The sequence below is a fragment of the Aplidium turbinatum genome, chromosome 8 (genome assembly GCF_918807975.1).
Source record: "Aplidium turbinatum chromosome 8, kaAplTurb1.1, whole genome shotgun sequence".
NCBI classification, from domain to species: Eukaryota; Metazoa; Chordata; class Ascidiacea; order Aplousobranchia; family Polyclinidae; genus Aplidium; species Aplidium turbinatum.
Genome location: NC_137479.1, coordinates 11,041,545 through 11,185,723, shown reverse-complemented (window position 1 = coordinate 11,185,723; position 144,179 = coordinate 11,041,545). Strand labels below are relative to the sequence as shown.

At 35.9% G+C, this 144,179-nt stretch overlaps 8 protein-coding genes across 8 annotated transcripts; 6 read left to right on the top strand and 2 right to left on the bottom strand.

Annotated features, from left to right (window-relative positions):
* Positions 1-8,111: 8,111 nt before the first annotated feature.
* Positions 8,112-33,981, bottom strand: LOC145776053 (O-acyltransferase like protein-like). Its single transcript, XM_082587461.1, has 16 exons — positions 33,859-33,981; positions 25,938-26,062; positions 25,576-25,703; positions 24,660-24,802; positions 22,862-23,040; positions 21,380-21,480; positions 17,209-17,347; positions 15,884-16,032; positions 14,697-14,886; positions 14,401-14,569; positions 13,888-13,967; positions 13,365-13,490; positions 12,787-12,949; positions 9,705-9,894; positions 8,720-8,878; positions 8,112-8,392 (listed from the first exon to the last, which is right to left on the bottom strand). The coding sequence occupies exons 1-16, from the start codon at positions 33,979-33,981 to the stop codon at positions 8,112-8,114; spliced, it is 2,445 nt and encodes an 814-aa protein (XP_082443587.1).
* On the top strand, positions 18,075-20,220 carry LOC145775663 (uncharacterized). The gene is made up of 4 exons (XM_082586996.1): positions 18,075-18,211; positions 18,543-18,749; positions 19,084-19,210; positions 19,816-20,220. The coding sequence occupies exons 2-4, from the start codon at positions 18,606-18,608 to the stop codon at positions 19,848-19,850; spliced, it is 306 nt and encodes a 101-aa protein (XP_082443122.1). The 5' UTR covers positions 18,075-18,211; positions 18,543-18,605; the 3' UTR covers positions 19,851-20,220.
* An 8,674-nt stretch (positions 33,982-42,655) lies between the features above and the next one.
* On the bottom strand, positions 42,656-57,821 carry LOC145775662 (nose resistant to fluoxetine protein 6-like). Its single transcript, XM_082586995.1, has 14 exons — positions 57,532-57,821; positions 57,112-57,239; positions 55,505-55,647; positions 54,880-55,058; positions 51,743-51,876; positions 50,815-50,973; positions 50,083-50,272; positions 49,282-49,450; positions 48,532-48,611; positions 47,739-47,864; positions 46,417-46,579; positions 45,004-45,193; positions 44,596-44,754; positions 42,656-44,119 (listed from the first exon to the last, which is right to left on the bottom strand). The coding sequence occupies exons 1-14, from the start codon at positions 57,771-57,773 to the stop codon at positions 43,842-43,844; spliced, it is 2,340 nt and encodes a 779-aa protein (XP_082443121.1). The 5' UTR covers positions 57,774-57,821; the 3' UTR covers positions 42,656-43,841.
* A 12,914-nt stretch (positions 57,822-70,735) lies between these two features.
* On the top strand, positions 70,736-92,153 carry LOC145776052 (O-acyltransferase like protein-like). Its single transcript, XM_082587460.1, has 14 exons — positions 70,736-70,977; positions 71,518-71,627; positions 71,935-72,077; positions 72,440-72,618; positions 74,193-74,326; positions 82,145-82,303; positions 82,703-82,892; positions 83,584-83,752; positions 85,110-85,189; positions 86,862-86,987; positions 88,275-88,437; positions 90,173-90,362; positions 91,343-91,501; positions 91,879-92,153. Exons 1-14 carry the CDS (start codon positions 70,736-70,738, stop codon positions 92,151-92,153), a joined length of 2,319 nt encoding a protein of 772 aa, XP_082443586.1.
* Positions 92,154-95,359: 3,206 nt separating this feature from the next.
* Positions 95,360-95,884, top strand: LOC145776051 (protein FAM200B-like). The gene has a single exon (XM_082587459.1). The coding sequence runs from the start codon at positions 95,360-95,362 to the stop codon at positions 95,882-95,884; it is 525 nt and encodes a 174-aa protein (XP_082443585.1).
* A 441-nt stretch (positions 95,885-96,325) lies between these two features.
* On the top strand, positions 96,326-97,168 carry LOC145776050 (protein FAM200A-like). Its single transcript, XM_082587458.1, has one exon. The coding sequence runs from the start codon at positions 96,326-96,328 to the stop codon at positions 97,166-97,168; it is 843 nt and encodes a 280-aa protein (XP_082443584.1).
* Positions 97,169-101,628: 4,460 nt separating this feature from the next.
* Positions 101,629-108,508, top strand: LOC145776049 (uncharacterized). Its single transcript, XM_082587457.1, has 6 exons — positions 101,629-102,130; positions 103,244-103,534; positions 104,496-104,641; positions 106,304-106,478; positions 107,643-107,745; positions 108,424-108,508. The coding sequence occupies exons 1-6, from the start codon at positions 101,629-101,631 to the stop codon at positions 108,506-108,508; spliced, it is 1,302 nt and encodes a 433-aa protein (XP_082443583.1).
* Positions 108,509-114,001: 5,493 nt separating this feature from the next.
* Positions 114,002-129,196, top strand: LOC145776048 (nose resistant to fluoxetine protein 6-like). The gene is made up of 14 exons (XM_082587456.1): positions 114,002-114,234; positions 115,858-115,970; positions 116,959-117,101; positions 117,426-117,607; positions 117,680-117,792; positions 117,931-118,098; positions 119,429-119,618; positions 121,080-121,248; positions 121,406-121,488; positions 122,504-122,629; positions 122,984-123,146; positions 124,187-124,376; positions 124,649-124,807; positions 129,010-129,196. The coding sequence occupies exons 1-14, from the start codon at positions 114,002-114,004 to the stop codon at positions 129,186-129,188; spliced, it is 2,211 nt and encodes a 736-aa protein (XP_082443582.1). The 3' UTR covers positions 129,189-129,196.
* Positions 129,197-144,179: the final 14,983 nt, after the last annotated feature.

Here is a 144,179-nt window from a genome sequence, read left to right as displayed (position 1 = left end):
GCTAAATTGCACACAATTTCACCAGGTTTGTGTGTATTATTAGACAAGGCAGCAGCTGTTTGCGTAAGGCTTCTGAATATTGCAATATTCGGAAAATTAATAATGGGTTTCCTTTTGGTCTTAAAGTTTGCTAAATGCCATTTTAAGCTTTTCAAGAGGTATGAACATAAGAATACTAAAAACTAAAAGCCGACGTAAAAAAGAGGACATCAGATTCGAAATAAGCGCATCTACTAGGGGTTTCGTTTCCATCTTTGTTCCAAAAATTGTGCAGATTAGTGTTATTTTTGATAGTCGTTTTTGTTTTGTTGTGTTATTGACGAAATCATTTGCATGTTACATGTGAATGTTATGTACTTGCAGATCATATCACAACTCTTGTGAAACACTCAACTCTGTTTTACTGAAATGCAGTACATGAGGAATATTTTAATATTTTACAGGAATACAAATTCTGGTAGTCACAACGTACAACTATAGTTGGTCAACACGTTTGACATCACTGGAGCTCGATAGAGAACAACTTGCTCTTCGTGGTTCCTTACAAGCGATATTTGGAGCAACTTTGCTCCTTTTTGGTTTGACCTCATCAATTTATCATTTGCTGTACATGAGCCTGCAACGACTTTATGCAATTGTTTTACCCATTCGCTATAAATTCCAAAAAGTATCTAGCGTATATATTGGATTGGTTGTAGTTTGGATGCTTTCTGTGTTGTCTGCTACAATTCCAGGTAGGTACAATTGTATAATTTTTATTGAAAACCTTTCACATAAATTGTCGAACTATACATGAATTTTTTGCCATTCTATAATTTAAAAAAAAAATATTGCTTTATCAGGCTGATTCGTTAATAAGAATCAGGTTGATAATACTGTTTCAACAAATCTGTTTGGAAAATGTATGAGAACAGTCTGATATGGAGTTTAAAAACGTACAAGAAAGAAAAAGAGGGGAGTAGCTCAAACATCTGTCCGATTGTACCAGGAAGCAAGAGAAAGATCCATAAGAATGCAAACTTATAAGATTGGCCCATGATACAAGAGAAGAATTCTCAGAGGATACAAACTGATATGCATAAATCAACAAGCGAATGGGAAAATGACAGTAACCTCTCAAGTATATGTAGCTCCACACAAAGTGAAATTTGTAGCCTATGATTTTTGACTCTTTTTTTATTTGTTTAAAAGTAATGTCTAAAAAAAACATTATTAAAACAATTAGTCATTTTCCGTTGTTACTGTAAATAATGTCTTCTTAGGCATTATTTTTAAACAAATAAAAAATAGTTTTAAAGCCATGTAACTTTTTTTCGCGTTGAGTCACATGTGCTTGAGAGCTTGCTGATGTTTTTGTTTCAACTTAAAAAAAAATCACTTTGAGAGATGTATTTGCACTTCGATTTCCAATACGCTAAACAATTATACGCAAAATTCCAAAGCAGTGCTAGGTAGCGGTCTAAATACTTGAAAATTTTTGTGAAAAATTCATCACCATAACAAACTAGGAAGGAAAATGATATAGCCTACTACAAGCAGAAGGGAAGAAAAATGGCTAAGTGGTGTTGCACAGCCATCATTTTCTGACCAACGTCTTACATCCAATAGATTTTATTAAGTGTTTTTATACAGATTTATGGGGTGCAGTCGGTCCAGCAAAACGAAATTAATAAAAAGTAGTTTTATATTTACTCGAGCATATTTATTCTTCATTTCTTCTGGCGTCTGTTTCGGCCATCTTACTAGAATAATAATATTACGTCAATATTTACGAAGTTGATAGATATTGTAAGTAACATATCCCAATCTTTTGCAGCTTGGTTCCCGCAACATTTGGTTTCTGATTATGTTGTTCCGTCATTTTTGTACTTATACACTCTTCAAGAAATTGTCCCTGATCAAGATTATACTCCACTTATTGTGTTTACCACAGGACTCTTTGTTGTTCCATATTTACTCATGGTAAATTGTTGCTTTCTAAGTTTTCTAGTACGAATATTAATCAACGTAAAAAAGAGTCTTTAACGTGATGAATAAAAGGCTACGTATGCAACCGAAAAAAGTTGAAAGTTTAATGTAAAATATATCCTAAACGAGATGATTGACAACAAAATAATTGGCTGCTATGACAAGATTCAAACAGTAACGAAAGATGCTGTTGCCGAATAATGTTTCAATCTTAACTAATTTGTTGTCAGCAGCAAAGTTATAATGTGAAATGAATTCAGTATCTTACTCTTGTCAGTAAACAAAATACACTTTATAGGCTACTAAACAGTCCTATGCAACGCAAGTAGGCCTATGAGTATATGCATAGTAAAATGTAAGCACACAGTAACGCATTAAATTTTACTATGCAGTAACATACGCTAGTCGTAGATGTAGTAAAATTAAATTTAGGGAATAAAAAAATATATGTAACGTGACAATCTATCATGTCCTCAAACCGGATAATTCACCGTGCTCGACTTGTTACCTGGTTTAAAACACAAAGTTGAAAACTCACTTGTGACGTGAATTTGTGGTGTGATACTAATGATAGACAAGTATGTGAGTCACGTGGCTACTTATCTATACTCTACAGTCAAACACTAAAACTTAATCTCGCTTCAACTTTGCTTATTCTCATCAAGCTATTGTACACAAATGCATCTCTTAATAAAACAGTACTAACTTTGTAGCCATCTTAACCTTAAACTTTTTTTTTCTTTTATTGCAAACAATCATGTGTCTTTAGACATTGACAACGATAGTATGTGGATTTCTTATCAGTTGGTATTATGCGAATAAGTCTCATAAATTGCAAAGTGAATGCAGAGATGACTCGAATGAGGCATTGACGAAAGAAAAAGTTCGTACATTTAAAACTGTAGCAATCATGCAGTTGGGATTCACTATAACACTAGGTAAGTTTAAGTCCATGACTAAGAGTAGTTGACAAATTGGGAAACTTTTCCAATGCTTAAATATCAAGTTTGAATCAATGTAAATATATTTAATCTTACATCTTAAACAAACGAAAGTAGAAGAAACATTTCTTCTGTCGGCTGCTTTTTCTGCAACAATTGCTCTCACCACTTGCAATTATCAACAACTAAATAACTAGCCTACTAACTACTCCCTCTCTCTCTCTCTCTGTAAGTATCACAACTGACCAAGCTCTCGATGAACCATGATGTTCCAGATAGATCAATCTCGTGCGCATTGCCAAACTTTAACAAAGTGTTTGATGTAGGCTAAACAGTAGTTGAAAATCATGTAGAAATGTAAAATCGTTGAGCTCCTCTTGACCGTTTTCTAGGTACCGGCTCGGTGGCTTAGTGGTTAGCGCGTACACCTATGAATCGGTAGACATGGGTTCGACACCCTGTCGGGTCATAACTAAAGACTTTTAAAAATGGTACTGAATCCAATTCCTGCTTGGCACTGAACAATGAAGTGGATTCGGATAATAATGTACTCAGTTGCGCCTCTATACCTCTGCATTGACACTGTCTGCTTTATACAGCGCTAAGGAGTAACGCATTCTGCGATGGATACAGGGCTATATAAAAACAAACATTAAAATTTTACCACTTAACCCTATCTGTAGCGACACGGAGCTTTATAAGGACGCCCCACTCTAGTAGTGAAATATTTCACAGAAGGAAATATGCTAGAAATTTGAAATTTCTTGATTTTTGGTTTTTATTCTTTGCGAATTTTGTAAGCTTAAACTGGTTATTTTTCTACCTTCCTGCCCTTCACAATAAGCACTTCGTCTCAGGTGGCTAGACAATAGACATTTTCTTGCAATGTTAGTTATATTTATGTTAGTGCAATATAAAGGTTAGCGCAATTACTTTGAAATGTAAAAACGCCCAAAAATGCCTTATATTTATGAGCAAAAGGAAGGTATGTTTAGTTTAGCATTACTTTATGCTATAATTCAAACATTTCAATTTTGAAGCTATTTTCGAGAAATTAGAATAAAAACCGACTTTCTGACGTTTTTTTCATCTCAAACAATTTATTTCAAGAAATTTGTTGGGTAAAAATTTAATTTCTATACGCACAATAGGCTACGCATGGTTATTATCTTGTAAAATATTTTGGCTCTGTGATTTTCATAGCTTCCGTTATTAGAAATTAATTAGCACGGGACTAATATAGCCCGTGACGTGCTTTCCGCGTACGAAAACAGCTCGTACTAATGTAGGGTTAAAGATAAATTTTCGAGTTTTACTTTTTTACTTTACAACTACTTACAACTAATTACCAACTAAGATCAAACAAATTCGAAATTCAAAATCTTCAACATACTGAGAAGAAAAATATATGCTGAACTACTTTTTAACATCTATCATCACCAAGACCAGTTAAGGTCAACTTTTGAGGTTTTTTGTGGCTTCAAATGATTTTTTAGAAGCAGGCTTCACTTGTAAGGACTGCTCACAGCTTTAGATTACAGATGCCTCTGGAATCGTTGCTATTTTTGAATCAGACTGGTTCATTGTACCTTTTTTAAGTCATCTATCCCAATCTTTCTCGGCTTTGTATTGATCGGATCAATAGTTATCACAACTTGGCTATGCGTAGCCTCCTCGAAGAGATGGTAATATATAAAATAAATGATAAATTTAACAAACTTGCTTGTTTCTTACTTTCAGTTCCAGTTATTGTTGTCGCATTTCTTGTTTATGGTGAAACGTTGGATTGCAGCACACTTTCAACACCCTACCTTATTTGCGTGTACTTGGGAATATCCAACAGGTCAGTAATGTTTTAAATGTTAGTGTAGTTGTTAGAGGTTGTTTTTCGGTATTTCTTAAAGAAAAAAAAGTTGCTTTTGTCTCTTCACATAAAAACTTCTTCAAAATTAAAAGAAACTAAAAATTAAGTGTATGTTTCTGAAGTATTATTGTCAATTCTGCCTGTTTTTCAAGTAGTTTAATCACTTTTCGCTTTTCAAATAAATGTATTCTTCTAAAAAAAAAACTACAGTTGTAAATTGTAGTAGTGGTGGATGCATTGCGCAATGCACAATAACAAAACATTTTAAACCATGGTTTGTCTAGCACATGCCATGCATATTGCATTGCCATAGCCAGGTTTTTTTTTAAGGTTTGGTTTGGGTGACCGCTAAGTAGTTTTAAGAGACCGCAAGTGTTTTATTTAAATACCAAAAAATAGCCATATTTGCTTAAACGAATTATTTATTAGGCTACTGACAGGCTTCTTCTTGTTATGTTTCCACACGTAAAAACTGATCATTATGCGCCATAAATCAGAAATAAACATTGACGAGTATCGAAGGTGCACTTCTTTTGTGAATAACTCTTTGATTCAGCTGTTAGCTGTACCTCCACTTATTCTTTTTTCCGGACGTGAACTATTGATCGTAGGCTATATTCGTATTATCGACAAGACATAGCGAGAAACCACCATTACTTTTCTACTGTAGTTGCAAGTCCAAATTTTGGGAAACCGCTGGAGAAATTTGGGAGACCGTTTCGGTCCCCCAAAACTTCTTAAAAAAACACTGGCCATAGCCACTATCGTTTTATATCTTTTGCCATAACCTCGCCTTTGATCGAGCTCTCCATTCTCAGCACTTGAGCAGGACACTAACCACTCTGTCACAAAGCGGGTCATTGCACCAAAGGTCACCCATTTATTGTTTTGCTTTACGTGAAGCCGAATATAAAGTACTAACAACACCTTGAAATTAAAACCGACTTGTGGAATGTCTGCTGAGTTTCCTTTTATTGCAATATTGAGCAAAACGCATGAATATATAAGCACAGAACACTTCCAGTAGGCTACACCTTGCCCAAGTCCATAAAGTGTTTGTTCAACACAAACCAACTTTATAATTTCAATATAACACACTGCAAAGACTACAGCCTTGTTTAACTGTTTGTTGAATGCAAAAGTAGCCTACGTGAATCAGGTTTCAAATGACGCTCGTGTGTAGTTTTATATTTTAACAACCAAAAAATTATTGGTTTACCAAAAACTATCAATGCCAAACGCGATAAGAAATCAATTCAAAAGATTATTCAGATGAAACTAATTAACACCTTTCATTCTTTTTCAGTTTGGTCAACGTCATAGTGTACAACATTCGAGAACCAAGTTTTCGCTCATCCGTACGAGATCTTCTTATCAGTCGTTTTCCTTTCAAGTTGCTTGTTTAGATTTCATGAGTTTGACAAACGCAACCAAGAGATATACATAAGCCTTGTTACCCAAGGCAACAAACAGTTAACCAGTCTCATTGTTTAATTGTATGATTAAAAAATGAGGCTGGTAAACTGTTTGTTGCGTTGAGAACAAGACTTATACTAATGATACCGGACAGCCAACCGGTTCAAGTGGACAATTTGCTGGTTGGTTTACAGAAACAAAAAAGTTTTATCAGACACAACTAGAAGAGATTGACTTATCAAACTAACATTTTATCTCCATGCTGATAGACTACTGTATAAAGCGTTCATCTAAAATAAATCATGTAAATGTTTTGTCAGTATTATAAACTGTATTATTCTAATTAACATGCTCAGTATATTTAAATCGTTACTTTTAAATGCGGGCAGTGGAACTTTCTCAAAACCTGTGTGGAATAGCAAAGCGAAAATTTCAAACCAATTTTGGTTTAAAGTATCTAAAACAAGTTAAAAATTCATTGGTATGTTAGTTGTAAATTTCGTGTTGATAAGATGCATGTCACTGTGTTTCACATTTGTAAATTTAAAACTCAAACTTTCTCAACTAAAAACTTATTTGAAACCTAAACTTTTTACTCTTTTAACGATGCCTAACTTGACATAATTTTATGCAAATGTTGAAAGTTGAAGTTATTGAGTTGCATCCCATAATAGGCTTTATGACTGAGTTTTGGTTTCTGTGAAGTTTTCTACTTAGTTAACTTCTGGAGAAGAGAATGGCTGCTGAAAAAGAAACTGTGGGTTTTGATCACTTCATAATCGCTTCATATTGAGCACCATAGCAAATAATAGAAACAACGAGTTTTGATCTCTTGCAGAAATCAAAATAAAGGAAACAAAACTTCATTATAAATGGAGACCTTAATATGGAGGCACTGAGCTGTCTCCATTGTACAATTGGACAACCAACACAACTTTGTTATACATGCTCAACACAATTGAAAACAACTGAATGCAAAATCAAACTTGACATTGCAGTATCCTTAAATTTTATTCTACTGTAACTATGCCACTGAGAATTAATGTAGAATACTCAGATTTGATTGCAAAGAAATTTATTTTTTAGACTATAAACAGCTAACGTAATTTATTTACACTTTACATACTATAGCACAGACACTTTATTCAGTGATGATTTTATCAAAACGTTCATTAATCTAGTCTGGTATGACAATTTACTTTGCGTAGTTTTTGCATTTTTTTTAATTATGCACAAAATCCCTGCATTTCTTGCTCATCTCTTAATAAAATACTGTATGTAGACGCCACAAAATGGCGTTGAATTTTTGAAAAAAAGGCAGGAAAAAGATTATTAAAATGTTTGAAATCTGCTGAACATTATTAAACATAAGTTTTGTTACGTTTATAACAGTGGTTTTCAACTAGGGTTCCGCGGAACCCTAAGGTTCCGCCAGTAAGTCTAGGGGTTCCGCAAGTTCACAATCAAATCTGAGAGTCTATTTTATTATTATATGCATATTGTTTAAATATAATCAAATATTGATTAAGTAATTTGAATAAATGTAATTAATTTATTTGAATAAATGTAATTTCTTACAGTTTGTATTTTTATTGTACATAAATAAATCTGAACACGAGTATTTTAATTTAATTTTATTAATTAAGCGATGTTTTTTCCATAAGGCAATTCAATTATTGAATAGGGGTTCCTCGAGCTTTTGAAATGTTTTATTGGGTTTCGTTCCACCAAAAAGGTTGAAAACCACTGGTCTATAAGCAAGATAAACTATTGTAATCTAGTTCGTTACAATGCAAAAAATTAAAAACAACGTGTTTCAGATTATGTGAAATTTAAGTTTTTGATATAACTTAGGAAAATCACTTGGTCATCCTTATGCACAATAGACCTGTAGTTTATAACTTCCAGAAGATAAATGATGTCTATATTTTTGTGACTATTGAAATATTCCTCTCAAAAGCATCATTATCACTTCCATGGTCTTTAGTAGGACGTGCTTGATAATCTTCAGTAGATGCTTTTGAAAAATCTTTTTCGGGATTCGGAAAATTCTCTTTAATAGATCTTCGCTCATCATTAGAAGTTTCAGCTTTGTTTGGCATGCTTGTGGGTGAGAAAAAGATTACTTTGAACAGACCAACAAATGGCCATTCAACAAAAAGTGCAACAACAAACGCCCATCCAAAAGCGATTACCGACGTTCCTATTGAAAAACACCAATGGATTATTATGATTTAAAAGGAAGAACATTGAAACACTTTCACTCTTTCTTGATTGATTAAATCTTTATCTTTGGAAAGGAAAGGTTTCTTTGAGTGCTTTATTAAATTGCTCAAACAACTGGATTATCGGTTCAAAATGGCGGAAGTTTTCTAAGTGTTGCTTTAAAAGAAGTTAACCATACCATTTTTTAATGGAAAGAAAGTTTAAATTGATTTAAACCAAATTAATAAACTAACAAATCTAACAAGGTTATACAAACACTCTACAAGTTGCGCAAAATTAAATCTTTACAACAAAGTTGTCATACCCAAAAACATGTAGGCAAAATTTGTTGCCGAGAAATGAAATGGTCTCTCCTGACTTGCTGCATACCATAAGATCACTAGGAAGTGCACCAAGAATACGCTGTAAGTCAACCGACTGAGAGGCGTGAACAACTTCCAGTTTAAAAACTTAGTGATGGGACCTGTGATAATTGAAAGCTGAAAAGTTAGGTATATACAATATACATATGTATGTCAGTATTAATTCACTTAGTTATCAAATATAACTTTGCCTTTGGGTGTAAGTGTAACAGATTATTAAAATCTATATTATGTGGTACCGATTAAATTGACACTGTTTAAGTGGCCAATTATTACAGATCATATTTAAACGATTGATCACAAAACCACAACATATAGTAATATATTGTGAATTAGTGAGCGTTCTTCCTTGGTAATCGCCGTCAATTCTTGCTACAATGAGCTGCCAAGAAACATTAAGTGGTACAATTTGTTTTATTTCAAGCGTTGCTTTCTTATCTAATTCTGCATAGACTTTACCTCTAAAAACTTTTAAGGGTAACACATCCTTCATTTCCGAAATACTACTGAAACACTATATTAGGCCTATATCCGGTTGTAGCCTACTATGAGACACGATAAGGTAAATGCTAAAAGATTGAAGTCTTAAACCCAAAATTTAATCCTTGCACTTTCGTTTTAATTTGACTATCCCAGCGAAGACTCACGTCTCATTTCCACGATATGGCATAAAACGTTTTAAAAACAATTAATTTTTATTGACAAAAATACATTAAAATTTCAATATCTACTAAAGTTCATTGCAAGTTACAATTTTACGGTGAAGGTAGTCATGATAATGAAACACTTCATAGTAATCACATGGGCCTACATGACACATCACTGTTATAGACATATCGTAGGCCTACAAACTAGAAGCTACAGTGCTTTAAGTATCGAGTTGGGCAATTGCTCTTTTCCTTATACATATTTTATCAATCAGCTTACCTCCGTAACCTGATGAACAGGCAATTATTACCCAAGCAATACACATTGCCCACACAGGTCGATTAACTGCGTTGTAAAATGCCGAAAGGTTTGTCTCCATAGTTGACATGTCTTCAACATAGTCATATAAACCATAAATGATTCCTAACGCAAATCCTGTTGCTACAGTCCAACCGACGACAACGACAGCCTGAATGATGGCAAAACATACTTCAAGATACATCCTCATTTTACACCTTGATACAAACTTCTGTTATTTTCCAAATGATCTTGAAATAAAATGTTTGTTTTTGCTGCTCTTTGACTAGAACAGGGTGGTCCAAACGCTTGCTCACAGGACGCATGTGACCCGCGAGCACTTCCTGTATCCCGGATTTTACAGTGAAAAGTCCACCGGTGTTACAATAAACCTACATGGATTTTACATAAATGCATTGCATTAGCCGGAAACCTAAATACGTCGCACATCATCAAAATGCAGTTCAACAAGTAACTATAATATTTATTGGGGTAAGAATTTCTTCTTACGGTTTGTGACGTCCCAGACTTTCACTTGCATTGAGTTTTGCTTTCTATTGCTTGAACATAATCTGGAATTCAGTTGTAAGTTGGCTGCTAGCTGTTGCTATCTTATCTATTGAGTCAAGTGAAGTAATTTATTGACAAAAGAAGTGTCAAAGGAAAACCGAGAGTTCAATTTAATTTAGGGAAAAGTATTTTTTGCCAAAATCTAGGGTAAACCAGAGTGTCTGGTATGGATGCAAGTAATATCCGTTCCAAAGGAATTTAATTTAAATGACTTTGCATTGAAGATGTTCTTCCTGTTTGGTAGTAGACCAACACACAATTACGAAAGCAATTTTCTCACTTATGATTGAAAAGCGACACGCTGAACAGAATAGCTGATGAAACCCTGGATGCTTGTTTACGTCGGTCGATCACCGAAGTTAAAGCAGAGACTGACACGATAATCAAAAGCAAGAAACCATAGGCAAAATTTTTTTTTTTTTTTTTTTTGTTGATATGTTATGTATTGTATTTTATTTACTAGCTGAAAATTACTTTTTTGAGTCGCAAATAAGCTGGAAATCTTTTTTATGCAATCCGTAAAAGTTTCCTCAAACCTTAGTTTGGCCCTTACAATCACAAGGTCCAAAATTTAGTCACGTCACGATTTTATACAAATCTATAAATATATTACAACGAGAAGATATTAACAAACTTGAAATTGCCAAGTTTATGTATAAAGTTTTCAATAACACTCTGCCACTTGTATTGCAAGATCGTTTTATAAAACTTGATGATATTCACTCGCACAACACTCGACAACTAAATAAAATGAACTATTTCCTTTCCAAAATAAACGAATCCGTGCCACACAATCTATTGGCACATCGAGGTACTAAATTATGGAGAGAAATAGATGAATCTACAAAAAGCAAGCACTTTGCTTTGTTTAAAAAACTTAATACTGTAAAGTATCTTGATAGATTCTTATTACACAAACTTGCTCAATTCAATTATTTAATCTACGTGTAATTCGTATTTGTAAACTAATCTGAATCGTGTTTTCACCTTTTATGTTTCATTATATGTTTATGTTTGAAAGCTTATCGATCATTTTCTTACGATACTTCATATACTTCATTACCATTTTTAACTGTAGAAGTATATCTATGTATTAGTATCACTGTTCAATCATGCTTGTGCTGTTTATTCCTCCAGCTTAAAATTGAAAATGTCTGACACTATAATGTCAGGCAGCATGTTGACTTATAAACCGCAAGGTTGTGCGGTGCTGCCAGACCTCTCGACTGATGTATTATTATTTTTGTGTGTACGTGTTGTTTCTCGAATCTTATTTGAATATTAAATAAACAATCATCTCTCTCCCTTCATGCTCGCAGTCTTGGGCCATCCTGAATTAGAAGATTTGCAAAACAGATCAGAGATTTGCAGTTTACACATCATTAACACATATACAATGTCTTTTACTTGCAGTGTTTATTTTAAGGTGTTTTGGGAGACCGAAACGGTCTCCAAATTTCTCCAGCGGTTTCCCAAAATTTGGACTTGCAACTACAGTAGAAAAGTAATGGTTGTTTCTTGCTATGTCTTAAGCAAATATGGCTATTTTTTGGTATTTAAATGAAACACTTGCGGTCTCTTAAAACTACCTAGCGGTCACCCAAACCAAACCTTAAAAAAAGCCTGTTTACTTGTATAACAACGCACACATTTTGTGTCATTTCTCAGTTAACAGAGAATTTTCTTCTGTAGGAGAGTACGAAAAACTGATTTAAACCTTAACTTATCTCATGAACATGTCTGCCGAGTCCGGGCATTTTGGCGTCGAGTCCAAAGTCGGAGTGCTTGAAAAAAGACCGACTCCGACTTGATGCAAAACGATAAACAATAAGATTCTAGTTGCAAACTGTTTTTAAATATTGTTTCTTGTTATCAGTACTGCGCTTTAAAACTTTGCTAAAACATATAAATTTTTAATCTGGTTAGTTTTTGTAAAATCGACCGTTCCAATACGATAACAATACCGTTAGGTTAACTTTAAAAATTTAATTTAAACTAATATTTTTTGGTGTGAAAATACTGAGGTACACTTGAATTCTAAACCAAGTTTGACAATAGTCCAGCATTTAACTTTAGTCAGAGCTCCACGATCTAAATCAATTCTGTAGGCGGAACTTACGGTATCAAATAGGCTACTGAGGTTTTGTTGTCGGTTCCTGAAAATAGCCTTTAGCGAGTTTTTCTATTCTTCGATACTTTTTAGCTGACATTGAATTTCTCACTTTTCTTTTTAACTATGTACAATACATTATAGTGGGTTCTGCAGTCTCTCACTTTCTTCATTTTGTTGTGGCTGAGCTTGATTTTTCACCGTGTTACAACTTTTCGTTGTTAATGTTTGTAGTAGCCCCATTGCAATGAAATATCGGGACACCAAGACACAGCAAGACAATCCTGCAGTTCCATCTAGCCTAAAGTTTCTCTTGCTGGCGATATTTTAGTCCCAGAACTCTTAAAGTTAGACATTTAGAAATGAAGTGGTAGTTTACCTTACCTTGTGCATTTTGATCTTTCCTTTCGTAACAAACAAAACATAACCTGTCAACATTCCAATTATATATACATTGATACGGTTCCAAGGTGTGGTGTAAATATCGCTGTTGAATTTACTTTCATACGTTTGTTCAGGAATAAAATGGAACAAGAGTCGGAACCAACTAAATTTAAAATGTAAATTTTCAAAATTAGTAAAACCGCACAAAAGTTGTTGCTACTACCTTACCAATTATTAATTGCCAGCTACCAACTTTGTTAACTCTACACATGGAAACCGCATTGAAGAAGCAATTATCATAACATACCAGGGTATAGGAAATCAATTTGACCAAAGCAAGAAAGGTAAGGGAACTTGTTGTAAAGACATCAGTAATAAAAGTTTTACACGCTTTGAATTATACAGGAGTGCACCATTAGGCTACTATTCCTACAACGAAATTTTCTTAAAACGTTATTTTGCACCACCGTACAAAGGGTGACTCAGGCATTTTTCATGCAAATTGAAACGGATATGTAAACGATTGCTGATTGCATGTATATGGCATACATAGCGATAAATAACAAAGCAGTACTTACATGCTCAGCTGCAAGCCGACGGTAACTGCAACAGGCTGAAGATTGTTTACTGACGACAGTACCCCAGTTGTTATCATCCCGCCCACAACAACAATGCACATTGTTACAATTCCAACAACTCGCCATCTACACAAAAGATAGGCTACAATATCGTATATAAAGTAATATAAGTTTGTTTGTATTGTATTCGAATGTTTAGCTGCAAGCTGGAATATCAGCCTACTTTCAGAATTGCATTTTCGTCGCTTTATTCTAAAATCTAAATGATGAGTAAATCTGAATCAAGATGAATGATTTCCTTCACACAAAGTATTCTCTTAGGAGCAATATGATTGAAACACCTGGTGAATCTAATCGAAAAATAAAGAGCCCAAAATGTAGATGCTACATTCAAGTTCAGGAAATGTTTCGAAAACTATACTGTCTTCATCTTCAGTGCTATAAATGTATAAATCTCTTTTCATTAAAACAACACGCAAAATATTTCAAGTTGAGTTTTTTTTCAACTTTTTTACAGCTTTACCTGTAGAGTAATATCAGGAAAAACGGTGCAAGAATATAGAACTGCATGTCGTTGGCAAGGTACCATCCTACCCCATAACACTAAAACAAGATAAAGAATGTAAATGTAGCTTATGCATTGTACTTCAATAGCTACTCTTTATCCGGCGTCTTTTCAATTAATTCAAAGGCAATTAAAAAAATTTGTTTTGAAAGTGAAACACTACAATTGGCACGTTGTCTCATAAAGAATGCTATTGTAATTGTTTATATAAAAACTAAAAAAAAAAAAAAACAGTAATACCACAGGACAAACTAAATGTACTCAATGCGATCACCAATAATGTCTTTCCAACAAAGCAATGTTGTTTCATTTCATCACTCTCCCACATATCGTTAGCCTACGTGTGTGAACAGATATGTAACGAAATTGGCGTCAAATTTTTTTGTAGGAAATTGTAAACCGTAATGCTGCAATACCCTACCAAATGTAATCAAATTTTTAACTATTTTTACTCTTCAACACATGGCTTACTTGATTTGATACAGGATACAAGTTGTTTATGTAAAGCAGATTCGTCCACCAAGTGTTTTTACATTGCTCATATGATATGTCTGCATTTGCTTTCCAAAAGGGCCCGGCACCAAAAAACTTGTACCAGCCCATTGAAAATAGTATTAGGAAAGCATAGACAGGAGTCAGTCTACACAAATCAGAAATCATTAGCTTGTTATTTTTACAGAATACAAATGTGGGTTTAAATTTTTTTAAACTTATGCTCAAGTCAAAAAAACTTGTTCGCCTCATACAAGAGGTAATTCTAAACAAACCTCAAGTAACGTTGCAAGTACATCAGCGGTATGTTTATGCTTCCCTTCGTTCGGTGAAGATGCTTCATTCCCAGATAAGCAACAAGCAAACCACTGAGCAGAAAGAATGTGTCCACAGAAACTGTTCCATTAATAATGGCTTGAAAGGAGGGGTCATTTAACATGCGTTTTCTAGCGTGGATTGAATTGTCTGTAAGAAAACAACCACACTTCTAAAAATGAAAAACAGTTAAAAGCAAGAATTTGTATTGATAATTTTTATAGGTATAACACTTGGTTTATACAGACAAGACATTTGGCCGGTACCTTGTTCGTTCAACTGCAAACAAGAGATGACCTATTCCATTCCAACAAGCACGAATATGCATCTGCTTCTAAAGCGTTTTTACAGTGAAGCAAAGTATAGTAGAATAATACAGAATGATACTGTTCACCAGTCATCTAACTATAGAATAATTTCTTGGTCTCTTCTGGTTATTACAAACTACAGTAGGCTACCAAAAGATGTTGAAAATGATTACCAGCTTTATTTCCAACATTTCGTAAGTCAGCACGATTGACTTTATCAAAGGGATGAAGCAAGTAAAAAATATTTATCTTGCAGCAAAATGGGGCACCACAAAATTATACTGATGAAATAAAGGAATTCGCAAAACAGAATGTTTATAAAGCATGAACATTGCCACTCGATTGTTTTGACGATTGCAAACAATGCGTGAAAATCAGTACTGTCCAGTTAGTAGAGCTGTCTGTCTCTCCACAATGGCTCAACATAAACAATAAACATACATTAAATCAATGTGAGTAAGAGGTCAAGTGAGGTGATCAGCAAATCTCTGAAATGAAAAGTTGAGTTTATGTGGCGGTTGGAAACAAATAATAATTGCTCGAATCAGGATTATCGTTTGTTAGTGAGCGGATAATCAAATTGAAAATTGGACTTTGAATGGTCACTTTCTTTTTTATATGCATGTTGCAGGTGTAAAGTAGGGTAGCCTATTTCTAATGAACAGACGTTGTTGTGTTGAAAACGTTTAAAAGTTTGTTTTATTTTTGTTATGTCCGTTTTTTTTGCCTAACCAAAAATAGATATGATATGTTGAAAACTTGGTATGATATATTCAATAACATTAATTGTAAGAATCTTACAATACCACATCTCGCCGGATTGCATTTTTTAAACGTACCTATGCCAGCACACATAATAGAAAGCGTGTGTCCTAAAATAACCCATGTAGTGCTGATGAACCTTATCCCATCCAACACTGGAAGAGTTCCAGGTCGTTGGCTTGAATCCAGAATTTTTTCGCCATTGGTGAGTGGGGAGAAAGCTACACTGTAAATGAAAAAGGTTCGTTTAGGGTTCTTTTAGGGTTCTTTTTTCAAGAAAAACCCTAGGCTTAGGGTTCTTTTAACAAAAAAGGTTTTTTATTGCAAAAAGAACCCTTTGCTTGCCAAAAGAACCCTAAGCCTAGGGTTCTTTTTCGGAACTTGTTTCGAAAAAGGTTCGTTTAGGGTTCTTTTTTCGAGAAAAACCCTAGGCTTAAGGTTCTTTTAACAAAAAAGGTTCTTTATTGCAAAAAGAACCCTTTGCTTGCCAAAAGAACCCTAAGCCTAGGGTTCTTTTTCGGAACTTGTTTCGAAAAAGGTTCGTTTAGGGTTCTTTTTTCGAGAAAAACCCTAGGCTTAGGGTTCTTTTAACAAAAAAGGTTCTTTATTGCAAAAAGAACCCTTTGCTTGCCAAAAGAACCCTAAGCCTAGGGTTCTTTTTCGGAACTTGTTTCGAAAAAGGTTCGTTTAGGGTTCTTTTTTCGAGAAAAACCCTAGGCTTAGGGTTCTTTTAACAACAAAGGTTCTTTATTGCAAAAAGAACCCTTTGCTTGCCAAAAGAACCCTAAGCCTAGGGTTCTTTTTCGGAACTTGTTTCGAAAAGAACCCTGCAGAAAGGTTCTTTTCGAAACGTTTTTTTTTAACCTTTTTTTGAGATTCTTTTAGCAACAACACTGTAAAGGAAGAAGGCTCGAAAAAGAACCTATTAGGGAGCTACTGGGAATGGGGGTTCTTTTTAAGAAAAAAAAACCTTTGGGGGTTCTTGAAAGAACCAATACAGGGTTCTTTCAATAACTTTTTGAGGTACTATTATGAACATTCGATAAAATACCTTTCAGGTTTTTTCTTATTTAATACCTTTTTGAGGTACCAACCTTAGAAAACGAAAAACGATGAAGCATCTTTATTCTTTACATAGGACGATAAAAAAATACAGACCACAACAACTACAAAAATTACATAGGATGATCGATAGCGTTTAAAGAGCACAGAAAACATGCTTGTAACAACGAGATACCGGTACACGTTTTCTGATCTCCTAAAAATCTTCCGAGCATCCTGTATAATCACTGCCCATTACAATTTATTCACAAAACGCAATACCTTGCTTGTTACCTCCACATCTAAATGTAAAATGTGGGTAGAGAAAAAAGACAAGGTATGCTTAGTGGATTTGGGGTACTGGATGTTAAACACCCAGTAAGTACTCAACAGCACGGCCACAGCATCCACTAAATTATCCATGCCAATTACTTGACACCCGTCAACCATGACAGTGAAGCCATCTTCTTCTTCAAACTGTATAACCGGATATGTTGATTCTGATATTGGTGCATTACATTTTGGTAAAGGCAAGACTGTACAGTTTGTGCATGGGCAATCCGATATTGATGCAGTAAGGTTTGATAAACGCAAAACTGTACAGCTGTGAAGAGAGAAGGCATATTGCGTGACCGACAATTCCAATTGACTGAACGAATGATGATGATGATTAAAACATAGTCTACAACATTTGTAAAATGAGATGAAACGACACACGATTTTTGATTTGGTTTTTGTTTGTGCTTTTAATATGCTTGATGTGCATTAATTTAGGCTACTTTAATGTGCGTGTTAGACAATTTCACTTGCGCTGTAACTTTTGAGCTTTCGATTTGTGACTGTCTTTGAAATTATGAAATATTGAAATAAGCAATTTTAGAACGAATGCAATACAAACCGATTTGCCAATTACGAATCCTTTTTTTTTGGCGATCAGTGCAAGAGAGTGCAAAACAATAAAGAACGCATGACGAAATAAAGGAACACAAGTAGGCGAAACAAAAAACTAACGTAAAATTATCAAAACAACCTTGTGTTTTTATCGTTTTGTGTCGCTGTTCAGTCAAGCTTGAAGTCGTCGTTTAGAAAACTTTTTTTTCGTTTTCGTAAGCTGAAGGAAGCATTTGTGCGTCTCTTGACGTAATTTCTACTAGTTATCGTACGTTTACGGGTCAGACCAGTTTACCGGTCAAGCCAGTGTATGTGGTGACTACAACGCATTTCACAGTTTACGATAATTAGATTAGTGTATAGACATAGAGTCAAGACATCTGCTGCTGCATATATAAGATAGTATCAGTAATTATGCCAACTATCGAAGTGCAGAAATCAACTCGTGAAGATCTGTATGCTACAATTAGTTGGTAAGATACTGTTCTTTATATTATTAATTATGTCGTACTTTGGCGATATACTGGTTAAAAGTTTGTATTCTAAGGATCCTCTCACGTCAGATTAATGTTCTCGTCTGTTGTTTTGTGATTACGCAGCGTGGTCTTCTTTATACAATAACAACAACTTTATACTTTGTAAAACAACAGTTAATCCTCTGTTTCTATTTACAATTTATAATATTGTCTTCAGAAACCGTCGCATCTGGATACCGTCAACTGTCAATGTCTACTCTACTATAAACCTTATTACTGCAAACCTTGTGTCTATGGTTGTGTGCGTGCTAATTGTTGTGTTTTACAGTTGGTTGGCGAGGTAGAAGATGCTTTCAACATTGAGCGTCATTTGAAACAATTGAGAGGGGAGATGGCGAAGGGGGAGAGCTGTCGCAACAACGGCTTGATTCGCGACCGAATGTTGTGCACTCGATCCACGTGTTTGCACAATGGGAACGAAATGTCGGTTGCGGATCTGCAAGCGAAATATCTGTCGTTGGGAACCGCTGTTTGGGTATGTTGAACATTACGTTCATTTTTATATATATACGGCACTATTTAAAGACTAAAGCCAGTGTGACGTACTGGTTAGTAAGGTGACTGGGATCTAGCTGACATCAGATATATCAGGCGACAACTATCAGGCGATCGCTGCTGGAACTTGTTAGCTCAGTGCAGTAAACTCACAGTATAAACACAGAAGCCTGATTAATTGACAAATATATTTCGCCTTTAAGGATTATTATCCAACTGACCCTGTGTTTATACTATGAGTTTTAATATATCCTATATAGTGACAGAAATCGTGGATGTATGTGAAGGTTAATTTGAGGTTTTTGTCTTTGCAGATGATCGAAGAAATGAACAGTCTGGTGCAAAAAGATTGTGTTGAACTGCTCTCAGAAACTAGCCACCACCGTTTTTATCAGGACGTTAAAAAGCAGAAATTGCCGGCGGACATTCTGAACTTAACAGGTACCGTAACATAACTAAACTTGCATTCTCATTATATCAAGTTAAGTTTAAACTATCTTTTTTTGCTTGAGGAGAAGGGTTTACAATTGACGTCACCCAGCTTTTCACCCCCTCCTCCAATATCAACTTTCAGGTACCCTCCCCAGTTACCGGTTGACGTTGAACGCTCCCTAATTTGTAGTTTGTACAGTATATATAGCAACTATTAATTAATAGATAATAATAGATCATTTTTTAGAGAAGAACTAGTTTAATCCAAGCTGGCTATACTCACGGTACCGTCACTCTTTCATGAGAGTTATCATGGCTACATCACAACCAATGCTATAAGCATCAATTTTCAATGCATGCTTTGTTACGGAAATTGGTGGTTATAATTAAGCTAATTAAGAATGTAAAAGTTGATTAAGAACATTACTGATGTCCTGCATGGCGAGCCATCGCACTTGATTGATAATCGCTAAATGTGATACCAAGTAAAAGGCTCTTGGTTGTGTGTCTCTCACCCATTGTAGGCTATTTGTTTGGTGAAGTGAATGTTGCTCAATGCCCGCACTTGTGCTGGCCATCGAGTTGATATATAATATGCTCATTGTTTGTTATAGAATCCAGAATCAACATATCCGGTTATACAGTTTGAAGAAGAAGATGGCTTCACTGTCATGGTTGACGGGTGTCAAGTAATTGGCATGGATAATTTAGTGGATGCTGTGGCCGTGCTGATGAGTACTTACTGGGTGTTTAACATCCAGTACCCCAAATCCATTAAGCATACCTTGTCTTTTTTCTCTACCCACATTTTACATTTAGATGTGGAGGTAACAAGCAAGGTATTGCGTTTTGTAAATAAATTGTAATGGGCAGTGATTATACAGGATGCTCGGAAGGTATTTAGGAGATCAGAAAACGTGTACCGGTATCTCGTTGTTGCAAGTACGTTTTCTGCGCTCTTTAAAAGCTATCGATCATCCTATATAATTTTTGTAGTTGTTGTGGTCTGTATTTTTTTATCGTCCTATATGTAAAGAATAAAGATGCTTCATTGTTTTTCGTTTTCTTTACACTTGTTCATTTCTACAAAACACGATTTCTTGATAATCGTGTTTTGTGAAGGTATTTGCTTTGTAACCGTCTTTTTCAATAAAACCTTAAGCATCAGTTATAGCACTGTAAGTTTATCTAAAGGTGTCTATTGGAACCATAGGAAGGTTGGTACCTCAAAAAAGTATTAAATACGAAAAAAACCGTGAAAGGTATTTTATCGAACCTACAGAAGGTTCATAATAATACCTCAAAAAGGTACTAAATAAGAAAAAACCTAAAAGGTATTTTATCGAGAGTTCATAATAGTACCTCAAAAAGGTACTAAATAAGATAAAAACCCTGAAAGATATTTTATCGAACGTTCAGAAGGTTCAGAATAGTACCTCAAAAAGGTACTAAATAAGAAAAAAACTCTGAAAGGTATTTTATCGAACGTTCAGAAGGTTCAGAATAGTACCTCAAAAAGGTACTAAATAAAAAAACCCTGAAAGGTATTTTATCAAAGGTTCATAATAGTACCTCAAAAAGGTACTAAATAAGAAAAAAACCTGAAAGGTATTTTATCGAACGTTCAGAAGGTTCATAATAGTACCTCAAAAAGGTTCTTTTTAAGAAAAAAACCCGTTGGGGGTTATTGAAAGAACCCTGTATTGGTTCTTTCAAGAACCCCCTAAAGGGTTCTTTTCTTAAAAAGAACCCCATTCGCAGTAGCTCCCTTATAGGTTCTTTCAAAAAACCCTAAAGGGTTCTTTTCTTAAAAAGAACCCCATTCGCAGTAGCTCCCTTATAGGTTCTTTCAAGAACCCCCTAAAAGGTTCTTTTCTTAAAAAGAACCCCATTCGCAGTAGCTCCCTTATAGGTTCTTTCAAGAACCCCCTAAAGGGTTCTTTTCTTAAAAAGAACCCCATTCGCAGTAGCTCCCTTATAGGTTCTTTTTCGAGCCTTTTTCGTTTACAGTGTAGGATCATCTGCGCTGCAACACCAGGTCAAAAGGTAAGGAAAAGTTGATTTCTCAATACTTTTCAAGACTGTTTTTGGCTTGTAAACTTAAATAATTTAAATTTGGTAAAAAACTTTTAGGAAAAACTGTTAATAAAAATACTCAATGAGCAGAAAACAACTTACTTAGCATTGAATGTCGTTGAGCGCTAGCCTTCTCAGCACGCTTTACTAAATCAAGCACCAGTCCAGCAATCGCCATCAATAGCAAGACCGCAGTTATGGTCCTAAATTGTTTTGCAAACTGTAAAAATTGTTGCATATGTGTGTCGGTTCAGTATGCAGTAATTTGTCTACATTAATCAGCTACCGTAATTTGTATTCGTTAGTTTAATTTGGTGTTAAATTTTGGCTTTGCACAACAATCAAATCTATTTCGTACTAATGCATTTCGACTCCTTTAACCTTTTGAGGTCCAATTTTTTCCGATTTTGGGCCGTTAAGGTTCAAATTTTTTGGTTATAGGCGAATTCTTCGTAAACAATTCTTCGTAAAGCAATTCTTCGTAAGCAATTCTTCGTAAAACAATTGTTCGTAAACAGTTGTTGGTGAAATGAAATCCGTAAAAGAATTTTTCGTAAAGCATTTCTTCGTATACATCAAATCTCCATTGCATGCACGAATAAATGCTTTGGGAAGAATTGTTTTACAAAGAATTAACTTTACGAAGAATTGTTTCACGAAAAATTGCTTACGAAGAATTGCTTTACGAAGAACTGTTTACGAAGAAAACGTCGGACACCAAATTTTTTTTTCAAAATTTTTAAATTTTTCCAATTTTCAAAAGAACCCCACGGAGATGCATGGACCTTGTTGTCAGCAATATGTAGACATCATCCTAGGGGTGACGTTGGACCATATTACATCATTTTATTTTGCATCCTAGGGATCTACTTGGACCGCAAAAGGTTTTAAAGGGTAACTTCTCTTCCACCACTTTAATGTGTTCCAATGGTAAACTTCGTGTATTTGACTTCATTCCAAGTGCCAGTTTAAATTAAATAACACGATACGTTTTATTTGTGCAAACTAAGCTAAACTATCCCAAGATGTGTAAGGTGATAATCTGCTTTTATTATTAAGGGTATAAGGTTAATAAAGTTAGACATACTCTAACTGTCTTTACTGTCGCAAAAACAAGGAAGCGCTAAATGGAAAAAAAAACTTGTTTTAAACGTTGGTAGTTTGAGCAAACGAATGCTCAGCGTCAAATCAACAGAATCATGGCAATAGGTCTCATATCAAATAATTTATAACAATAAAACTAATTTGAAAATAAACAAATTGAACAAAACCAAAAATAAAACATGAACTAAGATGTGTCGCTTCTACAAGAATTTTCATGGGTAAAGGAAACCGAGTCAAAATTATCCTCTCAACCGCTCTGCGTCTATTTGTGTTGTATTAGCTTATAGTTGAGGAATAAGGCTTACCAACTGACACAATGTTAACTATATAATTGATCACTGTTTTTAATTCAGTACGTAAGTACTGAATTACATTTGCGAAGTTCTGCATTTATAAACAAAAAATCTTTACTTGGCCACGTGGATTTCATTTTTTAAATTCTATAAAGGAACAAAGTAGAGCAACTGAAAACATTCTTACACTCCAATGGTATCCAACGTTGACCAGTGCGGTTTCCCCGAACATGTAACACTGAGTAAAGGGATTGTATTATTTGACGCAAAATATGTTTTGTAAAGAAATTCTGTTGATTGTTCAGAGCACACAGATGGAAAGCATAGACCTTTTGTGACATCTATAGGAATACCAATAGGTCGAGGCTGCAAATACAAAAACCTGATTTCACGTATTTGAAAAAAAAAGGATTCAACAGTAAAGGATGCTGTTTGCATGCACAATTGACTAATTACATTGTAAATACACAAAAGTCACATTCTCAAACGCAAACATTATAACGAACTTTGCTTAGCGGAAAATTGGCTAAATTATAAGTCACGTCAAAGATCTTACAAATTCAAACGAACTTCAAGCTATCAAGAAAACGATACCTAAACAAGAACTGGCACTGTGTATATGTGCCAAAGTTAATAAATTAGACTACTTGCTGTCGTTGTATAAGATCCACATGAAATCTGAAAAGTGGACGTTGCGTGTCATTTTCCACTTTGTGCATTTAGCATTGGTCACATCATGGTTGCAATATAAAAAAGACTTTGACTCATCTGGGCAACCTAATTCAGACATGATCTCGCTTCGGCAATTTAGATTCAGCATTGCTGACTGCTTGATAAAATGTGGCATAAACACACTTCTAAAATTGACACCAGGTAGACCACGAAAAACATTGCAATACGTTCCTCAAGAATCAAGATAATGTACGGTCAGATGGAGTTGGCCACGTTCCAGAATGGAAAACGGAAAGGCAAAGATGTAAATTTACAGGATATGAAAATACATTTTTCTATGTGTTTGCATAAAATTCAAAGTTTCCTTGTGTCTGAACTAAAATAGAAACTGTTTTCTTCAGTTCCATTTATTGTAAATTTTATGTGTGCGTGTAACATAATGTGTTTTTGTCATTTGTCATTGTCATTTTTCTACCTTGTCCTTCCTATTGTGGATAATTAAAGGGATATTCGACAAATGCATGGTGCTGTTTGGGAGGAGAGCTTACAGCAGGAGGAAGCAAAACAAACCAAGACCATGTCTTCATCGTGTGGTTCAGTTTAATAGTTAGCTTAATATGTTTGTAAGCAAAATATTACTATTTCTTTTTTTCCTGCGTTTTGTTAAAGGACACAGTTTTGTTATTTCGCACGCATGTAGTCACATTGTATCATGTATGATACAGGCATTATCTGCCGAAGTAAAACTTTTCAGAATGTGAAATGTGGTTAATGATGTTCAGTTCACTCAATTTAGTCAGAATTAGATAAAAAATCAAAAAAAATTATGAAAAAACAAATTAATGACCGGAATGGTTAAGTGCAAGCTTTTGCTGTACACGGTATGATATATAATATATATAATATATATATATCATATAATTCAAATATAGTTATTACTATCTGAAGCCTTTACAAATTGTTTCACCTAACAGATCATCAGAAGGTCTTATTCAAATAGAATCTATTTGAATAAGGGTTCAGATAGTAATAACTATATTTGATTTAATTCGCTCTGCTTTGCCTTTTTGCTTGGCATTGAGCACTTTTTGTAGTATTAATAGTTTTCATTGTTTTTTTATATATCATATATAATACCCGTTTATGATATATAATATAGTTGGGGAAACCGTTTAGCACTGAATAGCAGAGCAGTATCAAGGCAGAAAACAACGCATTGTGTTTGAAAGTGTGAGCTTTCTAACACTATATTTTGTTCACGAAAATTAAGGTAGACTAAATAATTTCGTTATTGGCTCGATTGCTTAACTTACATAATACAAGAATCCATAATACGCTGTGCAATATTTTCCTCTAACTTTTGGTCCTACTGCGTCTATGCATTCATGATAATGGCCAGGCCAGCGAACATTGCCTTCCAGTATGCCACTTTGTCGTCTTCCCCAAGAGTCTATCACTAAAAGAAAATTTGAATGTTTGTTCAAAACAGAGATTCGCAGAAGCATGGGATGCCCAAGTAGGTTACCTGCCACGCGAAAGTAAATAAAGGGTTTGCCAGACGCTCTTCAAATTTTTTGACGGAATTGTTATTTTACAGTAAAGATAACGCAAAAACTGCATGTGACAATCTACGTCAAATTCAATTAAAAACACATCAAACCACCACAGTGCTTGTAAATTTAATCTGTCTTACACATTAACGTTAAAAATTGTAAATAAATTACAGGTTTCAGAAAGAAACACAAAATTAAATATTCTTTTAAATCACTTTTGTGCAACATCAAACTTTAAGTTAGTTTTGAATGGTCAAGCTTTTGGTGACTACACAACTTTATATTTTCTAAGTACAACAACAACTTATTATTTGCTAAACAAATTCAAAACATCTGGCCGCACATGTGTTTAACACACCCTTCACTTGACAGATAGTGCTACATCCAACACTTTTATGTTTCCCTGGTTCAAAGTTATTTAAGTATATGAAAACTTTAGACGAAAAAAATTAATAGCTCAGCCTGTTATTCTTTTATCTAACATGGATTTTCTAAAACCTTATTTTGTATAACAGTAACTTTGATAATGTAGATTTTTTATTAGTTTTGAAATGCATTGTTCGCACTTGTGTATTTTTTTGAACTCAGAACCAGTTTAAAAGCGTACTGAAACAACAATTGTATTGATATAACAAATGTCATAACCACCTTAAAACTCTGATTTTTCTGTGCTTACTTTGAAGGGCATAAAGCTCTCCTTGTTCAACATCGCTCAACCAAACATTGAGCTCATCCAGGCAGTCATTCAAGTTGTCCACATCGACAACTACACGGTCCACATCACTTGTGCCATTTTTGATGGAACTAAAGAAAATTCGCGATGATTAATTCGCTGTATATTTTAAAAGGCCAAACTCAATTAACTCACTAATTTAGAGGAAGTTCGTGTAGCATTTACAATGATTTTATAGATTATTATCATTATCAATTATTGAAATAAACAAATGGTTTAATAGATTAAATATTATTCTAAAAATCAACGACATACTAAATAACTAAAGTTAGTGATCATTATTTTCTGTAGGCTACAATACTTACGAAAAACCTTGGTCGCCTAAATTTGAACCTTGCACATCATTCTTGTGAAAAACCTTGAATGTTTCTTTCAAAGCTTCCTCTTCCCTTGCTTTTATGCTTGATAAGGAGATTTGCTTCCAATCTAACTGATTAAAATCAATATCAGGCGCAGGATGGAAAATGTTTTTGTGGAAATGGTTTTCTTGAGCGTTACTCACGAAAATTAAACTAAGAAAAATAACTATGGTGGGTTTAAAGCACATGTTTGTTTCAGTTTTGACGATAATCAGAAACCTTTGAAAAAACACTTTATGTAGTTGGAGAGACTGTTAGCAGAACCATTTGTTGGTTCATGATAAAAGACCTTCTTATTGTTTTGATTATTTTTTTACTTTCATAAATAAACCGTCAAAAATTTGTTAGGATGCTTAATTAAAATTATGAACGTATTAACTCTAACCTTTTGGATTAGAATGCAAAAGGAATTTGGTAGAACTTGGAGTATTGTTGAGTTTAACGTTTCATTTGCGACTTTTTTAAATTTAATTTGTTCACTTTTGAAACATTATGAATTTCATAATGAGAAGTTATTTTTATCTCAAGTGATATAGTAGTGTCACCATCTCCAAACACCGCAAATTTCCATCTCGATAAGATATAAAATCTATATGGGTTAGTTCACAAAATAAGGATGTAATGTTATGCTGCTTTTCAACAAAACGGTATATTTGGTGTAACGGTTGCAAGAGCAATTGAAAGTCGTTATTTGATAGTGGTGTATACTGTTTTTTGAATATCAAGTCTTTAAAAGTACTGCTATCTGCTATGCTATATCGAATAATATGTTTCAATATCACTGCTTTTCTTTGAGTAACGAAATAGTTACTGCTTTCCACTAATGACTTTCAACGTGTTTCAGCCATTAAACGGATAATCGTGAAGTGATAAATCCACGATGAAACATAGGTGACTTATTGTGTTGTGACTCAGAAAACACAAACCAATGCATAAATGACCAAGACCAAGCTTGTTTTTAATAAACAAGCTTATTATTCACTCATATTTAATATGATTCCAGTATGAACCAGTAAAATATTTTATTTATATTTAACTAAACATGTGTTATTTGTTGTACTTTTCTTCGCACAGTATTTCGTGCACTATATATTAACTGAACTATCGTCTCATTCTTGTTAAAGATAAACAACCTACCATCTGCCGAAGCTTCCGCTATGTCGTGCAAGTACTTTAGTACTGTATTAAAAATGTTAACTTTGTCTACCACCTCATTTTATATCGCTTTATCATCATCAACGACAACATTCAACAAATAAAAGATTTGATTTCGACACTTCCACGCTGGTTTATAAACTATACAAGCTTTGGAAATGTTTAATATTATTTTGAAAAGTGGAAAGCGTTCATTGGCGATATGTTGCGTTGTGTACACATGGCACAATAAAAATAGCTTCTGCTGTACACAACAGGTATGAGTGGTGTTTCCATGTATGGTATGACCGCTATGTTTCATCATAAAGTAATCATTTAGATTGCACAATCATATTTTAAAGAAACATGAAATTAATCAGTGATTAACCATGCCATAATCTCGTTCAAACAGCTATAGGGGGTTTAAAAACGATCATTAAATCTTGGCAAACATGCTACTATGCTCTCTGCCTCAAGCAGAACGAAGTAACTGATTAGTGAGTCAAATCACGTAATATCAAACAAACAAGTTTCCCATTGAAATCAATGATTTTGTGCCGGTTCACCGTGGAGAGATTCTCCACAAAAAGGTGATGCAACATCAGTGACATCACGATAATGCTTCATGCTCCACTGGTCAACACAATTTTCTGTGCCGGAGATGTTTCATCAGTTTTGGGGGATATTTGGGGTACTGAATCCAAAAATAAAGTCGTTTTTTTTCGCATTGGCTCTACTTTTTGAGATATCTTCAAATTTTAAGTTCAGAAATGACTAAAAATGATAAAAATTGGAGTTTTGTATATTTTTCACATATCATGATGGACAAAACTCAAAAAGCCGATACCAGTATGTTTTATTCTTGCACTATTACTTCCAAACCAAGAAACGCATGTTGAAATGTCCCCACATGTTTCAGTGCACAAATCACAGAAATCGAGAAAAACTGAAAATTTTTTAATCAAGTTACAAATTGGAGTGTGAATATAACCATAAAAGCACAAAAACTACTTCACATTCAGCGCACAAAACGTATTTTTGTGAGCAGTAAGAGTTTCTTGTTAATTCAAAATAGTTCAGCAACAGAAGTTGTTTACCCATCCTTGTTATAAAAAGGAATCATACACAGATCAGTGAAATGCAAAGTAGCACAAGGAATAGAAAAAACATTTAGCACATTACAAAAATTTTTAATGACTGCTTGCATGACTTCATACATCAGGACAGTCACACTGAAAGCTCCATTAGCAACTTTCCATCATGTGTTGGTCTTGGTCCTACCTTCCTTGATATCGTTTTACTATGAACTTTATATCCTGGAGAAACTTCTCACACTACTCTGACGAAAAATCAAACAGATTTTCAAGAAATCTTTTCGGAAAAAATAGACCTTTATGGTCAAGAAATCTATTCGAGTGTTTATGGAGGAAAAAACCTTTATGGTCATATTTTTTTACCAGTTCTTGAAAGTTTTTACTCAAAAATCCACGTTTGCCATTGCAATACAATACGCTGACATTTTCAATAAAGTCAGAAAAATCTCTTTTTTCGTAAATTGTAACTTCAGCTTCTTGATCAGGACAATATTTCTTACAGCCTCGATGGTATCAGTTCAGACTTTTGTTTTGACAAGTTTAGATCTCTGATAAGGTTACTACGTACTCCTTGACTAAAGGATTCACATATGGAAGAACTCCCGCCATTGTGGTTACAACTACAGCTGCTGGCTTCACTACATTCCATTTCATGTCGTTCTTTACTCTCAGATTTTTGAAGGTGTGTCAATGGTGTAAAGACTGGTACAGGAATATCTTCAGAACACAACTTTGGTTGCCTCAATAATGCCAAGTAGCCTACAGATACTTTCATTCTTTTTTCGTGTAGGGATTGAAACGTGTTAACTTCAACATGTAAAAGTAACAGTCATTATGGTAATTTTATGGTTCCCTCCAAACCAAACCAAGTTATTAAGACCCAGATCGAGCGATGTTAAAAGACACCATACTCGAGTTTCACCCTTTTTTGGGATCATCAGCCGTACATATTCATTCCCTCTCAAGACACATGGAAATGCACCACTGATAATCCCAAACAAGGGTGAAACTCGAGTGAGGCTGCCACACTGTGTCGTCTTTTATTTTCTTTCGGTCTTAATGATTTTCATGGTTTAGCTGATTTTACATCTTTTCTGTGGCGAGTACAAGGTTTATCTTGGTCATCAAGCTTTCTCCGAAGTATGACAGCACACCTGCTTGACAAACTTCGTAATGTTTTTTTTTTTGCTGTACATTTACCACAGATGTAACAAAATGAAGTTGAGATAGTTGGGAGCCTTGCTAACAAACGCTGAATCAAATATACGTAGGTTAACAGTTAACTCTTTGAAGGTTGGGGGGGGGGGTGTCAATTCAACTTTTTTGCATCAACAGTTGTATCTCTAAAACCACTGAGGCTGCGACTACGAGATTTCTTGACTTTTCCTAACTTTCATTCACCTCTATTGAGCTGAAATTTTGAGCGAATAAAGGTTATAAATTGAGAGATATAAGGCATTTTCCAGCACATCCTCTGAAATATTTCATATTCTATTGTTCAAAATTTTCCCACCAGCTGGATGAAAGTAATTAATTTGGCCCATGTCTCTTTAACCTTTAACATACCAAGCCTAGCTCACCAACGTCGTTTACCAAGGTGGGGTCCTCCAAGGACCCCATCGTTTCTATTGCTTAAAGTATCCAGTATATACAGAGTCATCAATAATTAACGTTACAACTTCAAACAAATGTATTTAACAAATGGTAGATAATAATTGAGTAATAAACATATAATATTATTGTCAAATAAATAAATATTTAGGAAAAACAAGTTTTTCTTAATGTGTCGGCCATTTGGGTCGATAACAAGTCGGAGACGCTTCGAAAAGGACCTGCAAGAGTCATGAATAACTCTTTGAGGTATTTTGGCTCATTCTTTTTTCAGATTAGCCTTCAGCACTTCCAAACTTTGGTGGTGTTTAGTCGAAACCCTGCTCTCCAGGTAAGACCAGATGCCAAAGTCTAGGGGGTTCAGGTTTGAGGATGAAGGAGGCCATTCTTCCTTGGAAATGAAAAATGGCAAATTGGCTGAGCCAGTTTTGCGTTCTCTCACAATACATACAATCAGTATACCGGCACACCAAAGCACAAGCCAACTTGTAGTCTACTTTCTTCATCCTTACTTAGATTACAGTTTACTATATACAGCTAATGTAACAAAGGAAGATTGCTGAAATTGTAAGTAAAGCAGATGCCATTTTTATGCACTGTAACAAACCCTTTTTTTTACCCCAAGTGTTATAAAAACTAAAATTATAGTCTTAGTATCACATACAGTATAACATATCGTCAGACTAATAAAATAATGGCGTAACTCATTTTTTCTGGTTTTGAGATAATCGAAAAAAACTGTCTACACAGTTGTTTTTATCATATTTATTGTACAGTTAAACGAAAATAGCATGTAGACGCAAGTACAATGAGCATGTATACTTTGATTTGCTTCATTTTGCATCCCATAATGTGCTGGGATGACTTAGGCCATTTTCCGAATGCACAGACATGACTTAGGCCATTTGATATTTTGAGTTTATCAATATGAGTTTTTTAACGGTGACATAATAACAGTAATAATAGGACTAGAATTAACAGGAAAATCTCTAATAGCAACTCCAATCGAACGATAGGAGTTGTATTTCATGCTTGACTGCATATTTCACCCAAAAACAGTTCAGAGTTGGCAAGACAAGCTGAATAAATTATCAGTGATGAGGCAAATTATCAAAAAAGGAGTGGCACCCTGTTGGCACAACATGTTTCATAGATTGGAAATCATTGTATTTCCTCAATTTGATTGGAAGATGGCTTGACAAAATAGGAATCCATGTAGTGTCGCCTAAGTTTGTTTGTGACCGCTGTAGAAGATCCTCCCACTGTGCAGCCTCACATAATGGGACCTTGTACAATACCTTTTCACTGCTTCCATGATTCAGGCCTCTAAGATCATGAACTGTGGGATCTCCAGCTTTCTTTCCAGGTCTGATACTCAACAAGCATCATCCATCGCTTTTCATAAAATCACTGTTTTGCATCCTCTGTACATTGTTGGGATGCGGTCTGATCCAGGCATTCTGGATGATAATTTCGTAATCTCTCGTCATAAAAATGTCGTATGCCAATTTTCGCTCGATAGTAGGCTACTGTGCATGCTATCGCACTCAATTTGAGTGTGACCAGCCACGAGGTAATTCTGAGTAATAGTGATGCCATGCTTCCATGCAAGGGCACAGTAGGCACTAGAAACATCAGAGTTTCTATTTTGATATCCACACCCATCACTCCAAATAACTATCTCCTCTAGACCGGGGCTTCCAGAAATTACTCGTTCGAAATGATTAAATTGCAAGAAAGCGAATACTTCACTGCGTAAATCACCTTCTGTTTCATTCCAAATAGAGCAATAAGCATCTTTTGATTCAAGATTGAATAGAGTAAAATTGTGTACCTGCAGCTTGGTTTTATAGTACATACTGCTTGCCTTAGTTTTGGGACACAGATGTATAGCCTGTGAATCCATTGTCCGTACGGATTTTACTGTGCTAGCGGACTTTTTGTCTTTCGTCTTCTCATCTCAAGCTTTATTCTTCAACTTGATACGGTCATCGCATTGTTCCTTGGTAATATTACTGTGTTTGAAGGAAACACACACGTCGCACTGATTCTTACGTGGTATGAACAGAGCACCCGGCAGCCCGTTGCAACCAGTTCCCCTGAAGCTGCACGTTTCGATCTTATTGGACCGCAGTGGACATGGAGCTGGCCAAGAGTGTGTGCGTAGCCCTCGCGTAGTTACGACCACCTTAAACAATCATACAAGCGAATGGCCTTTGTCTCAATTTAGACCTGGGCCAAACAAAGCCCAATGGCAATGATATCACGGGTAACGGGGGCAAGCCTGAAAGAGTTGGAAGCCTCCAGCCTGGTTTCACACATTGGCGGCGGATCTATGATAATCGTCTCCAAGTGCCTTTTGCCCACGTCTTTCCCATCATCACACTGGGCCTCCAAAGCCACATACGACATCACCATCCAAAGCCAAATTCAATTTGAAGACAAACCAATGCTCTGACACGAGCTGGAGCCGACGATGAAGACGGAGGAGCTCTCATTATAAAATACTTCACTAAAATAGGCTGTGCTCAATGATCGTAGTCCTGATGATTCAGCAAGCTCTTTGTCTTGCCGATGAAGTTGGATTATGGTAGTTCCAGGGTACAAAATTTCTTCGTTCTGTGCGTTGTGACCTTTCTACAGTAATGGGAATCTACAGTAGGCAAGTCATTGAGAAATTTCGCCAAAAAGTGATTTTCCTCTTTTCCCATTTTAGCACATTTACCTACACATAAAAGTCAATTCAAACGTTTTGAAATTTATATTTTCCTTCTCCCATCAGTGAAACTCAAGAATGATAGCGAAGAACCAGCAACGAGCTTATAAAGTTGCTAAGTGTGATATTAAGCTGAGAATTAATTAAGTATAATAATAATAATAATAATAAAGTACTCAGTTGCGCCAATGTTACTCAGTTGACGTTAAAGTTAAGTATCCAACAATGGCTTTCTACAAAACCTGCCATGGGTGCAAAAAGACTCCGAGAAACGGTGCATTGAGAAGATCTGACCTGTATCACAGTGTGAGGTGAAAAGTCGCGCTACCAGAGTGCTAGAAAAATAAAGCTTTTCAAAGAAACAGAAAAATAAAACAGATTGATTTAAGTAGGGTACCGGTAGTTCTTGAAAATGTCCAAGATTACGATACATAGAATAGAAAAAACATAATTATTTTGTGCTAAATTAATCGTCTAGACTTGTGATAATGTGGAAGCTCTATTTCTGTACAATTAAGATCGTCGTCTTCTGACCATCTGCTCTGTTGGAGGAAAGATTTATTTCCAGCAAACGATTAAAAAGATTTGTAAAATGGCCTAAGTCATGCGTTTGAGTTAGGCCATTTGACATTTTTACGAAAATACCACTTTCTCGTTAACGTAGGTCTTAGAAAATTATATGGCAGATGCGCTACATTTTAGAAACCCACAAAACACTAATATCTCAATTTCGTCAAAAGTGAGTTACGCCATTATTTTATTAGTCTGACGATATGTGTTTCTACAAATTACTTGGACAAAGGATCATATTCATAAACACACAGTTCATTCACTGTCATCTTAACATTATTTTGCACTTGTCACAGTTGTGTTGGTGACTCGGTGCAGTTCGCAAACGAAACGTTGGCATTTGGAGCATATAATGTTAACTTTTCTATCGTTGTTTCAAGGACATTGAAAGCATCTTCCTCTCTTCCGTCTCACTAGCTGCCTTGACGTTAAGAATATATTTGAAGCTTCAGTGTTTCGAGCTTCAGAAACTCCCGTACCTTCAATAGCTCTAAAGATGTGAAGCTGAAAACCAGATGGATTACATGCTCTGCGCAAGACATTAGGTTTAGTCAATTCTTTGCTTTTTTGCCTAACTCCATCAAGAAATACTGTAATATCCTCGATTAGATTTTCTACTGATCCGGTCTCTGTTTTTGAACACTCAAGTGATATAGGAATTCAGGGCTCCAATGTCAAGCACGTTCATAAAAAGTCGGAAAGGCCATCTTGACATTCGTCCGGCACAAGAATATTCCCTCACCAACTGGTCTGCATCATCCACTCCGCCTTTTGTGCGGTTATATTCAAGTATCATGTTGGGTTTCTTGTGATCGTCATTAGACAGTGAATCATCAAGATACTGAGAAGATAGTAAACGAACCATCTTGTTTTTTTTAGTCACATAGCTTACAACTGACAGTTTATCTGAAAAGATAAAGTTTGACGATAAAACATATCGTCCCTTCGCAACTTCCATAACTGCAGGAATATCTGACTTTTTTGCTCAGTGTTCCTGTCTTGGTGATATTTTTCTGGAGCAAAAATTCTGCAGTTGGCACAGATGTAAAAAAAAATCTGTGGTAACACTTTTTCCAGTTGCAAACACTGATTTCATCATGTCACACAGTACACACAACCCGACGTCCTTGATTTTTCTCTGGTGCACTTCCAGGAAGTTTTCCTGAATACACTTGGAGATTATACACTTATACAGGTAAGTGGTTTTCACGTCTTTAGCTGCACACACTTTAATTCCATATCTTGCTGGTTTTGATTTCATGAACTCATTGGAAATTTCCCTCGGAAAGAGACTAATTGTTCATCTACCGTTACTTCTTCAAATTGCTTATAAAGTTTTTTGCAGTCTTTTTACAAATCCATCCCAAATTTCGCGAAAAGCTGCAAGTTTAGCATTTTCTTTTCTTTGACCACGTGTTGATTTGTCATCAAATTCTCAGTCTCGCAAAATGTAAGGATATTTTTCGCGTGAAGTTAATTGGACAAAATTCAGCATTTGTAACCTAATATACCAAGGGGGTCCCATCAGGCCCCCAGGTATCGTTATGTTGTTTTTTGCATATGTTTCAAATAATTTTTTAATTTTTGTTGCACTATACTGAACCTGCTTAAATTTATGACACATACAAAGATAAAGAGAAATATTGTTGCTATAGGTAAGGCGGGAGATAAAAAAAATACACCTCTGGGGTCCCTACGAGACCCCGCTTAGTATGTTAAGGGTTAATCCTAACTGCTTCACAGCGTGAAGGAAATTGGCAGAATGCGTGGACCTTTTGTTCTCACCACGGCTTATAAGCGACGTCGATACAAGAAAAGCTTCAACTTTGATACGATGAGTTACCGTCGCTTGCGGTTGAAATTGCGTAAAATTAAACATAAGACTTGGTGGCAATGCATCTAGAGCGAGAATTGTTTTTCGCAGACAATGATGTCCTTTCAATCAAACAAAGCATAGGCTACAACGTTATTGCAATGACTCAGCGTCATTTGGAGTAGATTTGATGTAAAATGTGAGATAATTATTGAAAGTGATCGACTTGTTTTGTTTCACTCTCATTTCTTGTGACATGTTCAACGTTGTGGACTGTTTTTTGGATTGTTCTGTTTGGGCCACAACGCTTTTTTGAATAATTAGAAATTTACCTACTATAGAAGCTGCGCTGTAACATATCATGATTTTGGTTTCAAATCTTTCCTTTTGTGCGACACTATCAAAAGCAGAAAAGGCGTCGATGTTCCCAAAGCTTCTCACATATACTTGTAAACATTTATTTCCGTCGACATGTAAAGATTTGAAATGCAATACGCTTCTCATTTGTATAGGATAAACCAGAACATCACGCTTTTGTGAAAAGGACGATCGTTCCACCACGTTTATACGTGATGCAGCTTAGTTGAATCAATATATTCGAGGCTTCTTGTACCAGGTTCACTGTCACTGATAAACTAAACCGCAATGCAGTACCTCGCAAAGCAATTGTAGCGTAACATTTCCATGTGCTATAACTCGTCATAAATTGTGAAAACTTGTGTAAATGCTTGTCAAGTTATTGTCGAATGGACGTGACGTCAGAAAACGATGAATCGACATAGGCTAGCGGTGAGAGATATTTTGTTAGATAATGACACGCGGCAGTGCGTTTACATTGAATAAAAATACCTTTATTTTGTCCATTTCTATTTCCATTCTTCCTAGTTTCGTCTCACAATAACAAACGATGAAGTTACGCATATTTACTAAATTATTCAATAAACAATAATGCATCATCCAGCATTATGTCAGCGCTGATTGACTAGACATATTCACGAGTTGTGTGAGAATTGTATTCGATTAATCGCATTATTTATTGTAGGTAACACCTGCAAAAATTCAAGTAATTGCAGACTCTGCCTTCATAAGTGTAGTTTAGAAGTAGCCATCTCATATTGAGCCAATCGAATCAATGTAAAATAGAACGCTTTTAATTGATAGCGCGTGTGATATATAGGTTTTATCTAACAACTACTTTCAGTTACATTGAAAGTGAATGAGTAAGCATTATGCAGTCTGTGACAAGGACTGGAAATGTATAATCAGAAAATATAATATCATAAAGTATATTGCGTCATGTACATCTAGTAATTTTTATGAACATGGTATCATCTTGCAGGCAGGCGTTTTTATAGGGAAACAAACTTATTCCATAGTTTGATTTATGGCACTTATCCAACTGTTTCATAATGCGAATAGCTGTTTTAGTTGAATTTAGAAAAAAATATAACTTATAACCACAGACAGATGCAACTTTTTTCATGCTTTAGGCAATCGGCAGTACGGTGAACTATAGTGGTAGATAACATAACCCATATGCGGAATAATCGCAAGGGTCAACCCAAGTAATGGAAAAGTTCTTTTTGAATTATGGTGATGGAATTCTTGTAATGCTATTGAACTTCATCTTGTTATGAAAAACTTATATTGTTTGCATTTGCAAGAAATATCAAACTTTTGGATTTTTTTATCACTGAACTGTCCGTTAGTAGAATGTTTCTTTATTACCTTAGTTAGGCCTATTGGTAAGTCAGGAAAGTATTTGTTGATGTGACATATGAGGATATTCTAAGAGACCGAGTTATTTTGTAAATAATATTTGATTTTTGGACACCATCAAAATTTTCACACAATACACAAATGCGCATCGAGATATAGTGCTCATAGTTGGGAAAAGTTAGATTGTGATAATTACAACTTGCCTGAGTAGGCTTACAGCAAGGGACAAACAAAATAGATGAAACCGCATTCATGGTAATATAGACGTTTTGCAAACTGCTCTTTTCATTTTCAATATAATAACAAGAATGACAGCTTATTTTCACTAAACATATAAACAAATATCAAAAATTATGGATGAACAGCGCATCTATATTTTTCGGTTTAGGTTCAACAATGCATTCTAGCCGTCAAAATGATGAAATATTTGGTAATTTTGTTGAGACATACCATTGTCCAATCGTTGAATTTACATCAGAGATAATTTTATTAAATAGATTATCAGTTTCATGCACATGGTTTCATTCAGCGTTATAATGTTGTTTTTCAAGCCACGTGGCGTTCATGGTGATAACGCAACATTGGAGAAACAGCCAATATTGATACCAAGTAGGCCTACTAATTATTACGCCGCTTTTGTCGAATCTACGTCGCTAAACGACGAAATTGTGCAAACGCCTGTTGGATTTCTCTTCTACGTGTAGTTTATCATAAACGTGAAGTATTGCTCAAGAAGCTAATCTGAATCACCATAGATAACCATAACATTCATATAGTTTCATCATCAGTAAATATGTAAAGTGCACTTCACAATTTTTGACAACGGTCTGACAATTTATTATATTGCAAAGTTTTGGTTTATTCTTGACTTTTATAATTCTGTATAACAGTTTTTTTCTTACTAGTTTCTATGTGACTAACATTTTGTTTCATTATACATTTTCTTTAGTATTTCAACGCCATTATTAAAAAAATTACTTCCTTTTCACTTTTAAATAAAACATGGCAAGGCAAGGATTCAGTGCTGAAGAAATATTGTAACATGTTTTACTGGATTCTGACGACGAAAGCCAGGCGGATGATTTGGAGGATTTATGGCACTCCGATTCAGATGAAGAAGCGGATTCTTCTCCGTTAACTTCCGCAACAGCGATTCCGATCGAGATTGACGACCAGTTGCCTTCCATGGGCAATGTTTAACCGGAGTTTACGCCACCACGACGGATTATAACATCGAAAAGACTGGTGAACAGCATAGATTCCTCTCTCGACATGAACAACTACGATGATGCTGAGTTTCCCGACACACTGAAGTCTTATACAACTTTTGTAGAAAAGCCAAAGAACAGACAAGAGGGCGGCGTCAGCATTACTTGGTCTAATGCGAGACCGGTGCACAATGGGAGAAGGGGCCGGGCTAACATTATATCTGGCCCGATTGGTGTTAGAGGAGAAGCCAAAGAAGCCAAGACTCCTCGGCAAGCATGGAAACTATTTTTTTCTTTAAACATTTTGAACATTATTGTTCAAGAAACAAATAGAAAAATTGCCACACTCATTTCTCAATTGCCAGAGAGAATTTTAGATGACAGCAGGTACTACTATTTTGGTCCAACCAACAACGAGGAGATGCTGGCCTTTGTTGGATTGGGGGATTTTCGGGGGATTTTAGGACAGGCTGGTCATTCCACGGATGTATTGTTCAATCAACTGCAAGGACACCCCGTGTTTAGTGCAACAATGAGCAAGAACCGCTTTAAATTTTTATTTTCGAACATTTCGTTCGACGACCAAAATACTAGGCCGCAACGTTGGAAGAATGACCGGTTGGTCGCATTTCGAGTCGTTTTCGAAATGTTTAACGAAAACTGCGGCAAATATGTCATTCCAGGTGACTACTTGTCGTTGGACAAAACGCTATACCCCATGAGGACACAAATTGCCTTCAAGCAATATAATCCAAACAAGCCTGCGAAATATGGCCTTCTGTTCAAGTCGGTAAACGCCAGCAGATTCCCATACACATTTGCGGCATCGGTCTATTCAGGTAAACCGAAGGAAGAGCCATTTAATTTTTACGTTCGTGGAACAGAAGAACTGGTAAAAGGAATGGTGATGAGCCTGGAACAACACGGTGACCTTCAAGGTCGGAATATTTTGTATGACCGCTTGTACACCTCCATACCACTCGCGCAGTTGCTTGACAGGGGTATAACGTCAGCTGGAACCCTCAACGCTATACGTAGAAGAATACCCCTGGAAGTGAAGCAAGTGAGTGGTAGGGAGAAATTTTCGTACGAAATTTATTGGCAGAACGAGTGAGGCTGATCTCAGCCTACATTCTTATGTAGTAAAAACGATTCTGGCATGCGGAATGTGTTGATGTTGACGACCATGCAACCTCTATTGGGGATTACCAAGGATGACGTCAAAAAGAAGCCAGGCTTGTATAAGCTTTACGACTTCACAAAGGGTGGCACCGATATCATCGACCAAAGGATGGGTTGGTTCATTCACGTGCAAAGCGAAGTCCCCACGGTGGACAACTACTGCGTTTGCTTATTGAGAAGGTGCCAAAGCCAGAAAAAATAAACTACCAAAAAACCGTGGCCAATGTCAGTGCTGTGAAAAGCCTTTATGCCCTGCACATTCCATACGAGTATGTCAAGCTTGCTTTTGCGCAGAATAAACTATTTGAATGATTGCGGTTTTATAAACTTTGGCTTCAACCACAGCCTAAATAAAACGCGGAGCTCAATGAAAGATTTTCCTTTTTTCCTTTCATTAGACAGATAGCTATTTTTACGTTGATTCAACATATCAAGACGTTGAATACTTGTAAACATGCGCGGTTTTGCAATTAGATTGCTTATCAAAATCATCTATCCTTTTTTGTATAAAAAGTGGGTCATAAAACTAATCGTAATACTCGATGTAAAATTCAGCATTTTTATATGCTGAAACAGTATTGTAATCATATTTTATAAATCCATTTTCTATTTAGAAAATATCAATATAATGCGGTTTGAGCATAGCTGAATTTTAGCACGGATACAACGACTGATTTTATGACTTTTATACAAACAAGGACAGAAGAGAAGTAATCTAATTGCAAACCCGCGCATGTTTACATCGTCTTGCAATGTTGAATCCACGTCGAAATGATTGTATTAGCGTTGTATTCATTTCCTCGTATTGTCGAACTGTAAATGTGCAGCCACTTGTAATTTCAATGTGCCTCATTGCATATTCCTAAATATTTCTGAACTTGTGTGTACATAACCTGACAGAACACAAGTTGCTTTACCATTGAATCAAGTTGAAAAACGTTGCTGCAAGAGCCTTGTGCCAAATGTGCCAATTGCTGCAGTCCGGTATTGCTGTAACCAAATCAAAATACTTATCAATATTTTGCTGCCAAACTGACATTTTTATCGCATAAACGCCCATTAGGCAGCTAATTCTTTGTAAAGTATTTCTCCAGGTTCACAATGATTTGACGCATAATAAATACTACTTTGAATAAATCTAAATATTGTTTGGATTTTAGTGTGTGGCATATGAATTTTAGAGAGCTTATTGAATCCACAAGAAAATGACCCGAGGCATTACAGATTTTCTTTTTGATGAAAAGCGTTGTGACGTTCTGTTTATTAATGAACCGTAACTGTTTTATTTTGAATTTCTTTCTGACTTCTGTTTACGTAGAGCATCATCGACTTTATCGGGTAATCTTACTCCTAGTACTAGCCTTGTATGTAGCCGAGTTCACATTGAACTTACATTGAGAGACGCTGTTGCAACTACAATACATTGCATTTAAACCGCGTTTTTTGTCGCATGATCTTCCATTCGTTTCGTGGATTACATAATAGTATTTGATAAACGCCACCCTGCTTCTTCAGCTGGTCTACATTTGTTAATAAAGCGTAGGAGTTGCTGTTCTTGGAACCGAGGTCACAAGATCATAATCCAAATTGGTGTGACACGCGTTCAGAAATCTCATTACTGCATGTAATTGATGAAGCATTGTTCTTTTAGTCAAGGAGCGAGCTTTATTTTGAGCGTGGGAAAAGTTATTATTTTGCATGCAAAATATAGATTCAAATTGAGATTATGTAAAAAAGTTTAATCACAACATTGCAATGCATGTTCTTCATTACTCTACCCAAAAATAATGTGTAAACTCGCGCTACAATCGCTTTAATCGCAAAATAATCCAAAAGTCATAAGTCACCTCAACATTTCAACGTTTATGAGCAGTTCTAAAATTCACATAGTTTTAATTTTCGGATATGCTCAGCGTAAATAATTTTACAAAGTGAATCCCAAAGTTTGAAACCGTACCTTAAAAAATAACAGAGATATCATTCCTAAAGCATAAGAAGAATCGACAGCTCCCCCCCCCCAAACTGAGCAAGACTCCAGGGAGCCCAACCTCGTAAGGGTTAAAAGCAAGAAAAAAAAAAAAAAACTACTTCTGTTAAAAATACTGTAATAGTTAAGTCCTTGTTTAGATGCTACATTCTCGGATGAAAATTCGTAAATTGACTTGGATAAGCACAAGTTATTGAATCTTTGTCCATTACCGCATTTACAGCAGGCTGCCTATGCCATTAAGAACTCTAGAACTGTATGTACCGTCCACCGTACAAAAAGCTAGAATGAAAAGTTTATCAACCTTTGTTTGGCTCATCATTGGGTAAGACGTATTTTTCAGAGAAGTGTTAGTATGGGATATGGATGAATAATGTGAAGATATAGTTTTCTTATTGGAATGAGGTTTATCCTCTTTCTGGAATATACCAAGTTTATCACAACATTAGGAATTTAGTCCTTGAAACGACTATAGGCTACTTATGCGATTATCCGGTATTTGAAAAATTGTAACATAAATATCTCAAAGCGTAGAGTCAATACGAAAAAACTAATGCTATATTCGGATTCAGTTCTCAACAAATGCCCCAACACCATTGATATATCTCCGACACCAGAAACTATTTTTTTTTTGGTGCCGGATATGTGTGACTAGGCTGTTTAATAATACCAAACAAGTTTGCATATTATTTGTTAGTTGAAATATAATAACTTCTAACAGCTAACCTTAACTCATAGCTCATGTGAGAAAAAGCATGTGGGGAAACATCACCTCAGCTATAACAAAAAAACTTTGTGGATTTGGGCAAAAACAAGCATACATATAAGCAAAATAGTTTCATTATGAGAATTTGACATTCTACCGCTTCAAAAACGAACTGCGTAGGTCTGATATGCCTATCTTCGAACACGAGATAGCTCGCTGCCGACAACCTGGGCCAAACTAACTCATAAGTTATCCAAGTTTTAACAGAAAAAAAATGGATATTTATAGTTTTTATATGCTAGAATGGGAAGTCTTTTGGTAGAGTTATGCATTTGCATTGCTTTGATTTGCATTTAGACAATCCGGTCTGCTGCAGACAAAAACCAATGAGGCTATTTAGTTGTGCTGTTTTAAATTTATATGCAGTAGCCTACCTGCTAGTACTGCAACAAAGTAGCCTAAACGTTTAAAACGAAGCATGGTATTTGAAAACGACTTAAAGAAATCGACCTAAAATTAGTTCTTGCAGCCAATATCTCGCTTTTGTGGTGAAAAACAATATTTAACTTGAAAGGGTGAGTCAGTGGATAAGGCGATGATGATGCGATGCGATGGACAGAACGAGATGGAGAATATGAGTAAAAGCAATCGCTGCAAAGAATCGAACAACTTCACCAGCGGGGACAAAACCAAATTTGGATGATGATGACTCAGCAAATAGGACGCTTGATTTCCAATCATGCCATCCTGCTTCGACGTAAGGACGTAATAAATTAACTGTGCGTGGTTGCTGAAGCAAACCCAAGTATTTAAAAAAGCTATTATAACAGTCAGATTGGAGAAACAACCACCCACATTAATTTTGTACCAACTTTTATAATATAAAACACATTTTTTGCTTACTGCATTTTATTACTTTTGTCAATAAAAATAATTTGCTGTAAAATGTACTATAATAAACAGCTTGCAATACAGGCTACAAATCGCTGCTTTGGTTTTAAATAGCTAAACTATGTACAGCTTGCTTGATTTATACATTACCAATGCTGTGAGCAAAAGGGATTACATTGGTAAACACAGATTGGTTTTATCATTTGTTTAGTTGCGTGGGTGTTAATAGTAATTGACTCTAACATTTTAGCTAGTACAAACATGCTACTTTGTCGTAAAAGTGGAAGAATGTAATTTATTTTAAAACTTTTTTCGGGGAAAAATTTAGGAAAAGATTAGTTACCCCAAAGTGCCCTAAATATTGTTGCAAATACGATGCTTATTAGTGCAAGAGTTTCTTATTTCACTCAATCTTTAACGCCAAAAATTATTTGCTTTTTTGTGTGATATTGCGATTATAATTCAACTTTGTTTAATTATTCTTTATCTCGGTTGCGCCTCCATACGACTGCACTGACACTGTCTGCTTTGCAAAGCGTTGAGCAGGCACGCATGTCTGTGATGGGTGCAGCGATATATAAAACACATACCATTACTTTGCACTTTATCACTTTTTCAAGTTTGCTTTTTGTTTTCTAAAGAATTGAATTGAGTGGCATCTCTGCATAGTTTTGAGGCAATTGTTATGTTACTTTCAGGTGTTTTAAACCTAACTTTGTTCAGTATTTTAATAAAAACTTTAAAAAGTTTAGTCGAGAAAAGTGCCAAGCAATTGAAACCAAGGTTGGAATATTTTCTTCTGGATTTGAGCTTCTAGTGCCCAAGTAGCCTATACTTTTTTGCCACCCTGGAATAGCATTGTATTTCAGACTATATCGAAAAGCTAGTTGAGGGCAGCTATTGTTGTCTCACTCAAAACACGCAGACCGTCATATCTGTTTGATGAACGATGAATAATGCAAACGTTGATAATTTGGCCGATTGAAGAGATAAAAGTTAACATAACATCCGTTGGAAGAGATGAGGAAGGTTTTGAGGATCGACTGACCGAAAATGATGAAGTTGCTACAAACTTGAATTTGAAATTTACATCTTTAGTTTGATTTATTGCAGAAGATTAGGCTATGTTATGCTGCATGTGTTACAAAGACTGTGAAAAATACACAAACTTAAAACAAAGCAATTTCTGTAGTATGCACGCAGTTGAATAATGTGATGGTTACATTTCGGTGATTGCTGACTTCTGGTTTTCAAAAGCCATATTATCATGGCCATCTTCCTTCGTTGAGCCTTCAGAAATCTCAGAACTGTACGAGGGAGGTTTTGAAACTTCTTCCTCTACTTTTGTCTCAGGCAATTCAGCTGATGGTGGAACATTTTGAACTTTGCGTTTCGGGTTAGTAAGTGGTGAAAACAGCACTTTAAACAGGCCGACAAAAGGCAATTCAATGAAAATAGACAAGACAAATGCCCATCCGAATGTAATAACCAAAGTTCCTGTAAAAAAACAGTATGAATTGCGTTTTTAAAGGTCTTTTAAATCTTCAGCATATCCATTGTACTAAAATAACCTATTATAACATATCCTCCAATTTAGTTGAAAATACTTATTTTATTTTTAATTTTTATAAAATCTACATTTTTATGTGGTCTTCCTATGTTTGTTAAATTTATTTTAAGATTTTAAACTTCTTAAATAGAAAGCATCAATTTTACAATGGGCTCACAATAAGCTATAGCCTAATAAAAGCGCGACGTACCGGAAATCATCAATTTTTTGTATTATACTGTAAGTCTAAAAGAGAAAAGCCATATAGCTCACTTTCAGGTTTAGAATCATCTGCTAGCAAAAAAAAATTGTTTCTGTTTCCTAATGACAAGATTTTCTATCAATAGATCGTAAATGCAGAAACATAATAAAAACAACACTATTAAGGTCTAAGATTTTTAAAACTTCAGCAAACCAGACGAACCTATGAATATGTAGACCATGTTGGTTGTTGAGAAATGCATGAATTGCTCTTGAGTCGCTCCATACCAATAAAGGATTAGCAGGTGACACAAGTAAGCACAATAAGTCAAACGACTAAGAGGTGTGAAGACTCTCCAATTCAAAAACGCAGTGACTGGACCTGCAGAGTAAAATCATGCATTTAATATGCAGGCTTGTTGTAAAAATGTTACACATAGCGTTTGCGACAATGGTTTAGTTTTGTCACTTCATTTCTTCATCTTTGCCCGGCACCGACAATTAAGACTATGTCATTGAAAACTGTAAATACATCGAAGTTGCAAAAATTAACTTTGAAAAGTTTGCAAAAGACGCCTTTTTAATGTCAAAGTATTTGTAACCAGCTCTAAAGTAAATATTGATTACCGACCTCCGTAACCTGATGAACAGGCAATTATAACCCAAGCGACACTCATTGCCCACACAGGTCGATTAACTGCGTTGTAAAATGCAGCAAGGGGTACAGGCATAACGATTGTGACTTCAACATAGTCGTATAAACCATAGAGGATTCCCAATGCGCACCCTGCTGCTACAATCCAACCGACGACAACCACAACCTGAAACAACAAGAAAAGATTTAAAACATATGTGCTAATTGTGCAGGAAAAACGTTGTAGTTTTTCCATTTTACAAGTAGGCTACCTCATAATAGCTCGAGATTTAAAAAAAAAATCATTTCAATTGAAAAACTCTCAGCGAGGAGAAAAATCGCTTTATCCTTCAAAACTATTCTCTGAAATTTAAAGAAAGTAGTTTTCTTCATGTTCATAATTAAAATAATAATAACATGTGATTCTTTATAAAGTTGCATTCATTGCTAATTATTCGTTAATTTCAACGATTTAATCACAGACAGGGACAGCACAGCCGAGTATATTATTTCCTGAGAATTCCCATCCTGAGAGTCATGCTGAAATAAGATTTATTAGCTTATTACATTTAAGCAGATTTTGGAATAACCCCAGAGGGCATCGGACCCATGGCTACCGTTTCAAGGATGACACTCTCACAACTAATCCAGTGATCCGGTTTCGACAGATTAAAACATTGAATTCTGAAAGATTATGAAAAGAATTTTGGAAGATATATAAATGGGATAACTTTTTTGCATGAAAAGGTGTGTAGGCTACGCCCCAATAAAATGAACACTGCGCTGGACAAACGAAGGAATAGAAAAATCAAGCAACCGTAGCATAACTCTGTAGATGTGGGCTTTAGAAAAACAATGCAAGGACAAATTTATCTAATTTGCATTTAGAGTCTAAAGTCTTCGATCAATGCTCTTCATTCAGCGACATCTAACAGATATTTTACAAATCTTGAACAAAAAGCGGAAACTTCAAACTGTCATTTTTGAACGAAAGCGTCTACACTTATACGGAACTGTTAGGGTTTAAGTTTTCAAAATCAGTTATCTGTCCGACGACAAAGATTTCAATAAACAATCCCACAATCAAGTTTCAGCAAAAATTATGTAAACGTTGCATTTATGCACCAACTGCTGTACTGTATGAAACAGTAGCCTAGTTTACTTCTGTGATTGATGATCAATCATGTTAAATGCTTTATCAAGTTTTTTTCTGTAAAGAAATGGCGTTTTTACACCAATAATTTTTTCATATGATGTCAAAACTATGGTCAACACTAAAAGATTTGCTTAGCATGACAAAGTTTTGTTGCTGAAACGGTTTTATGCATTTCATTGGTTTGCAAGACGTTATGCATGAGTTGATTTGATACGAAGTGTAATGTTGCTTTCTATGACAATACAATGACATACCTTGTGCATTTTGATCTTTCCTTTTGTAACAAACAGAATATAACCAGTCAGCATTCCAATCATATAGACGTTGATACGCGCCCAAGGTGTAAAATAAATGTCCGTACTGAACTTGGTCTCATACGTTTGTGGAGAAGTAGAATGAAATAAGAATCTGAACCAACTGAATAAAATATAAACGTTGACACAAAATAATATATGAAACCTTGCTTGAACGATAAGTACTATTAATACTACAAAAAGTGCTTAATGCCAAGCAAAAACCCAAGCGGAGTGAATTACATCAAATATAGTTATTACTCTCTAAAACCTTTTCAGTTTGTTTCACCCTAAAAGGGCGATCATCAGAAGGTCCTTATTCAGATAGAATCAAATGAAACCTTGCTTGTGTGCATAGTTATTCACGAAACCACAAGATGTTTTTTTTAGTAATTATGTGCAAATTTTACTTAGTAGTTGAAGTTGAAGACTTAGATTAAATAAAAGAGACGTCAAAGAAGCCGATTTGCCATGACTACTTTAAAACACGCTAGGCTACTAAGTGTTTTTCAAAGTCACTTCTATGTGCTTTCAGGGGGTATCGAACCATGATTCTTTCGATCTTCAGATCTCTTTAAAAAGATAGCTGACAAAACGCATGAACAACTTACTTTTAAAATAAAAACTACAGCAAATATAATACTCTATATTTTGATCATGAGTGTTCTTCACATAGACAACAAAAAGTTCTGATGGATGAATAGATATAACCAATTAACCATGGCTACCTCGAGATGTGGTCTGATTAGTTTACATTCTGTAGACTTTGACAGTTTTTGACAACTTTCGTTGTCGAAAAACAATTGTTTAATTTATTTTTTGTTGTCTTTTTCATGTGACAAATTGGGTATTAACATTACCAGGCTTTGAAAAACAAAGAAAATTTGATTACAAAAATTCCAATCAGACTGTTAGCCGCTTGCTACAATTTGATAAAGCTTTTTAATTTAATTTTTTTCATTTTTAACTGCTGCTTCCAAAAAGCAATAAAAAGCTTTATATCATTACGAGTCGGCAAAAAATTAAAAACATATTAGATAATTTTAGTCAGACAATAGCCGTGGGAGCGATAATCAAAATCTGCAAAACTTGGCAAATCTGGTGCATTTTTTTGATTATCATGATTTCAGGTCGACAGTTGGCAAAGCTTATTTTTAGCCCTAAATAATCTCAGTCAACAAAACAGAACTGATAGGCTTATTTTTACAGCTGCTTTGAGATCAATATTATACATTCATTTTTTCATATCTCGAATTTCTACACTACTTTTCCGATGCACTTACAGAGTAAGTTGAAGAGCAAGTCCCACAGCCGACGGCTGAATTTCATTGAGTGAAGACAAAACTCCGTTTGTTATAATTCCACCAACAATAACTAGACTTACCAACAGTATGCCAACAACTCGCCATCTGAAAAAATACGAGTAATTGATGAGCTGAAGAACAACCAACAGCTGATAAGTTAGAACTGACACATAAAGTACATTCAGCTGCATTACGCGTTGTAGCCTAATCTAAGGTTTTCACATTTACCCCTTCTTTTTGTTTTACTGTATGTACTGTATGCTTTTTCTTCTTACTATTTAAAAAAGCTTTGTAGGCATTTAGCAAAACTTTGAAAATTTTGACTTTTTATCTTGGATGTCGTATACACAATTGAGTTTTGCACTGCAAATAGCAAATCGTATTACCGTATTTATCCGTGTATAAGTCGCAACATTTTGCACCAAATCTTGCCCAAAAAGGTCGGGGTGCGACTTATACACGAGGGTGCGACTTATACACAAGGTTCTGAACTTCTGACAAACGAATGCTACAGATCGCGCGTTAGCGCTGCTATTAAGCGTTTGTATTTTGCGTGCGAGGATTGCGAGCATCGAATTGCGAGCCCCAGGAACAATGGGACAAACTATTTGGCATCAGTGAAGATGAAAACGAGTTTGAAGGCTTTAAAAATTTTGATTGTTGTTTTTCAATAAAATTTGCTAAAAAAAGTTTGTACCAATATTTGAGCCAAATTTTGGGATGCGACTTATACACGAATGCGACTTATACACGGATAAATACGGTAAATTACCTGTACAGCAATATTAGGAAAAATGGTGAAAGTATATAGAACTGCATGTCGTTTGCCAAGTACCATGCCACACCATAACACTGTGAAAAACAGAAATAAATGATTGAGTATTAGGCTACCCGATCCAATATCAACAAGCGTTTAGCAATTTACTTTTTGGAATTGTTATTTTGGTTTTCACTCGACAGCTTTACCGAAAATAAATAGTAATTTTGTATAATAGCTTATCTCAGAACCTGTTTATCTAGTCTTGATTGATAATTTCATTATAAAGTTATGGATCGCCCTCGTTGAAGGCCTCGTGCTATACATCAAAGTTCTAAAAAAAAAGGAAACTTGTTGTTTTTGAACGGAGCCTATATTTTAGACCCACACTCAAAAATGAGTTTGAAGACAAAAATAGATCAAATTGTTCAGGTTTTTGATAAATTCAAATCCGATAAATTATATTGATATTCGTCTATGCCTGACTTATAAGTCTAGTAGGCCTGCTTTTTACTACCCTCAAAAGAGTAGTTGTGGCCTGTGGCCTGGTGTTCATAAAATATCAATCAAAGACTTCAACGAAATTTTAAAACATTTCAACAGGCCATACTAACAACGTTAAGTCTCAACAAAGACAAACACGAAGTGAGAAACTCCAAGGGACACAATACAGGCAACTTTTGCATCACCAACTCAGTGGATCAAAATATTACAAAAAAGAATCAAAGAAGTTGTTGAAGTTCTTGAAGTTGTTATATAACTGACATAATTTGTTGCGGGATAAAGATTGTTGATGTAAACCAAATTTGTCCACCAGTTAGTTTCACAGGCGTAATACGTTCCATCTACATAGTCTTTCCATGCAGGGCCGGCACCAAAAAACTTGTACAAACCCATTGAAAACAAAATCATAAAGGCGTAGAGTGGAGTTAACCTGCAACAAACCAATACAGAGATTTAGTTTATTTAGAGCATCATAGATTTCAGCAATTTTTATATTGTACAAAAAATTTTGTGTTTTTGTTTTTTTAATAAAGATAATGTATTTGCTTGTTTAATATTTATTCTTAAAAATTTCTGAATAAAATATCTCCATCAAGACTATTCCGAAAACATGTGTCTCTCGGCAATCGAGTGCTAGCGTGGAGGCTACACCGGTATGGTTAGCGAAACACAATGCTCGTTGTTCTATAGTGAGTATAGTCAGGTAGTGCTGACTTCAGGAAGATCGCTCCTTCTCAACAGTGCATATTCTTGACGACAGTTAATTTAGTTGTTTTCTTTCCGAAAAGGACAATAGTATTCAATGCATCCCATTAGCTCACATTAAGAATTTTTGAATTGAAATATGATGCTATAAATAATATAAATACTATGCACAATCGAACAACAAATTACTACATTTGTTGTGTACTCTTATTATACGACGAAGCAGATTGTTTGCTTTTTTGAATAATTGTTATAGTGGGTTACACATAGGAAATATCCACTGTATAGTATCTCATACAGAAACATGGTTAAAAAACTTATATTTTTTCGATGGTTGGATATAATGATATTCTGCACCTTAGATAACGTTGCAAGTACATCAGCGGTATGTTTATGCTTCCCTTTGATCGGTGTAGATGTTTCATTCCCAGATAAGCAACAAGCAAACCACTGAGCAAAAAGAAAGTGTCCACAGAAATAGTTGCATTCAAAATGGCTTGAAAAGATGGATCACTTGTAATGCGTTGTTTCGCGTGGATCGAATTGTCTAGACAAGGAATATACAATATCGTTTTATGTCACAGCTGTACTGAAAATACCTGAATCAATGTAAGGCATAATATGGGGAAGATGTATGCTGAATTATAATAATCAAAGTGATTAAACTTAATTTTTCTTAAATATGAATGAACTATTTAAAAAAAAGGGTTACTTTTTAAATTTAACGTCAACGTAGAGTATTAAACGAGTAATTTTGCTTTAATTTTTTTACTGCTCTCTGAGACTAATTTGTGGGTTATAAGATGAAGAGGGTTGAAAGATAACATTTAGCAGCAGCTTCTATTTATTTGTATAAAGTTCAAATCAAACAAAGACGATTTTCACATATATTTCAAATTAATCGTCTTCACTAATACGAAGTGTTGGCAAAACGTTGGGAACAACCTAAAGTCGTCTGTAAAAATTTGCAAGCAATAATACTTTTTTTGTGCTGATTTATTTTAGGATAGGTCACAATCAGTTCTTACAACGTAGTAATCAGATAAATTCAGTAATTTACAAAAAATAATATTTCAGTTTTTGATTTACCTATTCCATAAAACATCATTTGAATCGTGTGTCCTAAAATAACCCAAGAAGTGCTAATGAACCTTATCCCATCCAACACCGGAAGGGTTCCACGTCGCTGACTTGTATCCAGAATTTTTTCGGCGTTAGAAAGAGGAGAAAATGATACAATCATCTGAACTGCAACATAAATCTCACAAGCATGTAAAAATGTTTGTTCTTTTAAAAGCTTTCGATTCAAAAGCTTTTAAGTTGGAATTGAAGTGTTTTGCTGTCTTGTGGGAGAAAAACTAGCTTAATATTATTGTTTTTTATAAATATCTCTAAATTCTAGAATCTAAATTATACACAATGAAAAATTTCAGTTATCTAAAATAATGCCAACTTGGCCAATGGCCATTTGCAGTGATAGTGGCCAATTATATAATATCAACATCTTTGGGTGTGCATGAAAAAAGTTTATAATTGCATCCATCACTTTGGTGATGTGATATGGACATTCGTACAGCTCTTTTTCTGTTCAACGTCATTTTACCATGAAATAATCGATTTGGTTATAATTTAGTGATAGGCTTAGCATCTTCAGCTATGGCACTATACTAAAACGTGGCCTGGTATGTTACATATCCAAGGCTTTTTAATCTGGGCTTATGCCAAAAACTTAAAACGTATGGTGTAGTAATTTTTCAGCTAGTAGCCTGCTTATAAAAATGTATTTATTTTTGTAAAAATAAAAATCAAACATACATGAAATCGACAAACTGAGGAAATCTATTGATAAAATAATAAATTAACGATCTTAGTTGACACTTAGAAAAAGGGTTTTAAACTAAATTTATCCACAAATCATTTTACTTTCGAAGTTTCATCACAATTTTTGTACCTTAGCTTTAGATCATATCTGCAATAGTGAAAACTAGAAGTGGTAGCTTACTATTACAGAACTCACTAGGCATAGAAGATAAACGTGAGGATTCATTTCTTTGGTCTTCTGTCGATGTTCGTGATTTGTTCTCTGCTCGTATTAAAAGATCAGTCACAAGACCAGTGAATGCCAAAAGAAGTAGAACAGCAACTATACAACTGTAAAATTTTGCGACAAAAAGCTGTAACTTTTTCTGAGTTTCAATAACTTTTCTTCAAGTGTGGTTCAGCGTAAACCTAATGTTCCGCAAAACACGCCCTGCATTTCAAAAGCGTTATTTGTAATGGTACAGTAGTATTTTAGAGAAAACCTGTGAAAGCAAAGAATAGAAATGGTCTCTTTGTAGATGCTTTTGTACCAAGAGGGAACGGAATTTACATACATGTGTGAATTTTTTAACAAACCTTCTATTTGTTTAATTTTTTTTAAATGATCTATTTGTCTGAAAGCAAAAATGGAAGTTGTTTGAAGAGCTTGGACACATGTAGGGGGAATAAGGATTGCTTTCAGAAAAATTAAATCAAAAAGAAATTTTGAAGACACCGGAGATTCAATCAGCGAAAAGTTTGGTAAATTTTTCAAAAATATTTTTGGCTAATATTTGACTGCCTTTTGATTACCTACCACCTTTTGACTACTTTTTGACTACTTTTCCTTATGCATGTAGGCTACACTTACAGTATAGGGCAGGGCTTTCCAAACTGGGGGTCGCGACCCCTCAAGGGGTCACGTAACGAACTTCAGGGGTCGCAGAGAGTATACCAATTTGCATAAGGTACTACATATTACACTTCTGTGCGAGATGTTGTGACAGTTATTAACTTTATTAAGAGTCGCGCACTCAATAAGCTGCCCGTATTTTTGAAAAGTTATGTGGTGAAATGAAATCGGAGTTAAAAACTCTTTCATTGTATGGTGAAGAGAGGTGGCTTTTAAAAGTACTTTAAAATGGCTAGCCAATTAACGTTAAAAAAACAAAATCGTGATTTTTCCAACAGAATAAAATTCAGTCTTGGTCTACCATTATCTCAATAACATATAATGACATTAAACTGCATCCTGAGTATGACATTAAACTGCATCCTCGATGTCAGGAGGAGAGGTAATACCTTACCCCAGGTCTGGGCCCCTTGGCACCGGAACACGTCCTGTTGGTAGTTCTGGCCCTCATTTCTGACATTGATACCCGTGCCAGGCAGGTTGGCGGCGTAGACGGGGGATGGCTACATGCTACAACAGCAACATCTTTCAAGAAGGAAAACTTAAATCAAACCCGGGTTGGCCGAACTCGTTAGTTGTCGTGCAGAGGCATCCGATCATCAAGACCACTCCGGTCAGTAAATGGACGTTAGAGGTAAGCAAAGGCATGCTTCCTGTAGAAAAACATGCGCCAAAAAATCCTGGACTACTATTACATCTAGCTTTTGAAATTATGTCAAATGTCAGATTTGCTTGAAAAACTAAACGCATATATTTGTCCCTACTGGGAGAAAACATCAACATTTTGCATTGAAATCTAAAATTGAACGTCTGGAAACCAAAATTTCAAAATGATTTATCTGAAATGTTCTCACTTCGCCTACCGTTCCAACCTAAGCAACATTGAAACCGTCTTGAGACCAGCTTTAACTAACATTGAGCCACGGGTGGACTTGCTTTGTAGCAGAAGGAAGTCACACCCATCACACTGAATAAATGTGTTTGCTTTTTTGTTTTGTTTCCAGTAGGCCACCCATAGGCTTCGTTGTGATGATCAGAAATAAATAAAAAATAAAAACAAACTGAATTGAGTTCCGGTAATTTTTTTTTTGGTTTTCGTTAGATGTAAGCTTTTCAACAAATATCACAAATGTATATTTCGCAATATTAGTCGCTTTAGTCGTAAGGGGCAGCGAAACATTTTAGGAGATTAAAAAGGGTCGCGAGCAATAGAGTTTGGGAAGTCCTGGTATAGGGCATGGTAAATACTTCCATTACACGTGAAATAAGTTAAACTTGATTTAATTGTTGACCAGCGACATGAGCAATTTGCAATGTTTACTTTGCAATATTGCATCATTTTTTTACATTTTGAAGGACACGTAAAACAATTGTGTGTTTGTCGTATCCAGGCTTACACCCAGTGGTTGAAGATTTAGATTAAGTGGACGGGAAGGCAAGGAAGCCAATCTTCGTGTCCACCTTCAGGCATGCCTTCAAGTGTCCTGCCACAGACACAGCCGCATGCTCTTGAGTGGTGTCGAACCGGCGCCCTTTCGATTGCCGTTCCAGTGTTCTCACCACTCGGCTATGCAGCCGACAAGGCCGACAGCCGACAGCTATGAGGCCGTAAAACAATTGAAGCTAGTCCACAGTTGACAATATGCTGCGGACTAGGTTACTGAAATTAAATTAAACAAGCAAAGCAATTGAAATGTTTCTGGGCTTTGATACGCTATCAAGCAAAGAGAGAACATTTTACAAAGACGGAAAAACGGTAAGCTACAGACTACATGTTTTTCCCGATTCTTTTTAGATGACGTGACCAAGTGTCTTCTTTGGATCTGCTACTGGCAATGAGTAATGTGGAGTCACGATGTAATAAGGTTGCAAACAAAACGCAAGTTGGCAGACTCATTGAATTTTTTAATTTCAACTTTGTAATAACTAATAAAAAATCAACCAGGTTTGATAATTACAAAAATTTATTGGTAAAGCTTTCGCCGCCGTAAAGGCCACTTCATCAGTACTCTTATTCAAATAGAATCTATATTATTCAAATATAATTCTATTTGAATAAGAGTATTGATGAAGCCGCCTTTACGGCGGCAAAAGCTCTACCAATAAATTTTTGTAGTTACCAAACCTGGTTGATTTTTTATTGATTATTATACGTTTGGTTGAATCCTTTTACATGGATCCTACAATTATTTATTTATGAATAGCAATTCCCAAATCATCGAGAAGCCAGAACTGAGGTTATAAGTCTGCAGAAACCTTTTATTACTGTTTGTAATAACTGTTAGTATTTATTTGATAAAGTGTCTAATAACAAATTATTTCATTTTCTTACAAGTCTTTTTGTCGTTGATGGAGTTTCATGACAAATGCAAAAGTGTATCAAGGGTTCTACAATGACAAAAAGGAATGCTGATTTCAATCAGTAAGCATAAATTACTTACATTCCTATTGTATCCAATGTTGACCATTTCAGGTTTTCAGAGCATCTAACCGTCATCAGCGGCAGTGTATTGTTTCCATTCAGGTACCTTCGATATAGCATTTTTGTTGTCTCTTCAGAACAAACAGATGGGAAACATATTCCTTTCGTTACATCTATCGGAATACCATTAGGTCTAGGCTGAAAAACAAAAACGCTGTAAAAACAACATTTTACAGAAAATTGGCTGCATAGCCGAGTGGTGAGAACACTGGAACGGCAATCGAAAGGGCACCGGTTCGACACCACTCAAGAGCATGCGGCTGTGTCTGTGGCAGGACACTTGAAGGCATGCCTGAAGGTGGACACGAAGATTGGCTTCCTTGCCTTCCCGTCCACTTAATCTAAATCTTCAACCACCGGGTGTAAGCCTGGATACGACAAACAAACAAAACAGAAAATTGCATTACCAAGTATATCATTCAAAATGCTCTCGTTTTCAAGTGCAGGTATCGGCTAATTGCGATAGATAACAAAAACTTGTACTTCCATACAGCGTACGACTGTGATTTCAAAGTATCATATACGCCATTGAAACAATTTAATTTTTTTGAAAATATTGTATTTGACATATCCTGACAACTCACATAATACAAGAATCCATAATACGCTGCACAATATTTTCCTCTAACTTTTGGTCCTACTGCGCCTTTGCATTCATAATAATGGCCAGGCCAGCGAACATTGCCTTCCAGTATTCCACTTTCTCGCGTTCCCCATGCGTCTATCACTGAAAAGAATAAACAAGTAATTGAAATTTTTAATAGGCTACAATACGAAATGCTAGCTCTTTAATAAAATATTTTAAGCAGAGTTTTAGATTTACACTGAAGTTACCACACTTCCACCACACACTGAAGTTACCACACTTCCACCACACACTGAAGTTACCACACTTCCACTTTCGAACCGGCGCCCTTTCATTATTAGCAATAATTGTATATATTGGAAGACCTGCGTTTAAGCAGTATTTTCTTCAGAAGCAGATTTTGGAAATGATCTTTGTTGACAGTCTAGTGATAGTAGCAAGGTTTTTAATTTTTTTTCGTTATTCCTAAGTTTTTTAAATTTATGGTGATTTTAATCGTAGAGTTTTTTTTCTGGGATTGTTGATAAACATCTTAAAACTATTCCAAGTGATAATAGATTGACAGCATTGCTGACATATGACTCATGTTGCAATAGAGTAAACTTGGACAAAGATTGGCTTGCAGAGCCTTCCACTCTTTTCTTAAAACCTGAAACTGCCGAGAGGGCCCACAAAACGTTGAACGAGAATCATGCGACAGTCGTATCAGACTTAGCTGCTTTAGACGGTGGATAGGTCATTGGTTTGGGAGCTATAATGATGGCTTATGTACTGTAGCCGATGTAAACTACCTATAAACCAATGTAGGCTATGTACTCTAACCAATGTAAGCTTATATTGTAGACCAATGTAAGCTATTACGACATAATTTAACAAATATTTAGTAGTCCAGTCACGAGATATTCCATGTATTTGCTTCGACCATTCTGGTTAGATGAAGTAGTTAATTGCATCAGTTAAAATTATAAAAATGATCTTTTAGTTTAATTCTAACTTGGTTTCAAAATACCTGCTTTTAAAAAATTGGACAACGCATTTGTGGGATAGATACAGCGCTATTTGGAAGTATCCGTTACTATTAATGTTATAATAGGTTTTTAACCTGTTTCCATCATTAAAGTTATTTCAAAATGGTGTTTATGGGCGTCTATGTTTGCTTCAATCGGCTGCTAAACAAACAAACCTTGCTCATGCAGAGTAAACTTTATGAAAATACAGTGCACTCGTACACTTTACACTTAGCTCGCAGAGCAGCTTGAAACAGAAAGCATTTTTTGTCTATTTATGTTTTAATCAGTTTTATTTGCAACATGTAGTACAGTAGTCTACTTATTGGCTCCATCCTTCTCTGTTTTTCGTTTTTAGTTTCCCAATTGCGTCTTGTTGGTCTGTAGCATATTGCCTAAAGACTTATAGCAACGTACTCTCATTTCTTGCTTATCAACGTTTTCTGTGTTTCATATGTTTATGTTTCTGAGTTTATCAATACATTTCACACTTCAAGTTAATATGGCGTTGCTTCGACTGAAGTGATTTAGTTTTATAACTCTTATTGATTGAGATAAGAAAAATATCCAACTGGCGGTTTAACCTGCGCACACTTACTTTGCAAAGCATATAGTTCTCCTTTTCCAATATCATCGATCAAAATTCCTATCTCGTCTAGACAGTCTTCCATATTATCCCAATCTATCGCTTTAGCATCAACATCATTTACGTAATCTTCAGAGTTACTGAATAAAAATGGCAAGAAATTTTAAAATTGTTGTGATCCAAGCAAAATTTTAAAAATCCAATTTCTGAATGTGCAGTATTGTAGGTTAATTACTAAAAATGAAACTTTTTTCGCAGATTTGTAATTTATTTTATCAAGACAGAAGTTGATATTAATAGTACCCACAAGCCTATTGGGCAAAGACAAGATTTACAATAAAACAGACTACTGTAATAATTACCTTAAATTATGAACAGGAAACACATTTTTTTACCCAAAGTGTTTAGAAAAAATTTGTAATGTGAACTTACAACGAAATACGATTTTTCAAATCTGAGATATCGGTGTCTTTGTTTGGAAAGGCATTAAAGACTTTCTTTAGATCTTCATTATAATTTCCAATCTCTTCAGAAATAGAAATATCTTTCCAGTTGATTTTGTTTATTTCAACATCAGGGGCTGGATGGAAAACATGACCTCGAAAATTAACTTCTTGAGCGTCGTTGACTAGAACCAAACCCAACGCAATAACTGCAATTATTCTGAAATTCATGCCTCTCGGATTTCTTTTTCAGCATTCACCTTAAAAGTAAAAAAAAATATCTGCAGACCAATAGCTTATTATGCTTCCATACATTTAGCTTGCTCTAAAGCTTTGTGAATGTTTGTTCAAAAAATGAACTTTGGCTTCATTAAGACGGTTGCCGTAAGTACCTATATAAAAACATTTGCTAACAAACAATCATGTCATGAATCGTTATTATGTGCAGTCTCCTGGTGGGAAGTTGGCTATCATTTGCTTCTACACGGCACGTTCCTCTTATCAGTGAATAAAAAGTCCTAGCAACACAGTAGCTATATGTAGCTATATGTACATAAGTATGTTGTTGGTGTATACTACACAGTACACATCTCAACGATAACAACCAAAAGCGAATTCACAGCAAAACGAGACTGGTGACCGTCTTCACTTTTTGTCAACTCTGCATCCAAACTTTGACTGCCCTTGATAGTGCAATAATTTCAAGTGTTGTGAACTTTTATGATCATTAAATTTTTGTCAGTTTTATCTTTTCCAAACTCTAATAGCTCTGCATCCAAACTTTAACCGCTCTTGATGGTGCAATAATTTCAAGTGTTGCGAGTTTCCATGGTCATTAAAATTTCTCAATATTTATTCTTGATATCACAAAACTGCTTACATAAATGAATCACCTTGCAATCAAACATATTAGGCCGCTCACGAGATTTATAAATGATTGACCATCACTTGGTTTTAAAGTAGCCTACTGTAAGAATTGATTGGTGGTAAAAAAAACTTTAAAATTGCGAGTAGAAGGTTGCACATAGCTCGAAGCTGCAAGTTTTTGTGTGACTCTCTTCAGGAGCTGACGTCAGAATAAAATAACCTAAATGTGGTGAAGTATTTTTACTTATATGTATCAAATATGCTTATTACTTTCTAAAATCTCTACAGCCTGTTTCACCCTAAAAGAGGGATCATCAGAAGGTCCTTATTCAAATAAAATTATTCAAATAATTCAAATAATATAATTCTATATAAATAATATTATTCAAATAGATTCTATTTGAATAAGAACGTTCTGATGATCTTTTTTTAGGGTGAACAGACTGTAGTGTAGAGTGTAGAGGTTTTAGAAAGTAATAACTATATTTGATGTAATTTGCTTTTTTACTTGGCTTTTTTGCTTGTCATTGAACATTTTTGTAGTATTAATAGTATTTATTGTTTATACTTTTACATTACATATACTGACACAAATACTTCTCCACATTTAAGTTTATTTTATACTGACGTTAGCTTTTGAAGAGAGTCAGACGAAAATCTGCAGCTTCGAGCTATGTGCAATCTTTTACTTATAGGCTGCCAACTTTGTTGATTTGAGTGGCGCGAAACAGCAAGGGTGTAATGCTGACAGCTTTTGCACCCTGAGCATCTTGACAAGAAAACCTAAAAGGTTCTTTGGTGCTTTTTAACTTTTACACGCAGTGTGATTTACATCACTATTGCTTTGTGCAACAGACAACAACACTTCAATAATCGAAAACTTCACTCTGTCTAACTCGGTAAGCGGCCTTGCGTCAATGGTTCAAAGTCTCTACAAATATGCCAAACTGCCAGGATTAGGCTCTCAAAAAAGCTTTCTCTGTCCAAGGATGAAAGTTCCCACAATCAAATACGGTGATGAACGGTTTTATTAGGATCGACAATGCACGAGTACAAAATAATAACACGACGAGAAGAACACAATAAACATAGCCAGGTCAGAGACTCTGAAGATCCGGCCTGCCACACCCGTGGCGGCGGCAGCGGAGAGATTTTGTGGTGGAGATGCACTCGGAGGAAGGTCCACCAGCTTAGGTCGGGGGGGTTAAGCTGAGAAGTCTAGATACCTGTTGAAGGAGAGCAAGAATTAAAAATTTTGTGCAACCGGTCCGCAGCATTTAAAACATTTTAGCTGGATAATTTAGTGATACTTCAGTCTTTCATTGGTCTACATCAAAACGAATATAAATTTTTCGCTCTTTGTGGTGTGCAGTATATTGCGCTCGGCATAGTATAACGTCTAAATTAGCAACGATAATAGCAAAAATTGAAGAGATTATCTGGGGCAGGAGTCCGCAAATACTTGTTGGGACGACCCTAAAAGCATTTTTTCTGATACGTTTAAAATATTTTGTCACCTAAAGGTGCAGGTCGGCCTTCATAAATTTTGGTTACGTACCTCTGATGTAGAGGTATAAATTTTAAAACTTTTTTTTCTTCGAGTTTTGCACTAATGACATAAAAAATGTGTTTGATGAAAACCATCTTGTGAATTTTGTAAAAACTATGTTCGAGAAAAATATTCAAGTTTTTCTGAACATGCCATGAAAACCATTTCACTTTTGGAAAGCACTTATTGCAGCAAACATTTTAGTTTCACAAACAAAACATTACAACGAACAAATGAGAAATAAAACTAGATTTGCAGGACATATATTTTCAGAGGATCGGAAAGCCAGCCACATCGATTGGTTGTTGAAGATATAACCTAGTGGTAGAGAGGTGCAGGATAAGAAAAACTTGGAGAAATGATAACAGTGAGCTGACTCGTTGAGTACTAGAGAAACATAGAAGAGCTAAGATCGTGACCAGTGAAAACAACAAATCAATGAATTTTGCATAAGTCAACTAGGAATTGCTTGTTGTTCTGTAAAGGTTAATATTCATACCATTTTCAAAGATTTGCGTCAACCAAAATTACTAAAATTGAATGAGACTGTACACTGACCAAACAAAACAATATCTTAAGTGTCGCAGTACTAAATATTGTTTGTTCTTAGCTGGTTACAAGAGTAGGAGCTTATTGCTTGCTTATTATCCCTCGATCGATTGAGTCGGGATAAAAACCTGATTTTTGCACGCACTTATGATTCTTCACAACAATTAAACTCAAATCCGAAGCACACATATCGCAAAGTTGTTCTGGCATTCCTGTCGCTTGCTTTACCGATGCTGAGTTAACACAAAATTGTGAATGGTCTCCAGACACAACGGCTCCCGGCACGCGGCAAAACAACAATTGGGTAAAAGATCTTAGTCATCAGGCAAGCCACGTGACGGAGAACAAAGACACAACGCAAATTCAACGTTACTTAAATAAGCCAACCAAGTTATAAAATTCATCACAATTGTACAATTACAAATATGGTCAGGTTCATTTTGTTAAAAAAAAGAATTTCGTTCAAAATTTTTGGAGATTACCAAACCTATACATTTTCGGAAAGCTTAGATTATGAGAAATTCGAAAAATTTTGATTACATTTGCAGAGATGTCCCCATGGTTGCCATTTTGAATTTTCAAAATGGCCACCGCAAAATATATATTTTGACATATCTCGGCTCCAATTAAACTTAGAAACTTTATCAAACATGCTAATTTTATGTTTTAAGGGTCAAGAAATCCATTAGAAGCATTCCTAGATACCAGGCGTTAACCACGTTACAATTATCCGCACTATTGGTTTTCAAAATGGCCGCCGAAATTATATTTCGTTACATTACTACTTAGGCTACTAGTTGAGCTATAAACTTCATTCAACATGCTAGTGCTTCAAGTTATGTTGACTAAGGAATTCATTAGAAGCAAGCCTGTACGCCACTGTCATATTTTGGACAAACAAAAAACAATTCAATTTTCCAACAGCTGTCCTGAGTCTTATTTCCAGCATTAGTCAACGTTATTTTCGCAGCCTGTCCCACACAGGCACAAGTCGGTGCAGGTCAAGTTGTTCCTTCGACACGAACATCTCTGGGTTGAGTAGTTGGTTTTGCATTGGCATCGGTCTAGCTGAATAATGGCTTGTGGTGCAGGTAGAATCTTTCTGGTGATAGGTGAAATCCCACTTTCATGCTGATGGTAGCCATGCCGAAGTGGATCAAGGAGCTGTTGCCACATGACAGTGGCTTGGCACCAGACACGACTCTGAACTCGCACGCGTTCAACGTGCTCCTCTAATGCACCAATTGTTGGAGGCAAGTTTTGATTCTCCGCCAAGTTCTTGCAAAACAGGTGCCATCTCAGTTCTGGAATGTTGTTTGTGTGGACACCCTTCGGGCAGTACATCGTGCAGACAAAGTTGGCCAACATTTCTTTCACATTCTGAGATAGTGTGCTGTCCTCAGGTAACTGTATTAGCAGAGATGCACGTATACGCTGCAAACTCTACGCCGTAGTAGAGTTTTTGTTTACGCTAACGCTTACGGCCACATTTTTTTGGATAGTTGTCGCTTGAGGCTATACGCTACGCTATAGGCTATACGCCGTAAATTTTTCGCGGTTTTTTAGCGCATAGCGTCAACGCATACTTTTTAATGTCTTTTTTTTTGTTACAACACGCCAATACCTTTCAGCGCTGCAGTTGAAAGAAATTTTTCAATGGGCAAAGACATATTGAAACCAAAACGCAGCAAAATGTCAGATGAACACTTTCAGATGCTTGCGTTTCTTCGCGGAAATTCAAAATAAAACTTGTTTGTTTCGAGTGGTTTATACCGTTTAAATGTTTGGCACCTAGCAAACAAAATGAGTTTACGCTAGTGCATGCGCTGACGCCGCCAACTTTTTTTACCAGTTACGTTGACGCATACGGCGTATGGTTTTTTGAACGTTTGCGTTTACGCTGACAGCGTCAATATTTTTTGGATGCGCGTACATCACTGTGTATTAGTGCACTGATTGTTTCCATTCCTGCCTTCAAGTACTGTTGGCACCACTTGGTTTTATCTAACCTTGAAAATCTGCCAACATTGTCAGCTCCACTGAAAGGATGGAATACTGGTAATGCTTTCGCTTTCTCTTGTCTTAAAGCTCTCCATATTGGTGCGGTCACCAGTGTACCTGATTCCTGATAGCATGGAAATGGACGAGTGTTTGCATAGTTGGTCGTAGTTTGCAAAAGCAAGGACAAGAACGTCTGTGTCCAGACTGAAGAAGACTAACTGCGCACCAGAACTTCCTTGTGATGCTGATGCTGCGAGGCAGATCATCAAGGTATTAGCTTCTTCGTGATTGTTCACTTCAAACGTGACGTTCTGATTGCTTCTGGTGTGGCCTGACGCTGAAGTTATCACCAGCTTTGGAGAATGCTTGTTGTATCCGATTACTTCTTCAGCAAGATGCTGTGTCAAATCTGCTTTCGTTTGGTCATGGGACAGGAACCTACTCAGTGGTATGTGCTTGATTCTGGTGTTATCCATGATTTGGTATTGAACGGGATCTTTGTCTTTTCGTCGTCTTGCCCTAGTTGTCTGTTTCAAAGAGTCAGACTTGTAGCCTACTTATCGAACACCAGAATAATCTCGTCAAACTTTGATGTCAACGTCATGAGCTTGTCATTGAAGTGTTGGCTAAGATCTATAACTGTTGTGATGGCCCCGTATTCTTTGTCATCTTTTGGACGACCACCATGCTATTGACAATGGCAATTTTCTGACTCATGTGCGATGCCGATGGTAACAGTTCTGTATTAGCAGTGTCAACTCTCTGTCCACTCGTTGCTGGTTCATGCGCATCATGCTCTGTTCTATCAGATTCAACCAGATGCTGCAGGCAATGGATGAGCTTTGATTTATCAGTGCATGGTAGAACTGGTCCATCTGGAGCGAATAGTGCTCTCGTGTGAGGGTTAACTCATAGTTACCGATAGCGTTCTCATGGTGAATGTCCCGCTTGATCTGGATAGGACCATGAAGCGCCCGTAGAGATCTTTTGTTTCTATCAGATCGATCGACTGGTCACGAACCTTGACTGTTTGCTTCTTGTTCCTTGACATGTACATGGGGTTGTAATGCTTCTTAACTGGTGCCCATAAGCTGACATCACCATTAATGCGTTCTGCAACATACTCTTTGTAGAGCTGTTGTACCTGCTCATCGACGGTCAGGATCTGTTTGACATTTTCTTGTGGAACACATGCGTGTGTGATGAAGTATTACAACTTATCACCTTCAACTGCAAATGGATTCCGTGACTCAGTATGGTAGCTTTTATCTTGTCAACAGCTTCATGCTCTTTCCTGACAATGGCTGGTTGTACTTCAGGGTGACTGTTTTTTGGAAGAAGTGTGTCCAAACAGCTCTTTGAACTTTTTTGAGAGGCGCGACATCTTTGGTGCAGCCAGGAAAAACCGTTGCCGGGCATTCGTGTTGTTAGAAATGCCAATTAGTCCAGAGCGGATTTTTATCATCTTGTTGAACTGCTCGCATGCACGACCTGCACCAATGGACACAAATGGGATCTCACTCTTGGTAACAGACACATTGCTTTCTTGAAGTTCACACCAAGTCTCTGGGTGGTTGATCTTCAGGTCATGCATATCTGCAATATACCGTGGCCAAAGGCGCTTGTACTTTATCCGATCTAGGGCTTATTCAGTTCCTCACCAGCTTGCAAATGGAGATTGAGATCTGCATTCCAGGATGTCTCGACAAAGAATAAGATCGTTTCCACACGGTGAACATAATTCATCATGGACTTGAACATCGCATTAGAGGACTTCTCCGTTTCCAATGCTTTCGATTGCTGCATCACATCTTCATTTATGAGGATTCGTTCCAGATGGTTATGAGCAGTCGAGATGGATTCAGGACTAATGTTTCTATTATCAGATGACGATGTACATGCCTCCTGGACCTTATCTGCTGATCTTGAGCAGATAATCTTCAGATGTGGCTTCTCTGTGAAAAACTGATCCAAGGCCAGTTCATATAAAGTTATGTAAGTGTGGATGTGTGCACGAAAAGTTCTCTTGTAATGCGCACACTTGAGAATTTGTCTTGTGGTTGCAGATCCATACACATCGGCTTCGATCCAGGTACTGTATCATCAATCCCAGAATTCTCTATGGAAGTTCCGAGAGCTCTTAGTGCAGCCATCACAGCATGCAGCTCACCCAGTCTGGAAACAATTTCTCTTTTTAGGTCGACCAGTGCGTCTACCAACTGCCTTTTCTTAGAGGGCCATGTCGAAGGTTATCACAGTTGGGTACTCCTGACCAACGACTAACGTCTTCAGCTGAGATGCTTGTAGATTCACAGTCAGCACAGTAGGCCACTCGTGAGCAACTTCTGGTAGCAGGGACAGTGCACCAATTTGCGTGAGTGTTTGGCAAGATGATGTGAGTGACTTGTATCCTGCCCATCCTGGGATCTTGCTCTGTTCATCATTCTCTCTTGCTCTGGACAAAGTAGATACTGTGACCCACCCTAACTAGGTCAGTTCATATGACTGAGCAACACCTGTTGTGTTGGCCTCAAACCGCCGCGCTCTGTTGTCAAGTTCTGGTTTTGGCTTGGCACATGACTTAATGGGCACATGATATGGAAGGATCGATAAGTTCTTAGCTGCAGTAAGTTCGAGCTTTGGTGCGACTAGTTCTCCTGGAACTTTCTGATACACTGCAGTGATTGTTCCATGTGTGGTGCCTTTCCAGTAGGCGGACAACAAATACGAATAAATAGGTTATTTTTTTATTTCATTATTTTCATTTTTTATACTTAATTACGGACAAATACTTTTTGTAAGCGGACAAATACGACGTAGGCCTAACACTGTATATAAGTAGTAATGTAACGAAATATAATTTCGGCGGCCATTCTGAAAACCAATATGGCGGATAATTGCAAAGTGGTTAACGCTTGATATCTAGGTAATGCTTTTAATGGATTTCTTGACCCTTAAAACATAGAATTAGCATGTTTGATAAAGTTTCTAAGTTTATTAGGAGCCGAGATATATCAAAATGTATATTTTGCGGTGGCCATTTTGAAAATTCAAAATGGCAACCATGGGGACATCTCTGCAAATGTAATCAACGTTTTTCGGATTCCTCATGATCTAAGCTTTCCAAAAATGTATAGGTTTGCTAATCTCCAAACATTTTGAACGAAATTACATAACGAACCTGACTAATTAACCCTTATCAGCACATGCGTTGACATTTTGTCAACATAGACTTTTTTGTGTGAGATTGCTCTTGTCCCTTATGCACTAGCTCAGGAACATCCAGTGACGAAGGAGAACTTCTGAGTAGCTTACTGCTCTAGCGATTTCAAAACGTTAAATTGTTTCCACGATGAGATTTGCGTTTTAACTTAATCAGCACATCTGTTGACAAAATGTCAACAATGGTTATAAATTACAATTTGATAAATGTTGCCAGTAACAACGCATTTCTCATAATGAGAGGCAATGGGGAAAGTAACAAAAAAAACGATTTTCTCAAACAACTTAACTTTGCTCAACCGTATGTCAAAAAAATAAAATTGGCGGAGAAACTAAACTAGGCTACTTGCCGAAAAGTTGGAGTTCATCGATGCTGCTACTTCAAGCACTTTCAATCGCACAGTTCAAAGTATCAAACGGAGAAGATGCTACAGATGTGCCAAGCATACTCGATCTGCATGTGTTACTTGTAGCCGTTGGGTTTGCCCAGTGCCCACGACACAAAAAACTTCAGAAGAACCAATATTGCTTGGAATGCTGAACAAATTTGTTGTAGTGCTCCACGTTTCTTCGTTTTTGTGTTTGAGATATACGTAGTAAAACTTCGCTTGTTAAGATTTCTTTGCATTTTATCTGAGAGCTAGTAAGTTAAAAATATGTCCTGGGTAGGAAGCAGACCTCCCAATTAGCATTAATGGTTGTTCTGTTAAGGTTTTATCAACATCAAATCATCTAAAACAGTGGCTCCCAACCTTTTTCATCCGGTGGACCCTTTTAGTCAATATTCAAATCTAAATTCCCCCCCTATAAATTTAGTTTGTTAAAAACTCGTTTACATTAATATTTTAATCTACTGTAAGTCTTGTAAGATAAACTAAACTTTCACTAGTAATAAGCTTTTTAACCTGTAATATTCCTTTTCATACTAAAATAATTTAATTAATGAAGAACGTTGCTGAAAAGTACTTTATGCAAAGGGAAAAAAGAGATACAAAGACCAGCTGAAAGTCTTCTTCAACCATGCAAACATTTATCTGGATTCATGGGAACAACTTACTAGTGACAGATCACTCTGGAGAAAAAACTAAGAAAAGCACGAAAATTTTCGAAAAAAGCAGGACACAAAAGGACCATGAAAAACGAAACACTAGAAAAGAAAAGCTAAAATTACCACGTCCCCACCCTCCATACAATGTGCCTGCCCACGTCCTTCCCATCATAGACTGGGCCTCCAAAGCCACATACGACATCACCATCCAAAGCCAAATTCGATCGGACACGAGTTGGAGCCAACGACATTCAAAATATAAGAGTCAATGCATTTAACAGTTTATGTGAAGGTTATGATTTTTTTGTTTCGACAACTCATGAATGTAATGGAAGAGTATTGGAAAGAGCATAACGAATATAATTCTCCACGTCTAATCTGTTTCTCTGTTTTCTTTTCATCTGCAAGAGTTCAAAAACCTGATTTGCATAGATAAGTGGAAGCAAACGGAAGAATACTTCGAATAGGTTTCTCTGCCACTTTGGGGTAGGAATTTTTTTTTTTTTATTATTATTATCTTTATCCTGCATTGCGGGAAAGCGGACTTGAGCGCTATGCATCGGTGTACGCCTTCCGACGTACACCTGACCCACGCTGCAGCCGACTGCAATGTTTGTTTCCAGTTGTCTACTCTACTTATGACTTAAATTTGGTACTACCCATTACTCGAAATCGATCACTGGGTAGAGGCAATTATCGTAAAATTTCTTGCCCAGAGAAACAACAGAAAGTGCGGGTGGCTGGAGTCGAACATGCAGGTGCGAGTGCGAGCCCAACTCGCTAATTACACATCAATGGCCAAAATCCAGTGATTGATTTTTTCTCTGAATAAGTCTCTTGTGCAAGAATCCGTTTTGAGTTCTAAAAATTCATTCTGCAATTTATCGGGAAGTTTTTCCATCAACAATGTGAATGAATTTCGTATTATATCAACATCACCGTCATAAATTTCAGGAAAATATTGAATGAATTCCAGTTTCAATGCTGTGAGATGTTAGAAAAAATCAATTCTTTTTCCAACTCTGGAAGAACTTGTTCTTTGCCGTCAACAACCAGCACCAATGATAATAATTTTTTAAATGTAGTGACATGTTCAATTGTTCATTCTAAATTTTCTCTTTCAATCATCAAGCTTGCTAGTGAAAGCTTCCAAAGCATCTTTAAATGCTGAGCGGTACTGACATGTGCTCCTGAAAGGGCCACCCAAGCCAGGCTGGTCGGAAGGTAGAGGCCAGACAAAACGTAGTCTCCCCGCGATCAGGACAGCAGAGCCTTCTAGTATCTTAAGACAATCTCCTAATAACAGTGACATAAATCAATCACTCTCTTCCAACCTGCCTTGAGCCTGCATGGAAGCAGTACAGTTTGTAAATTCACATGGCATCAATATGTCAATGGCTCATGGATACAAATAACCCATGTTGATGCACAATCTGCTTGAAACGGAGATGCCTTGCATTTTCAGATTCAGTTTATTCAATGGACCAAACATATCAACCAAATAAGCAAAAAATCTAATCCATCTGTCATCATTCAGCAATGAAACAAATTCCAATTTTATTTAAAGGTAGAAAAATAATTTAAGTTTGTCTCTGAGCTCAAACACTCGCTTGGTTACGTTTCCTCTTGAAAGTCATAGAGTATTTGCATGAAAAAGAAGTAGGACTGCGTGATGATTTGCATCCATGTCAGTGCACAGTTTCTTAAATAATCGGGAGTTAAGGACTTCTCCTTAACGCTTTAAAGCTCTGGTCTAAACCAACTTACTAGGCTTAAAAAGCTTTACAATCCTAAAACCAAATTCCCCCCTAAAAATTGCAAAATTCCCCCCTAGTGGGGAATTTCCCCCCGGTTGGGAACCACTGATCTAAAATAACAACTTCACTTCGAGACCAGCGCATTTGTATCGAAAAATACAAGGAAATGCCATGTTGACAATTTGTCAACATCTGTGCCGATTAAGTTACCTTAAATCCCTGTGCTAATAAGGGTTAAGAGAGTAATTGACCCGACAAAACATTAGCAAAAATGCCATAACTTTAGAACTAAAAAGATATGTAAAAATGCTACGATTCAAGCTGAAAGTAATCGAAAATACAAATGTTTTTGGAAAAATGGTTCATTTATGAACATTCTCGTGCAATGAATTGAAATAATGCAGTAGCGGATCTACGGCAAGTGCTCCCAAAGCCGAGAAAAACATGTAAATTTTTTTTGATTTTGCAATTGGCTTGCTTTGTTTACTCAGTCACGTTTCATTGACCTGACCAGCCACATAAAAAAACATATGTTTTCAGTATGATTTAAAAAGAGAAGAATTTCTTCAACAATAAAGAAAATAATAATTATTCCAAATAAAACAGATTGACCACTCAATCAGTCCAGAGGTAAATTAACCTATTTTAATGTTAGCAGAATGTATGGGCTGATACAGTTTTGTATACCCAGCATTATGCTTAAAAGTGATGACAGACAGCGGAAGAATTTTTGAAATTTTTCTGAAAATAAATTAAAACTGATAATGCGTTTGTTGTAACTGCAATTCTTCTGCTGCCAAAATTTCCTCAAACATGCTTTATATTGACCTATGATACAAACTGATTAAAATTTGTTTACGTTTTTGATTTTTTAATTCTAAAAAAAATGCCTTTTTACCTATTCTAGGATGTTTCAAAATTTCAAAGTGGCAATTGTAAAAACAAATGGATTCTAGTCGACTTTGGTTATAGCCTATAAACCTTTCATGTGGATGTGCCATTTTTGCTGAAAAAATGTGAAGCTAATCGAACTCATACAATACGCTTCACATTTAAATGCGCTCAATTTGTTAATTTTTTATCCTTTTTGCTCAAGAAAACATTTTATTCAATTAATAATCTAAAGAACTTGTAATTGATGTGCTCAAGGAGAAACGTTTTATATTGTGAGTTAAAATTGCTTCAGATATTTGAAGGGTTAATCAGTGATCAATTACATTGGTCGAGCGTTTAATTGTATAGCTGTTCAAGGATGTTTGCAAGAGTTTTGCAGCATCTGCGTTGGCACCTCCACATGTAGGGCTACCAGACACATAGCACTAGCAGGTTAAAATGCAGAAAATTTTATTTAAACTTTACTAGCTGCAGCAAAAGACAGTCTGTCTAGGTCTAAACAGATAGATCTGATATAATGTAATACTTTCAAAGTTTTGTTGCAGAGTTGCTGCATACCGGATATGTAGAATCAAAGTATTACATTCTCTTACATTTTATTGTATGTTGCAACCGCTTTACAAAAAACATAATTGAAAAGAAGATATTCAATTTTATTTTGTTGATATTGTTACTGATATTTTTGTGTCTGGGCTATATGAATAGTCTTGTGTAGGAAGCGCAATTTCATAAGCTAATGCTTTGTATGTAGTTTCGATTCCTACAAACGTCCTAAGCAAAACCAAAACTGGACTACAATTTTACAACACGCAATAATAATAATAATAACAATTGATTTCACATCAGTTGGGTGCAAAATACAGTATAGCATCAATAAAAATTCTCCATAATTGGTGATTTTCAGCCAACTGTTGCAGTTCTTACAGACTGTGCTTTGTAAAAGATCGAGCCCTTCGCATGAATGTTTCTTCTGGTCTTCATGGATTTCGTTTGCCTTTGATCAGTTTTGATAATAAGAGTTTTATTGTAAACTGAGTTTATTGGATGTCGTACTTTATGCCCCAACCAGAGAAGTTGACGGATGCTGACTTGTTGAAGCAGGAAAGTTTCTCCTACAGCACCGTATATCAAGTCATTGTGAATATGTTCAGTCTATGACATTTTGAAAGTTTTTCTTAATGATTGTGTGTGGAATGTGTTATTGGTGTTTTTAAGTTTTAATGTTCGTTTTCGTGTTTCACAGGCATAGGTAAAAACGGGAGTTGAAGGGAATAAATAGACTGAATGTTTAATCAATCAATCAAGAATGGATTTCAGATTTCTCATTGTTGTTGTGTTGAGTTTAATTCATGCAGACAGCACTCAAGAAATCCATTTTCGTGAGCAAGTTTTTCCTCCAGCACCCGATATTGAATATTATCAGATCAATTGGAAAATAAACTCCATTGCTAAACATGTGGCACAACAAGATGATGATGCACAGCAAACGTTTAATGCTTTTTCACAGACAAATTTTGAAGCTGCAAATTTGAGAAGTCGCATGTTTTTGTAAGTGCTTTACATAGAACTACAGTAGCCTCTTGTTGGTTATTTGTTATGTGAACAGCTCTTGTGGCGAATAAGCTAATAACACAATTCGTTTTTAGTTAAAATGGAACCACAAGAGAAATTTTTGTATTGAAAGTCACATCATAAGCATATACTCTTTTTTTAAATGATTTTGTCCAAATTAAAGAAAAGATCAAAAATCGTTTGAACAGTTTGAATAGTTTTCGAGTTTGTCGAGAAAAATGCTAAATTTCTATAAAATTTACTTATGCCCTATGCCCCTATCTAATGCAATTTGTCTTGTGCTGACTAACCTTTTTTCTATTATTTGCACTACTGTAGACTTAATATATCGCACATTTAAAAGTTTGCATTGTAAAATATTCGTTCATAGGATGCATATTAAAGAAGCTTTAAATCATTGTGGTTTTTGTTGACATATCATAGAATGAGCAGCGTTTCAATAATTAAATCTTCCTGATAAACATCCAATCTTCTTCTAAATTCAAACCCTTACTTTAATGATGTGGATGATTATAGAGGTGATGTGGATATAGAAGATATTGATCGGAACAATCTAGAAGAGTGTTTGCAAGAGCTCAACGTTTGGCTGGGTGATATTGAGAGAGGGGAACTTTATGCTTTGCAAAGTATGTTGATAGACTAACCACGTTTAAAAGAAATAAACTATTTAAAATAAGCAAAGCAATGGCAAGAGAAATAGCTAAGGAAATTGTCTACAACATTGCGCAACATAGAACTATTATATTTCAAAGTTATCCCTACCAATAAAATATTAAATGTTATTGTGCATTTTTGACAAAAATTGCAATAGTAAAAATGGCCTAAATTTAGAAATTGTGTTGAAAACTTTACAACGATACGCCTAAATATTACAAATCAACAGTAGTTAAATATATTGTTTGATCATAGTCTTATTTACATGCTGCATTGTAGTGCAAGATTCTTGGGGAAAGGAAGAAGGAGGAATACTTGAAGGAAACGTTCGTTGGCCTGGCCACTACCATGAGTGCATAGATGCAAAAGGATCAAGTGTGAGGGGAAAATGGTGTCAAGCATACTTTGGATTTCAGTATTACGTGGGTTTTATGCAAAAACAAACAACAACATCTACTTATTTTTCTTAAAAAAGATTAATGCCTAGAAGTGTGATTGAATGCATACTTTCAGCAACTTTTAAATTATATTGTTACATCTTATCTAAGAAGGCTTTAATGCCAATGTAAACAAACTACGAAATCGAACAGAGTGTTGGGTCTACTAATAGTGCCACCAACTAAATGCTATAAAATGGTTTTCTTTTATTTATTTAAAATATGTAAAACGTTTTGCAACAAAATCACGTACTGTAGGCCTACAAATGAAGCAAAGCCCCTCACTTGCAACCGATGAGTTAAAGGCTTCAAAAAAAACCTTTGATTGATGATTTTTATGTTTTTAGCCTAAACCATTTGGTATCCCTGTGGATGTGAGCAAAGGAATATGTTTCCCATCCATCTGTTCTGAACAAACAACAAAACATCTATATCGAATTTACTTTTTTCGAAACCACACCATACCTCTTCTTACCGTAAAATGTCCTGGAAAGCCAACGTGGGGTACACTCGACACAATCGCAACGTAAGTAAATTAAATATAGATTGGACAGAGAAAATAAAACCAAAATACTTAATTGGAGATCATAATCTGAACTAGTTTTTCATCTTTACTTATAAACTACCGTGTAGTAAAACCCATTAAAGAATAATTGTTCTAAAACTTTGATAATGCACAAACATAATTCAACGTCTCAAATCAGGAAGAATGTTTCGGACAAAAAACGTCTAGTTGCCTTGTAGCCTAATTCTAATAGACTGTTACCATTTCTGTTGCTATAGAATAGATAGTAAATCGTTTTGAGCAAAAAAGCTTTGATTTATCAAAAATACTTTCTGACCTGGTATCATTTGGAGTGATGAAGTTTAATGAATTTTGTTTTGTCGTACCTCCGCACTAACTACCTGCGTTCACATGTCACCAGGCTTGTGCTGACCTTTGCTCCTGCTTGACAAGCCTTTCATTCGTTAACTGTAAGCACTGAATGTTTTCCATTCCACTGTAATCTGAAGTAGGCTACTTCCTAAAACAAGTAGGCTACGAGCAGTAGCGTACGCAGGATTTTCTTAAGGGGGGGGGGGGGGAGCATTGACAGTAGCGTAGCCAGGAATTCTGAAAGTGGAGGGGTTTTGACGGCCGGCGGGCGAAGCCCGACGGCGTTTTCGGCTAAGACGACACCCAGAGAAGGGGGTCTGGGGGGGCCTCCCCCAGAAAATTTTGAAAAATTACTTTGAATTTGGTGCATTCTGAGAGCATTTTCAACAAAATGTGGGTATGAATATTCCTGTAAAATGGTGCTGTCAGGTGGCATAGCAAAAGGACAAGATCATGTTTTCTTCGGCATTTTTGCGAAATAAAGCTAAGTCTCTATGTTTTTTTTGTTACTAATTCCTGGCTGAGATGTTTGAATGTTTGGTATTGGCAAAACTCGCTCTTTTAATGCAGTTTTGTTTAAAATTATGCATTTTTTTTGATTGAAAGCATCATTCCCAAGCATAAAGAGACTGAAAGCATCATTCTCAATATGGTGACGTCACACGCGTGCCAAAGGGGGGGTTGTAACCCCCAAACCCCCCTGGCTACGCCACTGGCCATTGATATCCCAGACGTCTTCATGATATCCCAGTATGGTTTTAGTTTAGACTTTATCCATTTCTTTCTCACTATAATAGGCTTACAGAACACTATGCTACATTGGCATATCTGGGGTGGGGTAAGTGGATTGGGCCATGTATTTCGTATTGGCTTAGTTTATAAAACAACGTTGTTAATTGCTTTGACAGTGCAATCTAAAACATATTAAATGCCTTAATCTACGTCGTTAAGTACTAAAACAATTTTAAGGGGGGGGGGGGGCATGACCTAATGGCCCCCCCTGCGTACGCTAGTGGCTACAAGTCATAGCTATTTCTTCATTTACATGTTTTGGACTTCGTGTTAACTTGCTTCTCAAATATGGAAACATTCCTGGTTGTAAAACTGTTTTTTTAAATTTATTCTTCATAGGCTATGCAGTACATTAATATCGCTTTCAATCAATGCTTTGTATTATAACGGATAATCATACAACAGACTAACAAACAAAAGAATTGTTGCAGGTGTATAATCACTGTCTTGCTGTCATTGGCGTTTATTGGACTTGTGACAGACGTGGTAAAAAGAGCAAAAAATATATCTAACTTTTCAAATAGTAAACTGAACGGTGGTCAACTTTCTTCCGACTCAATGCTAAGTGAGTAATATTACTTGTATTGCAGATATGGTTCAATGTCAAATGGCTTCAAAGAAACCCATTCTTTAATTCTTATTTTGTGTTTAATGTACAAAGTATTAAAAGAGCTACCTAAAGAACGCACTCTTCGCCTATACTTGGAACAAATAAATTCCAAGTTTGTAATGCACATTAACCACGTGTGTTTTTAAATCTCTTTTTAGTTTTTAAACTGAAGACTTTTGTCGAAATGCGATAATGAATAATATTACACTTAGGCCTACACTATATTTTGCTTTCTTTTAAATAAAATTTTATAACCATTCTGGTGTAAAAAAATGTCAAAACATCTTTGATCTTTGGCTTTCAAAGTAAAACAGCCAAATACTTTGTGACCTACCAACGTGTTCAAAATATTTGACAGATTTAAGGGTGTTGGTACAAATGACTTGAGATAAACGGCATAGAAATAGCATTACTTATTAATCGTAATGATACAAGCATTCAATACAGAAAAAAATGACACAGTGATTATGTACAATACATGCAAATATATAGAGTCTCCTACAAGTCAACAGTTGTGAACTGAGCAAATGACAATTGAGCAAGTGACAACTGAGCTAGCAACATTTCAACAAGTGGTTGAAGTTGGCAAATGATAAAACTGAGCAAATAAGAACTGAGCAAGCGGAAACTTGGCATGTCACAAGCCAGCAAATTTAGTTTAGCAAGAAATGACCAAACAAATCTAAACTGAACAAGTAAATCTCATTTGCTGACTTGGTAGTAGCTGAAATGTATTTGCTAAATTGAAGCACTTGCTGATTTATCGCATGCCGATTGGTCTGACGACCAAATATATACAATGTGGTTAATATTTGACGTAAATTTCACGCTTGACAGTACAGTAGATATCTCCACGGCAAATATGAGTTTCTGGTTACACATGATACAGCGAGATTTGACTCTGACATCGTCTGGACCCCGTCGTCAATAATAGAAGATGCCGCAGAAATCGATAGCATCAAATTACAGCTTGTTAACATAGGGCTTGCAATTAGGACATCGTCAACTGAAAGTGCACCCTTGTGCATATTAATTGGCTCAAACATTTTAAACAATAACAATATCATTTTTATCGAAATAATCGTTTATTTGCATAATTTTTCAATATCTTATCACATTTTAATACGAGGTGTGACCTCCTTTATTGTCTATCACCTGTAAAACTCGCTTGAGCATGGAGTCGATTAAATGTTTGCAGTTTTCCTGCATTTGTTCGTCGTGGTGCCACACCCGAATTGCGGCCTCGATCAGCTTGGTTTTAGTTATACAATCCTGTTTGCGGAGACGAGTTTTTACGATTGACCATAAATTTTCGATAGCATTTAACTCTGGTGAGTTTCCAGGCTAGTCCAACACTTTTATCTTGTTTGAAAAAAAAATGGTCACAAAATTCAACGTATGGAAAAGAGCAAGGTCTTGCTGAAATTCCCCTGAACCATCTGGAAATACCTAATGTGACGCAATAATGTGTAATCTTTTTTAAATGCTCTCATTAAAGCCTATGAACAATCATGATTAAACAACAGGACTACCATATTAGAGATCGGTTTAGGATTAAATGATAAAACAATATCTTCGAAAAACGTGAAAAAACTATAAACAAATGATTGATGGTAACTTAATTGGATTGAATAGCATTATTCAAAACAAATACAATTATACACTAATAAAATAAAAATATAATAAGCTCATACATTTTCGGCAAGAATTCTTTGTCCCCTCCAGGAAATACCTAATACATCTAAACAAAAAACAAACAAACAAACAACTGTAAATAATGGTAGTGATCAGTGACTGAAATAAATAACTGCAATATGCACTAAGCCAGTGCTTCTCGACCCCTGGGTCGCGACCCAAAACTTGGTCGCCGTTTCATTTGGCTGGGTCGCTGTAAGATGTGGTGAGAAAAGGTAATGTCTCTTAGCAATGTTAAAACTGCCTACCAGTGCTCTAGTTTTCGTAATTTCCACTATTCAAACTACGCCGCAGGTGTCACCCGACGATTTTGCCACACACATTTTGCGGCTTCAAAAACAATACCAAACAAGTACAATTAATTGCTAAAATTGGACATCATCCGTTTTAAACCTTATCAAATAACAAATTAATGCATTTCCCGCACCCCTTTCAATCTTTGAACATCACTTGTGTAGGGCAACCGGTAAATTCGTTAAATACTTAAGCTTGTATGGTTACTATATTCACTGTTTGTATTGCTTCGGAAACAACAACACGAGGCGAAGATATCTTTGCTTTGGTCGCCTCATTCATGAATGAAGTATTGAATGAAGTATTTGCAATGATGGAGCTCCAGCTGTGGTCGGATCCTGCAAAGATTTTACTGCTTGTGTGAAAAAGATGAATCCTAATGTACTCGTCAGTCACTGTTTCGTCCATCGAGAAAATTTAGCACCTTGCAGGCTTTCAACCGAATTGGGAACTGTCATGCAAGTCAACTTCATAAAGGCCAAATCGCTGAACTCACGACTATTTGAAAATTTATGCAAAGATTTTAATGCAGAATACAGATATCTGTTGTACTTTTCTGGTGTGAGATGGTTATCTCACACCAGAAAAGGCTGGTTTTAATTTACTAAACCACTGGTGTTCAAATAGTTGTATCCTTCTGGTTAAACAATGGCCAACCATCTTTGTACATTTTGTAATAACTTAATTTCTCCTGATGATCAAGATAGTATCACTTGTGTTGTATGCAATAATCATATGCATTTAAAATGTGTATCAGAATTTGTGCACTATAATGAACAACATAGCAACTTGTATTGCCCAACATGCGTCAAAGCAAATCCTCTATTTGGTAATACTGTGAATATGGAAGCAGAATATAATTCTCTAAATAACCCTGATAGCAGTATGACACAATTAAATGATTCATTGCTTGACAGTGTTGAAGATCTTGACGCTACATGCAAATTCATTGGTGAAGATGAATTGTGTCACCATTTTGGTAATAATAATCAACTGGATATCATACATTTTAATATTCGTAGCCTTAGAAAAAACAAGGAAGAAATTGAGAGAGTACTCGCTCCATTAAAAAGACCTCCAGAAATAATTGCCATCTCTGAAACCAAACTGAAACCTTTTGATCCAATTGGTAATATAACACTACCAGGGTACCAGTTTGTCCACGAGGATTCCATTACAAATGCTGGGGGAGTCTGCCTTTACATTAGGGATAAAATCCTGTACCAAGTCAGACATGACCTAAAACTCAACATTGAAGGCTGTGAAAACTTATGGATTGAGAATATTTGTGACGATCAAGGCAAAGGAAAATTAATCATTGGTGTCATCTACAAACATCCCAGTACATCCATCAAAATGTTTATTGATTCATTTAGTGATACCCTACACAAGTTACAAAATTTTAAAGGACTTTGTGTGATAGCTGGTGACATTAATATAAATATTTTAAATTCTACAACAGAAAATATTTTATCCTACAAAAATCTTTTGCAAAGTTTTGATTTAAATAGCCTAATAGACATACCAACACGGATTACATCTCATTCCAGCTCGCTGCTTGACCATATCTATACAAAATCCACTCTCAATATAAAATCTCAGGCCTTTGTTATTCAAAGCGATATCACTGACCACTTTCCTGTAGCTGCTAAATTTACTATAGACAACTATTCCAAATCTGCTGAAGACACTCACATCCCGATACGTAGTATGAAGAATTTTAATGAAAACCAGTTTGTAAATGATGTTGCCAAATCTATTAATAACAGCATGACATTCAATATGACACCACAAGAGAAAGTAATAACCTTGGAACAGATTATTAATGATGAAACCAACAAGCATATGCCATATACTAAACTTAGCAAAAAAGAGAGTCGGTTATATCTGAGGCCATGGTTGTCAAGAGGTATTCTATCCTCCATCAAAATGAGGAATAAAATGTTCAAGCAAGTATGTAAAACTAACTTTAAGAGTAATGATTTATACACCAAGTACAAAAAATATAGAAATCTGCTTACTCATGTGAAAGAGAAATCGAAGTCTAATTATTATAAAACCTCAATAAACAAAGAAAGAAACAACTCTAGCAACACATGGAAAATAATAAATGAAATTACTGGCCGTACAAACAAAAAACATAATATACAATACGCAACCAACTTTTCATTAAGTAATGGTCATGAAGTTACAACCGACCCGGTGCAAATAAGTAATACATTTAACACATATTTTACTCAAGTGGGATCTTCACTTGCAGCCAAAGTTCCAAAAACCACTTCTAATCCATTGTCCCTGATGAGAGGCAGACTTCTCAATTCTCTGCACCTAGCAAATACTGATGAAATGGAAATTTAAAGCATTGTCAACAGCTTAGATAACAAAAAAGCAACTGGTCCAGATGGCATCACAATTAAAACAATAAAAAGATTGAAGTATGTCATAAGCCCAATCTTAGCTTCTATAATAAATGAATCTATGACAATTGGTAAATTCCCTGATAGCTATAAAATTGCAAGGGTGATACCCCTTCATAAAGGGGGAGTAAAAAACAAAGTTGATCAATTCAGGCCTATTTCCATCTTAACATGTTTCTCCAAAATCTTTGAAAAAATCATTCATAAAAGGTTAGTAAATTTTTTTGAAAAATTCAATGTTTTGTCCCAACAACAGTTTGGTTTCAGAGGTGGACATTCAACCACATTAGCTGCTACGGATATCTATGAACAACTACTACAAAATTGCGATGATGGTTTTACTACATGTAGTATCTTTATTGACCTTGCCAAAGCATTTGACACTGTTGACCATGAAATCCTTTTAAAGAAACTAGATTATTATGGCATCAGAGGAAATGCCTATAATTTATTAAAGTCTTAATTAAATCACCGTTACCAGTTTGTGCAGATTGGTACTACAAATTCTAAATATGAAGAAATCAAATGTGGTGTACCCCAAGGCTCAGTTCTTGGTCCACTGTTGTTCATTATCTACATTAATGACCTTAATCACGCTTCTGAATTTGAGACTCGTTTGTTTGCTGATGATACACTACTATGTATTAAGGATAAAAGCCCTACTAGATTGCAAGAAAAAGTGAATTCTAACCTCCTAATGATTCAAAACTGGATGCATACAAACAAGTTAACAATTAATGTAAGCAAAACCAAATACATGTTGTTTGGGTCAAAGTTTGTTCGAGAAAATTCAAATCTAGAAATAACTTTTCAAAATACCAGTTTGCAACGCACAAACACCTACAAATACTTAGGAATACTATTTGATGAGTCGTTATCATGGAAACAGCACATCAATATAATCTCAACAAAACTTTCTCAAAGCTGTGGTGCTCTATATCGATTAAGAAAGTGCGTAAATTCCCAGACATTAAAAGCAGTTTACTATGCTCTAGTTCACTCCCACCTAATGTATGGTATCATCTGTTGGGGTCGTGCTTCTAAAACGGAGCTGTATCCTTTAAATCTGGTACACAATCGCATAATTCGCTGTTTAAACTTCACCAAGATTAAAGACAGAATTCCCACCAAATCTCTGTTCAATAAAAGCAACTTGCTACAAGTCGAAGACATGTTTTTAATAGAAGTATGTAAGTTTGTTTATAAAAGCAATAAAGGACATCTACCAGCAATTTTTTCTGAGTACTTTCGTCCTTGTAATGAAACTCATAACTATAATACCAGAGGTGCTAAGAAAGATATACTTTTTAAACCAAGAATGCATACAAAGCTTGGTCAACGCTCAATTAAATTTCTTGGAACAAACACTTGGAACAAATTACCGGAACAGCTAAGAAAAATTCAAACAATTAGTATGTTTTCTAAAAAATTAAAACTGCACTTAATGTCTGGGTATAAATTAAGTAACTGATATAGTGCCATCAAACTGTTTTTACTTAGTCTCACCGTATCTCGCTAATTACTGTATATTCGCTTTTTCCTTACCAGTAGCCTATGCTGTGTTGTATGTAGGCCTATAGCCTATGCCATTTTGTATTTCTGCATCGCTTCTTGTATTCCTGTTTTATATTGTAGTGTTAAATTTCGTGTGTGTATTGTTTTTTTATTTTGTAATGTATACAATATATATTTGCGTTCAACTCCGACACCGTTCCATGTCAAATAAACTATGACACCACACGGGTGTGGCAGACTTGATGACCAGTTCGGTCCTTCTGCCACTCCCATCATCGTCAGCAAACATTAAAACAACCTAGTTCACATTGTAACCTTGTATTGTTTTTCCACATGTGCTGTTGATGCAAATAAATGAACTTCTCTCTCTCTCTCTCTCGTGGCAAAGTCTTCAAGAGATTTGTGACCCTGCGCAAGGAGCTGAAGAAATTTTTGATAAACAAGAAACATAGCTTGGCAGAAAAGTTTGCTGATCAAAAGTGGCTTTTGTTTGTGGCGTATCTTTCTAACATATTTTCGCAGCTGAACAACTTGAATAAATCTTTGTAAGTCCCAAACATAATGTTGGTCGATGTATCTGAAAAACTGATTGCTTTTACGAAAAAGCTGAAGTTGCGGAAGAGGAAGATTGCGTCCCAGAAAACAGCGTCATTTACTGTTTTGAATCAGTTACTGGAAGATACGGAGTTAGGTTTTGACAATGTCCGGCTTGTCATAGAAAGGCATTTGGGTTCATTGATACGAGAATTTGATTTGATTATCCCTAAAAATGCAAAGGATTTGGCATCGGTACGCAATCCATTTGCTATTGACGTTGATACCTTGCCTGAAAACTACCAAAGCATTTCTGGGTTTAAAGAGGAGTTTATTGACATTCAGTGCGATGAACCGTTTTAAGAAAGAAATCCTTGGTCAATTTTGGACAAAAGTCAAGAATGAAAAGACTGTTGTTGGCACGCGTGCAGTAAAAGCTCTCCTGCCATTTGTTACTACCTGCCTGTGTGGGAGCGGGTTTTCTGTGCTTACTCACATCAAAACCAAAGAGAGATATTGTCTTCAGCCTGAAGATGACATGAGATTGGCACTGAGCAAAATAGCTCCAAATTTTAACACATTTGTTGAAACAATACTGTACAAAGTCAAGGCTCACTTCAATTAAATTCGACATTTTGTTGTTATGTTTAATCGTGTTATATACCAGTGTGGCTCATTTTTTCATGCTTACAAAACGTTCTGCGAAACGTACTTTTGGAAATAAGGTTGTCAAATCTTCGCTATTAATTTAACCTTAATATTTGGGTCGCCACAAATAAAGGTTGAGAAGCACTGCACTAAGCTAAGCACAACATACGACTGAAGAACAGATACCAAAGGTGTTAACATTTAGTTGATGCGTATGAGTGCAATCACAAGACAAGATTGCGAGTGGAAATTAAAGAGAATCAATGGTGAAAAAACTGTCAAGAGTCCATTTATACGTACAAGAGAGTAGAACTAAAAAGTCTATTTAACCGCACAACAGATTTAGATTACTGTTGTCTTTGCAAGCGTTGTAGAGACCAAGCTTTTATTTCATGACGCCTTGCTGAAATTTCTCTGGTATCAATGCGTTATAAGGTCACACATTTAAATCACAGGTTGGACACATGTACGAATTAGCTATACAAGTGAAAAAAACAAGTATCACTCAACGTCACTGTGGCATTTTTTCCTTTTTTCTTATGGTGTTATTATTTCCCTTGAAATCGATTAACCTTTACAATTTCGGTGTCAAAAATTTTCCATCAAGGAGAAACATTTCTGACTTTGGAAATACTTTTATGTCTTACATCATTGTATGATTATATTGCAGTTAAGATAATCATATCATTTTCTCCTCTTTCCAATGCTGAAAAAATTCTGGACACTCACATAAGACCAGGAACTCTTCCAGTGTTGGATGGGATAAGGTTCATCAGCACTACATGGGTTGTTTTAGGACACACGCTTCAAACGATGTTTTATGGAATAGGTAACAAAGCAATTTATTGTAAATTCTTTATTGTACAATGTACATTAGCAGATTAGCTTGACTGACTTTCCCGTATTTTACTATAAAAAATTCGAGTAATACGTTCTCAAAGGTTATAATTTTCAGTGTCAATTTGTTTTTATTTTTGACAGCGAAAGAAAAGCAACAAAAAACAACACACACCCAGATAACAGATTTTTTTCGTGAAGTTGCGAAATAACCATGACAGTCTTCTAGTCAAGCAATGTCTCTCGTGTCAATGTCTAAATGTAAAAATTTCAGCTTTGAAATGTCACGACTAGTTAGACACGTTTGCTAAATACTGTAAAAACACTGTTTCGGGTGAAAATGCAGCTACTAAACTCAATTAACTTTTAACGCATCATCATTTTACATCAGATAACACTTTGCAAGCCAGAAAACGCATGATTAATGATCCTTTCTACCAAGCCATTGTCAATGCGACAGTTTCTGTGGACACTTTCTTTCTGCTTAGTGGTTTGCTTGTTGCTTATCTGGGAATGAAGCATCTTCACCGAACGAAGGGGAGTATAAACATACCGCTGATGTACTTGCAACGTTACTTGAGGTTTGTTTTAACGTTTCCATAAAACGCTAGCCCATCCATCACATCGTTAGTTAAAAGTTATTTGTCATGTACTGTACGTGGAATTGATTGAAACATGGTGAGTTTCATTGGTAACGTTTGTTTGAGCTTGGTTTTCGAGTTACTTTGCCTCTTCGCCGTAACGTGGTAGATCGAGTTGCTGCTCTGCCATGTTTGTGTGAAGCTGGCACTTTTACCTAGTCGGATTGCTATGCAACTTTTGTTTGAAAGTAGTAAGCCTTTTGACGTTAAAAAGCAACATCCACACAACTTGCCTTAGATTTGATATTTGCGTCACATCATCAGACTACCACAAACTTTACATTAAACAAGAGAGCTGCATAGAGCTCTGAGAGCTGCAATTGCTCTCAATTTATTGATTCCCTTGATTCAAGAATCTACTATCAAAGCTCACCACTAGAAGGTTGATAACATGAGCAAAGGGAAAACATTGCAAAAATATGTAAACCAGGCTTTAGACTTTAAACTTTTCATCAATATACTTTACTGATTTATTCTGAAAAAGTAAGCCTACGTGAACTTGAAAACCATCAGTTATTGTCAAAAATATTGCTACCTACAACATCACACGCACAACGAAGAGAGCTTCATACAGAACAAACACATCAAGACATACCAAAGACAATCTAACTCAATATTTTTTGTTATGCAGATTGACTCCTCTTTATGCATTCATGATCATGTTTTCAATGAGTTTGAACAAGTTCTTCAGTGCTGGACCTGCTTGGAAAGACTATGTAGATGTTTTGTACAGTTCATGTGAAAACGTCTGGTGGACTAACCTTGTCTACATCAACAATGTATATCCTGTAACAAACGAAGTAAGCCGTTCATGCATGTTCTTGCAAAATGTGTGTAGGTCCCATTATACTGTAAATTGATACAGTGGCATACAAAACATATTTTTGTTTTTGTTTATGAAAAGTGCCCTTTTTACCATACTTTACATATGGCTTGCATACTTAGCCTACCAACTATATCGGTTTTGAATATAAAAGAGTTAGGCCACATTAAATAGATAGATTTTGCCTTGAAATGAACAATACGACAACGACTTTACGCCTTTGTCCGCCAACAACGTTCATTTGATTCCGCATTCAAAGTACGCTGAAGCGCTAATCCACATTTGGGCATGGTGAAGTCGAATGACCTTTCTTTCGCATTCGGACAAACTTAGCTAAACGGAGCAGAAGTCTCAGTTCGGTAAAACCTACTTCAAGTGGTGTAAGAAGCTACAAAGTGTGCTGGTATCGATACAGTAACTAAGCGAGCGTTTTACGTGTTATGAAATTTAAAATGGAGTTCAAAAAGTTTGTTGAAACAAAGTCTAATGTTTATTATGCGAATTCATAACCCATGGTTAGGAAAACACCTTAGGCACCGTCACTAAACAAATAGGGGTCCACTAGTGGATTCGGGAGGGCCAGAGATGGTGGAGCGCCACATGTGACAGTCCAGAGAACGATCGCTCGTCCAAAGTTCAATCAAGCTGTTTAAATCACCAAAAGAATTTGAAGTGTCAATAGTTGCCTTTACAAACGACGGATTTTGTAAATGATTGAACACACATGCTGTTTACAGCTTAACTTTGTTAGAATTAAACAACTTTTATCTCCTTCCTAGTTGTCACACAAAACTTATCAAACCTATTATCAAGCTTTATGTTCACTAAATAACATCATGTAAATATTGTTATCAGCGTTAAATAACCACTCATAACTAATTGACACAGTATCGATTGTCTGATAATGTGCAAGACTACCAAGAATATGTCGTTGGTAAAAATTATTTGTGTCGGAGTGTTCCCGCTGCTTCATTGATTGATGGATTGTCACTTAATTTACTTCCGACATCTGCTTTTTGGCTTTTTCACGTCACAGAAAGCGTAGATTACTATTGGTTGATTGGTTCGAGGTTTCAGTGGCTGTGGCAGAGTATTTTCATGTTAAGTGGCTACCTAAAAAATCAATAAAGCTGCAATTTCCATTTTTGGTTTGTAGTTAAATCTGCATATCCTTGAATGAGTGTCGAAAAAGTAGTCCAGTTTTAAATTTAAAAATAATTGTGCTTATTTAAAGTAAAAAATTTTATAAAATAAATGAATTAGTATGCAATAACATGTAACCTACTTGAAAATTATAAATTACTACTTGATACAAAAATGTTTTTTTATTTTAGTGTTACCGTGTGGGATGGTACTTAGCAAACGACACGCAGTTCTTCATTCTCGCCCCATTCTTCTTGTTACTGCTCTACAGGTAACAAATATTAGTTATGAATTTGCGGTAATCTACATGTATTGCTAAGCGGAGTCTTTCAAAAGTTTTTCCGTACAGCAACAATTGACTCCATAACATTTGAAATTAAACGCACAAAATCTTGAATAAATGCAGCAACCGATGTGTTGCTGTAGCAGCAACCGTTGAGAGCTGCCATTGTGGTGCATTGCTCAATTGCACATTTACAAAATTGAACAATATTTGCCTTATTCTGCTGTAGAAACCTCAACCTAATTTTTACAACCAGCCCAGTCTGTTTTCACGAAAATTTTCTCTCGCTTTGCTCGTTCAATCACATCACATTCACCCTGTCTGCATCATAGCAAACGCGTGTTTTAAATCAGGAGTTAAATAAACATAAAAAATTGTAATTTCCCTAACCCAGTGTTTCCCAATCTTTTTGGAATCGCCGTTACCCAAATAAACGTAGCAATTACTGCGTATTACTTTCAATATTTCACTTCGTAAAAGAACTCAACCATTATGTTCATATATATATTGTTTTATTTATTACTTTTTAGTAAGTTTTTAGACACAATCATTGCAAGAAAAAATATTGTTTCCGGTGTGACGGTTGCGACTGCTTCTGCAAGGCCAATGCGGTAATCCTTGACTCTAATTCTAAAATATAGTTGCTTTGTAGTGCCGCAATATTCATCAAAACATCGCATGTTACCTCCCGGGGTAATTTACTCCCAGGTTGAGAACCACTACCCGAACCACTGGTAAAAAAAAACCTTTTCAAGAAAAAAATACTACTCACACAAGTAAATTAAGCCCCCAAATAAATTGGTCCATTTCAGTGTTAAATAGAGGTATGAAGAGATATATGCCTTAGTCAGTATTTATTAGAAAGGAAACTGAGAATACCTCGTACAGATATTAAAAATTTCACCGATCAGTGAAAATCTTAAAAAGCACCGATGAAGGTATCTTATTGTTTTGCTAAATCAGTGTAAAAAATAGCAAGCAGAAATACGCTTTTTTAACAAATTTCCTATGCAAAACTAAACAGGCATGTCACGCATGTGTCTGAAGTCTTCCTCGCTAAGAACTGAGCACAACGTACTCTGCCTATCATAAAAGATGCTCAAAACTTTGTCCAAAGAACTTATTGAAGTCTTCAGCTGTCACCAAATATAGTTTAGAGAGCCTAATTTCAATTTCAAACAATTACTTGTAATTCCGACTTCTGCAGAAACTTAGCTTTGATGGTTATGGTCAAATACAAAATGTTAATCTTTATAAAAAAAAAAAAGATTAGGTTATTAGGCTACAAAATACGGTCTGTCATAATAATAATGTCAAAGATAGATTTGTTATAATTCTTGAACAGAAATTACCTGCCACTCCCGCCTGCCTGCTACAACATTTGCTCCTTCAACTCTTACATTGTCAGATCTCTAGAAAGTTTAATTTTTGTGCATTTTGGTGACCTCGGAATTTTTCTGACTTTCTAAGAAGTAAGTTTTCCTCACCCAACCCGTGCTACAATGTTAGCTATTTTGCTTTTTCAGGCTTTAATTCTTATTTAGTCAAATCTTTGTTAGAAAGTTTAATTTGTCGGAATTTTAAACACCTCCGATATTTTTTTCTAAACGATTCCCTATTGATTGTGACAGGTAAATTTATTTGCATATTTGTCTTGCAGATGGCGTTTTGTTGGCATCTTTTCAATGACTCTTCTTATCATTGGTGGCATGGTTACGACTGGTGTTTTAACTTCTTTAAACAACATTCAGCCTGCCACAACCGGTATAATTCTCGAAATGACTTTGTGAGTATTGCATCAGTGTACAGCAACTTAGCTTGCATTTGGCTTCTTTAAAACTCAAAGAAATTAAAAGTAGTCTATTATCTTAATTGATAACTTTTTAGAACTATCTAGCATTCTTATGTAGGCTATATAAATAGGCAACATTATTTTAAAAATCTTGCTTCAGCTTCGTTAGTAGCCTACTTTTTATAGCATAAGTAAAAAGAAAAACTCTGTTGAAACAAAGAATTTTTTTATATTGACGTATTATCTTGAAAACTGATGAATATCAATCAAGGGGAGTTTTTTATCAAATACAAGGAGCTCTAACAAAAAAAACAGTAGCTAATTAAAACTACAGTAAATGATTAGTTCATGGATAGGTAGGCTACCGTTTACAAATTCTACCGTTTAAGAATTATTAATATTCACTTCAATACGACATAAATGAAATAAAAAAATCAAGATTTTACCAAGCTGTGAAAATAAAAAGGTCAGCAACCTCTCCAAGTTTTTGTAGCACCATGCACAGCGAAAATTATATGACTTTAGAACTCTTTTTTGTGATTAGAAGCAATGCCTAATAAAGTATTACTAAATAATAACTGCAGACAGAAGCAAACTGTTTTGATTGTAGGAATCTCTTAATTAAGTGCAGTTAAAGAAAATTGATTTTGAATGCTCCAAGTCTTTCATTTTTCAAATTGATTTGCTAGTTTTTCGTTCTACGTGAAGCTACATGTTCTTGAGAGGTTGCTGATCTTTTTGTTTTCATTTGCTGAACTTTTATTGTGTTCATAAATGTAGTTGCACTGATGAGAATTTAATATTCGAAAACGCGTTCTGCAACATTGCTTTGCACGCTCCAATGCCTGATGGTAATTTTTGGTAGGTTTCCGTCACGCGTTGAAGCAGTGTATGATCATGTGTTTCGTTTTTCTTTGTTTATTGCATTGATCGGTTAGTGCCTGCTTATTTGCAGACATTTCTGAATAAATACAGTTTGTTTGCAATGATTAAAGAAAAACAACAAGTCGAAGAAACAGAAGTCTCCATCTTCCAGCAATCTAAGTAGTCAGACTTGGAATTTCTCAATGCCTATAAAACGTTGAATGGTAGTTTTATTAAACATTTTTGGAAACTTCCTTGGTTTCATATTATCTGAATTTTATTAACTTAGTTTGTATCCTTTGAGGATTCTTTTCTTGTTTCATTGGCCGATCTAATAGATGTTTGCTGGTACAAGACCCGTTTTTTCAACTTTATCAAGCTGTTCGCTTATCGTTTCATCATATTTTCTTCTTTCAGTTGGTCAAGATTGTTATATCGTATTCCATCAAATTCAACCTATGAAAATAAATTCAGCACTGATATTTATCATACTCCTTGGGCACGAATTAATGTTTACTTGATAGGAATGTTGACTGGCTATATATTGTTTGTCACAAAAAGAAACATAAAACTGCACAAGGTAAATCATAGACTATAACCAGTAGCAAAAAATGTGCAAGGTATAATACAACATGTAGAACAAGCAATGCTAAAAACTAAAAGACCAGGAAAACTAAGACCTTGAATTAAAGACGATATCATAACTACAGGGTGACCCAAAAAAAATGCTACCCGTTGAAAACAGCAATAAAATGCACACTCTTTTCTGTATTTCATCCATGTTTGGTACACATAAAGTTCATGCTTTGCATGACATGTCTACCCAGCTTCAATGATTTTTGAGAAACCATCTTCGTTTTAGTGCCTTTCAAGGATGTGCTCTAAATGTCCACCTTTGCGTTGCAAGCACACCTGGATGCGACGTGCAAAATTGTCAATTACTCTGGCATATTCCTCTCTAGAAATTGTTTTGATTTTGGCACTGATGGCTGTCTTCAGTTGGGATAGTCTGGGGATTGCCTTGTATAGACATTATCTTTGAGAAAACCCCACAGATAAAAATCTGGGGGGGTGAGGTCCGGCGAGTGTGAGGCCCATTCAGGATCACACCTCCTACTGATGAGACGATCGCCAAAGCGTTCCAGCAGTCATTGCAATGAGTCATTTGAAGTATGAGGAGTTGCTTCATCTTTTGTAACCATTGTTCATCCCTCACAACACCTCTACGTCTACCCAAGGCTGTCCAAAACTTCCTAAGAACCCCTAGATAACGCTCCGTATTGATTGTGACTGAATGTTGGTTCTCGTCTTCAAACCAAAATTGCCCAATTATTCCATGCTTGGAGATTGCAACCCAAGCTGTGCACTTGATGGAATGAAGTGGCCTTTGCAGACAGTCCTCTGGAAGTGTTGTTCCCCAGAAGGTGTTGTTTTTTGATTTCACATATCCAGACAATAGAAAGTGAGCCTCATCAGAGAACTAAACATCGTCCAGATAGTGTGAGTCCTCGTCGATCTTGTCGCAGAACCATCGACACATCACTACACGCATCTCCTTATCCCTTTGAGTAAGTTTATGCTTAATCTGTATTCTATAGGGATAGGCTACAATTGCAGATCCTGCACTAAATCCTTCTAACTGACTCCCGAGGAATTGCGAGTTCTTGGCCGCGGCGACGTATTGACTTGCTTGGACTGTGACCAACCGAATCCCTGACAGCATCAATATTGATCTGGGATCGAGAATTCTTAGGCCGACCAGAATGGGTAGCTCTGTTACTCTTGGCATTTAAGTTTAAAATTGTTTCCTGGGCTCGGAACGTGTGGATCCAGGTTTTTTGTCCGGACAATCACGACATCGAAACTTTTTTTTGAATCGGGCTTGCACTGCCACAATCGATTTCGTCTCAAAACACCATTCTACACAAAAGGTCTTTTCCTTAACTGTCCAAGGCATTTCTCAAATACTTCATTTTTATTTTTAAAGGCAATGATTCTTCTACATAAATCTGAAATGCAAAAGCATTTGGTTAATCATTATTGATTTTATTGACATTTTTATGGGTGGAATTTTTTTTGGGTTACCCTGTATACAACTTTTGAAAGGCAAAAGTAGCATAGATTCCATTAACTCTTTCGCTCTCTCACGACTAAAGAGATTGCAGTCCTCCAGGTGGCACCGTTACGTTTCAAGAGTGCTGTTCAAACTGACACTTTACCACTTTGATACCTATTTTAAATGTTTGTGATCGACCAACAAGATACAAATGTTCGTTTATTTGTTTTGCTAAAAAAGATATGTGGATCTTTTTCAGGCTATCGTTGTTATCGGTTGGCTTACAGCGATTGGATGCGGATTAGCAATCATTTATGGCTTGTATGGGTACATTAAGACTAAGACTATTATGGAGGTAGACCTTGCTGCTTTCTACAACGCAGCTAATCGACCTGTTTGGGGAATTTGTGTAGCTTGGGTTATAATTGCCTGCTCCACAGGTTATGGAGGTTAGTAAGCCTGTGTGCAAGCTAGAATGATTTGTTCTCAAAGTTTAGATTAAATAAATAAAAAAATAGAAAAATATTTTGCTTGTACTTTAAAACAAACTTTTTTGACGAAACTTTATGGTTCAACTGTGATCGGAAGTCGATGGAGAGCAAACTCTTTTCAATAAAAGCAAATTAGCACAAACAATTCTTGATGGTTTGTACTTAAAAAGATTAAACCCCTAACCGTCGAAGTCATAGGGGCCTACATCGATTGATATACAGTACATGTTCAAGTGTTAGGTACATCAAAATTTACTGAAAAATTGGTGACTATGATTAGAGCAATAAAATAATATTTTCTATGTGATATATTTACTTTTTTGTGATCAATACTAAGTCGGTTTTTGTGCAAAATCGTGAAAGATCTCAGTGAAAGAAACGCTAAATTGTAAGAAAGCGTTTTATTTTTTTCAACTACCAACAATCCTTCGAAGCTTGTGTTGCTTGTAAAAATAACTCGTTCACTCATCTTTAAATAAAATATTCAACAATAGCGTCTTAATAGTCAAATTGCATGGACCCACATCATACAAGCAGGTAAAAATAACTTGGCTCTCTTTTTCTATATGTTTGTGATGGGTCCTAGCATACGATTTGATTTTCTTTTACTTTTCTTAAAAAGTGAGTGGTGCCGCAAGCCAGTTAAGAAGGACAAAAGAAACGTTTGACCAAGACAATACTTACAAAACAATAAATACTTAGGCCTAAATGGTAAACAAAATTTTGGAAACCATTGCTAGACTAGAGTATAGGTCTAATAAACAACTATCACGATGACTTAAAAAAAGACTACACCTATTTCATTAACTTGTTTTGATATTTTTTGTTTTGAATTTGTCGGTATCAAACATTACTGTGGCACAATGTAATCATTTTCAAAACTGCTTCATTAGTATTTCCACTTTACTTTTAGCCCTTTATTATTTGTACTTTGCCAGGTCCTGTCACTACGTTTTTAAATTGGAAGTTGTTTACGCCTCTCAGTCGTTTGACATACAGCGTATACTTGGTGCACATATTAGTGCTGTACTGGTATGTAGCGGGTCAAGAAAAACCACTTCATTTTTCAACCCCAAATTTTACTTATACTTTTTTGGGTATGTCAGTTTTTGTTACAGCTTATCAGTATATTGCAATGTTATGCATTGCTCAACAATTTATTGTGTAGGAATAAAACAGAAAATTTGTGAAAAAGCGTAATGTTTAAAACACCTCTTGCAATAACAAGTCTTGTTGTTCTTCTTGCTTTTGAGACAGCAATTCAGGCAACATTTCTTAACTGCTGCAACCAGTGCACCTTACCAACTAGTCTAAACGATAGAAAAATGTTTGTATAACAAAAATTATACTACAGTTTTATTCTCTTGTCTTTAATCTTGTTCGCTGTTTTCCTGCGTAATTGAAAAAAAGACTTTTCTTGAGCTTAGTTTCTATTGCAACACGCATCATTGGCTAACTTTATTTTGTTGTTTAGGGACTTTAATTATCACCTTCGGATTGGCGTTTGTTGTCTCTCTATTGGTTGAATGGCCATGCATTAGCTTGCTAAAACTTTTATTTTCCCCATCTCCAAGTCCAAAGGAAGAGGTTTGCAAGTTAGGAGATGCTGCACAATCAACTAATTCTGAAAAGCAAGAAAAAGTAATTTCAAAAGATTTTGCTCGCAATGCCGATTTTACTGAAGACAAAGAATATAATTACTACAACGAAGGTCTTGGAAAACAAAAACTGAAAACTACTAAAATGTAAACAGAGATGCATTAATTTAAATGTCTATATGATGAGATCTCTGCTATGTTTTGCATTAAAATGGTTTGCTTTTGCTATGTCTTTAACAATATTATGTATATTATGATTGATTTTATGAAAGGGTTATGTATACGTTCATATGGATCATAAATTCACAAAAAACTGCAAATATTTGAAGGTGATAACAACCAAATAAAACATGAAACTTCTTTTGCATTAAAAATGATTCACTCTACAATTCTCTCACGTCGATATGGAACAAAAAGGTTTTAACTTCAATTGCATGAATAATAATAAACAAACAAGTTTAGCCTATGAACAACAGTAGGCTACTATGCAATCATTCATTCCATATCAACCTTTCATTTTTAAACCGAGAGTCCGATTCGGTATGCATTCCAACAAAAGACGTTTGCTTGAATTGCACAATGAGAAGCATACAAAAATCAGTGCTCTGTTGTATTGATTTATTGCCTACAAATGTCCTGAGTCAATGTAAGAAAGGTCAATTTGATGGCCGTTATAGTTTTCACCCTGTCTAGCGAGGAAGACCATACTTTTATTGTGTGGCAAGTGCATGGCCGTTCATATCGTGCTGTGCGTTTCCTTTCAGCAAATGCCGTCTTCGTCTAGGTAAAGCAAAACAAAAGTAGCACGTTTTGGCATTGCTAAGCATCACGTTTATTTCGCTATTTGCAGTTTAAACTTGCATTAGAAAAATAAATCAATAAAAAAATGAAATTATAGTGAAATTTTAAATCAAGCGAAAGCAGAGAAAATTCTAAGTTGTGTTTTCGCGTCATATCTGTTTCTAAAACCATCCTAAAGTCTCAGGTACCGTGTCGTGCAGATACTGTGCTGAAATTAGCTATACTAGTGATAACAGCACATGGTTGTCTGGGAAAGCATATTAGTTACTTACAAATATATGAACTCAAAACTGGGTAGTAGAAAGCCCAGAAATCGAGTGTTCGAAATCACCCCACAAATCTTTGTATTTTTGCTGTATTCAGCTCTATAGTAAATAAAAAAGGAGCCAGGTAAGCTATACACACTATACTGTACTTAGCAATGAAAGCAAATAACAGCATCTAATCCAGAATGTAAATGTAGAGAACCCCAAGCTATAGGTCATGGAAAACACAACGAGGCATTAAAACCCTGTATTAGACAATTTAAAGATGATAATAGTGATACAGTTAAAGCAGCTGCAATAAACTTTTTCTGAGTGCATTTCGTAGGTTTAAAACGATGACAATTTGCTCTTAGATTTCCCATGCATTAGGGGAGACCGGGTATGAAAATAACACTTTTTGTCTTAAACGCTATGAGTTTTAAATTCTTCTGCGCATCTTTTGCAAAACTTCACAGCAACTGCTCATAACTTAATGCTACAAAATGAGAGTTTTATCGCTTTATCTGCTTTAAGAACTATCGCTGTAAGAAATACTACACGTTTGTTAAAACCATCTTATATACCCGATATGGTTGTTACAACGCAAAGGGATGGTTGTAACACGTATTCAAAAACAGTAAATTGCCAACTTAGAAGAAAGGAAAAGAAGGCTAATTGACACTTAGCCACACAAAAAAATGATGGTATGGTTACATCAGAATTGAAAACACTTGGACGCTCCAAAAAGTGCAATATCTCCCCGATAGCTCAGTTGGTTAGCTCGTCACTTCTGGAATGAAGAAGCTTCAAGATCAAGCGGTGCTGGTTCGACGCTTGGGGTGTGTGCTTAAGCAACGCACGTTAAGGACTCCTCTCCATTCAGCGGCATCTAATGGATGGAATAATTCCCTGGCAACGACACTTCAACAATCGGAAACTTCACTCTGTCAATCTCGGTGACCGGGCCTGTGTCAGTGACTCAAAGCCTCTACAAGTATGCGAAACTGCCAGGATTAAGCTCTTCAAGAAGCTTTCCCAGTCCGAGGATAAAAATTCAATCAATCAATCCATATTTAGGATGTGTGAAATACAGTAGTCTCAAAGATCGCCATCAGAATCTCAATTTGGGCAAACAAATATCAGTCCTTCTTCTGTGCATGCTTAATATGATTTACACTCACCTAGCTTTGAGTTTCCGTATGTATCCATGCAGATGGCGCAAAAATGTTACAATGTACAATGCATACGTATTACAAGCATACCCGATCCTATCCGCCATATTCAGCTAGGCCTAACACATACATGGCTTGGAGCTAAAAATGCAATTGCTGTACAAAATTATATTTATGATGAATTACTTTATTGTTAACAAACAAAAACGATAACGGCTAAAACAAAATGTTAACTAACAAAATCTAATAAATCTTACAAAACTGACGTTTGTAGCCTACCTAAAAAATCGATTTTCTTCAAGAAAATTTTTATCGTGAATCCAATGGCCCCAGGAAAAAGCACACGCACGTATAAAAATAAGGCAAACGGTTATAGTAACTGGGGGTCCGCTGAGCTCTTTCAGGAGGTCTGTAAATGTTTCCGAATTTGCAGCATGTTTGATAAATTACAATATTTAAAATTTGGATGTGCTTTATTTGTGTTTTACAGTGATTCTCAAACAGCGCATTGCGATGCCTTGGTGCATCGTTTGAAATTTCAAAGGCCGTCGCACAAAGGTTCGATTTCCTAACTAAAAAAATGATATAAAAAAATTAAATCTTTTTATAAGGTTATGTATATTTACTTTAATTCTTTTGAGACAGCAGATTGTTGATCAACGCTTGATTTAGAAATACAAACGTTAGTCAGCAGTCTCTCCGCACTCATAGTTTTGTCATGACTGTGATTATAACGAAACATTGATTGGAAATGAAAAAATAGAAAAGTTATTTGCAAAGGTCACAAAAATTTTATTAGTTTTCGTTAAAATTTATAGAAAAACTTTAAATCAGCATTATTGATTTTTGAGTGCCAGCATACAGTCTATACCAATGTTTCTCAACCCCGAGTCCGCGGACTCAAATGAGTCCGCGGAAGGGCCTGGATGAGTCCGCGAGCACAGTTGCTTTTGCTAGTATAGTCAGTTTATATTGTATTACAAATAAAACGTAAAATCCTCCTATTTCACCAACTTTATCTTTGTGATATCATAATAAATTGGCTAAAATTCTAAAAAGTGACTGTGTTCTACCGGTGAGAACACAAGTCAGTTTTAGATTAGATGCCTGGTGAACAGTCTCAGACAGAATTACTTAAAATGGCTAAAAGAAAACAAGTTTTTGCATATAATGATAAATACTTGAAGCTTGGATTTACTTCGATTGAGGTGAATGGCGAAGTGAGGCCGCAGTGTGTGTTGTGCTTAACAGTCTTAGCTCACAGCTCTTTAAAGGACACGAAACTTCGTCGTCATCTAGAATCAAACCATGGAAATTTTGTTAACAAATCTCTTGAAGTATTTAAAGAAAAGGGGCATCAGGTGAAGCGAAGTCGCATTGATCGCCCAACTGCTTGGGGAGGAATAGTATATTCTCACAGTCATGCAGTGCGTGCTTCTTTTGCGGTTGCATGGAAAATCGCTTGTGCAAAAGCACCTCACACAGCTGGAGAAAATTTGATTAAACCAGCATCTGTTGAAATGGCCAGGATAATGTGTGGTGATGCTGTTGCTAACAAACTGGAAATGGTTCCTTTGTCAAACGACACCAACCATGAAGCGGCGTATCGAAGAACCCTCAAGAAATGTTCTGCAACAAACAATCGCTGCCATAAGACGCTGTGAAAGATTTAGTTTGCAACTGGATGAGACAACCGATATCGGAAGTGATGCACAGCTCGTGGTGTTTGTGCGATATTTTGACACAAATGATTTCGTTAAGCAGTTTCTGTTTTGCCGTCCACTTGCTAAAAATACCACAGGAGAAGAAATATTCAAGAAAGTGGATTACTTCTTTGAAGAACATCAGCTTGAGTGGTCTAATTGCGTGTCTGTTTGTGCTGATGGTGCTCCAGCCATGATGGGAAGTAAGAAAGGCTTCATGAGTTTTGTGAAAAAGAAAAACAATAACATTTCGGTTGTTCATTGTCTTCTCCACAGAAAAAATTTGGCAACAAAAGAAATGCAAGAAAATCTTGCCATAGTTTCAAAGAGTTTGTATCTGTGGTAAATTATATTAAATTTCGTCCTTTGAACACTCGCTTATTTCGTGCTTTGTTTGACGAAATGGGAGCGGAACTCAGTGGGCTTCTGTTCCATTCAACTTTTCGTTGGTTGTCACGAGGAAAGGTGCTTGAGAGAGTGGCTACTCTTAAAGAGGAAACCCATGCTTTTTTAAAAGAGCAAAATCATGAACTTGCTGATCGCTTTCGTGATGATGAATGGATTGCGAAGTTGCTATTTTTGGCCGATGTTTTCAGCCATGTAAGCCAACTGAATAGTTCTATGCAAGGAAAAGAGAAACTATCTTTTGAGGTTTTGGAAAGTATTGATGCATTCAAACGTAAAATAAAGCTGTGGATGCATCGAATGAAAAGTGGGAGGTTAGCTGCTTTCTCAGGATTGAACTTATTTGTGGAAGAGAAAGATATCAATTTTGGCGTCATTCTTCCCATCTTTCTTGAGCACCTCAACACATTTCTTTCTGAATTGGATCGTTATATTCCTTCCAACGATTATTGCAGGATCTTTAATTGGGTTCGGAATCCTTTTCAAGTGTCAGCGCTAGAACTTCATTCAGATGTGGACTGCATTGCTGAACAGTTGCTTGAATTGCAAAGCCGACAGATGTGGAAAGACAAGTTTAAAAAGGCTTCTTTGACTCAATTTTGGGCAAATGTGCAGTCGATGGAGCATAGTCTTTCAGATCTTTGCAAGCAAGCTGCAACAGCTCTTTTGCCATTTCCAACCACATACCTGTGTGAATCTGGTTTTTCAACTCTGACGATGATCAAAACGAAGTATCGCAATAGACTTCAACCGGAAGATGACATCAGATGTGCACTAACAACCATAATTCCGGAATTCGATAAACTTGTCAAGCAAGTTCAAGGACAAGGCTCTCATTGAGTGTGTGTTGAGTGAAAAACAGTGCTTGCTTTTTTCGTTGATACCGTATTAAACTCTCTTAGATAGAAATCAAAAAAACTATTTTTCGTTAATATATAGCTTGAGTCTGCGGATATATAGGCGAGCTTGAGAATAGTCCGTGGGTCAAAAAGGTTGAGAACCACTGGATACCATAACTTCGACAATGTCATGGATTGTCATAAATGCGTCGCGACTTCAGAAAATTCTACCAAGTGTATCGTTTAAAAACTTATAAAACATTTGTTTTCTTTCGAAGATGCGATTTATCACAATTTCTAATGCAAATTTGTTAGGAGTCCACGGCCACTTCGAAGACATCAAAAAGTGTTCGCCACGGCAAAAATTTGCTAAAAGTTTAACTAAAAGTGTACTTTTATTTTTGTGTAGCCCAGTGTTTCGTGGAGAGCCTTGATGTTTACAGAATCAAAAGTTACCACAGCATGCTATATATTCCAAATGTAGCCTACATTTTATCTCTGCTTTGCCTCAACAGATTTTCACTTGAAAACATTAACTTGTTTGAGTGTTTTAAGAAATCCTACGTCCGCAAATGACAACTTGCATTTTCATGTTTACATGACCACAAACTACATAAATGTTTTATTATCTGTAGATCGCAATAGCGCCAACCGCAGCAATACCGTTAGAATTGACAATACTATATGCGTTTTTTTTTTGGAATAATGTTTTTATTAATGTTGGTCAGCTATTCTAAGCAAAGGTTCTAAAAATAGTATCTTCATAAATTAATAATTTTTAATTTTCAATCTTGGACGTATTTCTTCAACAGATAAAGAGCACTAAACAGTGACAAATGGAAAATCAATTTTTATATTCAGCATTTGAGAGGAATAACAATTTAAAAAATGTTAGTGCATCAGAAAAGATAAAAAAAGTGTTTTAATGTTTTTGTCATGAAAGTAGCAATTTGCGAATCGCTCTCAGGCAAGACTAAAAAACAGCAGAACACATTGTCTTTATTTATATAAAAAAGATAACATTCGTATTTACAGATGAGTTAAGCAGAAGTTGAAAGTATCCTGCTAGTAACGCTAGTGAAGGAGGTGATTTCAGTAATATTTACAACAGATTGATCTTTTCTTTTTATAAACGAAACACCACAGCACTAAATCGATGCCACCGACAAAACAGATAAATAAGTGCTTGGATTTTGCAATCCTGCTGTGATACAACAATGAATGATGAAATCACTTGTGCAAACAATACGCCAGATTCCAGCCTTGCAATCACACAGTGAAAAAATACTTTCTTAAAGTTTGAGAGGGCGGCCTCCTGCTTTTGGGTCCGTCACCGATGAAACACAACAGGTTGAAAGTTGTTGGCCATTTATCAGGTGGATAAGATTACCTTGCACCATTATTCTTGTATGGCATTGGTGACATAATGTAAAAAATTACTGACTTGACAATACATTGCTGATATGTTATCTCAGCACACAAACATTGATAAAGGCTTTAGTAAAGCCCTGACGGAAAAAATCATATTGTTTTGGCTTTACTGTTGCAACAAAGTTTTATTGTTTGGGCTATCAACCGTATCGTACTTTTTCACTTTTGAACCATTTGCTTGCGCGTTCACTTTTACGAATAAAACAATTCCATCAACCACGCCATAAAATTTATCTGCTTTCACACAGCAATTTATGCTTTATTCATAAAAAGATTTGTTTTTGGAATAAGTATACACAATGCAGTGACTCTCCATTTCACGGAGAAAAGAGAAGTTGATGTTAACATTTTACTGCAGCTTTAAATTCGGGGTAGTGGCAAAACTCTGGCGTTGTTGCAGCCCTACATGAGTTAATCAACTTTGACAGACGAAGCCATAATCTTTTGGATTTGAACGTTTTGAACTCGATGATCTGAGAACTAAAACATGATTTCCACCACGGGCAAAAAAGAATGATGACATAAATCTCTCAAAAAAAAACCGAGCAGTTGCTTTGCAATTGAACAAAATTAAAATAAGGCACTCAATCGAATGCAACTTCTTCTAGCTGTGTATAGTTTCACATCCAACTTTGGAAGAAACTTAAAGTTTTGGAGTTTTGTTCAATTTATCAAAAGGTGACTGACGTGATCGCAACTGCATAGCTGTTGCATGCAAGTTTTCCTAATTTACAAGTGCCCTTGTAACATCCTCACAATGCGCACATCCGTTACAAGTCTTGACTCTTCCGTCGACCAAGATGTCAAAGGAAATTAGGTATTCACAAACACTTTTTTTATTTTTTATTTTGCTTTTAAGCAAAGATGCATTTAAATCAGGATTGGAAGTAACGTGATGAGATTTCTCATCAAAAATTGATATAGGTTGATAAATGTTGGCACAGACAGATAAAACGTCAATCACGAACACGTTCTCCTAATCGCACGTTCATAAAACTTCAGTTGCAAATTTGAGGCGTTGGATGCACGATAAAAAAGGGTCCTTTAAACCAAACATTTTTTTTGCTTTATTCAAATTGTTGCTGAATAAGAGAAAGAAGCTCAAGTTAGGAAATGATTTTAAACACTGATGGTATTGCCACGTACACCAGCAGAAAACTAAATTCATTTGATTCTTTGTTAGCATCCCCCGTTAGCATTTGCTACTTCCTGCAATAAACAGATGCAAAATTTGTAATAAGTCGCTACAACTGCAGAGGACAAATGTACCGGTTCATAAAGGCTATTAAATATTTTATTTCGAAAGATACAGGAAAACAAACGTAGAATAAATAAAGTTAGATTGCATTGAAAGGTCAAAATTAAACGGATACCATTGTACCACTTTCCTTTACTTCGTTTACGATTGAATCGATAGCAACATGTTGTATTTATTCGCTTTTACTCTGGCCTATCAGTGGAGGTTGAAATCGAGTTTGTGTTGAGTGCGAATAATAATAATGTTATGGTTTTATTTATTGTCGCTCTACTACAGCAAAGGTCTTTTAGCGACAGAGCTCACTTTTAATTTATATCAGGTTTACGATGTTGTCACTTTATTACCCGACTCACTGCGCTATGCAGGATAGAACACAATTTTTTAAAGTCTTCGGTTTGACCCGACCTGGAATCGATCTCAGATCTACCAGCACCAGAGCCGAAGACGAAACCACTCGGCCACTGAGCTGGTCTGAGTGCGAATAAGAAAGCTTACAATCATTGCTTTTTTATTTTGATTCTGTCAAAATTCAAGAAAACCTGCGTGATTGTTTCAAGCTATTTATAATTTATTCGTGCTGCAACACGTTTTTAGTTGCTTGCTTTAATAGATAGCGCACTCGGTAGACCGTTTTGTAAAAAAAAAATATTTTGCAGTCGGCAGGTTATTTTGGTAAAATAAGGATAATGGCTACGTTCAACTTAAGAAAGCAACCTGCTAGACTTTATGTACTGTAGCATTGGAAGAAATGTATTAAATGACTACTTAAACACTAAAAAAATGAGACCTTCAATGGATGACAGTAAACACATCTCAAGGGGCCAGTTTATCATTTTTGATCAGGCATTACTGGCTTGAAATGTTTTGAAATTTAGAATTGCTATTAATCGATTTTTTTCCAGAAATAGGTGCAAAGTTTATTTGATAAACAAGAACGCAAAAACGTACTAGTCGTTTGTTTTATTCCTTTACTAACGTTTTGCATCAAGACGATGAACCCAAGCGCATCTTAAGATTGAATAACGTAGGCTACATAGGTAGGCTGCAGTACAAAATTTTCAAAGCATTTATTGACGTTTGAATAAAAGCAAGAAAAAAATTAATCCAAAACGTATTTACAATTGTAAATAAACGATTTAAATATGATTACTTTTATATCGCATACCATGCAAATTTCGAACGATTTTGTACGGGACAAAACTCTTAAATCCATGTTTAAATTAAACAAAACAGTTTGAGACAAAATTAAAAAGACTGGCGTGGCTTAGATAGCAGATTCCCATTGTCAGGTTCAGTCAGTCAGTTATTTACGTAGGCGTGACTTGTCTCTTCTGTGGCGAAATCTAACATTTTAATCTTTTTCTTTTTTCGCTTTCCGTCCTCTATATAACCGTTGATTACATATTTTTGTAAATTCCTCTGAAGAAAAAGTGTTTCCGATTTATTGTCTTTGATTGCTTTTGTTTTTCAGATCAAAATATATCGATTTTTATTTTTCTATTTTCATGTTTTTGGGTAGGAAGTGATATTTTTTATGTGATAAGTGGCTATTGGTTTGGTTTTAAATCTTTATTCTGACAGACTGACAAAGCCTTGATAGATTAATTATTCTTGGTAGTTTGCATACTTGTAGAAGCTTTTGACGCAGGGCCGGTTACCGAGATTGGCATAGTCAAGTTTTCCGATTGTTGAAGTGTTGTTATTGGCATGTATTATCTGCAGGTAAAATAAGTAAATAAAAGTTTTTAGGCTTTAAATGAACTCTGACAGCAATGAAACAATTGAAAACATCTTCAAACGGCTTGGCGTCAGACACTACGTACCATATATTACCTACCACAAACACTGTGTACGTGTATGAGTATGTCGGCTCACATGATTATTCAGGAATGTACTATTCGGAAGAAGAAAATTCTGGTGGATCGCAAGCTCAATTTCCACGTGATCGGAGCATACGACAAGATGCACAAATGGCTTATTCTGTTTCCAACCGTTCATCTGCTCTACTTCTGAGCAATACGGAACTGTGTGGCTTTATTGGATTTTGCAAGAGTTCTGCTTACAGTTCTTGCTTGAACATAACTATAAGGTCATGCAATCAATGTGGGACATTTGCAGCTGTTTCGTTCTTAATTTGGTTATTGTGTCTCGGTATGGCAACCCTCATTGGAAATTCGATTGTTTTAGCTGTAGGCGTGCACCGCCGTCGCACTGGAAAGCTGAAGAAGCTGGACATTTTAAGAAGTTCCCTTGCTTTGGCTGATTTTATATCAGGTGGGACTAAAGCAAAATAAAAAATAATTGTATATAATGTGTAAAATATGAATTTTACAATAAATGTGCGTGTGACCATTTGATTAGATCTATATAGAAAGTAATGTAATTAACATGGTGACTGGATGGCTTAAAATGATACGTTATAGCCAAGTGGAAAGATATTTCTTTAATTAGTACTTTGTAGCTTGCCACGCAGTAAGCACAATGGAATATTGTAATAACATTCATATAATCACTCGTGTCTTGTAGCCTGCATCGTGTGGTAGTTTGCAAATCCAGAAAATACTTCATCGTAACTCAAAAGGGACAACTAAACCGCTAAAAACAGACAATTCATGACCATAATAAAAATTTCTGATGTTTTTCTTTGGAAATGCGTCATATTTCTTGAAATTTTTTGAGATATTTATTTTCTTTGAGGAGTAAGTTATATCTCAGCAATCACAGCACAAAAACCCTATGATTCAACTATAATACCATTTTGATTCCTAGTTCACAATTGCCGTGTTGGGTCTCTATCCATTTTGCGTAATACGTTTGGACATTTCCTCTCTGAGGAATTAATTTTTCGACTTTCCAATATTAGACCCGTGGTGCTGCGTAATCCAGTTTTCATTTTAAGTAAGCAAGATAAGCACTTTTTTCGATTGTTTTGATCAGACCATATTTTTGTTATAATGTACTGTATCTTTCTTAAGTAGCCTACTTCTTATACAATGTAATATTTCCTTTTAGGCTTGAAAAGGGTTATATATGAAGCCGAAAACGTTCGCTTTATTTTATGTTTTGTTTCTGATAATGTTAAATGTTGTGCCATTGCCCAGCTATGCCTGTTTATAGTTTACAATTGATTCAATGAATCGACAATCCCCAATAAGATTTGGTGTCTGTTTCTTGAATTGCCAGATCTTGAAGTTTGTTGCAAAATTTCAAAAACACATAAAGAACAAGCGAGAAACTTTCGCTACATAAAAATTAAGCCTACGCTCTGTAATCTGTATGCTACTTTAAATTTTTTACTAAGTTAAGAACGATAGCTTGACCTTACATTATAATTTAGCCAATGAATAAACAAGGATTGCTTTAATCATTTTTTTTTTCATTCTTTAGGAATTCAAGTAATGGTCATTTCTGTGTACAGCTACAGTTGGTCAATGAACTTAACAGCTTTGGAACTGAACAAACAGCAGCTGGCACTCCGCGGTTCAGCTTCAGCATTCATTGGGGCAACTTTTTACATGTTTGGTTATACATCTTCTGTGTACCATCTGCTATACATCAGTATGCAAAGATTGTATGCAGTAAAAAAGCCTTTAATGTTTAAACGGCAAGGGAAGTCCACTGTATACAACGGTATTGGAGTCATTTGGCTTCTTGCCATTGTATCTGCAACACTTCCTGGTAAGTTGAGCTATAGCTCGATTGATACGCATAATATGGTACTTTCACGTGGACAATTTTTGATACTTTTTTTCCATTTAGGTACCGTATACAGAATATTATATAACTTAGAATCTGCGCGCTCTGACTAGGTCAAGAGTTTTTCTTTAAAGTTTTGATTTTTTTTCTAGCTGCTCTTGCACCAAACAGTGATATTACTAGTGGTCGCTACGTGTTTTGTTTATCTTGTGCATGCTTTTGTAGGCCTAGAAGGCAAACATGTAATCCATCCTATGCAAATGAAAATAACCTTGTTTTTAACTTAACAATGTTTTTAAAACTTTTAAAGCAGTATGTTGCCTTCCAGTTATTACTTCTGAAAATTTATATTTATAAACACGACCCTCTCTGTTTTGTGAATTAATTAACTTGCTGTGTATGTTATTACAGGCTTTAATACATTTTTTAAGTCTTGAAATTTCAAGACCATTATCAATCAGTCAATGTTTTATTCGTCAGTAACAGGAACATAGTATATGTTAGAAATATGCAAGTAATATACACAATGCAAAAGTTATACCGACAGGGAGACAACGAGACGACCATACAGTCTACTAGCCAATTGCCACCCAACGGAAATGACGATTTTGCCATTTACAATACAAGAGAAAAAAATAAAAAATTAAAACGTTCCCGCGCTTCAACATATGCACCAAAAAAAAACATTTTTAAGATAACGTATAGGCCTAAACACAAAATTCCAATCTTTAGCCAATCTATAGCCAATCTTTAGATAAATAAATCCGCTAAAATTGTTTTACAACATAGCCTAACCACAAATGGAAAATCTCCACCAGGGGTATATACCTTCGTGGCCATGCCTATAGTGTACCTACAGCACTGAGAAGGCTTAAAGGCGGAAACGGTGTCCCACTGTATGTAGTTGATACTACTGTATAATTATGTAATGTTATTTTAACAGCTTGGTTTCCAAAAGATTTTACTTTTAGTTATGTCGTTCCTGCTTTTCTTTACTTGCCTGTTGTCCGAGACTTTTCACAAACACCAGACTATTCTTTGGCCATTTCATTGGTGATCTTTTTATTTGCCATTCCATATTTGATTACGGTAAGCATTAAAGTACATGGTAAGTTTCATGCGTGCATGAGCACTCTAAAAGCAATAACTTTTAACCTTTTTAGTATGATACAATCAAATATAATACTGTAGTCCCCGATTATTAAGCTCACGGTTAATAGGTCCACCCGCTTGTTCAGCCTAATTTGGTCCGGTCCGGACTGCTTCATAAACCCAAAATTGTTTGGCCCCGAGGTGGGCTTAATAAGCTGGGACTGCTGTCATTATCATCATCATTAAGTTCCTTCCACTCGTCAAGGGTTGGAGGCAATGAACCTGCAAGTTTCTTTGTTGTGAAGTTGTGCTTTGAATGTACTGAGAACAGACTACTGTACAAAAAGATTATATAAAAAAAAACTAAACTAATCGATTGCTGAGTACAATAAGCTTTGTAAATCCAATTTCATTTAAACCATAAACAGACAACAGACTACTGTACAACAGACTACAGACTACAACAGACTACTGAACCATTGTCTGTTTATGGTTTAAAAGAGTTACCTCTCTACCCAATTTCATTTGTTCTTCTTTTCGTCGCTTTCGTAGACTCCGTCTCGTCGTCGTCGTCTGAGCTTCTGGGGCCGAGGGTCTATCCTTTTACCACCCCAGATTCACGATTCACCTTAGACTCCGTCTAACTTTTCTTAACAAAAATAGGGTTTGCGTCTTTTCGAAATCACCATTACAAAAATATTTTTTGTGATAAACTGGTACCACAGTTTTGAAACTGTATGTGACGCATTGTATGAAAAAACAAGCAAACGCAGTTTGGTTTCGTTAATCGTGGCCATTTCGAGTACTGCACGCTTTTATTGTTTAGAGTTGGGACTTTAGTTGCTGATTTTAAAATCGAACTAAATATGTAACTTTTTTCAATTGTGTGAAGCTTACAACATGTCACCATCAGTGTAAATTCATTGCACCCATGCAATGTGTCGACTGTCGTGAAATCAAACCTACAAAACTTCAATCAAACGTTTATCGTCGGTACAAAAAATGTAAACAAAGATTATGCAAGGATGCAAAATCTAATCACTTTTCTTTCTCAATGTGTGAGTCATTGAATATTTATGTATATAGCCTATGTCATTGGTGGGCTGTCTGAGAAACTAGAAAAATCTTGTAGCCTACTTTTTTTTTAACAGTGAGAGATTTGAAACTAACCTTGCAATGTCAATTTGTCTTAAACATTTTTTTCTGTGAGACATGCAAGGCTAAATATAGAAATCACAAACTCAATGACCTCGCTTTTATGATGTTTGACGCCGTTACATGTGTAAATTGTCATGATTGATGTAAGCTTACAAAATTTTAATTTGGTGAACTACTTCAATAAATTGTCCTCATCAAAAGTGAGCACTTATTGCATTTAATAACGCATAGATTTTTGAATGTTTCAAAGATAGTGTTTTAATCATTTTATCAAAAAGACTAGTTTTCTCACAATATGTTTATGTCAATTTGAATAGAAAATATTCTCAGTCACTTTGTATAAGCTACATTTTCAACTATAAATGTAAATTAGTTATTGTCAGAGCTTGTATCATAGACCTCAACTGGGTATTGTTGCAGCTAAACGTGCATTATAGTGATTGTTTCAAATTTTGCTAAAAAGTTATACCTGCTTGCTCTTTCAAATGTTGTATTTTCTAGGCTGCGGCGACCTTGGCTTGTGGCATTCTTGTCTGCAAGGAGCAAAGAAATAAAACTCGGTCGTTGAGCGAAACGAGTCGTTACAGTAAGGATAGTCAGAAAAACCTGATTCGAAGAAACAAAACTGCATTTGTTACGGTTGGAACAATGGTGGTAGGATTCACAATTACTTTAAGTAAGCTCTTTATTAAGCTTGTAACGTCATGGTGTTTCAGATTTTTCTTGCCCATTGCGAATCCAACATCTAATAGCTAACTTTTATCAGCTATATGTACAATGGGAAAGATGTTACAAGTAGAAGTGAAGATCAATTTGTGTCTTTACCCACGAAGAAAGTGAAGTCTTCACTGGAAATGGGTTGCAAGACAAAGTTTTAAAAAAAATGTAGTTTCACTATTCTCTCTTATTCTAAGCCTAAGCACTTGCAGAAAGCACATCCTCTCTACCAAAGAGGTCCAATACTAACTGAGCACGCATTTAATACTGATAAAAAAAAACAGTATCATCACCAATGTTGGATTTCTTTCTTGTCTGCAGACGTATAGGCGTAGCCAGAGGGAGGGGCAAAAGGGGCCATGGCCCCCTCCCAAGTTTTCAAAGTTTGGATTCCGAAGTTGAGCCCTTTGTTGAAAATATAATAAAATTTGTAGAAGTTTATAACGTTTTCCAAGACATCTGGCTGTTAACACCCCAAGGACTTGTTTTAGACACACAGAAAGAAACCAATAAATTTTGCAAATCGTAAACCGCGCAAAATTTACTCGATTTAAGTTTCTTTTAACTAATTTGTGGAAGCAATTTCAGAATGGCTTACTCTGTTGGGTTTTTGTGTAGCTGCGTTTTTGGTGTTCTCTAATTTTAGCCGCAGATTTTGCCCGTTCGTGTGTAAGAGCTACCTTTAATAAGTTAATAGCTGTTTATCTGCTAATAAATTTCATAAAAGTATTACCCTAAAAGTGTTTCCAGAAAGCGCTATAATCCATTATTTAAGTGTAATTTTGCAAAAATTTTCCGGGGGAGCATGCCCCCGGCACATCAGGTGGCGATGTCTTAAATCAAACACTTTGTCGTTCTCTTCAATTCAGCAAATATTTGCCCCCCCCCCCCCCCCAATTTTTTTTCCTGGCTACGCCACTGTGCAGACGTTGAATCAATGTTAAAACGGTTAAATTGCTGTCTGGATCTTCATGTTGATGCACGCAATACTGCGAGAAAAAGCATGCATTAGCTACTCTATTAAAAGTCATTTGTAAGAGCCATGATTTTTAACTTCTCGTCGTAGTTTTCAATTATCTTTGTGTTCTTTGAATTAAAATGTTTTTTATGTTTTATTCTTCAGTTCCTATCCTTATAGTCACAGCATTGTTATATGCAAACCAACTGGACTGCTCCACCTACTCCACTCCATATCTCATTTGCATCTACCTCAGCATGTCCAACAAGTAAGTGGAAACCTGTCAGAGCTTGATTAGAAACAAACAGTGTTGGACAGATATTTGCTAAAACTATGCCATTCGGCCTTTATCACTTTAATCTTTTGGGCCGAGAAAATGAGAATATGCGTTTTAGCTGTAGGGCCATTTGCCACGAAAATCTGAGGTAACATGCAAAGCAGTTTTGACTGTTCTTTTGATTTGGATCCCAAATTCTTTCAAAAAGGAATACAGAATAAAACAAAATGTAGGATATTTATTGGATAAATAAACAATAACATAAAGCTTGATAGCTTGATTGATAAGTTGGAAAGATGTCATTTTTTGAAAAATGGTGATAGTAATACTTTTTATACAATATTCACGATAATGCATGGTGCGACCAGCTTCTGACGAAAACGTCTTAAATGATTAATCATTCCCCAAAGTATAAGTCCACATAAGAAAATTCAAGCCATGTTTATTTATGTGTGCTCCAAGCTTCAATTTGGCTGTGCAAAGATATGCGAATGCCTTTAAGTAAATATTATTGAAATAAAAAGCTTGAAAAAATAATCATTGGGACAAAATGTTGCAAATTCTAAGACTTGACAGAAAAATATTTATTAGCATCAAAATGCTACAATGCAATATGCTTGTTGATAAACATATCTTTTCCTAACGTTTAATCATATGTTTTTATTGCAGCTTTGTCAACATCATTATCTACAGCCTAAAAGACAAGAGCTTTCGGTTATCAGCAAAAGCTCTCTTTTCTGCTCTCAGTACTTAATCTTTGAGAACTCAATGATATCACAGGAGTTACACTTTCAAAAACAATAGCCGGTCATTGACAGTGCAATTAATTTATTTTGGACAAGGTTTGAATGCTTGGCAACACTGACTTATCGTCAAGTAGACAATAGACATATAATAGTTAGTAGCCTACCATGCGAGACCCTGCACTCGCGTCTTCCAATCACATTTCGATATACGAAAGATTGGTGACTAGTGGGACGACGCTTTAACAGTGGGACACAATTTGTTTTCTTGAACCGTGGTGAGCGTATATGACTGAACTTTTTGCATGTGGAAGCGAGATACTGGTCAACGTCGTTTGACGTAGTTTGATGGCAAAATTTTGTAGTTCAAGCAGTGGCGCAGCTAGGGGGGTGGGGGCTGGGGGGCGGACCGCCCCGGGCGGCACGTCTGGGGGCGGCATTTTCAGACTACGATTTTTGATTTTGATTATAATCTGATAAAAAAACGCATTTCATTTTCACATGCTTTTTCTTGAAGGGGCGGCAAAATCTGAATCCGCCCCGGGCGGCACATTCCCTAGCATTCCTTAGCTACGCCACTGAGTTCAAGTATGACATCAAAAAAGTTTTTTCACGTGTTGAAGCAAACATGAGTGGTCAGATTTCTTTTGTGCTTTTGATCTAACGAGGACTTAGTTCGAAGTAGTTTTTAGATTGAGTTAGTCCTAATAACTTGTACTTCCATAAAGCAAAAACTGTAAAGTTAATTTTTTTGAAGTTTTGATCTGAGAGGCAAAAATATTTCAAAATAGCGTTCAGGCATCAGTGGGACATTTTGATCAAGGACCTGTGGGACAGTAGAATCGTATACTTATACAACATGTATAACACAACGTGTTGACAAATCCCTTTTTTAAAAAGTCGTGGGACATTTAAGCAAAACCATTATGCATTCTATTTTGTTTTCAGTAGTGTTTGGTTATAAAGTTGAGAGTTTTGTTGAGTCAATCCAATAAAACTCTTTATTTCAACGTTTTTTTGATATAAAGTATTGCAACAATGCCTTGTAGCCTAATGCACAAATGCATGCATTAAAACTAATGTAAAATCTCTATTTTTTATTTGCAACTACTTTCTTGTTGCACTAAATGCATCTCTACAGTGTCCCATTGCTCCCTTATGTTAGGCACCAGAGGGACACTTTAGTGCGGCATTTAAAACTTGAAAATAAACATCTAAACATCAAATTTATTGTTAAAGTATGTTGAAGATGTGAAAAAATGAAACTTTATGAAAAATCTGTTTGGTACACATTGTTCGTTTATTATTTGAGTTATTAAAGAAAAAGCTTATTTTGTCCTTCTGGTCCCTGATCCCCCCCCTACCTGTGATACAACAGCGGACTTTTTTACTTTAACAATTTAGCTATGCCTAGAGTATATCTATCGCTGCAAACTAGTGCTACGCACTCGTTGTAGAGGTGGTTCTAGGAATCCTTTCCATGGGCATGCATATCGTCACTTCATCACAAAATTTGTTACCAGAAAGGTTGAGGGCAAACTGCAATTGAAATGAACCGTTATTGAACTAAATGCCTGGTGAACAGCCTCATTCATTTTTTGGCCCAGAAATGTTCAGTTATTTGCATTGTTGTATTGATGTTGTAAAAAGTGTGTTTTTATAATTATGCATTCGTTAAAATAAACTGAGATTTCTGCAAATATGATAGGTTAAACATTGCTGTGTTAAATACATGCTCTTGGTCAAGGGCGGGTCCAGCAAGTAACCTCAAGGGCGACGACTTCAATAAAAACACGATGATGTTTATTTATTGTAGTTGTTCATTAATCAGAACTTGCAAATACACCATGAATAAAGTTACTTTTCTGTATTTTAAAGGGGTGATCACCCACACTATTTTTTGATCCGCCACTGCTCTTAGTTGCTTGCTGCTAACTTTTAGATGATTTTTTTTGTCCTAATGTACCGACTTGGTGTAAGCAGACCACCCAGCACTGTTGCTAAGAATACCAACTAGCTGTATGTATCCACCACCAAATTATTAACACCTCCAAACTGATCTAAGCGTAATTTGATGTTTTAGAACCTAAATCTTTGGCAATTCTCTCGCTCCATTTACTATGTACTGTAAGTAGGCCTAGCCTAATTTTAGCACACAGCTTATTTAGACCTACCCAAGACGCATTCAAGTTACTGGGATATTTTCGAATGTATCGTATATTGTACAATTATTATGTAAACTACGATTTATTTGCATCACCTGGCTTTCAAGGAAGTTTTACTAATTTCTATGAACACTTTCATGTCTCTAATAACCTTTTAATGTTGTGATAATTTGATATTATGGCTCAGAATATAGGCCTACTGTAGAGTAATTTGATGGAAAGGTTTCTGCACAGCAAACATTCTTGCATTTGTTATGATTGTGGGAACGTGGGTATCGAAAGTAAATATTATCATCTTTAGAAAACTTTCTTTCTTTTGCTTCTTCTTTCGTGTGAGACGGAATTGTTCAGACTTCAGAACAGGTGATGAACGACATTGTCAGCAGTTAGTTTCTCCTGCCGCATTTGCATGCTGGCTCGCATAGATCTATGAGAGAGACAAACTCCACTTGTACAGATTGGAATAGAAGCGGCCATGGGAACGGAATGGGAGAAAACTTTCCTACTACTTTAGATAATATGACTTGCCATCAAACAATTTTCGGTAGGATGAAATATCGTAGGCCAGTGCTTTTCGCGCGCATGAAAAATATTGTAATACGCATGACAAACGTGGTGCGAATGAGGCGGATGAAAATCGTCCATGATTTTTACTTTTCGTTTGTGATGTGTAATAATTCAAACAAGCCTTATTAAAAGCAATAGCCACGTGTTTGATTGTCCCATGCTCGTTCAGTTTTTACTGGCTTCATTATAGAGTTGCCAGTTCTGCAGTTTTCCCACGGAATTAAGCTAGTTTGATTCAAAAATGGGATGAAACAGCAATCTCGAGTTGTTTGGCTAGTTTTGCTTTTTGGTTGCGGTTTTATAATTCAGAATTGGGCTACTTGTTCGAGTTTACACAAGAAAAGAGCGTTGGGCTGTTTTGCAATACGTTTCCAAGGCGAATGATTCATGAAAAACACACTGAATTTTTGACTGGAGCTCTTGATAGATTTTCAAAAAACCAAGTGGTTTAAGTTCAAAAAGCCTAAGCTTAAAGTTCTTATGCAAGCTCCACTAGCTACTTGACTCAAAGGAGATTTAGTGCACTAAAATTTGCTAACTAGTATGAAATTTTCAGTAGTCATTAATATACTTGGATGGTTGAATAAAAAATGCTGATTCTCCTAATGGTATTCTCATAACAAAACTGATTATCATTAGGCAATAATTTTCGTTGTTTTTTGTTGAGCAATTTGGACGCCTTCCCAGGCTCTAAAGTTGAGAGCTCTTGAATTGCAATCAATTTTCGGTGTTTTTAGTTGACTGATGGCAATTTGCACAGCCCGTAGTGTAACAGGCTTATCCCGACGCTGAGAGTGCTCAGCGGTTGTTTGAAAGATCTTTGGTATAACCAGGTGGGGAATCAAACCCTCATCGACCGACACAGAGGCGAACACTCAAGCCACTAAGCTATTGTGCCGGTTGTTGTTGTTACTAAAACAAAATTTATTTCACGTTTCTTAAATTGTAAGGCCTATACTTACTGAAAGCAGTAGAGAGTAAAGTAAATCAAAGTTAAATTCAGATCAATCCATTACAACTGCTTTCTACTTAAAAATCAGCTTAGTTGCACGATTTTATTTAATAAACCCTCACATCAGTCCTACTCAACTAATGTTAGCAAAGGTCCATTTTGACAAGTTGACTATTTTTGCGGTCCGGTGAATATTTGATATGCAACCACGAAAATTAAACAACCAGTAGCCTACGAGCACCTAAACACTTTTCAGGTAGTATGTAACCCGACTTGGATTTTTGTCTGACACAAACAACGAAGTAAAAAAGGAAAAAATGTATAGTGTTTTATTGTAGTGCAGCTGTGTGGATCGCACATCAAAGAAGACGGCAAAGCGTTGGGGGTCTGGGGCAGAAGACCCCAGCTCCTTGGATAATCACAAAAATTTGCTTTCTGTCTAAAGAGGCCCTGAAATGTGGCAATGAGGTTATTCTTCAAGAAGCCCGAGGTCCACCTTCAACACCCAGAAGGTCCGGATTTGGACCGCGGTCCGCCAGTTGAATAGCCCTGCCTTACATTGTTATTCCACCAACACAGAAAACAAATAACCTAGCTGCAAACTTACTATTTTAAGTTTGTGCGGAGACAATTTTTGCGAAATAAAAAAAGTGCGTATCGTTGTTTTAAAGGCCTAAAAGCACTGGCGGAGGCTATAATACACCTGCTTTTCATTGATGTTATCCTGCTTCCACATTGGTTCAAGCTGGATGTAACATTCTAGTGATACCCATCAGGGCGTAATAATTTAAGTTAGGATAGACTTTGAAGGAAAGCCAACTGAAAGAACGGAACGAATCACGCCTTCATCAGTGTCGAAGGCACGCTATAATACTACACCAATTCTTGGTATCACGTATGGGAGCAGCTTTATGTACTATACTAACAAACGGATTAACTGACTTAAAATGTGCTTACAATGCTAAATTTAAATCGTGCTGTAAACTTTTCCAATTGCAACTATCATATGTTTTTTATAAACCATTTTTATAAGAATACAAAATTTTTGAATGATTGTGAAGAATTGTTTGGAGGTTATTAAAATGTATAATAACTTATAAAACATAGGAGAAAAATGGCTGAAACGCCTGGTTACTATAATCAAAAAATAAAGAGCCCAAAATGTGGATAATAAACTAATGTTCAGCAAACAAACGTTTTGAAAACTATACTGTCATTATCATCAGTGCTATAAATCTATTTTAGCACTAAATATGAAGACAGTAGGCCTATAGTTTTTGAAACGTTTGTTTGCTGAACATAAGTTTAGTAACAAATAAAACACTTCTTCATTCTGTTCTGAATGCGTACTAAGATAAAATAGCCTATTACCAGTAGGCTACATGGATTTTCGAAACTGCACCTGCAAAAAATTAATAACCACCATATGGTGTGTTTACCGTACTTGTGTCAAAATAAGTGTTAAAGCACTGTTGATCATTCATATCATCTACCTCTTTGTGTAAATAGTTATTGCACAAACACGTCAAGTAAAAACCAACTGTTGAGGCAGACTAATTTTTTGTTACAAGTTAAGCCTGTGGCTTTAGGTAATATTGAGAGTAGTGCGCTAGGCGTAGTCTAATTAATATGCTAATCCAGGCCATATAAACGCCTTATAGATTTATTACATTTGATAAATATAAATTTATTAAAAATTACAGATTTTGATAGTCGCATACATTTTTGGTTTTACAATGCATTTGGTATTGTTACTTTTTGTTATATTAGCGTCCTTTGCGGCACACCTTTCTAGAGGTCATGAAATAGAAGCAACAGAAATGCTTGATCTAAAGAGAGTAATAGATGAAGATATATTTCAAATAAACGAAAAAGTGGAACCACAATCAAATATAGGAAACAGTTTCAATTCCCAAGCAAAAGCTACAAAGATGTCTGAAAATGAGAATCTGTCATTGCTCGATTCCACCTGGGTAGAAGATTTAGATGATCTTCTTAGCATCTTTCAAGCAAAAAAAACAAAGTGGCTTGATTTGAGTCACATGTTGAACAAGTAAGCGGAACCTAGTTTGAAAATATCATTAAAATGATGCATTGGATGAAAAAAGATGAAAAGAATACATGTGCTTTGGCTTAGAAAAAACATTGGCGATTTCTTTTTAACTTGCAAAAATGCCGCTGACTAGGTATAGACCATATCGTTGTGCTGTTTGAGCCTAAATAAATCAAAGTCCTGCTGGGTCAACTTCTATTCATTTTTTCACAGAATCGGTCTCCAAGTTGACGATCTAATTCGCCAAAATGATTCAATTAAACTTGAGGTGGAAACTTGCATTCAGGAATAGAAATTAGTTCTACAAGACGCCAGAAATGGAACCTTGTATGCATTACAAAGTAGGCTATGGAAAAATAGAAATAAGCATGCTGAATTAAACTGACAGCCAGGATTGTAATTTGTTACACTAATTTCATGATTCAGTCTTCGTTATTGTGTAATGACTCAGTAACTTTTCCTAGAGGTATTTTAGTGTTTTTGATAAAAACAATGCATTATTTTGGTAAAGTTTCAATTGCGGAATAAATAAAGCAAAAACTTACTAATAACAACTAAAAATTCTCGAAATCAAAAAAATAGAAAATACACAACTCTAAATGGAACGTAAGCTTACAAATAAATTTGTGAACTCGAATAAAAAAGCATCGAATTCGCAACTCGGTTTACTTCAAGCCATTATAATTGTACTAGACTAAATGTGATACTGTAGTTAATGTTTAATTATAATTGTGTGTTGATAGTCACTGATTGAGTAGGTGATAATTGTTTGTCCAACTTGAAAAAGCAACGCAAATAGGTATATAGGTTACACATGTAACAAAATTGCTTATCGTCTAGGAAAGGTGGGGACTGGGGATACCTCTAATGAAATCCCAATATTCGCTGATAGCTGAGAAGCTTGCCTCAGATAAGCTAACTATTGTGGGAATCCCCACACACTATATATTTCTGAAAAGGGCGCAAAAAGACGCATCTGAATAATATGCAAGTCTCATAAAATAAAAGTTTAATTTGATGCAATGAGCTTCCTTCAAACACAGGCAATATTTCAATAATTATTTTTGACATGCTAATATAAAATACTGTTTCTCACTACTAGCACCATATAGCAACAAGAAATGTTATGAAGTGCTAGATCTACCTTATATGCAAATACCTATGAGAGCTTTTTTCTCTAAAATGTCACTTTCTTGATAAAAAAAATTTTTTGAAAGTTACTTGTGTGCGAAAATATTTATACACATTTTTTCAATAAAATGGTCAAGAAATAAAATTTTAAAAAAGGTCTCATAGGTTGATGCAATATCATTGTACCAGTCTGAATTCCAATTTTTAGCCAATTCGGACAAAAAATAAACAAATGAGTTAACATTTACTGCAAAAAAATGTCATTTTGAGTAAAATGCATTTAAAGTTATGGTTTGCAAATACAAGGCAAATCGTGCATTTTCCGCCTGCACAATCAGTATGTTATCAAAAGAACGTAAATAATGTAACTGCTGAAGCATGATCAAAGCAACAGCTACAAATACCACAAATATATAAAATCAGAAAGGGCTTTTCTGTTGCTTCTATTGGTATATTTTCAACATATCATATCATTGTTCCGGCATATTTTAGACTTTTGGATCGCGTGGTAGCTCCACTAGTTCTACAATTTAACAAAGAAAGAATTGGAATTGTGGAGAAACTTTCAGATATTCAGAATCTTGATGAAATTCTCTATCTTTTCAGTTCAAAATATAATTTTCTTCAAAATTTTTTTTCATTAGAGGTGCTCCCTTCACAGTTAGAGTTGTGCAAAAATCGTAATATTGATATTTAGCTCTTTGCCTTCACAACAATAGATGTTTGGTAACATTGCATACAAAGAAATGTGCGCAAGAAAAGGTGCCGAGTGATGAAAATGGTTTTAGAAACCTTGAATTTAACTGACTTGCAGCTTCTGCAATTGTTAAATGTAATAAACATAATAGACATACTGTGGATCAAAAAGCTTGATAGTCAAATTTGTATGTAGGTTACTCTATTTTTGTGAGTGTTTATTTTCGGTTTTACTGCATTTATGACAGGTTGAGGATTGAACTCGTCTATCGCGTTTTATATTGTGCCCACTCGTAAACCCTCAGCCTCTAAATTTTTATTTACAGACTTTCCATTTTATTTTTGGTCTTCTCTTTCTGTTTCCATTCAGGTTCTGAAATATTTTTCTCAATAACCCGACTATCCAACTCTCTTTGACATTTTTGGTGGGATGTCATTTCATCAAGTTTTTGTCGCTGCCATTGTTTATCGATCTGAAAGTGCCAAAATCTATGACTTTTTATCCTCAATAAATGTGTTCTGTGCGAAAAGCCCTTGCCCTATTCAGGACTTCGCTTTAGTACAAATAAACAATCTTTGCTATGATAGCTAAATGTACAGTAAACATGAAATCTGAAAAAACACATCACACTAACCATTATTTTTGTGAGAAATGACGATATCATCAAACATCCTAATTACCTACATCTGCATCAGTGCAGTCAAAGACTATACTTATTACAACTAGCACAAAAAGGTTGCATCGTTGTAAACTTTGTTTGATGACAGGTAAATTAACCTTTTCATGTTACACTAAGAAAACTACTTCCTGAAACCTTTCCTACGTTTTTGTCAAAGAATCTGTCAACACAGAACTATGAGCAACACAGCACTATTTCACTTTGTTCTGATGTTCAGTATTAGATTCTTGGGCCCGTGTTGAAAGTGGAATATTGGAAGGAAATGTCCGATGGTTTGGTCACTATTACGAATGTTGGAGCGCCGTAGGTTTAAATATCAAAGGAAAGTGGTGCAACACATATATGGGAAAACAAAGGCCGGTACGTAACACAGGTTACCCTTTTTTTTAAACTGTCGTATGCATAGTTGTGCAGCTAAAAGCATTGTCTTTTCACTGCACAACGACACAACACTGCACATTGGCGGGCAGCGAAATGCATCATTTGGCGAACACAACCAAAAGCAAACTGCATTGAAATAATAGTTGTTTTGTGTGATCAGTTGCTTTGATATATTGTATGTCGACAACAATATTTCGATATGTCGACAACAATATGTCGACAGCAATATTTCGTGCTCAAGCTTATGGAGTAGGTTCCTCTAGAATTCTCTGCAGCCTACTACTCTTATAAAATTTTGTTTAGGTTGATCAGCCTGGAATTCCATTTGTTGTGTCTTGGGGTTCTTGTTTTCCTCATCAGTGCTCCGATGACGCTGTCCAATTGGTTGTAGCTACTTTGTCATCGATGAAAAAACTTCCTCCTATTCTGGAAACTTCTTGCCCTGTACCTACCTACGCTTACACGACAGTCGACGTTATAGCAATGTAAATTTTGGTAATAGTTTTAATTTGCTAAAACATTTATTGATTTTAAGTCATTTATTTATTTTTTTTTAGAGTGATTTCTTGTTTTTTGGCTGTTTTGGTTCTGTGTGGTTCGACGTTGGATGTTCTTCCTCAAAAATTTCAAAGACGTTTCACAACAATCAAAGCAAAAAGCAAAAAATCTGGTAAACTGCAGCATTTGCCTTATAATAGCCTACAACTGTCTCTGAAATCATGTTTTTGCGATTGTAAGCTTAACCTGCCATACAGTTTCAACGCAAATGCTGAAAAATAAGTTGAATTTGTATTTTTTCACTTTTCAGATGTCCTCATCAAAATATTTCTTTGCTTTTCCGTCTTTACCAATGGCCGCCTTCTGCTTGCTACAAAAACGCGGCCGGATACTCTTCCTGTTCTTGATGGTATAAGAGTAATAAGCACAACTTGGATAATATTAAGTCATTGGTTTTACATGATGTACAACCAAGTGGGTAAGAAACCTATAGAAAACAAATAGCTTATTGATGAATTGCATTCAAGGCTAAAAGTACAAATAAAGTTGTATAGAAATGAAAATTCGCCTTGATTTTCATTTGAACTTTTGTTGAAAATCATGCAATTTATTGAAGTTTAACTCATGTCTTTTTGAATCCGTGTTTTTTGTTCATTTCTTCGAGGTGGCTTTAGATAGGTATAACTTGAAAAGAATGATTTTTTTTTTTCAAGAAAAATTATTATTTTTTTAGTAAATATGAATGATTTTATATTTGTCAGTTTAATCTCACCCTTGAAGCATAAGGGTACAGGTAAAACAATGCAAGATTGTGTTACTTTAATAGTTTTCTATACAAATACAAACTGTCTTTTGCAACATTTAAGCCAATAAACAAAAATATCAATAGTTTGGATTCAAAAACATCAATAGTTTGGATTCAAAAACATACAAAAGCCATCATTGACAAAAAGAGTAACGTTAGTTTAACATTTTCACCAAGAAGACAACTTGTTTAAATAATAGCCTAAGTCTAGCCTATAATTCAAAAAATCATGTCAATCTAAGTAGGGATTGTGGATTGCAAATGGTAATTGACGATGGGTTAATTTTGGATCTGCACCCGCTTTCAATTATAAATAAACCACTAAAATGTTCGCAAAAAATCAAAACCTACAGCCATTTTATCACGTTGCAATACAAAATATAAGCTTGCTAATTTAAAAAAAAACGTGTTTTACCTGTGCCCTCCTGTTCCTAGCGTTAATTTAAACTTACCGCAGTAAAATAATTAAAAAAAATTTTTCTAAGTCTATCTTTAATTTATTTTTTCATAGAATAGCTTTAATAAAATATTCTTCAGTTGTGTGTCGGAATTTTTCGATTTTATTATGATTCATAGCCGTTTGATAGCAGTTAATTTTTACAGCAATGCAAAAAACCCTTTTTGTGTTTAGGCTGCTGAAATTATTGCGATAGCTGTTAACTCACAATTTAAAGGGATCAAGCAACTAGCTGGACTCTTTATTTAACCCAAAAACTGGATTCCAATCGGCATCAGTAACAGCATGCCTGTAACTCTTTTTTTGCGTCGTCAGTTTAAACTGACGCTAGGAGGATATGGGTTAAAAGCTACAAAACCCGAAGAGGATTGCAAATAAGTGTAAACTATGCAAGTCTACACTTATACTAAGTTACATTATTTGCTGACGATTTTTGGACTTAGTAAGCTACATAGCTTACTAGATGTAACAATTAAACTTACTCTATTAGCTTACTCAAACTTGTTAGAGTTTTATGTCTTATGGGAACTTTGCGAAATATTTCAGACAATGCTGTTTTTATGAATAAACAATTTCGAAACTACATCTCGGTACAACCTATTTCAAACGGAACGTTTGCTGTGGACACATTTTTCTTTTTGAGTGGCTTGTTAGTGGCTTACATTGGAATGAAGCATTTGATTAAAGGAAAAGGAAGACTTAATATTCCACTGATGTATTTACAAAGATATCTTAGGTAAAACAACAGTTTTTTTTCTTTTATTTGTTGTCTTGCTAGCTTAGCTTTTCGGCTTTATTTTCGGTTAACGTGAGCGTATTTAGGCTTAAGGAAATACCCCACCTTTGGAAGTCAAAAACCAAACAAGTTTTGTAGCTTTTTGTACTCTTAAACAAAATGCAAGTTTAAAACAATAAGTTGCTGAAGATTCGGTGATTCTAAATGTTTGACCAACCCCAGCCGCTTTGAAATGTGCCATATTTCTCCTTGTATTAGGCATGCCTAAAACTTCGTAACTGGGCGATGATTGCGCAATTTCGATCGTCTTTATGGCCCTTATATGTCGAGTGTCGTTATTTTGAGTGCCTTGTTCTGAACATCCAATTCAGACATCACAACCAAAAGTAGTTTAGTCTATATATGCCTGCCCATTTCTTTGATACAACTTTTTAAATCAGATTTTTGCACACTGTTACACAAAAAGATTAATTTTTTTTAAAGTGCCACTATCCAAAGATTTTTATTTTACTTTATTAATTTTTATTAAAAACTCGTGCATCAGTCTTAGAATGTAGCACCAAACTTGTCAGCCACCTTGTTGTTTTCATATGTAGGCCTAGGCTATATCTACAAAAACTTTCAAATAACAGAAATCACTCCATTTCAACACATTTATTCAATCTTTCCAAATCTTGCCCAAAGCAAGACTTCAATGAAGTGTATATAAGCCACGTTAGATCTCAAGACGTAACAATACTAGGTTATCGAAAAAAGTACCAGGTCTCAGTGACAACGGGGTATAATGTCGTCCCTTTCGATTCTGATACGTTTTAGCTTGAAAGCGATTGCTTTATGTACTTTACCTCTAACTTATTAGCAAACCTTGGCAATGGTGTTGAAGAATCTTTGTAGGCTACCGTTTGTAAAGAAACCAAACAGTCTATCAAATGTGTATTTTAATTTTGAAACATAGTTTGTTTTACAATCATTTTAAACGAACAGTGTATTAATAAGTCATACACAGCTGCTACATGTAAATAAACGTCATGTTCATTTGACTAAAAAAGTATGTCTAAATGTTAAGAAAGAACTTGTACTGGTGAACCCAATCAATTCTTCAAAACTGACATAAAACTCTAAAGTTTTTGCTCGAAGTCTATCTTTATACCATCGACGACTAGCTATCTCCTACACAGCATTACAATGATGGTATATAGATGGTCGTCGATGGTATAAAGATTGACTTCTAGCAAAAACTTTAGAGTTTTATGTCATTTATTGATTCGTTGAAGTTTAGATTTGTGATCGCCCATAGAGGAAGTGCCTTAGTGCCTGATCCTTTCTATGACTTTAGCATCTTTTCACTTCTTCAAAACTTTATGGAAAAAAATTAAGTTTTTCTTTCCGTCAAATTTGATGCATTCCACCTCAACAAAATCAACAACACCACTATTGCATTGCGCTACCATTTCCACGCAGATTAACTCCTGTCTATGCGTTTCTTCTGCTGTTTTCTATGAGCTTATACAAGTTTTTTGGTTTTGGACCGTTTTGGAATGAACTTTCTGAAATAGCGTACAAAGACTGCGCTGCGTATTGGTATGCAAATCTGTTGTATATTAATAACGTCTATCCTGCAGAGCAACAGGTAAGAAGTTGTTAACATGATTTCCTTAATTTGCTGTAGTCTATGTAGGCTACTACAGAAGGTTAACATTTAATGTTGTTCAGAAACAGTTTATTGTAAAAATTATTACAATATACGTAACCTAAACACAAAACTTTTTTTTTCTTTGCCGTTTTAGTTGTGTCTGGGATGGAGTTGGTACTTAGCAAACGATATGCAGTTTTATTTACTGGCACCATTATTTCTTCTGGTTTTATACAGGTAAGTGCAGATTACACAAAAATCATTACGTTACTCTGTATATGTCTAATCCTGAACAGTGGCGTAGAAGCATATGCTGCCGCCCCCGGCTTTCGTTGAAAAAGCCGCCCTAAGTACACTGCAGCAAATTTTGAAATAGTTTCATGTTCAAGCAATCTTTTCAATCAAAATAATTACAAATAATGTGCCGCGTCTCAGAAGTTGTATATTGCTTGAGAAAGCAGCTTCACTGTCTCAGCGTTCAGGTCAAAAATAAAAGACAAAAAATAGACAACAAATGTATTAGGCAAATGAAAGATCAATAGCGCCTCAAAATTGAACTTTTTCGAGCTTTCGACGAAGCAAAATCAGCGATAATATCTTCATAATTAAGTTTTTGAACGTATAGTCTCTTTCTATGGAAAGAATCGATAGAGCTGATAGTCGATCATCATTCATGGTAAAACGTAAATACGACTTTATCATTTTGAGCGTTGAGAAACTCCTCTCACAGCTAGCTCGCAATTGAAACACCAGTGACCAATGGTAAGACAAAGTTTCAGACACAAGCATAAATATGGTGTCGAATCAAGTAGGTGTGATTTAGCTAACCACTGTAAAACATCAAACTCTGTTGCATTACGATCCAACGTGGTTTCACTGCTTCGCACTAACCTCTGAAATCTGTCAATTTCCACAGCTAACTCCAAAAAGTCCACCTCGTCGTCAAGTGCTTTTAAAAGCGTTGGTGAATCCATAGTAAATCATTTTCTTGTTTTAATTTTTGTTTATTTTTGCATTACTTCATTTCTCGTGCTGTGTGCACTGTGCAGCCTCATTTTACCGCCCCCTTGCAGCCTGCCGCCCCTGGCGCAGAGCCAGAACCGCCAAGTGGCTGCTACGCCACTGATCCTGAATGCAGCTTGTAATAAATATCGTGTAGGGCTGCAAGATCATCTGTCTTCTATTTGACTAAACATTGTGAACTTTGTAATCCTTTAAAACTAAATATAGTTAAAATACCTGTTGTTGGAAGGTGGAAAAAAGTGGGATTTGCTATCATGGGTTTTGTGCTTGCTGGTAGCGTTGTAACTACAGGAGTGTTGTCAAAAGAAGCAAATTTGCAACCTACACCAGTAGGATTTGCCTTGTTGGCATCAGTGTAAGTTCTACCAATTTAAACATGTAGCATGTAGGCTACTTAAGGTCTGTAACAAGTGTCATAATTGTCAGTCACTATTATGTGGACAATGCTATGGGCAATTAAATTTGCTTAATTTTCAGTTTCAACTACTTAACTACGATAAACGTTGACACAATTTAGAACGTTATTTTAAATTTTCGATCTACCTACTAATCAGAATAAACAAATGACAAATACTGTGCCAAGAGGTATTTTATAACACACCGAATAATCAGTTGCCACGATTAAAACCCCTGTAAAGTTCCGTGTTTTTGTGTGTTAGGCTATGTCATGTTTATGTTCCTTTCGAACAGCTCATTATACTTTTTGTAGATTTGGGAGATTTGTAGTGAACACAAGCAAAGAAATCACTTATGAAGAAAAGTTTTTAACCGACACTTACTACACCCCTTGGTGCAGAATAAATGTTTATATAGTTGGTATGATTGCTGGATACTTCCTGTACGTCAACAATCGTAAAATACAAATGAACAAAGTAAGTTGGAAAGTCAAATAATGTAAAAACAGTGTAGTTTTTCCTGAATTTTATACCTTATCTAAACTAACAAACAGCTGTTGAAGAGAATATGCATATTTCTACTGTATCATTTCATCACGGGGGTATAACTTGTTATCGTGCCGTAAAGAACGAAATTGTCTCTTTCAAAACAAAATGACATTAATTACACTCACAACAACCTCCTTAACCTTTTTTTGCTCACCCACAAAATTCTAGACCTTTACATGATTTATCTCGTAAAGTCGAGGACTAACCTCATCCACTTATGAAACAATCTCTATAAAGTATTGAATTTTGATAACAAAAATTACACAATAGTCTAAGTAATATTGAACAAAGTAAAGCGGTGAAAATTGACAAATTACTGAGAAAAAATGAAATATTTTCACAAGATGTCAAACTCAAAACAATGATCGATATGAACGAGAGATTTCTGACTCTGTTTTAACTGTTTCGAGTTTTACAAAAATAACTTCAGTCAGGTTGCTAAGACAATGTCGCTCTTGGATGTGGCTGCAATGTCTAATGGGTTGCTACATCCTTGGTCGAAATGCGGTTTAGCACCTTTTGTGGCTTTCTAGAATTTGTCACTCCAGGTTGAGTCTGCTGCTGAGTTCAAAATTTGTATCAACGTTATTTTTGATTATACAATTTTGGTAGAGAGGTGATTTTCTTGAACCATAGACAAATAAAACCTAACAACCACACGGCATTTAACATAACACAATAACATGGAAATAAACTAAAAATTACAAACGTTTTCGGCCATACTCATGTTAGCCCTTTTCAAGTAACCAACTGACTGATGTTCTACATAAATTAAAGTTACAAAACTGATCTATACATACACAGAAATCGAAAAAAGAAACGCGTAAGAATGAAATGGCAAGGCAGAGGAAAGGCAAAATCACATGACGCTAAATTGCGCGAGAAAATAAAAAACACGCATAAATGACGCAAAATTACTTGGAAACATTGTTTTGTATTCCAGTATTAATGATTTGCATTTATTTTAGATTGTTGTAACGGTAGGATGGGTGGTTTCGTTTGCGGTGGCAATGAGCTTGGTTTATGGACTTTATGGATACGTTCGTGACTCTCACTTCATGGATATTGATATCTCTACCCTCTATTTGGCTTTGTGCAGACCTTTGTGGGCATGCTGCTTAGCTTGGGTTACCATTGCATGCGTGTCTGGATATGGTGGTACGTTTATTTACTTATTTTTTTATATGACAGTCAAAGTGAGGACCTTTTACTGGCAACTTCTATGGTTATTTATAGTTGTAGGTTAAACAAAATAACAATTTATATTGAAATGCTTGCTATAAAAGTTAAGGCTGTTTAATTGAACACAACTACAGTATCTCTTATCATCATACCTGAGTTTAGCGTTTCAAACACAGTAAACTAGAGAAGACTAGGTGGACAATTACTAAAGCTACATGAATTCAGACCAAGACAAAATTACTTTACAGGTCCCATCACAGGTTTTTTAAATTGGAAAATGTTTGTTCCATTAAGCAGATTAACTTATTGCGCTTATCTGACACATTTGCTTGTCATATACTGGTATAAATGTGTACAAGAAGACATGTTTCATTTCGTTATGGTGAACGCCGTTTATATGTATCTTGGTAAGTGTTGTTGAATCACTATGATTTGCTCAGATGAATAATGATTGGTATACTCTAGGCCAGGGCTTCCCAAACTGGGAGTCGCGACCAGACAAGGGGTCGCAGAAAGTATACCAATTTGCACAAGGTACTGCATATTAACTCGTCTGTGCGAGATGCTGTGACAGTTATTAACTTTATTGAGAGTCGCGCACTCAATAAGCTGCCCGTATTTTTGAAAATATAAGAGGTGAAATGGAATCGAAGTTAAAAACTCTTTTACTGCATCGTGAAGTGAGGTGGCTTTCAAAAGTCAAAGCCTTAAAATGGTTAGCCAACGTTTAAAACCGAAATCGTGATTTTTCCAACAGAATAAAATTCAGTCTTGGTCCACCATTTTCGCAATGACATCTAGCTTTTGGAATTATGCCAAATGTCAGATTTGCTTGAAAAGCTGAACGAATTTAATTTGTCTCTCATAAGAGAATACATCAATATTTTGCATTGAAATCTAAAATTGATGCGCTCATCAAAAAATTGAACATCTTGAACATCTGGAAACAAATATTTCAAAATGATTTATCTGAAATGTTCTCACTTCGCCTACCGTTCTAACCTAAACAACATTGAAACCGCCTTGAGACCTGCATTAACAAACACTGAGCCACGGCTGGACTTGCTTTGTGGCAGAAAGCAGTCATACCCATCACACTGAATAAATGTGTTTGTTTTTTTTGTTTTGTTTCCAGTAGGCTGCCCATAGGCTTCGTTGTCATGGTCAGAAATAAATAAGAACAAACTGAACTGAGAACGGTAGATTGGTTTTGGTTTTCGTTAGATTTAAGCTTTTCAATAAATATCACAAATGTATATTTCGCACTGTTCGTCGTTTTAATCGTAAGGGGCAGCGAAGCATCTTAGGAAAATAAAAGGGGTCGCGAGCAAAAAAGTTTGGGAAGCCCTGCTGTAGACTATTGTACCTTCTTATCTTCTTATCTTTGAAACGTGTTAATGATGATGGATATGTAGTGAAAAAATAAGCTATAGCAAAGACATTAGACAACCATGATACTGTAGCTTACTATTATTTTTTCTATAATTCTCGTTTGTAGTAGCGAACAAGCAGCTTTGCAAACAACCAGTCGACTTGTTAGACCAGTGAAAAATACACTATTGAATGTTTTTATTTTAAATTGCAAATAATAATACAAATCGCCTTAAGTAGCCCTTTATTAAAAACCTTTTTGAGGACCTTTAGACCAGTGTTCTTCAACTTTTTGTTAGGGTGCACCCTTAAAAAAGTTGTGACAAACTCATGCGCCCTTTATACGTAAAAAGCAAATCGAGGGAAAAAACGATATGAACACCATCTTGCAAAGAGACTATTACGCTATGATATTACGTAAAACAAGCAAAAACAATTGAAGAAATCATATTCAATGACTTTTTTTACCTGAATGCTAGCCTAATAACCAAGAACGGTTGGTCATTTCATGGTCATCGGCTGCTGAATAGCCGAGGTTTGAGAGTCCTGGCACCGCAAACGAAAGGGCGCCGGTTCGACACCGCTAAAGAGCATGCCTATCGACACTGTGTCTTTGGCAGGATATTTTATGGCATGTTTAAGGTGGACATGAAGATTGGCTTCCTTGCCTTTCATCCACTACAGTATATCTAAATTTTCAAACATTGGGGGTAAGCCTGCATAACACAAAAACACAAACCAAGAACTCACGCTAAGGAAAGATATCCATTTCAATTTTTACCTTTATCAATGTGTGTGATTGATATTTTTTTTTGATGGGATTTCACAAAAACAAGATAAATTACCTTCGCAAAAGTACGTAGTTGGCATTTGAATTAGCACGGAAGTTGTCTTTTCTGCTATGTATTCTGGCGAATATAACCGGTGTACCCAGAAATCAGCGTATGGGGTTTTTAATTAATGCTTTCGACTGGAGATGAATTAAATCTTCGAGTTCTGTAGTAAGTCTATCATGCGTGTGGCGTTCTGTTCAACGTTGAAATATTCTTCAAAATTATTTTGCAATAATCTAAGATAGCCTTCAACAAGTGGAAGCAGTTGCTTTTCAAAAATAAATTCGTGATAGCTTCTTCTGTATAGTATTGATTTTGGACATTGGCCTTAGTAGCCTACTTTCAAAAATATAAAATGCTGTTTTCTGCGAAGTCTGTTTAAGTTTATTAAGTTTTTCGAAAAGGGAAGCCATATACGCAAATTGTGCCAACCAAAATTGTCATAAAATTTGTAAGCACCTTGGCCACCCTCTTCCTTCAAAAAAACTCCAAATTCTTCTCTGAGCAGAAGGATACGGCAAAGAACTTTGCCTTTGGAGAGCCACTGTATCTCCGCATGCAAGAACAATTCTGGGAATGACGCATATATTTGTTCCCACGACTTAGTGAATGTCCTGCACTTATTTTACATGGCTTCGAATATAGTAAACAATACTAACAACTTCCTGGAGTAGTTTTGTGAAAGTCGAGGAGATAATGACGACAATAATACGACTTTCATAAAACTACTTCAAGAAGTTGTTTTAATTTTCTTTGCAACAAGACCTTCATGAGGTAGGATGCAATGAAAAGAAACACATTTGGGAGAAAGTTCTTTATTTTTTTAACGACACCGTTGATAGATTTTGCATTGCAGCTACGCCATCAGTGATAACTGATTTATATTTTCCCCAACCGAGTGCTTTCTTCTTCGATAGATCAATTAGTTAGCTCGTAACTTCTGGAATGAAGAAGCTTCAAGATCAAGCTGCGCTGGTCGACTCTCAGGGTGTGCGCTTGAGCAACACACGTTAAGGACTGCTCTCCATTTAGCGGCATCTAATGGATGGAATAATTCCCTGGCAACAAGACTTCAACCGGAAACTTCACTCTGTCAATCTCGGTGACCGGGCCTGCGTCAGTGATTCAAAGCCTCTATAAGTATGCGAAACTGCCAGGATTACGCTCTGCAAGACGCTTTCCCAGTCCGAGGATAAAGATTCAATCAATCCATCAATCACATAACCATCCAATATCTCAAAAATATAATTGGCGGTTGCATCCACTCCGAGCGGTTTTCAAAATAATCAACGCTCTGTAATGCTGTATTTTTTTTACGTGCAATATCAGCAAATCTACAAAACACAATGAGTTGAGCTTTTTAATATAGGCTACATCAGTTGTTTCATCTTACTGGATGGCAAATGAAACAAGGGGCTTCCCTTTAATTTTTTATCAACTGATCCTCCAAGTTTGTTGTTATACTTAAACATCGGCAATAAACTGTGGTATTCGTCAGAGAAATTTTTGAAACTTTATCAGTTATTTGTTTCCCCCATGTATCAAATCTGCTGCTGCTTTCAATTTCAATGTGGCTGAATATCATAATAATTTCAATCTGTTACAAATTAAATACATGTTGATTAATAGATTGTTTTTGCTAACAAAAAAGCTTGTTTGAAAGGCGTCTGTTTAGTCACTTTAGTGTGACGAGTTTGTGATGCACCTTTGTGTACCTTTTTGCTGTGGTGCGACCCGAGCATATTTTGGTGCACCGTGCACAGAGGTTGAACAGCGGTAGTTTAGACTTTAGACCCTTGGTCATTTCGCCTCAAGAAGTTATTTAATTATTCCCGGTATTCAAACATGGAGCTGTTTTTAGTCATAGCCTACACCTGTAATCAGTAGGCATACATTTCTGATGCTAGCCTACAACGTTAAAGCTAACAACTTATTGGAAGAATTGACTGGTTGTTGATAGGCTACATTGAAATCTCTAACTACTAACGCCTTATTGAGGCATGATTAGAATTTTTCTGAGCCAGTAGATAAGCCAAAGTTGAGACTCCATTCGTTACTTTAAGAACTAAAGCCATTTTTGGTCTGTAGCTTACTTACGCCATAGGCCAGAAAAAAATTCAGCATACTAAGCTTTCAAGCTACGCCCGGTAGCCTACTGTAAGAATTCACTGTTACATATTTATTTTTTGTTCTTATAGTCATCATTTGTTGTCGATTTCGATCCTCGGTCACTCTATAACTTTCTCCTTTCAGAGCTCTTGATTTCACACAATATTTTTTTTTATTTTATCTGGCCTACTCTAAATTACTGTAGCCTACTTGCTTCTGAAGACTGCGTGGACGTTAGACTTTTGATATCAAGGAAATGTTGATTTTAAAGGTTAAGTTTTTTTTGTATTTTGCAGGAACTCTTGTCATTACTTTTACTCTTTCTTTTGGATTATGCGTTTGCGTTGAATGGCCGTTTATGCGTCTACAAAAACTACTTCTGGAACCACTTGTGCAGAAACGGTCCACAAGCATAAGCCTACTTAATAAAAAAGAAGACGTCTTTCTAAACGAAACAATGATGACCAAGCTTTAAGCTCTGTGTAAATAAAGCTTAGACTATCCCATTTTAGACAGCATGCATACGCTGATTTAGAGACTTAAAGTACAGCCCGTAGCCTACCTAAGATAGCCTACGAAGCTACACCAAACCAGCTTATTATTTTAACGTGAAATAAAACTAGTTGCACAAACAAAACAATAGTCACCAAGGTAGGCTATAGCCTATGGTGAAGGTTTTGAGTCTTTATTCTCGGACTGGACAAAGCCTCGATGGGTTGTTCGATGTTCCTGCAGTGTTGTAGGTTACGCGTCAATGAAATAAATTGACGGCGTCAGCGTCAGCGAGAATTGCCTAAAAACTTTACGGCGAAAAGTAGGTACTGCGTCAGCTCTTAAAGAAATTGATGGCGTCAACGTCAGCGCTATTTTAGCCAAGGTCTGACAAAACGAAAGTATTGCAACCAAGTTGCTAACAATGGCTATGAATAAAGAGCAGGTTTTATGTTTTGAGACTGTATTGTAATTAGCTGCTTAGCTTCTTATAGTTATTTCCTTGTAGAAAGACAAGCATTTCAAAACGTTTGTCTTACAATTTGCTGCGTTTGGGACGCATAATGTCCTTTCCAAGTGAAAACATGCGTTCCACAGCAGCGCTGAATGGTACTGGTGTGTTGTATTTCAAAAACAAGCCTTGAAAACGTTTAGCCTACTTGGAAAGGGATAGCTGTTCCAAGCGTGCTGTGATGGCTTAGCATATATAAATCTTTTAACGAGGTCCACTGCACCAGCATCGCTCTTTTCAGGGGCATCTCTTGAAATATAGTATCTTCAACCTCCGCGATGACATTTATTAATTTTTCGCTTTCTCTTTTTGATCCCTCGTTCTCGATAGGCTACTGCTCACGATATGGATTTTAAGGACCTCGTCTCTCCACAAATCAAAGAATAAAGTTGTTTTCAACACCTAAGGGAGTGTTTCTAAGAAGTTTATAAATCAAAATAAAGTCAAAATTTGTCAAATTATGGCTTTTAACAAACTTTTTGTGTTTCTTGAGAGTAATTTTTGTCAAAATCCTCGTGGAAGCATTGTAAATCAGCAACTGGGACACAATTAAACCATATTAACCCATAAAAGCAGGAAATATATCACAATACCCGCTTGGATTAGCAGTAACTTTTATCGCAAATTGTCCATTGTCTATTCATTGTTGTGGAATTAAATAATTCTTATAAAACACTTCTTCTTGACAAACGTGGTCTTTTCGAAGATCAACAGTTTAGATTTTAGCAATAGCCTACTGACATTCTGTAATACAAAAATGCCTTAGAAGCAAGCTAAATTGTCTTCAGATTTAAACCTTTGTCGAGATTTTGCTGATGAATTTAATTTACCATGCGGAGAAAATCGAGGCAAAGTGTCCTTTCCACAAGGACAAAATCTTTCGTCAAAAAACAAGATGCGCTTTTTATAATCCATAAAACAACTTGACTTTTCGACAAAATATTACGTTTGGGTCTGAAATCGACAAAATATTATGTTTGGGTAACTGGTATCAATTCAAGGAAGAACTGTGGCCTCTAGCTACAAATAAGCAATTTCGTTAGGTCAAAATAAAGTCAAAATTTGATAAAACAAAGTCAAAAAATTTTTTTTTACGTCAAAATAAAAATGGCCCTAGTGATCACCATTTGGCGAACTTCTTCCGCTTGTATTCCAGGTAGCCTAGTCATTCCAACCGCGAAAGCGGGTAATTTGGTTGAGTCGCGCTGGCCAGAATACATTGTGAAACTTTCAATGTGAAACGAAATTTTCCATGAAAACAAAAAATGACGCATAGCGCTTGACGCTTAAAATTGGCAAAATAGTTGACGGCGCTACCACTTCCGTCAACTAAAAAATTAACTGACGGCGCTAGCCTCAGCGTCAACAAAAAGTAGGCTACAACACTGTATTCCTGTTAGTTTTGCATAGCCTACTTGTCAAGGTTTTTGAAGCAGTGCCGGCTACCGAGATTGGCAGAGTGAAGTTTTCCGATTGTTGAAATGTTGTTGTTGAGGAACTACTTTATCCACTATCTGCCGCTAAATGGAGAGCAGTCCTGCAATGAGTTGCTCAAACACACACCCCGAGAGTCGAATCAGCGCCGCGTGATCTTGAGTCGAATATGTAACTCTTGAGCTAACCGTACGGAGTAATGTACCATGAGGCTTAGGGTGCCACAGGCGCCCCTCAAAAATTAAAATTGCGTCCGATACACCTGAACTTTTTTTTGTATGTGACACTTGGTAAAAAAAGCATATGTGAGAAATTTCAACAAGTTTTGATAAAATTTGGACGTGCAGATTAAGTTTAAAGTTTTTAAAGGTAAATTTGCACAATTTCAATAGTAAAATCCTCTCTAGATCATCAAAACTCAGACATTTCTTTTCAGTTACGGAGTATTTGAACTTCGAACACTTTCTGGTGAACTTACTTACTAATTTACAATCGTACAGACCATGTGTCAATTGTATATGTTCAACAATTATGAAAAATGCCTAAAAATATGAGGTTTTATGCATTATAAAAAAGGATCCATGTAAAGAAAATACCTATTGAGATGAAATTACTACAGCATTTGAAGAATCAAAAGTAAAATCATTGACTAATCGTTTTTGTTTATTGAAACCTTTTTGGTCTTTGAAGATCAAAATCTCAGCTATGTTTGTACGGAACTTGGACTCAAAAACAAAAGTTTGGATTTTTACGCACTAAACATAGTCAGTAAAAACGTAACACAAAAAGATAAACACAAAGCACAATGCTTAGAGTCCAGACATCCACTACTCAACAACAAAATCACAATAGCGTAAAATTTATGGAGGCCTACATTTATTTTAACGCTTGCAATAATAGAGAAATGGAAAGGTAAAATGGCAATTAATAACACACAACTATCTAGTATCTAATTACAAAGTAAAATGCAGCATAATAGGCTACTGGTATGCTATGACAGGCTGCAAATAATGCTGATTGCAACGTTGTGTAAGCTGACAACACTTTATGTAGTTATACAGTCAGTACTTTGACAATTACATGGTTAAAAACCATGTGCCCTCAGACTGTAGTTGTCGAGTACGTAGATTAGGTAAATACCTTCCTCGCATTTTCGACTACTTGAAGAAGGTTTTGGTAGCGTTCTTCAAGGTTTGAAGTTGACAAGAAGTCATGAGCCAACTTGACGCCTCGCTCAGCGGCATCATTAACGACTCTGAAAGCATCAACTTTCTTTTTCGCCTCAACATATGATTGTTCTTTATGCCACTCATCGGATGACTTAGAAAGAAATGAGGAGTTTATCTTCATGAGATGAAAAAAGTTCCACGACTCGGGACCGACAAAATCAGGCAGGGAAGCATTTTCACTAAGTTCAGTGACATCTGGAAAAATTGGCTTTCCAAATCCAATTCCAAATCTTTTCAGGAAAATCCCATTATTGTTTTGTTGTTGTTGCAATTTCTGAGAAATTGCATCCTTGTCAGCATTAGAAATATTGGCACTAAACAGTGATAATGGAATTATTTCCTCTGTTAAATACCACAAATGTTTCTTAAGGTGTTGCGACCGTGCCTAATTCTTGCATGAAGTAAATCATTTCAATCTCGAGCACGCTTTAACTTTCGCATTTTTTCAGACTCCTGCTGTGTTATGGCAAGTAATATTGTTCGTTTTGATGGTCGGAAATAAAAACTGAACTGAAGTATGTGACTTTAGAAATGCAACTTAATGTTTGATATTATTAAGTCTTTCATTCAATAGGCGCTGTCAAATAAATATCTATGTTGTATTCTTCTCCATTCCGACAACATTATTTTTGTCAGTTCTGTTCATCTTCACAATTTGTGCTGAAAATGCTCTCAGAACGGACCAAATTCAATGTTAGTTTTAAAAATTTTCTGGGGGAGACCCCCCAGACCCCCCGCTGTTGCTTTGCCGTCACTGAACACCCTGTCTGTTTAAGACCCCTGCATATGTTTGACATATATTGTTTTTCGTTGTGATGATCACAAATAAAAACAAACTGAACTGATGTCCACCTGCATTTTCACAAAAACCTGGATCACTTAAGTTGCCAGGATTGCCAGATATTAAACCCTAAACATTCACATTTTTGAAAATTGGCATCTTTCTACCAAATTGGTAACCCTGCCTGACCGAGGTCTCCAAAAACGCTACTCCTCAGTGAAATAACTACGAATTAGGTAAAAATCTTAAACATGATACAATTTTTACATAAAAAGTTATATTATATTTTTAAAAAAAAGTAGCCCAATTGGGCGCCAACAAAAAAAGCGCGCCCAACGCGAATTTTTGGCGCCTGGAGAAATCAAAAGTAGCCCAATTGGGCGTAAAAGCGCCAAATCTGGTAACCCTACTGACTTGAGATATTTCAAACGCACGTAACCAGCTGCTGTGACGTAATAGTCCATATGCATTGTTATGCAATTTCACAGGTGTTGCAACGGTTTGTGCAATGTTATGCTACAGGTGCAATGTTTTACAGGTCTTACGAAATATGTTGCAATCTCTGCACATTTTTTAAAATATTCCATGACGTAAGTTATGTGGCGTTTGATTTGAAGAACGATTGTTCGTAACAATATCGTTTAAGCTTTCAGATGTTGCAAAGTCTTTAACTATAGAAAAGGATTCGATATTTTTCACAATTAAGTTCTTGGACGTTGTTTTGTGCAGACTAAAGTTAACCAGTAACCACGCCATGGCAAAAAAGCAAAATTATGTAGTAGCCTATCCTATGCAAAACATAGATTTCTCAGTATCGTTTTCAATGGCATTGAGAAAAATTATTGTCGGCTATTTTGCTTGAAAGTTCTTTCAGCAACAGGTGCACGCATTGACAAACTTAATAGTTAAAAATATGCAGCACCAACCATCACACTGAAATTGATTTAAATAAATCCATAAAAGATTGCAATAAATTCAACCGGTGAAAGTGCGAAAACGTAGATTATTCTCATTATTTTTTCTCCTATTATCCAGCTAAGCTTGATAAAAAATGGAAATAACAATCGGAGGAAATGTAATAAAAGCCGTGATAACCTCGCAAAAAACGTTTTTCGTTTCGGAAGTTTACGTTGAAACAGCAAAATTAAACATATTTGGATGGCGGCATGAAATTCATGATTCAGAATCAAATTTGGTTAAATTTTGGATTAAATATGCTTTTGTTGAATACTTTTATGGGGGGCGTGAGACTACATTGATTGCTCTGAGGGGGTCGCGGTGGAAAAAAGGTTGAAAACCCCTGGCTTAGAGTGTCATAAGATAAAGTATTACCATAGGTGCCTACTATCCATTTCTTTCTTTTCCAAAATCTTTCCATCCGCTTCAAACTTGACAATACAAATTGTGTTTGTTTCCAAAACCAATTAGCCTAGGCCAGAGGTCACCAAACTACGGTTCGCGGGCCGGAACCGGCCCACGAACTGATTTCATCCGGCCCGCCACGTGCTGCGGAAATGACAGCTGCACTACAACTGTTAAGGAAAAAAGTTACGGTACCAAACTGTTTGTAAAGGACTGACGTTGCTTTTGAGCTACCATCACATTGCACCTTCATCATTGGGCCACCACAAATAGGGAAAACGTAGGCCAAATTTGGAAAGATGTAATGTTTTTTCAAGAGCACGATATCCTGTAGTGTATCACAGCAGGAGATAACTTTTCCAGCAACTTTTCGATTTTCGTCACAACTTTGCTATTCCACCGCTGACTTTGTTATAATTTTTTGTGCTCAATTCAAGTCAATGGAGATTCTAAATAGTTGTATATCGTTTCGCAATTTGCATCCGGCCCGCAGCTGTTAATCTCGCAGCAATCCGGCCTTCAGAGAAAAAAGTTTGGTGACCCCTGGTCTAGGCCTATGTGCCAACATTAATGGCGTAGCCAAGGGGAGGGGATTCAATCCCCCCCTTTGGCACGCGTGTTACGTCACGATATTGAAAATGATGTTTTCAGCCTCTTTATGTCTCTAAGACAAAGTTTGCCTAATTTTAAACGAAACTGCAAGAGCGAATTTTGCCAATACCAAACATTCAAATATCTCAGCTAGGAATTAGCAACAAGAAATCATAGACTTAGCTTTATTTCCGAAAAATGATGAAGAAAGCATCATCTTATTCTTTTGCCATGCCACCTGATAGCACCATTTTACAGGAATATTCATACCCACGTTTTTGTTGAAAATACTCCCAGAATGCACCAAATTCAAAGTAATTTTTCAAAATTTTTTGAGGGAGGCCACCCAGACTCCCTCCACTGGGTGTCATCTTAGGCGAACATGCTCGCCGGCCATCAAACTTCCCTCCCCCATTCAAAATTCCCGGCTACGCCACTGGCCATCATTACCCATTTTTCTGTTATGTTTATGTTATTTTGCAATAAATAATTTCAATTTTTTATGTAGGCCTAGGTATTTTTATTACTTTTGTAGCTTCGTTTGCAAAAATAGGCCCTTCTCTACTAAATAGCCTTAGGCCTACAGTACCCCCTCATCCGGCCCTGGTTGTCCCTCTCTCATTTTGTTGACCGAGTCTAAATGTTTCCATGTACTTTTCATCGATATCGATTTTGCCGACTTTCCCATTAAATGAATAAAAAAATAACAGTTAACCTCTCAAGTACATGTAGCTCCACACAGAGTGAAATTTACATGCCTTTTGACTCTTTTTTATTTCTTTAAAAGTATTATTGACTCAAAAAGAATGTCTAAAAAGACATTACGAAAAGTAACTACGGACAAAGGCCAGTGTTTCGATCTTCCGATCTCTTCAGCGTAGTAAAGTGAAAGTAGAAAGTTGTCTTGAAGTGTTGGTTGAGATGATGATTTGAAACTTGAGTGATTGTTGTGAGACAATGAGACTGGATTTAAGTTTTAAATTTGGACCTCAGCGAAACGTAGTTTTACCGCCTGTTAGAAGGTGTGATTTTTTTAAGAGAATTTGTCCTAGCTCAGTTGAATTTTTAGCTCAAGAGAATTTTTTAGCTCAGTTGAATTTTTAGCTCAAGAGAATTTTTGTCCTAGCTCAGTTGCAAATTCTTGTCTTTTTTTCTAGTTTTTATTTTTAACAAATTCCTGCCATTTCTTAGCACAAATTCTCTTAAAAAAATCACACCTTCTAACAGGCGGTAAAACTACGTTTCGCTGAGGTCCAAATTTAAAACTTAAATCCAGTCTCATTGTCTCACAACAATCACTCAAGTTTCAAATCATCATCTCAACCAACACTTCAAGACAACTTTCTACTTTCACTTTACTACGCTGAAGAGATCGGAAGATCGAAACACTGGCCTTTGTCCGTAGTTACTTTTCGTAATGTCTTTTTAGACATTCTTTTTGAGTCAATAATACTTTTAAAGAAATAAAAAAGAGTCAAAAGGCATGTAAATTTCACTCTGTGTGGAGCTACATGTACTTGAGAGGTTAACTGTTATTTTTTTATTCACTTGTTGATTCATTCATATCAGTTTGTATCCTCTGGGGATCCTTCTCTTGTATCATGGGCCAATCCTATAGATGTTTGCTGGTACACCCCTTCATTTTCTTTGAATTTTAATACTTATATGTGCCGCTAGAATCTAATTTCTTGTATTTTAGATCCATCTCAGATGATTGTTTTGTCCTAGCTCAGTTGCAAATTCTTGTCTTTTTTTCTAGTTTTTATTTTTAACAAATTCCTGCCATTTCTTAGCACAAATTCTCTTAAAAAAATCACACCTTCTAACAGGCGGTAAAACTACGTTTCGCTGAGGTCCAAATTTAAAACTTAAATCCAGTCTCATTGTCTCACAACAATCACTCAAGTTTCAAATCATCATCTCAACCAACACTTCAAGACAACTTTCTACTTTCACTTTACTACGCTGAAGAGATCGGAAGATCGAAACACTGGCCTTTGTCCGTAGTTACTTTTCGTAATGTCTTTTTAGACATTCTTTTTGAGTCAATAATACTTTTAAAGAAATAAAAAAGAGTCAAAAGGCATGTAAATTTCACTCTGTGTGGAGCTACATGTACTTGAGAGGTTAACTGTTATTTTTTTATTCACTTGTTGATTCATTCATATCAGTTTGTATCCTCTGGGGATCCTTCTCTTGTATCATGGGCCAATCCTATAGATGTTTGCTGGTACACCCCTTCATTTTCTTTGAATTTCCCATTAAAGTCTCTCAAAATTATTTCCAACTCATTATGTTAACATTCTTTCAACACTTCGTTCAAATCGTTTAGAAACAAGTGACCTCCTCATCTGTAAAATCTGAAGTGGGCGCATAAACTTGTATTAAACATAGATTTTGGTGTAAATTTTTTATCTTAACCATCAAAATTCTGTCAGAAACCACACAGAATCCCATAATATTGTTTGCAAATTCAGGATTAATTTTAACTCCTTCTCCACTTGACTGCTTATTGTTTCCAGAATACATGATTGTGTAGACATCTTTATTTATTTGTCCGCTGTTATTCCTCTTCATTTAAGGTGCTGCGACCGTGCCATATTTTAAACTGATTGTCCTGCTTTGGTATCATGCACGTTAGAACCTTCGCGTTTTGACGCTTCTACCTTTTTTTAGACTTCTGCTATGTTTGTCATATATTGTTTTTTTGTTGTGATGGTTAGAAATAAAAACAAACTGAACTGAACTGATCTCTGATATGCCCAAGATTTTGATATATTCTCTTTATTTGTTTTTTATGATGTTGTCTAATTTTCCTTTCTAATACAATGTTAGGACGTTCCATGTTGCAATCTTAAAAGTTTTTTTCTTCCATTGTTTTCGAACATTTCGCTTCTGTTGTTGGTTTGCAGCAGCTTTTTGACGGTCTGATCTAACCAGCAAACAATCAGAATTCCGACCGAGCGATTAGCCTTTCTTTGAGGGATAGGCTCCCTTCACGCTGTAGTGTTCAGCTTTAGTTGTTGAATGTTGATGTATAGCCTACTTTTCATAGTGGTATATGTGCTCAAGAGTTTACTCTAGTAGAACGGCCAGTCCTGATCTACAGTGCCCCACCACCTTGGCTGCTTCTGGTTAATCCTCAACATTACTAGTTCCGCCGCGTAGAGGCCGATGGTGTTGGACTTCGGAACCGAAGTTATGATAGATTTTGAAATAAAAAAAATCTCTTACAACCCATATAATCTGATGGCTTTTTAGAACTGGTTGGCATCTGTCAGAAAACGATTGGCGATCCAACTTTAGGTTGCCACCCATAAAGAGCACCTGCTGTAGTTAGCCACTACTTTTAGGCACTGCGGTTCTATTTCTAACTTGACCTTATCTCCAAGCTTACCTTGGCTACTAAAGTAGGCCTACCAGATAAGTTCAACCCAACACATAGGTTATTACCTTATATGTCATTAAAATATCTGCAGTGGTGTTGTTGTTCTTGGTAGATTAGAAATTGCTTTTAGTATAGCCTCATTAGGGTGCCACAGGCGCCCTCATGTGGCCGAAATCACCTGAACTTTTTTTCTGTTGTGACATTTCACATATTAAGGCACTTTGCAAAGTTTGATTGAGATTGGACAAAAATTGGATGTGCAGATTGAAAACGAAAGTATAAACTGAAATACAGTAAAATTAGGGGATTTCACTAGTTTGAACCCCTGGTTTGAACATCAGTTTTTTTGCTATTTTTCATCTTTTTCTCAACATTGAAACAAGGTAAATTCAAGAATTATATTAGGAGACCAGTGCCAGTATGTCAAGATCTCAATTGAGGTCAAGCATGACAACTCCGCGCCTGTTACATTGATTCACCATCTTGCAACATTGAATCAACATAGCTGGCTTGACCTCAAAACCTATGGTTGTATTGTTTTTTAGGTTATTCTACTAATGATAATTGATACGGTAGTGCTTTTACAAATTGGTCTGGTTAGTATTACAATAATGAACAGCCAGTCTCAGAATGCTGAGAAACAGTATCTTCTTCTTTCTACTATTCCAACGAAAGATGATCAGAAAATCAAGGAAACTAAACTGCCAATTTATCATCAAGTGATTTTAAGCTTTCTTGCCTTTAAGCAGGAGCTTGAATCTCAAAATCCCACGAAAAGGAAAATCGAAATATCAGTAGATGCAGCAAACGAGACAGTGAAGGACATCTTAACGTTTTACTACAAAGCTAATATTCCAACAATTCATCCAAAAAAAAAATGGCTCAAAAAACTCAATCTTTTCGAGATGAAATGAGTCTTATCTTCAAAATTCAGATCGAATACTTCCATAGGAGTGATGGAAAGCAATCGGAAAGGATTAAGGAATTTAAAAAGAAACTTCAATTGACCTTTCCTTTCTGGCCTCGCGATGTAATGAAGAAGATGTCAATTGAGGAAGATAAAGAATTTTTGTGGAGCATGTAGGCTAAACTATTACCAGAGAGGCGTCAATGGCAGGGAGAGACAATGCTTTGCGTAAGACGTTGAAACGAAAACATTCTAGAAAAGAAGCAAAGGAAAGAAAAAGAAATAAAACGTCAAGAGGCTGAATCCAGCAGCAAAAGTAACATTTCACTTTCTTCTAGCAATGATACCAGTGATGAAGTGACTGCAGTTAACACTGCCGAGCCTTCTACATCCACAGGAAGTAAAAGGAGTCACCGTCGAGTTGTAAAAACCGGTACCACAATATTTGTACCACACGACATTTTACGATCACCTGGTTTAGTGGGCACAAGTTTACGAAACAGAATAACACCAACTGCATTATCTGCAACACTACACTCGTTAATCAAGAGTTGTTCTGGTGAAACTATTCGCGTAAACTTAAACCACATGATGGCTCAAAGGTATAGAGTTGAAACGATTTTCAATATTTCTGAAGCGGTTAAAAAAGGTTGGGTACCTCCTGAAGTTGGAACCATTCATTGGGATGGTAAAATGATGGAGTCACTAACAAACCCTAATAAGCAAGTTGATAGGCTTCCGATATTACTATCAGGTATTGGAGGCTCAAAACTACTTGGTGTTCCTTATTTGCCTGCACAAACATCCGATCCAAAAGGAAAGCAAATAGCCAATGCAAAGCATGGAATTGTTAAACAATTGGAACTGTTCTGCATATCTTGCTGCAATGGTGTTTGACACCACAAGTAGCAATACGAGCCACAAACTGCGGCCTGTATCCAAATACAAGATCATCTTGGAAAAGGCCTACTTTGGGCAGCATGCAGGCATCATATTGGGGAGATAATACTGACGCACGTTTGGGAAGAACTCAAAATAGAAAGCAGCAGTGGACCCAGCATTTCCATATTTCAACGCTTTAAAAGCAATTTTCAAACTCTTTCTGATAGCGCATCAGGTTGTTTTCACACATCAAAATCGCACGAGGAAATTGATCTGCTTGCCAGCAAGCGGGAAGAATTGTCTGAGCTGATAAATCAAATGAAACTCCATCCAGAATCATCCAAATTTTTAAGAAGCGACTACTTAGAACTTTTGAATTTGTGTCAATTGTACTTGAACATTGAGTCACCTACCAGTTAGGATATATCTCTCTAAAGACCTGGTGCATTATACAGAGCCAGGTGGATGAGCAAACTTATATATTCACCTGAAAATTGTGCTCATACAAGACGAAATTCATAAATTGCCCCAAAAAAATGCCATCATGAAAGCATCTCAACTCGAAAAGTTAAGAGGTTTCTACAATTTACAGTTTATTTCTATGTATCATGGTGGTTTACATCCCCCATTAGCTGTGATGCTCCGCTGAATGACCTACAAATATTACAAGCATTGTCTGCATACAGAGAAATTGATTCAACAGTTTCTCAATGCCCACTCAAAGCTTTTAAGAAATGTACAAGCGAATTAAAAACAAACAGGTGAAAGTTAAAACAAAAAACAATAGCAAAGCAACTCGATAATAAACAAGAAAAGAAAGTCGATTGCAACGTTGGTCGGCTGCACTTTTATCCGCCGTACTACTTAGTAAAAACGAAAATGTTTAACACTTCGACTACAGAAAGAAAATTCATCTATAGCATAATTCGATTCTTCTTGTTTGTGCAATAAATTTTCGAATTACATCGTCGTAGAAAGCTTGCTTTTGCTTCAGTTCTAGCAAAAGTTCCTTTTCTATTGAAAGCAAGCTGAGCGAGCTCAGTCTTTCTTGTTCTTGTGTGGAACGCAAGCAGGTATGTATTCTCTACTTCGAGTCAGCTGGCACCTGTTACATAATTAAGGTGTTTCAGCAAAAAGGTACAATACCAGTAACATACAAACACTCTAATTACAAAACGATTAGATGTGTTGTTTTAGAAATTAGAATGCTGCATCAATGATATTGGCTGTTGCCAGTGTTGGGCGCGATAACTCATTTTTCAGTTAAGCGATAACGATAATCGATAAACGAAAAATGTTTAAAGCGATAACGATAAACAATAAATCAAAAAAAAATTAAGCGATAACGATAAACGATAAAATTATCGCCGATAATGTCCGATAACGATACTTTTTTTCTTGATTAGTGCTGCCTCATCCCATGCAGCACGAACCGTTTTCATCAACATGACGAAAAATCGAACATAATATACCGTAAAGGGACAAAAAATTTTGTAAGTTATGCATGAATAGAATCGCAACAGCGGCAGTGGGTATCGAATCTTCAACCTCTTGATCCAGAATCAAACCACTGAGGTAACCGCCGTGCTTATAACTATACCTTCAGATACCAGTTGGACATCACCTTTGAACATAACCTTGGCAGTTTAATGGTGATATTGGATAGATTGAATTCATAAAAAAAAATCCTCCAAACCAAACGAAATTTATACGGTATCGAAACAACAATATCGGATTTTTCAATGTTAAAATTAGCCATTTAATGCCAAAAACTCTCTGATAAACTCCCTGAGCTTTCGATCCTCGGATTCCACTGAGTGAGTGTGCAGCGCTTCCCCAGTTCTCTGGCTGAATTTTAAATGATTTTTCATTCAAATTCACTAGGCTATTGTTTGTTACGTTTTTGTCTCTGTGGCCTCTCCTTATAAACCGATTTCTTATTATGTTGATTAGTTATTTGTTAACTCTGATTTGCAAAATTACCATTCAGCATTCATAATATTGTTGCCCCACGAAAACTTATGGCGTTTATTATGTGACCGACTCTTTTATGAGTTGTTCATTAGGTTAACATTTTGGTGCTCTCTCATCAGGTGCTCCCCCCCTCCCTACTTTTTTCGTTCTGGCGAGAGCACTAAACTATAGGCCTACTGTAGTACTGTATTGTTCTTGCATCTTTTCTCGACGGTCATACATAGCCTATCTACTTATACTTACTGCTGGCTAATTTTCTTTAACTTTAAACAGGAACAACTTTTAACCCTTTGCTTTTCAACCTTTTTTTGGAAGTAAACTGCTCAAGGGGGGGCAGTTTTTGGATCAAAGTTAATCAGCTGTTACGTGTTATCCTCTGGTGCTATTTCAACAGAAGTTGCACTGGTGTGAAAACAAATCATTTGTTTATAAGTTTGAAAAGTCATCATTTTAAAATTTTATATGGTAAACTTGATATTTCAATTTTTGCAAAGGTACCCAAAAACGACAATTTTGATTTATCTTGCCGCTATTTAATTACCGTGCTAATCCGAATTCATGCAAAGTTCTGAACAACAAAGAGCTTGGTTAACCGCACGAAGTGTGTGTGCGATGTGCCGAATCATTGCATTGATAAAAATTTACGACTTGCGAGCAAATCTTATTGTAGGCTACTCATTGATTCTAAAATAGTTACAATCAGAGTAATATTGTTACACGAATTTGAAAAAAACAAAACTGCGTGCCCCCTCCCCTGACAACGACCTGTGCACACACACTTCAGGCACTGAAGAAGAACTGGTTTCGATTTTAGTTTCATTAACTAGGTGGCCAATAAAAATATTACTTTTCATGCTCGTTCTACTTGTGTGTTGATCCGAAATAAAATTTATCGGCGATAATCAAATATTGCCTTTGGCGATAACGATAAACAATAACTGAAAAAATAATTGAGTGATAACGATAAGCGATAAAAGTTTATCGCCGATAATTATCGCCGGTAAATTATCGGCGATAATGCCCATCACAGGCTGTTGCCATAAGCTTTGTTGCAGATTCAGACCAGCTAGTCCTAATTTACTGGCACTTGGTGCATAAAAAACATTTTATCTTATCTTGTTTCCAACTCTGATCACCTCAAACTCTAATCCAACAAGCTAAAACTTGCTATTGCCTGGGATTCCCCCAATAACGCGCCAAGGTGTTCAGATCAGCGAGTGCACAGCCTGGCTGAACTAAAACCATTGCTGTTTTCGCTGCCTTGTGACGTCATTTTTCTTAATTGTTTATTTTAAATAACACTCGCCAAGCTGTCAGTGCACACCCAGCTTAAAGGTAATGACCGAAAAAAATTGAAGGCAATGACCTCAAACGTTGGAGTATTAAAATTAGAAGGGGACGAGTTTTGCAATTGAAAAGAAAGCAATCAGCATGCAGCATGATGTTAGAATATCATGAAAGTAAAGAACATCGACAACCGATGGAAATTTTCTTTTTTTCTGGATTTCTTGGGGTGTTCAGTGCACACCTTGAACACCTTGAATATACGCCACTGGTCTAAAAAAAGGTAGAAGCGACAAAACACGGACGCTATAACGTGCATGATGCCAAAGCAGGACAATCAGTTATGGCATGGTCACAACACCTTAATAAAGTTTTTACAAATGTAGAAAGATGAGAAAAAAAAGGCTAGTAAATTTTTTTTTAAGAATTTATATGAGTAAAAAAAAAAACAAGACAAAAAGATAGTTTCTACGTTGATCGACCTCGGTGGGTTATCAAAACTGTTGATGGTTTTGAGGGGAACACTCTTGAAGCGTTAGCTCAGTGGTCGGGAACCTTTTTAAGTAAGAGAGCCATGGCATTAAAGCTACATTTTTGGAAATACATTTCCGTGAGAGCCATAGGTAATACT

What these genes read in the sequence shown, in the direction of transcription:
- LOC145776051 (XM_082587459.1), top strand. Translation starts at nt 95,360, where the DNA reads ATGGCTAAAAGAAAACAAGTTTTTGCATATAATGATAAATACTTGAAG.
- LOC145775663 (XM_082586996.1), top strand. Translation starts at nt 18,606, where the DNA reads ATGGCGAAGGGGGAGAGCTGTCGCAACAACGGCTTGATTCGCGACCGA. An exon ending in CGTTGGGAACCGCTGTTTGG is followed by an intron (nt 18,750 to 19,083) that starts GTATGTTGAACA and finishes TTGTCTTTGCAG; the next exon opens with ATGATCGAAGAAATGAACAG. An exon ending in GGACATTCTGAACTTAACAG is followed by an intron (nt 19,211 to 19,815) that starts GTACCGTAACAT and finishes TGTTTGTTATAG; the next exon opens with AATCCAGAATCAACATATCC.
- LOC145776050 (XM_082587458.1), top strand. Translation starts at nt 96,326, where the DNA reads ATGGGAGCGGAACTCAGTGGGCTTCTGTTCCATTCAACTTTTCGTTGG.
- LOC145775662 (XM_082586995.1), bottom strand. Translation starts at nt 57,773, where the DNA reads ATGAATTTCAGAATAATTGCAGTTATTGCGTTGGGTTTGGTTCTAGTC. An exon ending in TTTATCCCGCAACAAATTAT is followed by an intron (nt 48,612 to 49,281) that starts GTCAGTTATATA and finishes TGTTTTTCACAG; the next exon opens with TGTTATGGTGTGGCATGGTA. An exon ending in CTGTTCATCAGGTTACGGAG is followed by an intron (nt 44,755 to 45,003) that starts GTCGGTAATCAA and finishes TTTACTCTGCAG; the next exon opens with GTCCAGTCACTGCGTTTTTG.
- LOC145776048 (XM_082587456.1), top strand. Translation starts at nt 114,002, where the DNA reads ATGCTTGATCTAAAGAGAGTAATAGATGAAGATATATTTCAAATAAAC. An exon ending in GTAAAATACAAATGAACAAA is followed by an intron (nt 123,147 to 124,186) that starts GTAAGTTGGAAA and finishes CATTTATTTTAG; the next exon opens with ATTGTTGTAACGGTAGGATG. An exon ending in CGCCGTTTATATGTATCTTG is followed by an intron (nt 124,808 to 129,009) that starts GTAAGTGTTGTT and finishes TGTATTTTGCAG; the next exon opens with GAACTCTTGTCATTACTTTT.
- LOC145776049 (XM_082587457.1), top strand. Translation starts at nt 101,629, where the DNA reads ATGAAACAATTGAAAACATCTTCAAACGGCTTGGCGTCAGACACTACG. An exon ending in TTTGGCTGATTTTATATCAG is followed by an intron (nt 102,131 to 103,243) that starts GTGGGACTAAAG and finishes TTCATTCTTTAG; the next exon opens with GAATTCAAGTAATGGTCATT. An exon ending in TACCTCAGCATGTCCAACAA is followed by an intron (nt 107,746 to 108,423) that starts GTAAGTGGAAAC and finishes TTTTTATTGCAG; the next exon opens with CTTTGTCAACATCATTATCT.
- LOC145776053 (XM_082587461.1), bottom strand. Translation starts at nt 33,981, where the DNA reads ATGGTTCGTTTACTATCTTCTCAGTATCTTGATGATTCACTGTCTAAT. An exon ending in ATTATGGATTCTTGTATTAT is followed by an intron (nt 23,041 to 24,659) that starts GTAAGTTAAGCA and finishes TTGTATTTGCAG; the next exon opens with CCTCGACCTATTGGTATTCC. An exon ending in GTCGGCTTGCAGCTGAGCAT is followed by an intron (nt 12,950 to 13,364) that starts GTAAGTACTGCT and finishes TTTTAAATTTAG; the next exon opens with TTGGTTCCGACTCTTGTTCC.
- LOC145776052 (XM_082587460.1), top strand. Translation starts at nt 70,736, where the DNA reads ATGGATTTCAGATTTCTCATTGTTGTTGTGTTGAGTTTAATTCATGCA. An exon ending in ACTTTGGATTTCAGTATTAC is followed by an intron (nt 72,078 to 72,439) that starts GTGGGTTTTATG and finishes TTATGTTTTTAG; the next exon opens with CCTAAACCATTTGGTATCCC. An exon ending in TACTTGCAACGTTACTTGAG is followed by an intron (nt 82,893 to 83,583) that starts GTTTGTTTTAAC and finishes TTTGTTATGCAG; the next exon opens with ATTGACTCCTCTTTATGCAT.